This window comes from Balaenoptera musculus, chromosome 1 (assembly GCF_009873245.2).
Source record: "Balaenoptera musculus isolate JJ_BM4_2016_0621 chromosome 1, mBalMus1.pri.v3, whole genome shotgun sequence".
NCBI lineage: Eukaryota > Metazoa > Chordata > Mammalia > Artiodactyla > Balaenopteridae > Balaenoptera > Balaenoptera musculus.
The window spans coordinates 29,196,515-29,335,186 of record NC_045785.1 but is presented as its reverse complement, the minus strand read 5'-3'; the positions used below and the strand labels follow the sequence as shown (position 1 = coordinate 29,335,186).

Below are 138,672 nucleotides of genomic sequence, written 5' to 3'. Positions count from 1 at the left end.
CATCAACAACACTAAATGATGTCTTCACGTATAAAAATGCTCCAAATCAACAAGTAATTTCAGGCATGAGAAATTTCAGGATGGGAAAAAGGGCCTCTGTTCAATGAAACAAACATCTATGGACCAACTTCTCCAAGCCAGGACTTGTACCAAGCAGTGTGAATACCCAAACAGTGAGAAGCCATCCCTGACCTCCAGAAGTACCCCCAGTCTAGTGGAGAAGGAAATATACAAACAGTAACTTTCCACATGGTTTGACGAATGCTAAGAGTGAGGTAAGCCCAGGGGTTTTGGGAAGACAGAGGAGTCTTCCCTGGAGGACAGAAGAGTCCTCCAACCTGGAAGAGGATCAGGGAAGGCTTCTGGAAGAAGGCAGCACATGAGATGAGTCTTATAGGATGAGTAAGGTGTATCCAGGTGGGAAAAAATAGTGGTGGGGAGAAAGGGAATTTCAGGCAGTAGAAAGAGCTTGGGCTAAGGCAAGGAAATAGGCAAATAACATGGAAAAGGACTCAGAGTGAGAGGGTAGGAGCCACAGAGAAGTTACTAGAGCATGCAGTTTGAGGCTAGAAGCCATGAAGATGAGATTGGAAAGACTTGAGGAGCTTGGTCTTTATCCTGAGGTCAGTGGGGATAGCTGGAAGGCTTTAACCAGGGAAGCGACTTGATCATATTTTTGCTCTGGGAACTACTCTCTAGCATCAATACAGAGGAAGGTTTAATAACCTGGAGACAGGAAGAACATGCAAGTCATAGAGAGAGAGTAGGGAGTTGCACAAAAAGGAGAGAACCTCTTCCAGCAACATTGTGGATATTGGGCCCTCGCACTACATATAACCAGCTCCTTGAAAGAAAGTGGCTTTTAAAGCATTGCTAGGCTGTTTAACTGAATCACTGTGCTGTACACCTAAAACTATCACGACATTATAAATCAACTATACTTCAATAAAATGAAAAAAAAAATTTTTTTAAGCATTGCTAGGTATGTGGGAACAAGGGACTGCTCTAAGCCCACCAGCACCATCAGCAGAGAAATAGAAAAAAACTGAGTTTTTCCCATCTGGATGGGAAGGGAGCTGTAAGAAAACAAAGGAGTGAGAGCAAATTCTACTGTCAGGAGACCAAGACTGGGATAGATTCAAAATGGGGGCCATTGCCTCAACATTAACCCAGGACCTTCAACAGAGGCTAAAGTGATCCCAGGTCAGTGGTGTCCCTTGACCCCAGACAAAAGCAAAAATCCTCTCTGGAGGACAGCATCCTCAACTTAGACACTCTGAATTCCCAAGGAATATACATATAAACCCACAATTAAAAAAATAAAAATCAAATACACAAGGTGAGAGTGAGCAGAAAAAGCAAACAATAGATTTGGATCCCTAAGGATGTCAGAAATTGTCATTGTTATAGTATATGAAATAAGGGATTAAAATTTTTAGAGAAATAAAGATGAAGTTATAAGAGTAATTAAGTAAGAAGAGACAATTTTTAAAAATGACTAGTCAGATCTGGAAAAGAACAAAATGGAACTTTTAGAAATGTAAATGATAACTGTTGAAACAGAAAACTCAACGAATGAGTTCAACAGCATATTAGACACGACCAAAGAGACAAGGAGTGAGCTAGAAGGTAGATCTGAAGAAATTACACAGATTTCAGCACAAAGACATGCAAATGGAAAATCTAAAAGAGACTGAAAAGTTATGGTGGATTGAGTGAAAGTCTCAGAGAGAAAAGGGGAGGTGAGGCAATATTTGAAGAGACGATGGCTGAGAATTTTCCAGAACTGATGAAAGGCATGACTTCACAGATATGGAGAGCATAACATATATCTAACAAGCTCAATAAAAAGAAATCCACATCTAGGCACAGTGTGTTGAAACTGCATTAACGCCATAGACAAAGATCTTAAAAGCAGCTATGTAGAAAAGACATACCACCTACAAAGGAAGGATAATTAGACAACACACCTCAACAGCAACCGTGAAAACCAGAAGACAGGGAATAGCTTCAAAGCACTGAGAGAAAATAACTGTCAACCTAGAATTGTGAACTTAGAAAAACTATCTTTCAAGGCTGAGGGTGAAATGGAGATATTTTTTACAGATAAGCAAAAAGAGTTTGCCATCAGCAAGTTTTTACTGAAGGAACCTCTGAAGGATGTGCTATAAGAAAAAGAGAAATTATCCCAGAAGGAAGGTCTGTGTGGAAGAAAGAATGGTGGGTAAAGAAATTGATAAACATGTAGATAAGTCTACAGAAACATTGTATAAAATAATGACAACATAAGGGAAAGAAAAGGAAAGAACCAACATATTGCACAGAAATAGTATGTAAACCCGTTGTAGGAGATCAAAGTTGAAGGTTTCAAAGCTCTTTGTAAGGTTTGGAAAGAGGTTTAGAAATACTAATAATCTTAGACTTCATTAGGTATGTGGGATAGAATTTCAAAAGCAACCACTAGAAATATGGTAGAGTGTATAAATTCCAAATCAATAAAGGGTGTAGAAAAGGATAGAATAAGACAATAAGCAAACTCAATCAATCCAAAGCAGGGAGAAGCAAGAAAGGAAGGGGAGAAAGCATAGGGGAAATAATAGGATAAGTAGGAAAACAAAAGTAAGTCCAAAGATATCAATAATCACAATAAACTTTAAAGGATTAAATGTGCCATTTAAAAGACAAAGTGTTAGATTGGATTTTAATTCAGCTCTTTTCTGTTTACAGTGACACGTCTAAAACATAAGGAGATGGGTTGAAAGACCATACAAACACTAATCAAAAGAAAGCTGGGACAGCTGCACTAAAATCAGAAGAAGAAAACAAACTTAAGATGACAAACCTTATTAGGGATAGAAAAGGTCAGTACATAAAGATTAAAAGTTCACTCTTCCTGGAAGACACAGCTATTCTAAATCTGCGTGTACCTAATAAAATACCCTCAAAAAATAGAAAGCAAAATTGACAGAACTGCAGGGGAAAATAGAAAAACCCACTATCATGGGAGTAGATTTGAATACTCACCTCTCCATTATTGGTAGGTCAAATACATATTACTGGTAAGTCAAAGAGGATTTGAGCAATATAACAAGTGGGGTTTAATGGAAGTTTACGGAACTCTGCATCCAACTACACTTCTCAAGCACAAATTTTTAAAAATTATTTTAATTGGCCACGTACTAGGTTATAAAGCAAGTCTCAATTCCAAAGAATCAACATCACACAGATCATGTTTTCTAAGTGCAATGCCTTTAAATTGGAATTCAATAACTAACTAATCTGTGGGTTCATTCTTTGGCACACTGTGAAAATACTGTTTCCAAACAAATTACTTAGTAATTGCAAAGGGAGGAATATATTTCAACATGGAGCAATCTGATCCTCGCTTTTCTAACCAAGTGATCAAATTTGGCATCAGCAATGGTGAGACACATGGACATTTTATGACCTTTTATTGACGCTTTAAGCCTTGTGTTGTTATCCAATATAAGGTAGCAAACATCTCCTGTGACATAGTCTTGCTTCCAATGATTAACCCAAATTCAATCAGGCCTCTAGATCTAATGTTGGGTTTACAGAAAGACAATACTGTATGTAAACAAATTAAAAGCAATCAAGAAGAACAAGTCAGGGACTTTTCTGGTGGCACAGTGGATAACACTCAGCGTTCCCAATGCAGTGGGCCCCGGGTTCGATCCCTGGTCAGGGAACTAGATCCCACATGCATGCCGCAACTAAGAGTTTGCATGCCACAACTAAGGAGCCTGTGAGCCCCAACTAAGGAGCCTGCAAGCCGCAACTAAGGAGCCCGCCTCCTGCAACTAAGGAGTCTGCCTGCCACAACTAAGAGACCCAGCACAACCAAATAAATAAATAAATAAATGAGAGACACCTAGTTCTCAAAAAAAAAGAACAAGTCAGACAAATCCCAAATGTGAGACACCTGTAACATACCTGGCCTGGATTCTTCAAAAAGGTCAGTGTTAGAATAACAAAAAAGTGGGAGGGGCTGTTGTTTAATCAGTTAAAAGTGATTAAACTCCATAAAAAACACGTGGAATTCACTAACCTTGATAGGCTCTTGGATCAGTAACAGAGACAGGAAGAAAGAGAGGGGGTGGGGAGAGAAAGAGGGGAAGGAGGGGGGAAATAGCCATAAAAGACATTCTTGGGACAATTGGGGATTTTTGTATATGGACTGAATATTAAATTATACATGCCTTAAAAAAAATTATACATACCTAAAAAAAGAATTCAATAAGAAACAAAAATTTTTAATCCCCGTACATTTGGAAATTTTAAACTTTTCTTCTAAGTATAATAATTCATAAGTCAAAGAAGAAATCATAATAGAAATTTTAAAACACTTAGAACAGAATGTTAGTGAAAACAGTGCCTATCAAAATTGTGGGACAGAGCCAAAGAAATATTTCTAGTAAAATGGAGATTCTTGAAAGTTTCTGTTAGAAAAGATGAAAAGACAAAAAATTAATGGACTAAACACCCAACTTAAGAAGTTATAAAAAGAATCATAGAATAAACCCAAGAAAACAAAACCCCCAAAAAAGTAATGATAAAGCTAAGAAGAGAAATTAATTAAATCAAAGTAAAGAAAATAGAATTAGTGCAAAGCAAAAAAAAATAAAAAATCAAAACTTGGTATCTTGGGCTTCCCTGGTGGCACAGTGGTTGAGAATCTGCCTGCCAATGCAGGGGACACGGGTTCGTGCCCTGGTCTGGGAAGATCCCACATGCCACAACTAAGAGTTCGCATGCCACAACTAAGGATCCCGCATGCCGCAACTAACACCCAGCACAGCCAAATAAATAAATAAATAAATATTTAAAAAATAATTTAAAAAAAAAAGACCCAACACAGCCATAAATAAATAAATAAATAAATTTTTTTTAAAAATTAAAAAATAGAGCAAGTAATTTAAAACAAAAACAAAAAACCAAAAACTTCGTATCTTGAAAAGACTAATAAAGAGACAAATCTCGGGACTTCCCTGGTGGTGCAGTGGTTAACAATCCGCCTGCCAATGCAGGGGATACAGGATCCATCCCTGGTCCGGGAAGATCCTACATGCCGTGGAACAACTAAGCCTGAGAGCCACAACTACTGAGCCCGCATACCACAACTACTGAAGCCTGCGCCTAGAGCCCATGCTCCGGAACAGAGAAGCCACCACAGTGAGAAGCCTGCGCACCACAACGAAGAGTAGCCCCTGCTCGCCAGAGCTAGAGAAAGCCCACGTGCAGCAATGAAGACCCAGTGCAGCCAAAAAAAGAAACAGAAAAAGAAATAAAAAAAGAAGAAGACAAATCTCTGGCAATATTGATCAATAATAAAAGACAGAGGTCACCAAAATTTTGTATTAAAAAAAATTTTAAGGAACATATTACAAATCCAGAAGAGATTAGAAGGACAGAAAGTGAACATTATGAACAATTCTGTATCAGGAAACAGATCATTCCAACTTATACAAACTCTTACAGAGAACTGAAGAAGACAGAGCACTTCCCAGCTCATTCTATGGGGACAGTAGAGCCTTGAGTCCAAAGCCTAACAAGGAGGGTATGAGAAAGGAATTCACTCAAGAGCACAGATGCAAAACAATCCTTAAAAAGGGTATAACAACCTAAATCTAGCAGTGCATAAAAATGATAATATATTATGGCCAATTTGAGTTTATCCTAGAATTGCAAATATATTTAATATTATAAATCTATAAATGTTATTCATCACATTAACAAATTAATCAAGAAAAACTACATTATCTTTTCAATAGATGCAGTAGGAAACATTGGATATGATAAGTTATTCATGATTTTTTAAAACTCTTAAACTAGGGCTATAAGGGAGACTTCTTTTTTTCCAGTTTTATTAAAAAATAATTGACATACATCACTGTATAAGATTAAGGCATACAGCATGACAGTTTAATTTACATATATTGTGAAATAATTACCACAATAGGTTCAGATAATTTTATCTTCTCATATAGATACAATAAAAAGAAAAGAAAAAGAAAAGTTTTCTTCTTGTGATAAGAATTCTTAGCGTTTACTCTCAACAACTTTCCTATGTATTTCCTATATATATAGCTACAGTCATCATGTGTTGTACATTACACCCCTAGTACTTATTTATCTTATAACTGGAAGTTTGTACCTTTTGACCGTCTTCCTCCATTTCCCTTGGAAAATTTTTAAATAACAAAGGTTATCTACCCAAAACCTTTAGAAAACTTTATTCTTAATGGGAAACATTACTATTTCCTTTAAAATAATAAATAAGACAAAGATGCTCACTATCACTGCTTCTCTTCAAAGCCAAACTGGTAGTCCTAGCCAGTGTAGTAAGACAGGAAAATGAAATAAAACACACAAAGATCAGAAGGAAAGAAATGTGTATCATGCACATATTACATGTTTATTTACAAAGAAAACCCAAAAATCTACAAATGACGTGTTAGAAAAAGAGATTTAACACCATTGCTAAATTTTTAAACAATGTATAAGAAGGAGGGCTTCCCTGGTGGCGCAGTGGTTAAGAATCTGCCTGCCAATGCAGGGGACACGGGTTCGAGCCCTGGTCCGGGAAGATCCCACATGCCACGGAGCAACTAAGTCCGTGCACCACAACTACTGAGCCTGCACTCTAGAGCCCGCAAGCCACAACTACTGAGCCCGTGAGCCGCAACTACTGAGCCCGCGTGCCACAACTACTGAAGCCCGTGCGCCTAGAGCCGGTGCTCCACAACAAGAGAAGCCACCACAATGAGAAGCCCGCGCAACGCAACGAAGAGTAGCCCCCGCTCACCACAACTAGAGAAAGCCTGCGTGCAGCAACGAAGACTCAATGCAGCCAAAAATAAATAAATTAAATAAATTAATTAAAAACAAAAAAAAGAAGGAAAGAGAAAGATATCTTTTCCTATGGGGGAATAATCAATTGCATTTAGGAGATGTAATTTTAAAATATGTATCATTTGCAATTGCAACAAAAACATAAGGAAACAGGAATAAATCTAATGAAAGATGTGTAAGACCTAGATGGAAAGAATTGTAAAAATTAAAGAGAGTAAATAAAAAAATTTTAAATCTGTTATGGATAAGGAAGCTCAATATTTAAAGATAACAATTCCTTCTAAACTGATCTATAAAATCAATGCAACTCCAATCAAAATTACAACAGTATTTTTGTGGATCTAGACAAGCTAATTCTAAAATACCCTAGAAGTGCAAAAGCCAAGAATAGACACTGCTGGCAAAGAAAAATAAGGTGAGGGAACTTTACCAAATATCAAGACTTACAAAGGTAAAGTAATTGGAATGGGATGGCATTGACATAGGGCTGGTCTAATAGACCAATGGAACAGAATAGAGAGCCTCAAACCAAAAACACATGGAAATTTAATACACGACATAGGTAGAAGTAACATTGCAAATGACTGGGGAAAGGAAGAGCTATTCAATATGTGAGTAATTGGATATCCACACAGAAAAAAATGAAATTGGATCCTTTTCTCAAACCATAAATGATATCAGTCCCAAGAGAATTAAAGCCTTAAATCTGAAAGGCAAAACCTTTCAACTCATAGAAGAAAATACAAGAGAATATCTTTATGACCTCAGAACAGGATAGGCTTTCTTCAATGAGGTAAAAAGCAACAACCATAATAGAAAATATTCATAAATTCAATTACATTAAAATTAAGAAATTTCATCCATCAAGACATCACAAAGAAAATGAAAAGACAAGCCACCAACTGGGGGAAATTATTTGCAGCATACACAACTGACAACCCAGTTAAAAACATGAGCAAAAGACATGAACAGGCATTTCTCAGAAGTGTAACATGAAAGACTAATCAACGTATGAAAAGAAGATCAACCTTATTAATAATCAGTAAAATGCAAATTAAGACAACATGAGCTACAATTTTACACCATGCTGGCAAAAATGAAGAAGTCTGACACCACCGAGTGCTGGTAAGGCTCTGGATCAACAGGAACTTTTACACTCGGCTGGTGGGAATGTAACTTAGTACAAGCATGTTGGAAAACAAGATTGTGCCAATTGTAAGTTTGAACGTTTATATACCCTACTTGCCCAGCAATTCTTCTAAAGAAACTCATGAACTTATGCCTCAAGAGAGATATATAAGAATATCCCTAGTAGGAAAAAAATGGAAACTACCTTAACATCTAATAAGAAATGGGTAAAACTAATTTTTGGTATAGCTACATACTAAAAAAACGAAAACGCTTCAATCACCCATAGCAACATGGCAGAAACATAATGTTGAGAGAAAAAAATCAAGTTGCAGAAGACTGCATTCAGTATGATAGCATTGTTATAAAGTTCAAAAACAATCAAATCAAATAATATATTGTTTATAGAAACATACATATGTGATAACTATATTTTTAAATAGAAAGGAAATAATAGAAACAAAACTCAAGATAGTGGTTACCTCTGGGGGCTGAGGAGACAGGGAGGTAGAATAGGAAGAAATTTACAAGTGGATGAAAAGACATGGGTGATGTCCTAGATCTGTGCAGTGATACAGTAACCATAAACCACACATGGTTATTTTGATTTGTATTTAAATTAATTAAAATTAAATAAAATTTAAAATTCAGTTCCTCAAGTCATGCCAGCCAAATTTCAAGTGCTAAAGAGCCACATGTGGCCAGTGGCTACTCTACTGGACAGCACAGATTCACAGAACATTTCCATCAACATAGAAAGTTCTATTGGACACCTCTGTTCTAGACCAGGGTTTGGCAAACTTTTTTGTAAAGGACCAGATGGTAAACTTTTTGGCTTTGCAGAACATAGGGCTCTATCACAACTACTCAACTCTGCTGTTATACTTCAAAGGCAGCCACAGACCATATGTAAATAAATGGATGTGACTGTGAGCCAATAAATCCTTACTTACCAAAACAGGCTGGGCCAAATTGGGTTTGTTGACCCCTGTTCTAGACCCCTGTTCTAGTTGGGTGATTGATGGGTAGATGATTATTTTATTATTACATAATTTTCAAGCATTCTTACATATCAAATATTACATAATACATTTTAAAGTACATATCTAGGGACGATTGGTGAAATCTGAATAAGAGCTATAGATTGGATAATATTATTGTAACAATGTTAATTTCCTGATTTTCATCATCATACTGTGACCAGGCAAGAGAATGTCCTTGTTTTTAGGAAATACACAGTGGGACATACTTATGGGTAATGCAGGATCATGTGCCATTTACTCTCAAATGGTTCAGAAAAAAAATCGCATGTGTATATGCATGTATATATCAAAATACCCCAGATCAAGTAGCTTAAACAATAGAAATTTACTTTCTCGTAGTTGTAGAGGCTGGAAGTCTAAGATCAAGGTTTTGGCAGAGCTGGTTCCTTCTGAGGCCTCTCCCCTTGTCTTGCAGATGGCCGCCTTCTCCCTGTGTCCTCACATGGTCTTTTCACTGTATGTGAGCATCCTTGGTGTCTCTTCCTCTTCTTATAAGGACACCAGTCATATTGGATTAGAGCCCCCTAATAATGGCCTCATATTAACTCAATCACCTCTTTAAAGCCCCTATCTCCAAATATAGTCACTCTCTGCTAGGGGTTGAAACTTCAAAATATGAATTTTGGGGGACACAATTCAGCCCATAATAGATAGCTAGATAGATGATAAATTTGGTAAAATGTTAAGGATTTGGATGAAGGGGAGACAGAAGTTTTCTGTACTATTCTTGCAACTTTTCTACAAACCTGAAATGATCTCAAAATTAAGAACTTAAAAACACATACATATATAATTATATACACTTTCAATAAGGCTAAAAGTTACAATAACAATTTTGCAATGGTATATATGTTATTCTTCAATTAAAATTTTACTTTAAAAAATCCATTGGGGCTTCCCTGGTGGCGCAGTGGTTAAGAGTCCGCCTGCCAATGCAGGAGACACGGGTTCGAGCCCTGGTCTGGGAAGATCCCACATACCACGGAGCAACTAAGCCCGTGCGCCACAACTACTGAGCCTGCGCTCTAGAGCCCGCGAGCCGCAATTACTGAGCCCACATGCCGCAACTACTGAAGACTGTGTGCCTAGGGCCCGTGCTCCACAACAAGAGAAGCCACCGCAATGAGAAGCCCGCACACTGCAACGAAGAGTAGCCCCCGCTCGCCGCAACTAGAGAAAGCCCACGCGCAGCAACAAAGACCCAACACAGCCAAAAATAATAAATAAATTAAATAAATTTATTAAAACTTTAATTAATTAATTAATTAAAAATCCGTTAAGTCAAAAGGAATAGGAGGCTGATGTTGGCAAATCCAGCAGCGCAGCTGAGTCAGGAGAGGACTGGGAAGAATCTGGTGATCAGAAGGTTGTGGGTGATCTGGAGATAGACGTTCCTATGGGGTGACGGGTTGGAAGCCGGGTTCAGCTGGGCAGTAAGGAAGTGGAAATAGCAAATGCTGACAACTCTTTACAATCATTTGGCTGTGAATGGGAGGAGAAAGATAGGGTAGTACCAAAAAGGAAATTATGTTGAAGGAATGGAAGAAACTGGATCATGGTGCAGTGCTGCTGGCAGAGCCATGCAGCAAGAAAAGCCCAGAAGCAGCAGAGCATAGACATAGTGGGCATGCATACAGGATCTGGAGTCAAGCTTCCAGGGCTCAGAACCAGATCTTAGCTCTGCCATTTGCCAGCTGTCTCTCAGTTTTCCCATCTTTGGTATGGGTGATAGTGATAACAAACTCTACCCCATAGAACAGCCATAAAGATAAGCTATGTTAATGAATGCAAAGTGTTTAAAGCAGAGCACAGCATCCAGGAAGCACTCAGTAGAGGAAGTTATGGTAGTTATTATTAGTACAAAAGCAGGGGGAGAAATTGTGGTGATCGCTGCGGAAGTGAAAGGAACTTGGAAGAAGGGTGGAAGGAGAAGTTGGTTTTGGACCATGGGAGAGATTCCTCATTTTGGAAAAGGCCAGGATAGGCATGTTTGGGGGTCAGAAAATCAAAGTTAGACTCTCTTACTGGCCAGTTGAGAATTGGTGGGGGGAACTCTTGCAAAGGGACCAAAAGCATCGAAGGGAGAGTTTGGGGACAGAGGACAAGAACAGAGCTTGAGGGATGGTTGAGGGCCCAGGAGAAACTGGAGCCAGGACCACGCTCCTGCCTGATCTTCCACGAGCGTCTTCCCAGGCCCGCCACCAGGACAGGGCGGGCTGGGGAGGGGGAGGCAGCCAATGGCAGCACGATCCATGGGGTTCTTCTGACCAGGGAGGAGGGAGGACAGGGCTGCAAAGGCACTGAGGGTACAGGTCAGAGAGTCATCAGTGAGTTATTGCTGGGCTGCTGAGGGAGAAGGAAAGGAAGAAAGGCGAGGAGGAGGCAGGAGCTGTGGGGGAGTGGTGAGAGCTAGATGGAGGGAGAGCTGCGGGCAAAGAGACAGGTGACGGAGTGTGAGGTTTTAGAGGTTGAGCAGTTCCAGGTGACACTGAGGTCCGTGGTGTGACCACAGCATTGGTGGCTAAAAGGGAAAAGCCACGAGGTGACCGGTCAAGGAACTGAAGAACCCAGGTGTGGGTGCATCATCCATGTGGCTGATAAGGCGCCCCCAGGTGGTGGCAGGGTGGCCGTGGAGAGGAAGACCATGAGGCAGGCACCCAAGTCAAGAGTGAGTGGAGGTCAGTAGAAGAGAGGAACGGGGAAAGGTAGAGGGTGAAACGGCTCCACGGGCCAGGGCTTCAAATGAGGGCCCAGGAGCCACGTCTGGATGCAACCCTGGGATCAAGAGGAAATCCCACCATATTCCTGGCCCCTGTCGTACCTGGAGCTTGGGAGAAGGAGCTGCCTCCTTTCATAAGGGCCACAGGGAGGTAGTGTGGGAGGAATGGGAGGCGGGCAGAGGTTCTGTGAAGAGTCTAAGGGTGTGGAAGTTTTGCTTCTACAAAAAATATTTGCTGGATTGATGAGCGGGTGGGCAGATGGGTGAATGAATGGGTGGGTGTGATGGATAGACGGTGGATGGATGGATGAGGGGGTGGATAGATGAGTGAGGGGGTAGATAAATGAGTGAGCGGATGGATAGATGGATGGATGGATGGACCAGTGAGTGAGAGGATGAATGGAAAGAAGAGTGAGATGGTGGGACGTGTGTGGTGGTGGCGGGGGGATGTGAATAAATAAGTGAATGAATTGAATGACCTGGACATTCCAGGAAACATAGCAGAACAGCCTGGAAGGTCAGAGAGGTGACAGAGCTAATAGGCCAGGCCTTGCCCCAGGAGTCTACACCACTCATTAGAACAGCTATAACCACAGGAGGTTGCAAAAGCCACCATCCCTCTACTCCCTGGGGGCCCCCAGCCCAAAGGCTCACCCGGGGGCAAAAGCCCCCATCTGTGGCCCCTGAGTCTAGACTGGAGGGACAGAGGACACAGGACTAAGGGAACAGACTGGCTACATCTGATGACCCCTCTTCCCTCTCAGGATCCAGGCCAGGTAACCCAAGAAGCAGCAGAAGAATGCAGACCCTAGGTTCTCATCACAGAAGTTATGGACCTGCCTTCACCTCTCTCTTGCCTTAACCATGTTATTTGACTTCTCCTGGCTACTCCTCCTGGCAAGATTTTGAGCAAAAATGTCCCTGTCTTCTCCCTTCCACCTGCCCACTCCAATGCATGGGGACATGAACCAGCTGCCTGGATCCAGCTACCTCATTTAAGGAAGCCCACGATCAGGGCAGAAGCTGGCCCTGCCTGGGGACTCTCTGCCAGCCACAGGGTTGCAGAACAGATAGGTTTCCTCCAAGCCAAGATAAGCATGTGAGCTTTATCTCACCTCAGCCTCTGATTCCACCACCACCACCAGGACCATACCCCCCACCCAGACACACCATGGCAGGCCAAGGCCGGGAGAGCAGAGATAAGGCCCTCCTGGCCAGCAGACCACAAGCGGCAGATGGGGCCGGGGAGGGAGGGGGGGTCTTCCCTTTTGCCCACCCGAAGCTAGAATTCTGCTTCCTTCCCTAGAAGCAGACCCTCCAGGAGAGCATCTGGGCAGCCATCGCAGCCTCTTCGCAGGTTGGGGCCCTGCATACGGCCCTCCAGCATTCAGCATTGATTATGTCCTAATTGATTTATCTGTCATTTGGGCCGCCAATCAAAGGCAGAAAATCCTGCCAATCTGAGCACCAGGGAAGCAGGAGAGTGCAGTATGGTCTGCCACTGGGTGGAAAAGACTCTTCCAGATCCCTTGGCAGGTAAACTGATGGCCACTGGTGATCCCTCCGGCCTGAAGACCCAGGTCCAACATCCAAACTGCTCAGCACCCTTTCACAGACACCTCCTCCATGCCAGGCCCATGCTGGATACTGGGGTCACTGATCCAGTCCCGGGCTTCACAGAGCACCTGGGAACCTGGATGAGCAGCACCTAACCCAGCCTGGGAAATCCAGGGGGGCTTCACAGAGGAGGTGACATTTCAGCTGGATTTTAAAGGATGAAAGGGATTTCTTCAGACACAAAAATAAGGGGGATGGACATTCTGAGCAGAGGGAAGAGTGTTGGAAAGCCCTGGAGCCTCAAAAAAGCAGCACATGATTGGACAGTGATGGTAAATGGAATGGCTGGGGTTTCAGGCCCCTAAGGGGAGGAGGAGGTTGGGAAAGGGAGTATGAAGAGATGAGGCTCCAGCATCGGGGAGGATTAGGGGCTGGCGACGAAGGGACTCAAAGGCCATGAGGATGACTTGGAACTTTATCCCATGGGCAGCAAGGAACCAATGGAGGGTTTTCAGTTGGTCAGTGACATGCTGGGACTTGTGTTTTAGAAGAAGTCCTCCAGCTGAGTATAAGAAGAGTGGTATCCCAGGAACGAAGGCAGGGAGACCAGGAGGAAGTCGTTGCCATCATTCTGAAGAGTATTGATGGTGGCCTGACTCCTGCCATGGCAGTGAGGTGGGAGAGAAGGGGCAGAACCCACAGCAAAGGGTGACAGGCCAGATGTGGGGCGTAAGGAGCAGGGAGGAGTCCAGGCCGAGTCCAGGTTTCCAGATGCCTGGACAGAAAAGCAGGTTTTCAGGAGAAAAAGTGGAGGAGCTCAGGTGGGGGCATGTTTAGTTGGGGCATCTGTGGAGTATCAGGGGGAGATGGGGGTCCGAGAGGCAGGACCGTGAGATGCTGCCCAAGGTGGTGCAGAGTCAATGTCATCTCCAGGTCTAGGATGCAGCCCTGACCCCACCACCATCTCCCACCATTCCCAGGCGCGTGCTGCCTCTTCCTACCTCTTTAACAGCCTTCATACACACCCTTCCCATTCCAGCCTCCATGCCTTTGTTCTTGCTGTTCCGCTGCCCTGAATACCCTTCCCTCCTCTGTACAAATCCCACTCATCCCTTAAGTTCCAGCTGGAGTTCCACCACAACCCAGGGGCTGGAGAAAAGATCCAGGGTCAGAGGTGGGGTGGGGGTCGAAAGAGAGGTAGTGAGTGTGGCAGAAAATGCAGAGACCTGATTTAGAGCCCAGCTCTGCAGAGAGCTGGCTGTGTGACATGGGGCTGGTCACTTTCCCTCTCTGGGCCTCAGTTTCCTAACCTTTCAGAGGAGAATAAGGAAAAGTCCTTGTCCTCAGGGAGCTCAGAGTCTAGAAAGGGCCATAAAGTAAAACATGACCTGTGAATTTCGAGGTCTATCAAATGCCCAGAGTATGCAAATGAAGGAAAAGTTTATGGAGAAAGACTTAGTGGCATTTTCTCTCAGCCTTGAAGAATGGGTAAAATTTCAACAAGTAGAGATGGAGGTGGAGGAGGGCACTCCAGGCAGGGAGGACAGCCTGAGCCAAGGCTGGGAGGCAGAAAGTTCAGGGTGTGTTCAAGGAAGAATGAGTGTCCAGATTCTGGTTCCTTCTGAGTCAACAGCTCAGGCGCTTTTTGTAAGCGGGCAGCCCAAGCTGGGCAGCCTCCAGTAAACACCTGTTTGCACAATCGAGGTCACACACGGGGGCGTGTTTGCACAATGACCTGTTTGCACAATCTCAGCCGACTGCTGTATTCCAGCCAAACCAGCCCCTGGCGGAGGAGCAGAGCCTCCGCCTCTGGACACTCACCCTGGCTGGCCCACCTGGCCTCTGCCTGCAGAAACAAAAACCACCCCACCCGCAGTAGGGCTGCCGAGCATGGGGTTCCCCATCCACTGCAGAACCCCCAGACTGGGATTTCCAGTCCCCAGAGGCCACCCAGTCTGAGGGAGGAGGGGGCGGGGCAGGAGAGCTGGAGGAGGAAGTATCCACAAAGCGGACACTAGGTGTGAGGGAGGGGTTGACTTCACAGCTGTCTCCTGCTTTCCAGCTCACCAGAGTAAACATTTATTGAGGATTTACTGTGAGCCTGGCTCTGTCCCATGAGTCTCATATGCATTAGTTCACTGATTTCTCTCAAGGATCCCCTGAAGTAAATACTAACATTATCCCCATTTTAAAGATGATGAAACGGAGGCTCAGAGAGGTCAAACAACTTGCCCAGGGCCACACGGCATTAAGTGGGAAGTCGAAGCAGTCTACTCCTCAACCTCTGCTCTTAGCCTCTCTATCTGCTAATGCTCCTTACCTAAGGAAAGTTTTTCCTTAAGTCTAATTTTCATTTCAGCTGCGGCAGCTCCACTGCCTGGTGCAGGTCCTCAGTGGAGAATGGAGCACAGATGAGATCAGTAGAGTCTTGCTCTGACATACTGAACTCTGCAGAGCAGAAAGAAAGGAATTTTCTTGAACACCTACCACGTGCTTGTTACCATGCTAGGCTCCGTACCTCCCATAGCTCATTTAATCCTCACAAAACCCCTGGGAGGAGTTATTACCCCTGTGGCAGGTAAGGAAACTGAGGCTTGGAGAGGGTAAACAGCTTCTCCAAAGTCCGCAGTCCAGTAGATCTGCACTGAGAATTCTGGGTGCCCTGTGCTGAGGCTGCAGGCAGAGAAGAGAATGTGGTCTCTGCCCTCAAGGAGCGCACAGTCTAATGAAGGAAGCAGACAGCCAACAGCCGCTGCAGCATTACAGCATCACCAAGGAGGGAGGGCACCCGACCCAGCCCGGAGAGATGCTCAGGGCAGGCAAGGTGCCCAAGCGGGGGCAGGGCCAGGACTTGGCCAGCCGGAGGTGACAGGGGCTCAGCCCCCGAGGGAGGCAGCAATGTGTCCAGGTGAGGGGTGGGGAGACCTGACAAAGGCAGAGAGAGGAGATGAATTTCTGAGTTCTTGATAAGCCTGAGAGCTCCATCAAGGCAGAAACTAAGGCTGCTTTTGCTCACCATCATGGCCCTGCAACCTACTTGAGGAACAAGTTTTCTGAATGTTGAACAAAAGCCCCATTCTCCTTCATTAGGAACTGACTGGATGTGACAGTGTGGGGGAGGGGCGTGAAGAATGACTCCTGGGTCCCTGGGTTGGGGGACTTGGGGGTGATATAATTTACCAAGATGAGGTTTGCAGGGACTGGGGACAGGTTTGGTGAAGTGGAGGGAAGATGCATCCATTCAATCGTTCACTCAACGAATATTACGTATTGAGGGCTCCCTATGTGACAGACAGTGTTGAAGACCCTGGAGATAAAGTTGGTTTTGTTTTTGTTTTTTAATTTTATTTATTTTTTTATTTTTTTATTTTTTGGCTGCGTTGGGTCTTCGTTGCTGCACGTGGGCTTTCTCTAGTTGCGGTGAACAGGAGCTACTCTTCGTCATGGTGTGCGGGTTTCTCATTGCAGTGGCTTCTCTTGTTGTGGAGCACAGGCTCTAGGCACGCAGGCTCAGTAGTTGTGGCTTGCGGGCTCTAGAGCGCAGGCTCAGTAGTTGTGGCGCACAGGCTTAGTTGCTCTGTGGCATGTGGGATCTTCCCGAACCAGGGCTCGAACCCGTGTCCCCTGCATTGGCAGGCGGATTCTTAACCACTGCACCACCAAAGAAGTTCCTGGAGATAAAGTTCTAAACAAAACAGACTAAAACCCTTGCCCTCATGGAGCTTCCATTCTAGTGGGAGGTGGGGCTGGGGGCAGCCAGTGTCAGATGGTGAAAAGGGTAATATTAGGGGGGAAAGAGAGCTAGAGAGTGAGGGGTGGTTGCAATTTTTTTAAAGGGTGGTCAGAGAAAGCCTCAATGAGAAAGTGACATTTGAGCAAAAACCCAAAGAAGGGGAGGGAGTGACCCATAGAGTGATTTGGGGGAAAAGAGTCCAGGCAGAGGAAACAGCAAGTGCAAAGGCCCAGAGGAAGGAGGGAGCCTAACAAGTCCAAGAAATAACAAGGCAACAGAGTGGCTAGAGCACAGCAGCAAGGGGGAGAGTAATCACAGGAGAGGGGCCAGGGAGGGAACGGGCCCCGGGTTGAGCAGGGCTTTGTAGGTCATTGAAAGGGCTTTGACTTTGAGTGAGATGAGAGCCCTTGGGAGTTTGGGGCAGAGGATGACATGAATTGACTTCTGTTTGATCAGTACCACACTGACTGCTGAAGGAACAATAGACAGGTCAGGGGGGGATGAGGATGAATGGAAGTGGGAGACCAGGGAGGGGGCCACTGCAACGATCCAGGTAAGAGAAAGGATGGCTTAGAGCTGGCTGGTATTGGATTAAGTGATATTTATATTTTCCAATTTTTCATCAGGAAAATATCCAAACATATGGCCAAGTTGAACTTTACAGTGAATACCTATCTACCCAGGATTCTGGTTATATTTTGAAAGAGGAGTCAGTGGGATTTGTTGAGCATGTGATGCTTCTGGGACACCTCGGGGAGGTTGCTGCAGACAGTTGGATATTTCGTACTGGAACGAGAACTGGAGCCCAGGTCTGCCCCACCACAACAGACTCAGAAACCCACTTTCTCTAAAAAGGATCGTATGTTATAGACACTCTGCTAGTCTGTTGGTACCTAATCTTTATTGCATCATAAACCCAATAAACTATGAACAGTCTGAACCCTCTTTAGAAAAATGCACAGAAAATTTTTTGTAAACAATTGCAGAGGAATTGTGAAAGACATAAAATGTAGTCTGTTTCACTCAATGAAAAAATATTCAGTTTGGCAGAATCACTGTGAGTTGACATTACTAATCTCTAGTGAGCCTGTGAAGACCGGAGCCTCACAGGCAATCCCCTGTCTTGTCGCCAGAGTCCGCATTCCTCTGTGTGGCCTTTGGGCCACAGTAAGGAACATGCCACGCAGAGGGAGTTGGGAGGAAGGTACTGTGTAACAGAGTTCCCTGTAACCTGGAGGACGCCCCTCTGAATATTGGGAGGATCAGGGCCCCAAGTCTAGTGCTAAAAAGGGGCTTAGGGCCGAGCGAGCCTTCGAGCCAGGGTCTGTCTCCAAGTGATGTTCCCCCAGGGCAGCGGGGTGAGGGGGCATGGGAATGGCACCCAGGCGGGTTAGAGCCTGGGCCCTGCCAGCCTCCGAGCTTTGAGGTCAGGAAATCCGGAGGCAGAGGAGGGGGACAACGTTGCCACATCCCTCTGCCCCTTTAAGACCCCCGAGGCAGGAAGGCTGCCCGGGCCCCACCAGCTTCCCTCCTAGGCTCCTTCCTGGGAGGAAGGGGCTGCCCGTGCCAGCTTCGACAATGCAAGGGCGGGAAGGAGGCTGGGCAGGTGTTGCAATCCGCAGCCCCTGCGCCTGTCAGAGGCCGAGCCATTAACGACAGGGCTGGGGAGAGCAGCCAGGCTGTGGCTGTTTTCAGGAACTTGCCTTGAAGAGGAGAGCAGAGACCAGAGAGGCCAGGCGGGTGCCCGGCCGCGGGCTCCAGCGTGAGTAGGGGAGCCCCAGGGAGGGCTGGGCCTTGGGCTCGAGGGGACCCTGGAGTCCCAGTTACGCTCCCCCAGCTCTGTCAAGGGTGTCCGTATGCAGGGGGCCTGGGAGCAGAGCTCCTGCCTTTAGGATTTGTCCCTTGGAACCAAGAGCCCCGGATGCTGAGTTACTTTTCCCAGGGTGCCCCTACTTTTCTTTGCATTGGGGAAGTCACAAACAGACAAATATCTCTTTGAGGACAGATCTGGGCTCAAGAAAGGGTTGGACTCAGGGAAGGACGTACTCGTTGTCTCTCTCTCTGAACCTATGTCTTAGCTGCTCCCGGGCTCCATCCCTGTCTATTTCACTCTCCATCTCTCTTTCCTCCTCAGCCCCTCTCTGGCTTGCCATGCCTCTGAGCGTCTCTCTGTCCGTCTCAGAGTCTCTCTGTGCCTCTCCTTTTGTCTCTCACGGTTCCCTTTGTCTCTTGAATCTTAAAATCTCGAGTATCTCTTGCTTCTCAGCCTCTGAGTGCCTCGGTCTCTGTGTATCAGCATTCTTGTCTCCGGCTCTTTTCTCTCTCCTGCCTCAGTCTTTATCTCTGTGAGTCTCTCTCCATCGTTTTGGTCTGTGTAGCTCACTTTCCTACTTTTTCCGCCTGTCTCTCTCTGTCTGAACCACATCTGGGAAGTCCTCTCCCTTTGTTCATTCCCAGCCTCCTCCTCCCCCCAACCCTCTTCCCATGGAAAGAATCTCCACGTGAAGGGGAGTAGAAAGAGCAGGCGAGAGAGGGGTGTGAACTGGAGAAGGTTGAGTGTGATGGGAGGGAAAGGAGCGGAAAACAGAAAGGAGGGGGGGTGATGCAGTGACCCCAGGGGACAGCGTGGTGTGCTGGGACTCAGAGAGAGGCCAGAGAGTGAGCCGAGATGGCTGGAGCAAGAGGGGAGACTGGGGGGCCAAGGAGCAGGGGACTCAGAAATGGGGTTTTGAAATGTGCGGTGTGACACAGACAAAAGCAAGGTGGCAGTCCTAGGAGGCTGTGACCACGCAGCCTGTAAGCAGGGGAGGGAGGCACTAAACCATGCTGATTCCACGAGGCGGTGTCCCGCTTTACGGCGCGTGAAAATAACTTGGTTATTGAGTACTTCCTCTATGCAGGCTCCGTATTAAGTGCTTTTATCACGGACCATCTCATTTCATCCTCACCACAACCCTGAGAAGTGGGTGCTATTGTTATCCCTCTTTCACAGATGGGGTAACTGAGGCTCAGAAAAGTGAAGTCACTTGTCCAAGGTCACCAAGCTGGTAAGTGGCGGAGCCGGGGTTCAGACCAGGTGGTCTGACTCAGGGCTGGGCCCCCAGAGAGTGAGACCATGCTCTACCTGGCCCCAGATCCCACTCAGCTGGGGTAGGGAGCACCCAGGGCTGCCGTGGGGGACCAGGGACTGATGCCAAATGTGCCAACCCTTGGCAACCCTGGGAAAGGATGCCTGGGCCCCTGGGGGTTTGGGGTTGCATTGCCCACTCTGGACAGGAGCCAATGGAGAGGGATGAAGTGGTACTTCGCTGGGCAGGAGGGCTGGGATATGATCAAAAATACACGGAGATGGGCACCAGTGTCCCAAAATCTGGGCCAAGGAGGTTAAATCTTCCCCAACAAGTGGGCATGGTGGATAATCATACTGGCATGCTGTAAGAAGAAAGTTGCCAACCACTGATTGGTAGACTGGGGTGCTCTGAACAGTTGTGCAGGTTTCTCGCTGCACAAAGCTGCCCAGCAAGCGCAGGTTGAAATTCAGCCTGTTCTCTAGTTGCCAGGTCCTAGTGCGGGGCTGCATTTGTCCAGAGGAAGGGGCGCTTTTTTCGTGATTTGCAAAAAGGTGACTTATGGGCTAGCATTCACCTGGTATCCTGATACTGCAACACGTAAGGATAGACCAGGGGTTTAAGTAAGACCCAGGCAGGCAGGAATAGCCTTGGGTATCTGGGCATTTCTTATTCACACCTCTCTCTTGGAGGGAGAGAAAAGGGAGAGGAGTTTAATTCTTTCTGAGCACAGGGGATCAGCTGAGACACCACCTACATGTATGTGTTCATGTATGTACAGGCTGGTGATTCCCACTGACCTGCCACCAAGAGCGTCAATTAGTGCTGGAGGATCAGGTGTCTGGCCCCAAGACCCCAATGGGAGCAGAGTGGAAAGGCTGGAAGCCCACCCCAGCAGTAGAAACCTATGCATACTTCCTGAGACTAATGAACTAATTAGAGGGAACTAATGCTCCCTCCATCTGGGCACTGTCGCCATGACCACAGGATGCCTGGTCCCAGAAGGCCTCCAGAGGTCTGTGCCCAGAATTGGGGGTATCCTCCAGCCCACCTTCCCTTTAGCCATCTCTGCGGCAGCCGGCTTCCCGAGGTGTAACCTGTCCTCAGCTACTCTGTGGAGTTGTCCCTTTCTGCCAGGGAGCGTCTCTGACGCTCACCAGCGTCAGAGGAAAGGACTTTGAGCATGGCTCACCCAGGAGGACCTGTCTGGTACTCATGCATGTGCAACATGGACATGCCAGAGAATCTATACCCCAAGGGACAGCCCTTGACCAACGGGGGGCAGGAATTGGTGAATAAATGTTCCCATTCTCTCAGCCAGCCAAGGGATGAATTGTCCCTTGGGTGGACAGTTCTGAGGCGTGTTCTACATGGCTCCTTGGAAGGTTCCAGCGGGATTGAGTCCCAGTTGTCCATAAATGTGACTGGCTTGATGACGAACCCTTGTGTTGGCTTTCCCTCCTTGCCCATTTCATTCTCCCCACTCCCTCACTCTGTTCCTGGAATCTTCCCAAAATAAACTCCCTGCATGCAAGCCTTCATCTCAGGCTCTGCTTTGTGGGGGGCAACCCAGCTAAGACAGAACGGAAGTGGAGAAGAATACTGTTCCCTGTGGCTCCTTTCCCTGCTCTCTCCTGGAAGGCAAATAGAATCATAACAGCAGCTGTCACTTACAGAGTCGTCTCCTATGTGCCAGGCACTGCGTGAAGCCCTTGACTTGTATCATTTTGGGTCTTCCTCCCAAAACCCTATGCAGTATAGGCTGTTGTTACCTCCATTTTGCAATGAAACTAGTCTCAGAGAGATCAAGTAACCTGGCCGAAGCCACACTGTGGCAGAGCAAGGACTAAGCTCAGCTCTGACTGCAAAGCCCATGACCTTAACCATCGTCCTCTGCCTCCAGGTGAGCACCAAGCCGGCACTATGGCGGGGCTGGGAGCCTGGAACCTAGCGGGAGCTGCTCTGATCATCCTGCTGTTCCCCAGAAGTGAGTGTGGCCAGGAGCGAGGGCGCCGAGGGGAGAGGGGAGCACAGGGAGAGATGCTGGGGGTGGAGGAGGGAGGCCTTTCCCAGCACTGCCACAGTGCTCCTGGGATTCCCAGAGAATCCCGAAAGAATCAACTGGGCCACAGATGTGGGGTAGCCAGGTTCCCATGCATAGACCTCTGTAGGCAAACCACCACCTCTGAGGAAAAGTGAGAGGACCTGGGCTGGCCAGCCTGGAGAAGGTGGGGAAGACCCAGGTCTTGTCTGCAAATCTCTGCCGTGTTGTCAGAAGGAACCCCTGAGTCCTGTGCAGCCTTCATGGGCAGCAAAGGGATCAGGGTGGAAGCCGTAAGGAGGCAGCTTTAATCCTGAAATATAGAATCCCAGGGAATTCCCTGGCGGTCCAGTGGTTAGGACTCTACGCTTCCATTGCCGGGGGCACGGGTTTGATCCCTCGTCATGAAACTAAGATCCCGCATGCCACATGGCACGGCCAAAAAATAAATAAATAAAATAAAATAAAAAGAATCCCAGGCAGAGCTCTCCAGACTATGGAAACTCTATCTTGATAGGTGGAGAGCCTCCCATCTCTGGGGGTATGCAAGCCAAGGCACAGCAGGGGTCGGCAAACTTTGATGTAATGTTCAGCTTTGCAGGCCACATACAGTCTCTGTTGCATGTTCTTGTTTGTTTTTTGTTTGGTTTGGTTTTTAACCCTTCAGACATATAAAAAATGTTCTTAGCTGGCAGGCCATACAAAAACAGGCCATCCTAGCCCTGCTGTGGAGGACTCAGTATCAGGTGGAGTTTTGAAGTAAACAGTTGGCAAGTTTCCTTCTAGTCTGAAATTCTGAGTCTGTGGAGTAGTAGAAGCCTCCAAGAACTTGCTCTGTGACCCTAAACAAATTGCTCCTCCTCTTAAGGGCTCAGCATCCCCATCAGCAAAATGGGCCGAAGAACACCTGGGAGAGGAGAGAAGACATCGTGGGCAAACTGCAGGGCTTACTCGTTTATTCCATACATATCCACCAAGGGCCTGCTCTGTGCTAGGTGCTGGGAATGCAGCAATGAGTGAAACAGCCAAGGTCTCTGGCCTCACAAAACCCATGGTCTAGTTTGGGGGACAAACAAGCAAATAATCACACGACTACATAATTATGAAGGATAATAAGAGCTTTGGGAATGTTCAAGGGGCTTGGCCTGGTCTGGTTGGTCAGAACCTGGTCTGGTTCCCCACAAGACACCTAAATGTTAACCAGGTGAAGGAGGGGTGGGAGAGAAGAAAAGGAGCCCCTCCAAAAGGATCAGCAGGTACAAAGATCTGGAGATTGGAGGGAGCATGGTGTTTTCAAGAAATAGCAAGAAGGCCAGAGTGATGGGAGCTGGAAAAGGATGGTCTGAGCTGGAACCAGGAGGGTTAGGCAGGGGCCAGGTCACAAGGGCTGTGAGAAGGATCTGAGTCTTTATCCTAATCATGGCAGCAAATATTTACATGCCAGGCACTGTTTTAAGTGCCTTACACGTGTTCTCACATCTAATCCTTCCAACAAAACTAAGGTAGGGACTTTTTATCCCCATTTTACAGATGAGAAAACTGAGGCACAGAAAGTCTCAGTGACACATCAAGGTCACATAATTAATAAGCAATAGAACCAGGCTCTAAACCTAGGCAGTCTAGTTCCAACATCCATGCTCTTATCCATCATACCATACTGCCTTTCAGAGGAATAACGTGCCATTGAAGTGCTATGATCAAGATGGGGTAACAATCAGATTTGAAATCTGAAAAGATTGCAGTGGCTGTGGGGTTCCTATCATTCTAACCATTGTTTCACCACTGCTGGGGAGGGGACTAGTCTCCCATCTGGTGGTGTGCTGGGGTTGGCTTGCAAGCGCTGATTGTGTACATCTCTTCCCAGGTTCACATTCAGTGATGTCACACTGGTAGCTTGAAATCAGCCACGGTGGGAATATTTACACCAGGGAAAGCAGCCCAGGCTACAAACCAGGATCTGTTTCTCTCTGTATAGCCAGCTGATAAACATTTACCCACACACCGCTATCTTGATCTCACCCCCAGAGCCTCTCACAGTCCCCATACACACCCTCCCCATTCCAGCGACACGTCTTGGGAGGTAAAGCATGAAGGTAAAGGCACAGAGTCTAGGGGTACTGAATCTAGGAGCCCAGCTCTGCCAGGCAGAGGAGTCACTTATGGCCCCTTCTCTTCCACCCCAGGCCTGGAGCAGTGCGGGCACATCAGCCTCTCAGCCCCCATCGTCCGCCTGGGGGATCCCATCACAGCCTCCTGCATCATCAGCCAGAACTGCAGCCACCTGGGCTCGGAATCGCACATTGTATGGAAGTTGGAAGCAGAGCTTCAGCCCGGGGAGAGGCAGCAGTACCTGCCGAATGGGACCCTGCAGTCCACCATCACCTTGCCCCACCTCAACCGCTCTCGGGCCCTTCTCTCCTGCTGCCTGCACTGGGGCAACAGCCTGCAGATCCTGGACCAGTCTGAGCTACAGGCAGGCTGTGAGTCCCTGCAGCCATCCACCCACTCTGCCTCCAATGCCCTCCTGCCAATACTAATAAGAACTATTCTTTCTTGAGCTCTTGCTCAATAAGCACTTTAAAGGCACAATATCATGTCATCTTCCCTACCAGTGGGTAGTGTTATTTAGCCCCATTTTGCAGATGAGGAAACTGAGGCTCGGGGAGGGTAAGTGACATGCTAAAGGTCACAAACTAATAAGGATGGAGCCAAGATTTATAACAGGCAGTGTGGCTCAAAAGCCAGTATAGTAACCACTACTCCATACGGCTGCCGAGTAAGACCAAGCCCCCAGCCATAGGAGGGTGTCTCCAGGGAGAACATTCTCTATGAGCTGGGCTTGCTCCCAGCTTCTCCCCTACCCCAGTCTCAGCCTTCTATTCAAACTGAGAAGGATGGATTTGTGCCAAGCCAATGTATAACTAAAAACAAAGAAAGACCAAGGTTCTCATTTAAGAATCAACAACAGTGAAAGCTAACACTACAGAGCGCTCACTATATGCCAGGCACTGCTCTGAGCACTGTATACATAGTAAGTCACTCAGCCCTCACAAGAACCCTAGGGGGTAGGTATATTACCATTACCCCCATTTTTCAGATGAGGAAACTGAGGCACAGAGCCGTTAGGTGACTTCAAGATCACACAGCTAATGAATGGCAGAACCAGGATGAAAACCAGATGCTACACTGTTACTGTCAAGAGGGGGCAGAGTTGAGAGGGTTGGAGACTCTGTGGTACTTATCCCTGTACGTGCCTGTAACTTAGCTTCCCCCAGGGCTGCCCCTCTGGGGTCACCCTGCATGGAGACAAGGGACTGACCCAGGGCAAGGAAACGAGGCCAAGTGGTCCCAGTAGGAGCTTTCTGAGTGGTCTTACCTGAAGCCCTCACTCTCCCCACCCCATACACAGACCCTCCCGCCACACCCCACAACCTGTCCTGCCTCATGAACCTCACAACCAACAGCCTCACCTGCCAGTGGCAGCCAGGCCCCAACACCCACCTGCCCACCAACTTCACCCTGAAGAGCTTCAAGTGAGTAGGGGTCTCTATGCCAGCCCCCGTTCCTTTGGGTCCTGGGACAGAGCACGGGTAGGACTGTAGGGGTGGGGAGCCAGAGGCAAAGATGGGAGGAGAAGGGAGCCTCGCTTTCTTCCGCCGCTTGACACCCAAGCCTGGCTTGTTGGCAGGAGCCGGGGCAACTGCCAGAGCCAGGAGGACCCCATCCCCGACTGCGTGCCTGAAGACGGGCAGAGCCACTGCTCCATCCCCCGCAAACACCTACAGCTGTACCAGAATACGGGCATCTGGGTGCAGGCCAAGAACGCGCTGGGAACCAGCGTGTCCCCAAAGCTGTGCCTTGTCCCCATGGACGTCGGTGGGTGACACTGAGTGTGGGGGAGGGGAGCGACCCCACCATGGGCAGACACAGAGAGGCACGGGGAGGGAAACACAGACCCAGCGACAGACAATGAGACGCTAGAAAACCTAGAGGTAGAGGAAGAGGAGAGAGAAAAACAAAGTGGATGCAGTCGTAGACAGAGCTATGGAGACCCAGACAAGGACGTGGAAGAAACACAGAGGCAAAGAGATACACTCATTAATTCTTTCAGCAAATTTCTTGAAGTGCCCACTCTGAGCTAGGCACTGTTCTAGGTGCTGGGGATACGGCAGTAAACAAAATGGCAAAAATCTTGCCCCTGAAATGTTACATTCCAGTGGGCAAAATAAACAAAATAGAATGTCGGGTAATGGCAAGCATGATGAGGAAATTGAGCAGGGGGACGCGATGGGGAGAGGGGGCTGCGATGGGGAGAGGGGGCTATTGCTATTTCAGGAAGGTGGTCAGGGAAGGCCTCACTGAGAAGGTGACATTTGAGAAGATCCTTGGAGGAAATGAGGGAGCAATCCACTGGATATCCGGAAGGTAAGTGCTCCAGGCAGAGAGAACAACCAATGCAAAGGCCCTGGGGCAAGAGTATGAAACAGAGAGAGAAACAGACACATATACAGAGACAGACCTGCAGAAACAGGATGACACAGAGATGAAGAGACACAGAGAGAGACAGAAAGACACACAGATCCCATAAATGGAGACCCAGAGAAGAAATGGAACCACAGACAGGGAGACAAGTGGAAGCTAGGATAGAGCCCAACAGGACTGATCAGAGAAAGGGTCTGATGACCCCTCTCTTGGCAGTGAAACTGGAGCCCCCCACACTGTGGGCCCTGGGGCCCAGCCCTGAGGTGGCCCCGCCCCAGCCAGGCTGCCTGAGGTTGCGCTGGGAGACCTGGAAGCCAAGCCTACACATAGATCAGAAGTGTGAGCTGCGCCACCAGCCTCGGCTTGGAGAAGCCAGCTGGGACCTGGTGAGGTGGAGGGCAACCTCAGGAGTCTGGGGTGGGGCTGGCTGAGGGCAGGGTAAGTTGAGCTGGCACCGAAGGGCACAGAGATCCAGGCTCAGAGCCACGCCCCCCCCCACCAGGTGGGCGCCCTGCCCTCCAGGACCCTCCAGTATGAGCTATGCGGGCTCCTCCCATCCACAGCCTACGCCCTGCAGATGCGCTGCACCCGCTGGCGCCTGCCTGGCCACTGGAGCAACTGGAGCCCCAGCCTGGAGCTGACCACCACACAACGGGGTAAGTGGGTGGTAACGGCTGGGAGCAGCCATCAGGACCCAGTCTGGCCTCCAGGGCCCTCCCTGACCCTCCCTTTCTGCTCTATCCACAGCCCCCATTGTCAGACTGGACACATGGTGGCGGCACAGGCAGCTGGACCCCAGGACGGTGGACGTGCAGCTGTTCTGGCAGGTAACCCCCTCTGAAGGCCATCCCTCCACCTCTTTCAACCCAAACAGACCCCTGCAAGCTGGGGCTCAGGACTCCAACAGGTCTGGGAGGCTTGGATGCATTTGTAGGTGATTTGCATGCACTTTGCATGTGCCTAGGAAGCTGGGTAGTGCCCTTCTGGAGAGACTACAGTGGAGGACTCATCTAGTTTGGTGCCTGCTGCATACACCGACTTGCTTTTTCCTTCCCTCCCTCCTAGGACCTGGCGCAGAGGGAAGAAGGGAGAGAGGGAGGAGGGCTGGCTCCCAGGCTGGGGGGCTCAGTTCTCGGGACATGGCCACCCCATCTAGAAGCTCTCCTCCACTCCAGATGAGCTGGGCATCCCCTTATCTTTTCCCCCCTATGCCCACTGCAGCCAGTTCCCCTGGAGGAAGACAGCGGGCAGATCCAAGGGTACCTGGTCTCCTGGAGACCCTCAGACCAGGCTGGGGCAGACCCAACGCTCTGCAACACCACGGAGCTAAACTGTACCTTCCAACTGCCTTCAGAAGCTCGGGAGGTGATCCTTGAGGCCTATAACACAGCTGGGACCTCTCATCCCACCCCAGTGGTCTTCTTGGAGAGCGGAGGTAAAGGGGGCCAGCAGCTAGTAGAGCATGATGGTTAAGCATGTAAATTCGGAGGCTAGACTGCCTGGGTTCAAATCTAGCCCTGTCACTTGCTAGCAATGTGATCTGGGCAAGTTACTTACCCTCCCTGGCCTCAGTTTACTCATCTAGCAAATGGGGATGATACAGTGTCTAACTCAAAGCATCACTGTGAAGATTACGAGTTAAGACATGTGCCTGGCACAAAGTAACTGTTCCATATGTGTTAGCTATTATTATTATCATTAGCCAGAACCAGGCTAAGCTGGTGGTGGTGCCTACACACACACAGTCTATTCTGCCAAGGAAATGGGAAAGAAAGCCCTAAGTTTTTCCAGCTAGAACACAGTCCCTGAGTTAACTGCTCATTCTCAGGGGATCAGCCACTACCAACCCCAGGTGCCCCTGAACATGGGTCCTCATGAAGTGAGACTCACAATAACAATAGCTAATATTCCCATTTCCCAACCATGTGACCCTAGGCAAGTTACTTACCCTCCCTGTCTCAGTTTTCTCATTGTTAAGATGGGGACCGTAGTTGTGCCCCACAATGGGACTGTTAGCAGACTCCATGAATTAATGCATACCGAGAACCACACAGCGTTAGCTTTCATCATCACCAAGCACAACTCCATGCCAGGCCTGTTTCATGTACCACCTCATTTAATCTGCACCATGACCCTACGAGGTAGAAACTTTTATCATCGTTTCCACCTTACAGATGAGGAAACTGAGGCTCAGATGTTGACTTACTCAAGGTCACCCAGCTTGTAAGTAGCAAAGGCCAGATTGAACCCAGGCATCTGGCTCCAGGGCCTGCATTCTTTTCATCTTCATGTCATCGTCTCCTACTCTGTCTCCAGGCCCACCCCTGGGCAGACTCCACACCATGGCTCGAGACCCTCACAGCCTCTGGGTGGGCTGGGAGCCCCCCAGCCCTCAGCCTCGGGGCTATGTCATTGAGTGGGGCCTCGGTCCCCCCAGCCCCAGCGGCAGCCCTAAGACCTGGAGGATGGAGCATAATGGAAGCATTGCAGGGACCCTGCTGCAGGGTGAGGCAGGCCTGGGGGGGCTGGGCAGGTGGGCAGGGCCTGGGAGAGGGGGGGACATTTTACCTGCCTGACAGTAGGAAAGGGGCGAGCTGAACCACCCTAAAGAAGCAGATTCCCCAGTCTTTCCTGTTCTTTCACTGTTCTCATCTCACATCCTCAGAATCAGGAAGTCCCTCCTGCAGTCTAACTGGATCCTCTGTTTCCAGCCCTGACTCTGCCACCTTCCTAGCTCTCTCTTCCACTCTTTGCCCCTTACCCGCACCAAATGGTCTGAAGAAGAGATTGCAGAGGCCAGCCCTGCAGAATGAGGTCCAGGTTATCCCTGAAGTCTGAGGTTAGCCCCCGACCATCATCAGAGGCTAGCCCCTAACCAGGGTGCCAACCCTATTTTCTCTCTACAGAGAACATCAGGCCCTTTCAGCTCTACGAGATCACTGTGACCCCCCTGTACCAGGACACCAAAGGACCCTCCCAGCACATCTATGCCTACTCCCAAGAGATGGGTTCGTCAGCCACCAAGCCTTTTCTCAGAATCCCCTCCTCTCTCTCAAGGCCTGTCTAGGCCCCCAAAATCAGGAATACGAGGGAACATTTTCTTCCTCCCCTACCTCTGGCCCAGAAGAGGGTCTCTCCCAATCCTAAGGTTACCTCTGGCTTACACTGGACCCCTGTAGCTGGAAAGAAGTCAGGTGGTGGGGTAATAGAAATTGGGCAGTGAGCACGGCAGAATTCAGGGAGCAAGTTTGGCAAAAACTGATCAGGTGTCACGTGTGATAAAAATTAAACTGAGGACCTGGCATAAACTTAGAGAGTCAGTGGCAGAAATCAAATAATGAACCAGACAAAATCAGGCCTGGCAGAAATCAGGTAGCGAGGCTTTGGAGTCAAAGAAGAGCAGGTTCAAATCCCAGCTCCACCACTTATTAGCAGTCGGTGGGATGCAGGGAAAGTTCCTGGGAAAATGAGGCTTGGACATGAGTCCCCCTGGACTCTCTTCTATCACCCACCCCCACAAAGTGTCCCAGTTCTAGGGTCTGGGGATCCACAACAAGTCCAACTGGGCTCTCCCCGCCGCCCCGCTCCCTGTCAGCCCCTGTACCTCTCTCTTCCGGCAGCCCCCTTCCATGGCCCAGAGCTGCATCTAAGGCACATTGGCAAGACTTGGGCCCAGTTGGAGTGGGTACCCGAGGCCCCTGAGCTGGGGAAGAGCCCCCTTACCCACTACACTATCTTCTGGACCAATGCTCAGGACCAGTCCTTCTGTGAGTCTATCCTCAGTGCCCCACAGCCCCAGAAGGCCAGGGAGGGCGGGTTCAGAAGCCCTGGGGAGGCTCAGCAGCCAGCCCAGACTCACCATTCTCCTCTCCTCCAGACACTGTCCTGAACGCCTCCTCCCATAGCTTTGTCCTCCGTGGCCTGGAGCCTTCCACCTTGTACCATGTCCACCTCATGGCTGCCAGCCAGGCGTGGGCCACCAACAGTACAAGCCTCACCCTGATGACCTTGGCCCTAGGTAAGGGGAGAAGGGGGCTGGCAGGACAAGGCTGTTGGGAGGGTGCCTCACCCAAAGGATCTCCATTTTGAAAGTAGATAAGCCTTGCGTGGATCCCCTGATTTGAGGGAGGAGACCCAGCCCTGCCCTTGGATCCCAGTCTGAGGCAGGAGACCCAGCCCAGCCCTTGGATCCCAGTCTGAAGAAGGAGACCCAGCCTTACCTACGTGCACTCTTGCCTCTTCTGGCTTTCCCCTCCCTCTAGAGGAGTCTGAGCTGCACATCCTCCTGGGCCTCTTCGGCCTCCTGGTCTTGCTCATCTGCCTCTGTGGGGCTGCCCAGCTCTGCTGCAGACCCAGGTGAGTCCTTTTGAGAGACCTGACACCCAACGAACCCTGCGTACAGGGAAGCGCAGGCCTGAGTGAGCCAGTCTAGGCTCCTCTCAGCCTTGCCAGGCCTCAGGACCCAGGTCTGGGAGTCAGGCCCTCCACCTTCTCCTCTCTACATGAAGGGGTCGTCCCTTCAGCTGCTGGGAGTAGGTGGGAGAAAGGATGGAAAGATGGGAGGGCATGCCTGACCTAGCCTTCACCCGCCCCCTTCTCCAGCAGGAAGAATCCCCTCTGGCCAAGTGTTCCAGACCCAGCCCACAGCAGCCTGGGTTCCTGGGTGCCTACCATCACAACGGAGGTGAGAACACCGGAGGGAAAGGGAAATGGGGCTGGGGGTTAGGCTCCCACCCCAGGCTCAAAGTGAAGGGGTACCCCTCTGAGGATGAGTACTCGGGCCTTCCCATCACTTCACCTCTTTAGAGCAAAGCAGACCTGAGTGCGAATCCCTGCTCTACCCATTCAAAGCCTCAGTCACCTCACTGTGAAATGGGACTAATCCCACGCAGAAGCGCTGGGGAGATTCACCAGACTAAGTCTGAACAGCACATAACACGTGTCAGGAACATATGAGATGCTTTGCATCCTTTGAGTAACCCTTTGAGTTTCAGCAAAGAGCAGCAGGAAGTGGCTGGGGCAGATATCTGAAATGAACCAGGCTCTCACCCCACATCTTTATGCCCAGGATACCTTCCAGCTGCCCAGCCTTCGGGACTCCAGCATGCCGCCCATCACCAAGATCACGGTGCTGGAGGAGGAAGAGAAGAAGCCAGGACCCTGGGAGTCCAATGACAGCTCAGGGACCTGTGGCCTCCCCAGCCTGGTCCAGGCCTATGTGCTCCAGGGGGACCCAAGAGTACCTTGTACCCAGCCCCAGCCCCAGTCTGGCACCAGTGACCAGGTCCTTTACGTGCAGGTGCTGGGCAGCCCCACAGGCCCAGGGCCTGGGCACTACCTCCGCTGCGACTCCACTCAGCCTCTCTTGGGGGGCCTCACCCCCAGCCCCAAGTCCTATGAGAACCTCTGGTTCCAGACCAGCCCCCTGGGGACTCCAGAGCCCCTAGTCCCAAACCCAGAGGATGACTGTATCTTTGAGCCACTGCTTGACTTCCCTCTCCTGCAGGGGCTCCGGGTCAGTGGGGTGGAAGGTCTTGGGGGCTTCTAGGGCTTCCTAGAACTCCCCACCTGGGCCTGCTTCTTGATAAGCCTGGGCTATCCAGAGAAGAGGAGGTCAGTAAGCCCTTCACTAAAAAACCCCCAGCCCCAGGAAAGGCAGAAAGGCTCCCAGTCTCCCCCTATCTCTGGCCCCTAGCATCCCTCCCCCATCCCCCCAATTTCCATGGGCTGGGCCTCCCACTTCAAAGGCCAGAGAATGCTTTTTCAAGCCCTGCCCACTAGGCTTTTGTACTTGTTTCCTATAATTTCAGTCTCTTAAACTGGTTTATGGTCTGATTTGGTTTGGCCTGGTTTTGAGAAACTCTTGAGTGTGCCTGAATCTCTGTTCTTTTTCTTTTCAGAGCCCTAGAAATCGGGGGGAGGGGGGTTACTCCTTAGAATCATTCATTTATTTATTCTTTGCTTAATTCCTTCATTCAGCCAGCCCTCACCTAGCATCTAGGCCCTGTGCTGGCAGCGGGGGTTCCAAAATGACTAGGCTCAGTCCATCCTCAATGAGTTCCCATTCTAGGAACTTCCCTGGCGGTCCAGTGGTTGGGACACCGCGCTTCCACTGCAGGGGGCACAGGTTCGATCCCTGGTGGGGGAAGTAAGATCCCGCATGCTGCACAGTGAGGCCAGAAAAAAAAAAAAGAGTTCCCATTCTAGTGATGGAGACTTGAGAAATGACCATTAGGGTATGGTGGCCAGGGTTACCCAGGGAGTCACAGAGAACTGTGGGACATGGGGAACAGACCTCAGAAAAGAGTAACCCCTGTTGCAGAAATGTAATTAAAAACAAAATCTCCTGCCAACATAGAAAACCTCTCCACAAGGGTAGAAGAGGAAGAAAACTTTTTTTTAATTGGATGAGAATTAAACCAGAATGTCACAGGCAATCAGCTCCAGAGTTTGCAAAGATGAAGAGAAATTGTATCTGTTTATACAGCCAAGCGGATACAACTCATTGCATACATTTCCTCAAGATAATCACTAGTCCTCAAGCAAGAGGATGTGACAGCACTATTTGTCACACAGGGGTCATCCTAAATTCAGCTGGGAAATGGGGTAGCCACCTGGGTTTGCTAATTGCCATTAACCAAAGGAAAAATAAATTTCTCATATCTTTATGAGAAGAGGGAGGTTTGCAACTTGGAGCTGGGCACAAGCTGAAGTTAGGCTCCCACCCTCCAGCAGAAACTGGGAGACAGGGGCTCTATCTTTCTTAATGATATTTCAAAGAGATGGCTCCCAGGTCCTTGAGAAACACATTCCTGGGTTGTAAAACTGGCAAGAGGCTTATTTAGCTTTTAAAAAGATTTACATACATCTCAAAAGGGCAGAGAAAGAACTCACAGTTACACGTATTCTAAAGTAAATGCTCTAAGAAAAGCAAGGGGGAGAAGAGTCTTTCCCTTTTTTGCACCGGGGAAAATTAAGATTTATTTTTCCTACTTTTAACTGGCATTTGTCCTTACACCCCCTCATTTCACAAGTATCAAAGCTGGTATTTCTTGAATACTTACTATATTCCGGGTGCTTTGCACACAACTGCCTCAGTTAATCCTCTAACAACCTAAAAGGTAGATACTGTTATTACCACTCCCATTTCATGGTTGAGTAAGCACACTGTGGCCCAGAAAGGTTGAGTGACTTGCACACAGCATCACACAGCCAGTAAACGGCTGAGCTAGGATTCCAGCCCAGGGCTGTCCAAAATCACCGACCTTAATCACCACGCTACAACACTGCCAGAGAAGAGGCTGAAACCTAGTTGTTCTTACAGGGGTCCATCCTGCACTCTGGAGGGAGAGGGGGTGGAAATACTAGGTTGGGGGAAGAAGACACGACAGGCCCCAGGGAAGCCCCCAAGATAATCGGGGCCCAAGGTCAGGAACATGGAGTAGGATTAAGGGCGGGAGGCATGCTCAAGAAAACGTGGCATCTTAAGAGTTTATACAGCACCGCACGCCACTAACGATGTCAGGCAACGACCAAGCTCCCTCAATCTCGCGCTACTGCTAACCAGACCTCTCCCCTCGACCCAACTTCGCGTCATCACTGAGTCCCGCCTGCCAATCCATCATCTCGGTCCTCATCTGCTCCGGTCTCGCAACTGCACTCGATTGGTCGAGCCTGAGCGAACATGGCGGCGCCCGTATAACCAAGGCCGTACCGCGAAGGCGACGGCGGCCGTGGGGCGGGTCCCTTGGGGGTCAGAAGCCAGCATGCTGAGGGCGGCGTGGAGGGCGCTGAGTTCGATTCGGACCCAGGCAGTGACCCAGGCCCCAGTCCTCGGGCTGCCGGGCGGAGGGTGCGCCAAGCTTCTCTCCGTCCAGCGGGACCTTCCCTCACGTCCTGGAGGTGAGGAGCTGAGAAGCCGCACAGCGGAAGTAGGGAAATGGGATTCGGCGGAGATAGAGGATACGCGGGAAGAGGTTAGGGGGGAGGGGGGCGGCGTGTAGCGGCAGGAGAAAGAGTGGTGAGTGGGGAAGAAGTAAGGCGCGGTGGGAGAGGCATGGGGTATTCTGGGGTGCGGAAGAAATGGGACTGTGGTTCTCGCAGAGGGGCCAAGACCTTGGAAGAAGGGTAACGCGAGGGCCGTAGACGAGAATCGAGGCTGGACTGTTGAAGGAGAATGTCCTCAGCCCCCTCTTTTTTGTGTAGGTCTCATCCTCCGGGCGGCCCGCGGATATGCCACCCAGAAACCAGGTAGGAGCTCTTGGGTGGGATTTGGGGCGGAAGAGAGATTAGATTGCCTGGAAGGCTTGGGGTGGGCAAGGGGACAGAGGTGTCTACGTGGAGCCACTGGGGGGGAGTGGGGTGCGGGGGACAGGGGTGGGCCGGAGGTCCTGCGAAGAAGCCCACGTCCACCTTATGACAAAGCCGTGGGCCTGGAGGCTGCATGAAGGGCAAGAGGAGGGGAGGTGGAGGGTGGGATATAGCGCTTCGTGTCCGCCCTTCTGAGGGGGAGGGTCTGGTTTCCCATTCCCAGGCAGTCTGCATAGCTGTTCAGATCTCTTACTAAATCTTAGTATTATTTAGTTAGTACTATTTGCATAGTGGCAGAGCAGGGGCTGACTGGAGAAGACAAATTGATCTCTCCCATGCCTCTCCCTCACCTGCAAGCACACACCAAGGCTGAGAGTTTCCTGTGATCTCTATTTGGTGTCTACAATTCAGGCATCTTAAAGTTCAGAGTCCCACCTCAAGCCCCTTATTTCATTCATGCAGTCAGCTAGCAAGCATTAGTTGGGTGTCTATTCTGTGCTGGGCCACAGACCAGACGTGGGGGATTCACAGGGAGTCGACCTCAGTCCGTCCACAGGAGCACCCATCTTAGCGGGACGTCTGATAACTGTAGAGCCAGACAGGTGTGTGAGAAGTGCAGGCACAGTACAGGGTCTTGGGAAAGGCCACCTACTCCCAGCATGAAATATCAAGGCAGATGCCCACAGGATTTGCAGAGGAGAAACTGAGCCCGGGGTTACCCAGTGCCTTGCTTGAGACCCTGGATGTCTCTGACAAAGTTGGTGAGAAGAGCCAAGTCCGGGAGGATGGGCAGTGAGAGTTGACTCTGGGTGTTTTCCATCCCTCCACTTGACAGTCCAGCCCAGCCATGAAGATGACCCGCTCCCTTCTATGCTGCTCAAGGACTACCAGGACATCCCTGGAATTGAGAAGTAAGCAGGAAGAAATCTCCTTGATGAGGCAGGGGGCCCTGGGAGGATTGGCAAGGAGGGGCCTTCGAGGTAGATGCCTGATGTATCTGCAGCTTGACTATGGAACAGGGCAGAGGACTCCAGAAGCCTAGGCATGGTGAGGATGAGTGGGCAGCAGGGGCAGATGGAGCACACCTGCTTGCCGTTTTTGTGCTCTGGGTAAAGACCCTCTACCATGAGATACCAAGGAGACACCATGACTCACGGGTGTTTGTAGAAATCTTTCATCTCTTGATCCTGTGAGGAAAGAAATAGTGTCCCCATTTTGTAGATTATCAGACTGCCCGGTGTCATACAGCTCCTAAGGGGCAGAGCTGGAGTTTGAATCCAGGGCTGAAAGATACCAAAACCAGGATCCTCTGCTCAGCCCCTGTCCTGTGCAGTGGGAGCTGGGCAGCCCCTCCCGTCCCTCCCGCTGTGCAGTGTGACATGAGAAAGAAACAATGATTGTAGAGTTGAAGTGTCTCAAGACAGAACCATATTCTAGCTAAAATGGAAATCCTCTTTTTGCTCTCCCTGTGACAAGCCTGAAACACTTGAGCTGACAGCCCCAATTTTCTGTAGTTATCACATCATTCCATGTTCTCAGCCCAGCAAATCAGATCCATGCTGACTTTGAATCCCTGAGAAATGGCACCCCACTTCCAGAGAGACTCATGTTGTAAAAGGAATTTTCACTCATCCTTGCTTTTCAAACTAAAATGAAAACAGCATTGCTCCCCTTCCTTCTTCCCACCCACCACCCCCGCCAACACCTGTCTCTCATTGCTGTGGTTTTTCCACAGGGTTGATGATGTCGTGAAAAAAATCTTATCTTTGGAAATGGCCAACCAGGTGAGTGGCCTTTGCCAAGCCTTGGCCTCTCTCAGTCCTCTCCTCTGAGACTCCCTCCTACCCTGGTAACACCTCCCAGCCCATGCTTCTCAAGTCACAGCACTTATCCCACTCTCATTCTATATCCACTTGTCAATACGCCCAGACTGAGCACCCCCAAGGCCAGGACATTCTTGTTTCCCATTGTACCCTTAGCACCTGACAAACAGTAGGTACTCGATAAAGATCTAATGCCTGAATGAGTGAGTACGGTTTGGGGACATTCATCCAACATTCTCCTGTCAGTGGCATTGGCCTTGGGCTCACCTATATGTGAACAGCCATGTGGTTGGCCAGAGACCATACCCTGATGAGCAGAGTAAAGTCACGCCCTGAGCTTTGTGGCCTAGTTGCTACGACTGTGGCCCTGGCCCTGGAGGTATGAGGGCTAGTTCTTACAGGGTAGCAGACCTCACAGATTCTCGGTCTCTCTCTTCAACAGAAAGAGAAGCTAAAAATCAAGAAAGAGCAGTTGATGAACAAGGTCGTGGAAAACCCTAAGGACACCGGCTCCCTGGAGGCTCGAAGTTGGTCGGGGGGCCCTTGGGGAGTGGGGGTGCAGGGGAGTCTGCTAGCTGGTACTTGATCCAGGCCCCTCACCTGCAGATACGCGGGTATTAGATGTGGCTTGGTAAAGGGAGAGACGGGAAGGACCAAGGACAGTGAAAACTGGACTCTATCCATGATGCTGTAGTCAGCGCCCAGGTCCTGCCTCGTACCTCTGTATGAGCTCAGGCCAAGCTCCTCAGGAACCAGAGCTTGTCTCTCTCTCCACTCTGCAGTTAAGGTGGTGTGAAAGGGCATGGGGTCAGGGCCAGCGTTGCCACTGCACTCTCTACGGTGCTCCCAGAGCTCAGTGTGTGTACAGTAAGGGCCTGCTGTAGTGACAGCCTCTCCCTTGGGGCCACCTTCTGCTTTTGCCTTTGCAATATAGGTTTGAGTTAAACAGGAGGATAGCTGAGAGAAGGATATTCTGGGGCTTTAGGAGATGAGTGGGAGCTGATAATTCGGAAAACTCATTAATGAAAACACAGAGATAAGGATGGCAGCTGGAAGGGAAGAGGCAAGGAGGAGACCCTTGACAGTTTTGGGATCTTAAATTATTGCATTGGTGAGGACCTCCAGGGCAGTATTGAATCATAAACCATGATAGCAGCCATCCCAGACTAATTCCTGAATTTAACAGGAATGCTCTAAAGTTTTACCATTAAGAATGCAAATTTGGGATTTGGGGTTTGGGGATGATACCTTTATAAGATTAAGGAACTTCCCTTCCTTATGCTTTGCTTTCTAAAGGAAAGATAATCCAAAGTCTTTTGAGATCTTGAAGTTCAGAGTGCTCTGGGAGTGATAGAGAGGTGTACAAGAGCTTTGGCGATTGTTATTCCTTGAGGTCTTCTTTTTTTTTAAATTTATTTATTTTATTTTACTTATTTTATTCTTGGCTGTGTTGGGTCTTCGTTGCTGCGCATGGGCTTTTCTCTGGTTGTGGTGAGTGGGGGCTACTCTTCATTGTGGTGCGCGGGCTTCTCATTGTGGTGGCTTCCCTCTCTTGCAGAGCACGGGCTCTAGGCACGTGGGCTTCAGTAGTTGTGGCAGACAGGCTCAGTAGTTGTGGCGCTTGGGCTTAGTTGGTCCGCGGCACGTGGGATCTTCCCAGACCAGGGCTCGAACCCGTGTCCCCTGCATTGGCAGGCGGATTCTCAACCACTGTGCCACCAGGGAAGCCCTTCCTTGAGGTCTTAAAACATAACCAAGGTCTGGCTCTTCCTTCCTCTGTGCCCGGCTCTCATCCTCTGTGGTTTGTGGTTTCAGTTGTTGCCTTGACTGTCAAGATCCACAGTTATGAAGAACACATGCAGAAACATCGAAAGGTAACCCTTGGGCCTCACTCACAGCTAGCTGGGGGAGAGGAGCTTGAGCACTGATGGGCTCTGGGTCCAGAGAAACAGCTTGAGAAGCCAGGTGGCTAGAGCAGCAGAGCACCCACCCCTCAGCTGTGGTGGGAAACACACTTCCCTCCCACCTCCAGGGGTGAAATGGGAGCCTTACAGGGCAGTGCTGAGTGTCACCAATGGTCAAGAACACAAACTTCAGAGCAAGGGCACAGCGTGTGGCACACAGTGGGCGCTCAATAAATAGTTGTTGAATGCGTGCATGGAGTCAGATTGCCCCAAGTTCAAATCCCAGCTCTGCCACTGCCACTTAACTGGCTATGTGGCCCTGGGGAAGTTACATGTCCAAGCCTCAATTCTCCTGTCTGTCAAATGGGGATCATAATAGTACCCGCCGACGGGATTGCAAGGACTGTATGAAGTAATGGCAGCAAACATGATGCGTATAAAGTATTCAGGCCTCATGCTAAATACTTTACATGCATCAGTTCATTTAACCCTTATACTTGTCTTTGTATCCCATTGTACAGAAGAATGAGCTAGGCTGGCGTAATTAAGTTATCCCTCCAGGCACAGGCACACCACTAGGAAATGATGTGCTAGGACTTGAAACTTGGTGATCTTGCTCCAGGGCCCACATTCCTAACCATTCTGCTGGATCTCAGCACAGTGTCAGACACAGAGCTGCTATAATTAGGCAATTGCTGGTATTTTTAATAAACACGGTTGTGAACACAGACTGGCCCAGCTCCACACCTAGCACCTCAGTGTTCCCTGAAGCTAGTTGAGCTGTTCCTTGGAGATCAGAGTTGGAGTATGGAATGCCAGCCCCACTGAGGGAGCAGTGCCTGGCTGAGGGCAGGGGTTTTCCTAAGCCTTCCCTCCTCTCCACCCAAGCTGACAGTTTGCTGAGCTGTGCAGAGGCTGAGTGGGTGGTACAGGGGAAAGAGCATGAGATGTGGAGTCAGACCACTAGACCTGGATTCAAGACCTGACCTAACACAAGGTCCCGACCCAGCAGTTCTAGAACCTTTGATGAATCAGTTAACATCTTTGAGCCTTTATTTTCCCATCTATAAAATGGGAATAACAGTAACACTACCTGCCTCAGAGTTGCACTAATATTTGCCTAAGATTGTGGGGAAGTTTCATTGCCAGGGTAAAATGAACATCCTTTGTTAATGTGAAGTGGCACACCACTTACTTACATAATACTCAAAGTAATACCAACTCTCGTACAGGACAAAGCCCACAAGCGCTATCTGCTGATGAGCATTGACCAGAGGAAAAAGATGCTCAAAAACCTCCGCAAGACCAACTATGCTGTCTTTGAGAAGACATGCAGGGAGCTGGGGATTGAGTACACCTTTCCCCCTCTGTACTCCCGAAAACCCCACCGCCGCTGGGTGACCAAGAAGGCTCTGTGCATTCGGGTACGAGTCGAAACTGCTGCTTTGGTTGGCCCCACTCCAGGACCGTGGTGGGGAGAGCAGAAAGGAGGGGTCGTCTGTTTCTGAGCAATGCGTGGAGCTGGCCCTGAGGCTTTGAGGTGGCTCCCAGGGCACGAAGCCCATAGAGAAAGGCTAGGGCGACCATCTGAGGGAGTCATTTCCCACCCCAGGTGCTCGAAGTCAGAGGTTTTGCATAGCGTTACAAAGTTTTTTCCTGCCCTCTCTCATCCCCAGGTTTTCCAAGAGGCTCAAAAGCTGAAGAAGCAAAAAAGGGCCTTAAAAGCTGCAGCTGCAGCAGCTCGGAAACAAGGCCAGAAGAACCCAGAGAGCCCTTCCAAAACTGGACCAGAGGCAATCAGAGAAAACCAATAAATGTTAAAATTATGTCTTGCTGCCTTAAAGAATAACAGTAGAGAAGGTGGGGCTCCTAGTGGCCTGAGGACGAGGAAGAATTCATTCCATCATGCAACTCTGGGGTCTCAGGAGTATCTGAGGCAGAGTCCCTGCCCTCACACACCACGGGACGCATTCTCATAACACACCTCACAAACACTCACAGAAACAACCCCCTGTCCTCCAGGGGCCGTTCAGTGGAGGCAAGACTGAGGACACAGCAGCACAGGGAAGCATGGCTGGCTGGCTGCTGCGTGAGGAGGCCAGCATAGGAACTGCCTTCTAGATGGGGCCGTATAGGATGAGTGGAAGTTCACCGGGAAGAAATGGGGAGCGAGGGCATCCCGGGCAGAAGGAATTGCAGGTGCAGGGGCAAAGAAGTGTACAGGTGCATGCTGGATTCAGAGAGCAGCAGAACTGGACGTACAGCCTGACGGGTAAGCTGAAGCTGGGATGTGAGAGGTTTCATATGCTGGCTGAGGAGACTACACGGTCCTCTACGGAGAGGGGAGACAGTTACGATTTGAAAACGAAAGGCGTGATGATGGCAACAAGGCTGTTTGATAGTTAAGCAGCATAAGTGTGGAGGTGGATGGGAGGGGGAGATCAGAGCAATTGATTGATTGGGGGGCAGGGGTTTTGGTGTTCAGATTGAGAATCTGGTAAAAGTTACAGGTCCTGTCCCTAAAACTGCACATGTATATAACATTGCTTATAAATTCTGGGGTGTCATGGATAAGCCCTTCCCCACAAAGCCCACCCACTTACACCAAGGTAAGTGCCAAGGCCTTGAAGCCTGAGTATGCTTAGCATGTGTGAAGAACCCAAAGAAGACAGTGTGTCTAAAGCTGAGTGAGCAAAGAGAAGAGTAGGAGGTCCGAGAAGCAAGCAGAAACCAGGTTAATATGGAGCTTGTGGGGTGTATTAGTCTGTTCAGGCTGCCATTTTAAAATACCATAAACTGGGACTTCCCTGGTGGTCCAGTGGTTAAGACTCTGCACTCCCCATGCAGGGGGCCTGGGTTCAATCCCTGGTCAGGGAACTAGATCCTGCATGCTGCAACTAGGGGCCCGCATGCCACAACTAAAAGATCCAGTGTGCCACAATTAAGATACGGTGCAGTCAAATAAATAAATAAATAAAACACCATAAACCGAGCGGCTTAAACAACAAATTTATTTTCTCACAGTTCTGGAGGCTAGGAATTCCAAGATCAAGGTGCTGGTCGATTTGGTTTCTGATGAGGAATCTCTTCCTGGCTTGCAGATGGCTGCCTCCTGACTATGTCCTCACATGTGGAAGGAGGGAGGGATGGGGAGAGAGAGTGAATCTCTTCCTCTTATAAGGGCATTAATCCCATGATGAGGGCTCTACCCTCGCCACCTAATTCTCATGATCTCCTAAAGACCCCCAAATACCATCACATGAGGGTTAGGGCTTCAACATCTGAATTTGGGAAGGACAAATATTCAGTCCATATCACTGTGGGGAAGACCTTAGACTTCATTCTGAGTGAGAAGGGAAGCCAGAATTTATAAGCAATGTTTTGTACGTGTGCAGTTTTAGGGACAGGACTTGTAGCTTTTATCAGATTCTCAATCTGAACACCAATACCCCTGCCATTGAGGAAAGCCAGAAAGGAAGGAAGGTGTGTTAAAGTGATGCCCAAAGAGCAGCTGGAGACAGGTTTGGGAGTTATGTTTAAAGTGACCCAAGCCATGGGTGTGAGTGAAATTGCCCAGGGAGGGAATGTAAACAAAGAAGAAAGGACCATGTCCGGATGGGAAGAATGATCTCTGAGGGCATAGCCTGAGTCAGGAGGAGCAGCGGAGGTTAAGGGGAAGGGGAAGTGAGGGTGGAACAGAGGGCCTGGGATCCTGTGGAATCAGAAGTGAGATGAGAAGGTCAGAACTGAAGATGAGCTACTCAGATACCACCTCCAGGAGCAAGAGGGAAGGCCTTTTATGGGGCAGGACTCGAGTATACACAGCTACTTAAGAGATATTGGGGACTTCCCTGGCGGCGCAGTGGTTAAGAATCCGCCTGCCAATGCAGGGGACACGGGTTCAATCCCTGGTCTGGGAAGATCCCACATGCAGCGGAGCGACTAAGCCCGTGCGCCACAACTACTGAGCGTGCATGCCACGACTACTGAAGCCCGTGCTCCTAGAGCCCGTGCTCCGCAACAGGAGAGGCCACCGCAATGAGAGGCCCGCGAACCACAATGAAGAGTAGCCCCCGCTCGCGGCAACTAGAGAAAAGCCCCTGCGCAGCAACGAAGACCCAATGCAGCCAAAAATAAATAAATAAATTTATAAAAAAAAAGAGAGAGATATTGTGTGGAGGGCCAGGTTCCGACATGTAAGGGGGCTAGTGGAAAGAAGGCAAGAAAAGGAACACATTCACACATTCCTGGAACAGGCCCTTCGGGAAAGGCATTGTTTTAAGTGCTGCGTTGGGCACGTTAACTCATTTAATCTTTAAAGCCACCTTTACCTATTGGCCCCCCTCACCATATTGGCATAATTACCGTCATTTTACCATGAGAGAATTAAGGCTCAGAGAGGTTAGGTAATTTGTCCAAATTCACACAGCTGGTTAGAGGCAGGCAAGGATTCAAACCCACATCTGTCTTGACTCCAAAGCCCATGTTCTGTTCATTATTATCACACAGCCTAGGGCAAAAAGTGTTCTGAGAAGCTCTGGTAATTACACTGTAGCAAACTCAAAAGCCTTTAGCAACCAGGCAGATAGCATAATGCATGAAGGCCAGGTGTAAGATAATGATGCTAAGCTGCTTGTTACTTTCCCATCCTAGTTCTATTCCCTTTTGTGCACAGACCAGGCAAGATCAAATCAGCCTTGGGCTGCCGGCCTTCAACTACTGTGTAGTATCCAATGCTGAGATGTCAGTTAAGGACCAAAAAGTCTTCATGGTGAAGCAGTTTCAGTAGAGTGGAGGGAGCTGAATCCAGTGGTAGTGAGGTGGGGAATGAGGATGTTACGGAAATTCAGGTTGTGAGTGTAGACTACTCTTTTTTTTTTAATTTTATTTTTTGGCTGCGTTGGGTCTTCATTGCTGCGTGCGTGCAGGCTTTCTCTAGTTGCGGAGAGTGGGGGCTACTCTTCATTGCGGTGCACGGGCTTCTCATTGCGGTGGCTTCTCCTTGCGGAGCACAGGCTCTAGGCACACGGGCTTCAGTAGTTGTGGCACGTGGGCTCAGTAGTTGCGGCACGCAGGCTCTAGAGCGCAGGCTCAGTAGTTGTGGCGCACGGGCTTAGTTGCTCCGTGGCATGTAGGATCTTCCCGGACCAGGGCTCAGAACCCGTGTCTCCTGCATTGACAGGCGGATTCTTAACAACTGTGCCACCAGGGAAGTCCCTAGACTACTCTTTTTAAAACTCGGCTTTGGGCTTCCCTCATGGCGCAGTGGTTAGGAATCCGCCTGTCAATGCAGGAGACACGGGTTCTGAGCCCTGGTCCGGGAAGATCCCACATGCCACGGAGCAACTAAGCCCGTGCACCACAACTACTGAGCCTGCGCTCTAGAGCCTGCGCGCCGCAACTACTGAGCCCACATGCCGCAACTGCTGAAGCCCATGCACCTAGAGCCCGTGCTCTGCAACAAGAGAAGCCACCACAATGAGAAGCCCGTGCACTGCAACTAGAGAAAAGCCCGCGCGCAGCAACGAAGACCCAATGCAGCCAAAAATAATTAATTTTTTTTTAAAAACTCGGCTTTAAAAGGAAGGAACGTAGACTCGAGAAGGTGTGGGAAGGACTTGAGCTTGGTACATGTTAAGGGAAGACCTTCCAGTGGTGGATGTGGTTATGAGGAAGAGGAGGTGATGCTCCAAAGAGGGGACAACGCTAATGAGCTGACTTCAACTGGATTGGGGGTTATTAAGGGAGTGCAGAAGTCTCTGGAAAGGCAGTTAGAGCCAGAGTGGACAGCCTTGAATGCCATGCGAAGGCATTTCACCTGTGATCTGCCAAACAGTAGAGAGCCACTGAAGGGATGTCATACTGAAAGTGGTGTCTTCTGAAATTTAGCCTAGCAGCCAGGCCCGTGGAGAAGAGAGCAGTTAATATGGAGAAACAGTCATGAAGATAGAAAGAAATGAAGAGGTAAATTTGAGAAAGATTTTGGTGGAAAAAGCAGAATTGGTGACATAAGAGGACCAGGGGGAGGGAGTTGGAAACCAAGGCTAAAGTTTCAAGTCTGATTGGCTGGAGGGGAAGATGATGAGTAGGTCATAGAAGTATTGAAATTTACAGAAATGGTTGCTCATCAAAGTAAAAATGTGCAACAGGTGATGAGAAGGTGATCCTGGAGCTCAAGATGGGGGTGAAGTATGTGGTCACTGCCCTCAAAGCAGAGAATTGGATGCCAGGCCTGCTTAACAGCGTGGGGGGTAGCTTCGGAGAGCCCCCAGCACGCGTCTTCCGAGAGCGGGACAGACGTGAAAAGGCCTGGTTTGCTTCCCGGTGTATGAAACAGGAGGGGCTACACTCCAAGTAGCTTTTAGAGAGGAAATGCAGATAATTCAAGGACTTCTGGTCCTTCCCCCACCTAAAAATCAGTTACCATTTTATTGAGTGCTTTCGTGGCATTTTGTGATCGCAATGACTCCTCTCTGCAACCCTGGGAGGTGGGTGTCCCCTCCATTTTCCTATGAGGAAGCCCAGGCTCAAAACACCTGCCCCAAGTCACACAGCGAGGAAACTGCAGAGGTGGAATTCAAACCCAGGTCTGTCTGCCCGGAGTCTGCTCTAAAGGAGTTTTGCTTGGGTTTTCCTCGTTCAGGGGCACGTGGGCACGTGAGCAGGCGGCCCGGCGGGGTGAGGGTGACCGCGTGAACGAAACCGGGCCGCCAGCCCTGCCGGATCCTCACCCATCCGCCGGGGCTCTAGAAACTCAAAACCGGCGCTCCGGGCCGTAGGCCCACGCCGCTCCCACCTCCCGCTCGGACCAATCTACCCTGTAGGTCTTCGCCGCCCCGCCCAATACGCGTCCGCCCCCGGGCGCCTCCCAACAAGCGGCCTGTTGATTGGCTCTTCTTTGCCGTCCGCCGTGTTGCCTAGCAACCGGGTTTCGGGGACGCGTCTGACGGGCCTCCAGGCCTCTGGCTACCAAACCTCCGGGCTCTGTACCAGCTGCGCTCGCTTCCGGCACCATGTCGGTGCGGACGCTACCGCTGCTCTTCTTGAACCTGGGTGGGGAGATGCTTTACATCCTGGATCAGCGGCTGCGGGCCCAGAACATCCCGGGAGACAAGGCCCGAAAAGGTGAGAGGGACCAGGCCCGCACAGCCAGCCCCCGCCCCCGCTCTCGCAGCCAGAGCTCCCCAGCCAGACCCCTTTACAGACTGACCAACACCCCTGCACCCTGCTCTCTCGTAGCCAGGGACCTCTTTCACAACCCACAGCCCCATCCAGGCAGAGCCCCTCATGAGCAAAGTCCCCAAAAGATCGTTTCACCGCAGAGGGATTTAATACCCCCGTTGGATATTATTAGGGAACCGACCCCCTCCGCCATTTACTCATCCCCTTAAATTGGAGATGATTTCCCAATCTCTCTTGACAACCGGTCCCTCCCAAATGTGGGAGTCCCAGTGGCCCACCACCTGGTGACACGCTGCTAATCCGAGCATCCTCTTTCCTCCCAGGGAAGCTTCTGAGCCTCCATTCCTCTGTGTGGTATCCTCCTTCATAAACTGGAGGCCAGTCTTGCTAAGTTCAGAAGCTATTTCTCGAAAGGTGAGGTTCTGAAGTAACATAGATAAATAAGAAAATAGAAGACAAGTTGTAAATCTTTTCCCTTCACAATTGTTTGAAGAGAATGCAGTTGTGGAAGTAATGATATGAAAGCTTCTAAAGTGCAAAATGTGCCTCCCATGCACAGCACATCTAACCCCAGAGGAATGGCCACCCAGAACTCTCTGCCACCCTTTTTCTCTCCCTTTTTCCCCCTCTTCTCAACCAACAACTGTTTTCACCAAGTTTCCTGGATTAACTATGAAGGAGATATTATATTTCAAGGTAGAGGAAGAAAAGTTGGTATAAAAGTAACTGACATAGCCACTGGTTAAAACATTTATTCTCTCCAACAGTCTCTGTATGCTCCATTGATGTTAAACATACAAATTCAGATGTTAAGCATACATATTCGGATATTCACTACTGTATCTGTGCAATTGAGTCCAAGTCCATGCATAAAGAGATAAAAGAACTCCCTATAGCATGCCTCCTCCATTCATTCTGTACACTGCTGCCAGTGAGCTTTCTAAACTGCAAATCCGTCCATACCTCCTGCTACTTGAGACCCTTTGTCAGCTTTCCACTGCTGTCTGGATGGAGGCCAAGTCCTTGGCAGGACATTACAGGGCCCTTTCTGATCTGACCTCTGTCCACCTCTGCAGTCCCACCTTTCACCACTGACTGCCTACTACTGTGTATCTTAATACCAAACTGCTTGTAGGTCTCCATTTAAAGCATGTTCATTCGTGTTTCCATGCTAGTAATTCCCATTCTACCCCACACCTCCCATTTCCATGCTAGTTAGCCCCTTGCATCCTGCATTATTCAGCTTAAGAACCATCTCCTTCTTATCTCCGCATGGGAAAGGGCCTGCACATACTCCCATAGCACCCCAGTGTGTCCCTCTCCACCTTATCGCTGGCTACATTATACTGAAATGGTCTGTATATGTGTCTGTCTCCCCCATGTGATTGTCTTATTCATCTTTGTATTCCAGCACCTAGCATAATGCCTACAACAGAATAAATCAGTGCTCAGTAAATGTTTGTTGAACTGCTGTTTTGTATGACATTGCCATTTCTTCCTCAAGGGGGTTCTGTTTTCCTTGGCGCTATGTTATGTGATTTCATCTGGGCTATTGGCACTAGTGAGCTGACAGGTAGTTCTTGGACTGGTAGTCTGCATCTTGGAAGGCAGTGTAAATTAGCAATTAAGAGCATCTTCTCTGGAGTCATGCAGATATGGGTCCCAATTCCAGTTTTGCCATTTAACTAGTTGTGTGACCTTGGAGTGTAACCTCTATAAGCCTGTTTCTTTCTCCATAAAAGGGGAAAAATAATATGCACCTTTCAATGAAGTTGTAACAATCGAATGAGGTCATGTATTTAACACGTTTAACCCAATGAGTAGCAGGTGCAGTCTTTCAGGAGGCGGTCTGGGCAAGACCCTGTGAATACTAGGGGACTGGCTTCCTTTGTGTTCAGGAGCTGCAGTCCTTCTGGGTTTGCTAGATACAGCTTCAGGGAGGTTCAGCCACCTTTCGTAATTCACCTTCACACACTCATTCCTTCCACAGTTGGGTTGAGTGTCAGATGCCATGTGAGATGCCGGGTGGAGCCTGATGCAGCCCTTCTGCACATTCACTGGAGGTAGGGCTTTTGATCAGTCTGTCCAGTAAGTGATTCTATACCTGGGGGATATGTCTTCCTAATACAACAACAACAAACATTTTTTTTAATTTATTTATTTTATTTATTTAATTGTTTTGACTGCATTGGGGCTTCGTTGCTGCACACGGGCTTTCTCTAGTTGCGGCGAGCAGGGGCTACTCTTCATTGTGGTGCACGGGCTTCTCATTGCGGTGGCTTCTCCTTGCGGAGCACGGGCTCTAGGTGCGTGGGCTCAGTAGTTGTGGCACACGGGCTCAGTAGTTGTGGCTCGCGGGCTCTAGAGCGCAGGCTCAGTAGTTGTGGCACACAGGCTTAGTTGCTCCACGGCATGTGGGATCTTCCCGGACCAGGGCTCGAACTGGTGTGCCCTGCATTGGCAGGCAGATTCTTAACCACTGTGCCACCAGGGAAGCCCCAACAAACATTTATTAAGCACTTACCATGTACCATAGACGTCTCTGAACACCTTAATCCCCACAACTATCTTATCATATAGGTAATACTCCTGTCCCCATTTTACAGATGGAGAAAGTAGGCTAATTTGCCCAGGGTTACATAGCTGATAAGAGGAAGAGTAAAGGATTTGAACCCAGGTCATCAGACTCCAGAGCTCATACTCTTCACCCGTACCCTTAACTGCTGCCCTGTACTTCCATACCCGAGGGGACTGTGTCAGAACCTTTGTGGGGGGAGTGGGGTGGGGAGGGGACTGGAAGATTGGGAGGAGGCGGAGAGGTTTGAAAAAAAACCCAGTATAACCACTGATTTCATAAAAGAAATGACAGAAAGTAGCTGGTTGATGAGGACCTGCAGAAGACAGAGCGAGAAAGCAGGGCAGAGGGTGCGGGATTCAAAACATCGAGAAACACTCATCTCTTCCACCACTTAGAGTTGGTGTAGCTGCAGGAGCAGGGGCCTCTGTGACAAATGCCCCTGCACAGAGGCCTGTAAAACACCGGACATGGTAAACTAGTCCTCACTGAAGCTTTGAATGGAAATCGTATTTCTTCTAGATGTTTTCACTGCCTTATACAACTAATTGGTCTCCTGGAGGCCATCCTGCTCCCACGAGGCCAGTGCAGATCTTGCAGTTTTTCCCCACAGTGCAGCCTCTAGTTTAGCATTCAACAGAAAGGAAGTGCTCTCTCTGTGGGGCAACTTTTGAGTGTTGCATATTGAATGCGGTCCCATGTTTAAGTAATTGCGAGAATAATAAAAGCTGCCTTTGCCTCACTCCCACCCTCTTAAAGATACTCATAAGTAAGACCCTCTTACATTTTGTTTACATTCCTCAGTTGACAAGGGGAAACTGAGGCATGGGGCCATTAAGTGATTTTCCCAAGATGCGCAGATCACAGCGTAGTACTGAGCAACCAAATGCTGTGATGTTCTGTTTTTATTTTTCTAGTTCCAATTTAACAGGCAGCTCTGGATATCCTTGGGCCTACCTCCCACTCCAAATATAAGTAAAGTGGAATTGTCACAAACAAGTCATCTGGAGAAATAATAGAAAAACAGGGCGTCCTTTACCTTCCCCGGATCCTCAGGAGGAAGGGGGCCAGGAGCACACAGCACGACAGAGACCTCTGCTGGAGCTGATTGTCACTGCCCGCAGGAGTGCCTGGTAGCCCTGGGCATGTGTTCGCCAGCTCGGTTTTGTCAGCAGCAGGTAATCACTGTCCCTTAGTGTAGGTGAGCCCCTGGCAGCCCCTCTGTTCCCAAACACACCTTCAAGGGGGTTGCAGCTCTCTCTCTCTGAATTCCCACGAGCCTATCAGGCAAGACCGCCTGTAAAATAAATGCCACGAAATGATAGAAGATGCGGACATTATGCCAAAGAAGCCAGCATCTGCTTTAAGAAGGCCAGACTCTTGGTGCTGCTTCCCCAGTGTTTTCTCTCCTAAACCCTGTGACTCTTGTGGGAGAAAGATGATGAATTTTCCCAGAGGAGTCTGACATTGCAGTGGGAACCCTTTGCAGTTAGTTAGGACATGGCACTGGCTGTGCTTTCAGGCCAATCTCTTCGAAGCTGTTGGTATTGTGTACTGAAGGCACATATATGCTTTGCTTATAACCTCAGAAATCACCTCTCAAACAATCTAGTGCAAATGTTTCCAAACTACACCAAAATACAAAATGTTTTTGAAATGTGGATGTGTGTAGAATTCTGTTTATCTGTGGGTGGTTTTTCTAGACTGAAATCTCTCCCAAAAAATTAAGGAAAAAAAAATCACCATCCTTTATGGGTGGTGTCCAGAGTTCTGCAGTACAGAAAGCAGAATTAGGAGAGAAGCCAGCTAAGTGCCCGATGTGTCTGTTTCATCCCCACAACAACCCTACAAGGTAGGTGCAGCTATCATCCCCCTTTCACAGATGAAGAAACTGAGGTTAAACAAGCTGCCTGAAGTTATCAAGCTAGTAAGTGGTAGAGCCAGGTCTCAACCCATAAAGGGTCTTGATTCTCACAGATTTCTCTAGCCAAGTACATTTTTCCTTATTTGGTCTCTTCTTGGCATCTCCCTGACTACTTTTGTCCTCAGGAGCTTTCTGTACAGTGGTCCCATCGTATTTCCTCTTTTACATGGAAGTCATGCCTCTCTCTATAAAAAGTAAATCAGAAACAAATAGACTTTTTTCCCTATTAATTCACGTTTCAAGTTTTTTTAATTTGAGCGGTTCTGTCTGTACTCTAGAAAGCGAAATCTTACAGTAATAAGAAAATCTGGTTGTGAAGAAAGAAAATCCTTTCTCTCCCTGTTCTGGGGATTATTCTTCCTGGTGGAAGTTAGTGTTTTTAAAAGCCTTGTGTTGAATGATGTGTACTTTCAGAGTGTTAGAGGGGATGACTTCTTGAGCCTTTCAAGATAAACCCCAGGGTAGCTAGTCCTCCTGAGCTTCCTCTCCTCCTAAGCCACCCTCTGTAAGATACAGCCTCCCTAGGGCTTTTTTGGAACTTGTTATTTAACCATCATCCTTTTAAGAGTTTCAAATGGAAGGCAGAGCATTTGCATTAAACATTAATGCAAACGTGAAAAATAAAGTTTCATAAGCCAGGTAATTGGAATTGGTATTTTTAAAGCCTCATTGAAAATAACGTTCTTGCTTCATGAACTGGTGTTTTCTTTTTATATGCTTCATGTAGATGAATGGACAGAGGTGGACAGAAAACGAGGTATGCTATTTCGGGGCTGCATGTATTCAGTCTGCATCCACAGATTCACCCAGTCCTTCATCAGCGGGGCTTAAAGTGGGACCACTCTAAATATTTCCAAATAAAAGAATAGGTGTGAGTTTCTCTTTAGCTGAGACATCGGTTATACATTTGAATCTTTTACTTAAATACATACAGAGTGGAAGATGAAAACCAAGGAAACATTGGCCAAAGGACCATATTGCACCTGAGGTATTTGTCCCTTTTCATCAGTTCCAAGCTTTGCAAGGATAGCTGGAGCAGTAGCTATATTTCTGGGTAGGCTGTCCTATTTAGTCATCCTTAAAACAACTCTGTGATAGCATCGTGTAGCTTAAGAGCTGTTCTGCTTAGCACACGGAGATATCTGTTGAACAACCGAGAAAAATGGAAGCCTCTGGCTGCATGGCCGCCAGGATTGCGTGCGGAAGGCATGACACGCATGCACTATGGCCTTATCATGCCAAATCTTCAGTTTCCTCTTCACCTACAGCTAGCAGCAAACCTGAAAAAGTTGTCGATTCCTCAGAATAAAACCTTAGCCTTTCTCACCTTTAACTGTCACGAATATCTTCCATCATTTGACATCTGGGTATAGTTTATGCATGTCATAGCCAACGTCCTCGATATTTTAAGTGCTCTCCCCACACCAAGTATGCTGAGGAGATAATGTATACAATATTTAAGAGCACAAGCATTAAAATCAAACAACCCCATTCTAATTTCAAGCCCACCGTCCGCTGTGTGATCTTGGACTTTAACCTTTCTAAGGCTCAGTTTTCCCCCTTGACAGAATTGGATAATAATTCAGAGTTGTCCTGGGGTTTAAATGAGATAATGCATGGAAAGTTCTAAGCCCAGTACTTGGAACATAATAAGGCTTCAAAACATGCTAATCATCCTGAAGTAGTAGCTTCTCTGTTTTACCCTTGGTTCCAAGTTGTATGTTCCCATAAACAATAAAATTTACAGCAGAGGTAGTTGATAAAAACTCAGTTGCTTTCACCCAGAGAATTATTTCATCAGGCCAGGCTCGAAGAAAAGCCCAATCGAAGTGGTTGATACTCTTTTATAATATTTCACAACCATCTCTCACCACTTCTCTTGAGCAATTTTTGGCCCACCTCTTGACGCACGGCAGAACTTCAGGTGAGAAGTATGGATTTTGAAGACTCTTCGTGTAAGTAATTGAATCACTGGAATTTATCTTAACTTAAGCGTCCAAAAATAATAAGCAGAAACTGACTTCATAATCTGAACCCGGGATTAGAAGCCTGATATGTTAAGAACTCAGTTATTGACCCTTCCAGTGCACCTGTGAAAAACCACCCCACTCCCTGCCTTTAGTCTCCTGATGAAATCTGGCTGCTAGCACATTCCTGCCTCATGAAAGTACGCAGAGCTCATGAGAGTGCCAGAAACTAACACCAACACCAACTGACAGATCAGGTTAAAACTATTTCTCAGGTTTAACTTGAATACGGTGTGGGCTGCTACTCTTGGGCAAGGACAAAGTTTACTTCCCCTTTGTGCCCTGATGTTTATCTCAGTGTCTGGTACACAGCAGGCCTACCTCAACCAAGTGCCAGGTGAAGCACACTATGAGGTATAAGCATGTTAATTTGTGCCCCCAAGCTCTTTCCAAAGAATTAAGTGAAAGGTGGGCGCTCTGGGTGCCAGGGCCCAACCGTAAAACTGCCATTTCCTCTTGGGGGCATTTGTGTTCACTGCTCTGCCCACAGGGACAGGGCCTGTCGTACTCTCTTTCCAGCAGGAGAACTTTCTGGAAGTTCTCGTGCAAGGAGCCATGGTGATACATAGCTTATTCACTTCCCCGGGGGAAAGGCTTCATTTTGCTTTTTACTTTGCCAGAGTGGCTAACAATCACCTTGGGATTTTCTTTCTTTTCGAGCTGATTTATTTGAGTCTAAGCTATTTTCCTAGATTCTGCTAAAGGCTCAAAGACCCTAGGGACATATTTCAGCCCCTAGGTGAATGGGAGCTCTTTGTAAGCGTGAACATAATCAGAGCTGATGTGATTCTTTAACTTGAATTCTTCCTCTTTGGCACTCCTCCCTGGCCTACAGACACCTATGGAAAATACTTAAAATTCTCTCTTCTGAGGCTTTAATATGTGTCTTTCCATTTGTAGCTATTTCCTTGCAAATTCTACATGTTATATAGGCTGTGGTAAGAAAAATGTCAGAAAGCCCAATTTATTGCAGGTCCTTGCTTGGTTAGGTCAAAGGCAAAAGGCTGTGCTTGAGGCAAACCCAGAAGAGTTCATCTGTCTCTAGGGAGACAATGGAGAAATATTAGTGCACATGGAGGGTAAGTTGCCCTGGGTTGGAACTGTCCAGTGTGAGGGATGCCCTGTGTTGGTAATGGATCTGATTCTTCCTCACTAATGGGATGGAGTATAGAGTAAAATCCAAAGGTCAAGTGTGAGTTCAACACTTCTGGAAGGAGTCACAGTCAGTTCGTTCTTTTGTGTCTGGGTTGGGGGGAGTGGGGAGGGAGGTGTTTCCCTTCCCCCTCTCCCCTCTCTCTGTAGCCCTTCCATTTAAGATTTAAGTACGACTAGCCCTCAGCTCCCCGCTTCTCCCCGAAACTGCTCTTTGAGATACTTTAAAATGCTGGCCTGAGCCCTCAGTGTACGTCTATCAGTTACTTACAGGTTGAGAGGGTGCCCGAAATCATGACCTTGCCTTCACTCTCTAAGATACAAGGCCACAGCCAGTCACCTGGTGTGTCCTCTGTGTGGCAAGAGAAAGAGGCGTCTGTATCTTTCAGCAATAATCACCCACGTTTGATAATTGATTTTGTATAATTAAGTAACCAGTTTTCTTTCAAATTTTAATTACTACGAATATATAGTCTCAGCATCCATATACACTCACTTAATTAAGAATAATCTGTGTTCAGCCATACCTGTTCTTATTTCTTATACTAAAGGGTTTTCCTAGCCCTCAACTAATGTTATTTGAGCAGCGCAAAATATCTAAATGAATGAATGAATGAATGAAAAACTAGAATTATAGAAACATTGGTTTGCACACACCTTAGGACCTTTTATTCTCACTGCATGGACATTTTCCATCTGAACAACAGTATGAGACATATCACTACAGTATAATATCAATATTATAGATCATATATAGAAATTAAGGCATCCTAAAATGGTGTTTATCTGAAGTACACATCTTATAGAAACATTAGAAAAGTTTTAATCTCTAACCAGTGGGTAGACTTGTCTATTTTTGTAAACTGTTTTGCAAAAAAAAAAAAAAAAAAAATGAGTCAACTACCATTATAGGTCCCATTTTTATAAAATTTAATTTTAAGTAAAAATGTTATACACTTGCTAAACAAACAAACAAAACAGCATGATGCTGCTTCTCATTTTAAGGTAGAGCTCTAATCGAAAAGAATCTTTTTTAAAGATTCTAATAGGAATCTATTTTAAAGAAAGAAGAAACTTATCCCCTATCACCAAGTGAGATAATGTATGTAAAAGTGGTTTGTAACCTTTGAAGCACAGCATATTTGTACATTGTCACATGTATGTTTGCCCTGAGATGGTCTCATAAAGCACTCCTGACCCTGCTTTCTACTGGGACACCTGTGTGGTTTCTCCCCAGGGAGCAGATCTCACCAAACACATCCACATCCCCACTCTACATAGGCCCAGCTCCTCCATTCCATTCGTACACAGGGAGCATTTCCTGAGTAAAGCTTCCGCCAGTACCTTGCTAAGCTGCATCTTCTCTTGTCTCTACAGTTCTGAATGACATCATCTCAACCATGTTCAATCGAAAGTTTATGGAGGAATTGTTCAAACCCCAAGAGCTCTACTCCAAAAAGGCCCTGAGGACAGTGTACGACCGCCTGGCTCACGCCTCCATCATGAGACTAAACCAGGCCAGCATGGATAAGGTGAGCAGACAGCTGCCTCTGTGCCCTGGGCTGCATTTCTTGTGGATGATCACAGACTGGAGTCAAATGAGATGACGTACGCAGTGGCGCCTGGCAAAAGACAGGCACATGTAAACATGGGCTGTTCTTGAGTTTCAAGTTGGGAAGGACCTCAGAAGTCATCTGCACCAACCCCTGTGTTGTTTATTCCATTATGTCACCCAAAGAGTGTGCTGATTTGCATGTCCATGTTTAGGAACACCTTAACCCAATACAAGCACCCAACCCTAAAAGCTTTAATTCTGCTTCTTCCTTAACAAAGCTCAGCTCTGCAAACCAGGCATTTTTTTTTTAAAAGCAAATTCAAAACTGCTCAGTCTTTATTGGGTTGGCCAAAAAGTTCGTTTGGGTTTTTCCGTAAGATGTTACGGAAAAACCGAAACGAACTTTTTGGCCAACCCAATATTTATAATATATACATATCTGTTTCTTTGCAAAACCGATTTTTAGGGTACTCTGATTTTAAAAGGAATAATTCCAAATAAATAATGGCAGAGAATAGATAAATCTCCTGTTCATAAGAATTCCAAACACTCATATAGATACTCTGCCCTCAGGGATAGAGAGCATAACTCCCCACTGCTTGAATGTGGCTGCACTTGGTGACTTCCTTCCAAAGAAGACAGTATGGAAAGGAGGGGGAAAACAGCTAACTTCTCAGTGGAAAAACATGACAAATATTACCTCAACCAGGTGATAACATCAACAGTGATAAGCCATGTGGTGGTACCCTGATACGATGTGATAACGATAACACTTTGCCTCTGTGATCTTCCTCCCAAAAACCCACAACCCCAGGCTGATCATGAAAAAAACATCAGACAAATACCATTCAGGGGTAATGTTACAAAATACCTGACCAGTCGTCAAAGCTGTCAAGGCCACCAAAAACAAGGAAAGCCAGAGAAACTGTCACAGCCAAAAGGAGCCTAAGGAGACATGATGACTAAATATAATGTGCTATCCTGGAACAGAAATAAGACATTAGGGTAAACTAATACAATCTGAATAATACATGGACTTCAGTTAGTTTTTTAAATAATGATAATAATAATTCCTTTTCAAGTCCCTTCATTATGTGAATTTTTATAAATCACGAGGACTGACAGTGGGTGCCAGGTGTGCAAAAATCAACACTGTCTCATTGCTGGTACCTGGAAACCTCAGAGAGACAGACTGCCTTTAACTATGCCCTCTTACCTTCTGCCACTTACCTTTAGAAAGTTACTTTCTTTCCCTGAGCCTCCGTTTTCTCATCTATAAAATGGGGATAATAACAGCTACTTCATCTGTTAGTGGAAAGATTAAGTGAGAAACATAGATATAATGACACAAGAAGGCCTGGCACATAGATGTTCGATAAATGTTCGATATCTTCTCTTCTCTGCTTGTTCCTCTCCCTCTGCCTTTAAGAAAGTTTAGGTTTCCACTGAGAAAGGACACAGAACTTGGAATAAAAAAACCTGGGTTCAAGTCTTCTTTCTACCAATAGCTCTGAGATGCAATTGACTGAATAACTCTTTCACCTGAACTTTCATTTCTTCATCCTATACCTGTTTTTATCCTTTATTCCTAGCACAGTGCCCTGTACACAACAGGTACTTAATGTTTTTTGTTTTTTATAAATTTATTTATTTATTTATTTATTTGTTTATGGCTGCATTTGGTCTTCGTTGCTGCGTGCGGGCTTTCTCTAGATGCGGTGAGCGGGGGCTCCTCTTCGTTGCAGTGTGCAGGCTTCTCACTGCGGTGGCTTCTCTTGTTGCAGAGCATGGGCTCTAGGCACACAGGCTTCAGTAGTTGTGGCCCACGGTCTTAGCTGGTCCGCGGCATGTGGGATCTTCCTGGACCAGGGATCGAACCCATGTCCCCTGCATTGGCAGGTGGATTCTTAACCAGTGCACCACCAGGGGTGTCCCAGGTACTTAATGTTTGATGATGATGGTGGAGAGTCTTAAATCTACAGCTTTAGTATCAGACACACCTGCATGTGTGCACACACACACACACACACACCAGGCTGCTCCTGCTGTATGCCACTTTCTAAGCGAGATGTTTATCTGCATGTTGGAGAAAGGGGATCGTGTAGAGGGTTCTAGCACGTGCTTCAGGATCTGACCGTCTTTAGTTTCAAATCTCACCCTACTACTAAGTACCAGCTATGTGAAATTAGGCAAGCTTCTTCATTTTTAAACTTGGGATAATACGTACCTCATAGAGTTCTTGTGAAATTAAAGGGGATCAGTTGAGGCCATGCATATCCACGTGCTCGCACAGCACTCAGGTGGCTGTAGTTTAATTCCCAAGCCCACCTCAGGTGTGTCCATGCCTTCTCTCCCAAACTCCCCTGCCTCCATCGTAGCATCATGTATCTCGCAGGCACTAAGTTGGAAATGCTGTGGTCCTTTTGGACAGCCCTCTCAGATCGTCTCCCAAATCCAGTCAGGCAGGCACCATGTACTGACAGCTTTCCTCCGGAGTGTCACGTGCTCTTCTTTTCCCTTCCTTATCCATCCCCACCATCTTTATTCCAGGCCTTCCATCTGGGTCACTCCAACAAAATTTCTTTCACTCCTACAGTCAGTCGATGTTACTGCCACCCTCTTAGGAGCCAGGCACCAGCTAATCCTCCCCACTCCAGTCTCTCCCTTCTCTCGCATCTCCTCATGGCCAGAGTCACCAATCTCACTTAATCACTACTTTTATCACATCAGCACAGAGCATTTCAGTAGCCCCCTAATTCCTACCACATCTAGTCTAAATTATCTCGTCCATCTTTCTAAAACCTCTAACACTCCGACCTTGCCGTACCCACCTTCATTTCCCACCACCCCGAACACAAACCATCCCCTCCAGTCAGGCTGCTCTACCCTTTCTCCCAGGAAAAGAGCACGGCTATGGCTGCCTCCAGACCCTCACACATGCTGTTCCCCTCCACTAGAATGCCTTTCCCCTCCCTCAGCCAGCTGGAACCTTGCCTTGAGTCTGTAGCAGGCCCAGTTCTTCCACAAAGCCTATCGTGACCACTTTGGTCCTCACCAGTGTCTCACCTCTGATCTTCATGGGTGGTCATACCATACTTGGGGCTTGTTGATCTCTTACTAAGTTTCATTTTTCATCTCATACAGTCGTGGAACTTCATTCTTGCCACTTTCACATGTGTGTTCTCATTTACTCCTCTCAGCCGTTCTGCAATGTTGGGAAATTAGGGAGTATTTTTTTTTTAAGATTTATTTATTTATTTGGCTGTGTCGGGTCTTAGTCGCGGCATGTAGGATCTTCATTGCGGCACGCGGGCTTCTCTCTAGTTGTGGCACTCGGGCTCTAGAGCGCACGAGCTCAGCAGTTGCGGTGTGCAGGCTCCAGAGCGTGCGGGCTCAGTAGTTGCAGCACATGGGCTCTCTAGTTGTGACGCACGGGCTCCAGAGCGCACGGGCTCAGTAGTTGCGGCACACAGGCTCAGTAGTTGCAGCGCACGGGCTCTCTAGTTGTGATGTGTGGGCTCCAGAGCATGCAGGCTCAATAGTTGTGGCACACGGGCTCTCTAGTTGTGGCACATGGGCTCTAGAGTGCACAGACTCAGTAGATTTGGCATGCAGGCTTAGTTGCCCCGTGGCATGTGGGATCTTAGTTCCCCAACCAGGGATCAAACCCATGTCCCCTGCATTGGAAGGAGGATTCTTAATCACTGGACCACCAGGGGAGTCCCAGGAATATTTTTTACACATGAGAAAACTCAGGCTCAGAGAGGCGAAGAGACTTGGCCAGGGCCATCCAACAAGTCAGCAGCAAGGAGGGCTTGAATTTGGGTTTTCATTCTCCACGTCCAGCACCCTGTCCAGGGCCCCCCAGCTGCCCGTACTGTTTCATGTGTATTCCATCAACAATACATGTAAGCTGGCCAGAAATCCTGGTTTGCCCAGGAATATCCTGGTTTACTCCTTTTGTCCCAGCTTAATTATTACTATCACCCCCTTTTACTCTCAACAGTGTCTTGGTTTGAGTGATGACTAGATATGGTCACTGAGCTGCATGATAAGCCCAGAATTGGTTTCCGGTAAGTGCCGACTGAATCATTGTTTGAGGTTCTGATGTCTGCCTTTATGGTCCTATTTCTTTTATTCATGTATGGGTTGGCAGCTCTATGACCTGATGACAATGGCTTTCAAATATCAAGTATTGCTGTGTCCTCGTCCCAAGGATGTGTTGCTGGTCACTTTCAATCATTTGGATGCCATCAAGGGATTCATCCAAGACTCCCCAACCATCCTGCATCAAGTGGATGAGACTTTCCAGCAGCTGACTGAAGTAAGCGTATCGTCAGTTTATCACCTCTCAGCCCCAATACTCGTTCTCATTCCTCTGTTAAGAACAGGCAGATTCTATGACAAAGAGAACAGGGTGAGGAATGACAAAACCTGCCTCTCCCAGAAAACTCTCAAAATCTCCAGGTATCCGTTTTGGAAACACAAGAGACATTAGCATCTTATACCCTCTCACTGTTGCCTTCATAACTGGGGAAGCAATGATACAGAGCATAGCTGTTCTCTCCTAACTTTTCTGAAAGGGAGTTGGTGGTGGATGTCCTATAGAATCGCGGGGAACAGGGCAGGTAAAGTGCACCCCGCTCGGTGTGCCACCGTGGGGCTTGTCCCTCAGGCGAGGGTGCAGTGCTGGCCCTCTTGCCCCTCCTGCCCAGCAGCTGAGTCCTCTCCTTGCTCTCTGGCTCCCATCCCTGGGTACCCACCCACCCCTGCCTGTCTGCACCTTCCATCTCACTTCTGAAAGTGGAACGCCTCTATCTGCTTTGCCTCCGCAGACATATGGGGGTCTCTCTGCGGGGGAGTTCCAGCTGATCCGGCAGACGCTCCTCATCTTCTTCCAGGACCTGCACATCAGGGTGAGTGAGTGGGCGGCCCGGGGGCACCCTGCCGCTGCTGTCCTGGGGAGACAGGATGCAAGTGTTCAGGGCAGACAAGGCTGGGATCTGCCCAGTTAGCAATATCCTCGGTGTTTGGCTCCATGATGATAAATTTTCTCATAACAAATCTCAGCAGTTTTTCAATGGACCAAGGAAGACGGTGATGCCACCATTCCCTCCCAGTTACCTTGTGTGTTTCTTGAAAATATGGCTTCTTCCCTTGCTTTTCCAGGCCACCAGCCTGATCTCAATTCCAAAACCTTTTCTCAAGCCTTTATCATCTTGACTTCTCCAGTGTCTGAGCTGTCAGGAGGCTGCCCTCCTGCTCCCTGAAACTGTCGCCTTCCATGGAGTTTCCTGGCACCATACCGTCCTGGCCTTCCCTTACCTCTCCCATCTCTCTGCCTTTCACTCTTTCCTCCCCCTCCTCCTGTCTCCAAACCTTCCCCCTTCTGCCTCTACCCACCCCCTGCTCATGAGGAATCGCTTTCCTCCCCACTTTGGCTGCCGACTGACCCTTCCACTTATGACTCCTGCATCTAACCTCTACCCAACCCTTGCCCCAGCCCTGCCGTCCAGACCCACATCTCCACCTGCTTGCTGAGACACTCCCCCACGCCCACAACCTAACGTCTGCAGCTAAACTAGTCTCCACAATTCAAGTCCTGCCCAACTTCCCGGTTTCTTTTCAGGGCGCCACCATCCCTCGGCCACTCGGCTCAGAACCAGAGCGTCACACCTTTGATTTCCCTTCTCTGACCTTCTAATTGCTTCTAAGGCCCATCGAGTCTGCCTTTTCACTCTCCACACCCTCCTTTCCGTTCCTGTCGCCACCAGCCCGGCTCAGGCCTTCATACTTCTTGTTGGCTCTTGCCTCCCAGTGGACCCTGCCTCCTCCAGACAGCTCTACACCCTAACTTTGAAAAACACATTTCTGAGCTTCTGAATTTGGGGCCTGTCTCTCTTGCACAGGACTTTGTTCCTTCCCAGAATTTAACACACTGGTATGGGAGGGTGGGTGATACAGCAAAATGAGCCCAGGCTCTGGAGTCAGGCACTCCTGTGCTTGAATCCCACCTACAGCACAGCTCCGTGACCTTGGGCAAATTACTTCCCTGGCGCCTTAGTTTCGTCATCTGAAAAATGGAAATGACAGTTCCTAATTTAGGGTTTTTCAGGAGGATTAAGTGAACCATCACATGTAACATATATGTATTTGCTTGTATCTATATGTATACGCTATAGAATGCTTCTGGAAGGATGTACAGGAAACTGGTCACAGTGGTTGGCTCCTGGGAGTGGGGAACTGCATGGAGGATAGGGATACAAGAGGGACTGACTTTCCCTTGTGTACCCTTTGAACCTTTTTTCTTTTTTTTTTTTTGGCCATGCCACACGGCTTGTGGAATCTTAGTTTCCCGACCAGGGATCGATCCTGTGCCCCCTGCATTGGAAGCACAGAGTTCTAACCACTGGACCGCCCGGGAATTCCCACCCTTTGAACCTTTTAAATTTTGTACATGTGCATGTGTAACATATTCACAAAATAAAATTCAAACAAAAAAAGAAATAGAATATGCTTAGGACCTGATTGTTATTTCCCTCCTATGGACAGGGAAAGACAAATAGATTTCAACACTGAGGCCAATTTTATTTTTAACCCCTATGAATAATTTCATTTGCTATGGATGGAGCAATAATAACATCAATATAAATTAAGATCTCTAATAGTCATCAATTAAAATTAAAAATATGAAAGTACAAATAAGATTAAGTTTTGCATTGCTTTAAAATATTGAAAACTCTGCATCATATGGTTGTCAAGACTGCATATTTGGACATTATTTTATGGATTGTAGTAATATAAGCAACCATATTGATTTCTTAATTCTGGCAAGATAAAATTCATTATGATAAAAAGACTTTCCTAATAATAAGTCTATGACAAAATCATTAAAATATATTAAACCACAAAATATATTAAGCTTTAATTGCTAAATGGGCAGGCAGTGAAACATCAGAATGTTCATCAAGAGAAATAGGAATCACATATCCTGACATTACTCAGCCACCGATCTGTAACAGCTGGCTGCTTTTCCAAATCTGGTCTTTAATGGTATTTTTGCTCAGCTGCAATTTATGATTGCCTATACAGATTCTCTCCGTGTTCAAAACAATCTTCATGGATTTTAGATTTGTTAGCAAAACTAACTAAATCAAGAAAACACAGCTCTGAAAACTCCCTTGCTCATTGTTTAACCAAAGCAAATGCAAGACTCCTCATCCTAATGTCCAAAGCTTTCCGTGATATCACAAAACAACGTGAAGTGGCCTTAGTATGGTCAAGGCCTGACCTGTGCCCCAGGCTCCAGAGGCTGCACGAAGACTGATTCCATCTGGAGTCCTGAGCAGTTATGTACAACCATCTCAAGTCCCAACCCCCTTCAGCTCTCCAGAGCCCCTCCAGAGTTGCCTCCTAAAAGGTGGGCCCTCTTCCGAATGCTCCTTCCCACACGTGCGTCTTCTATCAGGGACTTTCTTCCTGTGCTCCCGCTGTTCCAGCTGTTGGAAAACATAACCTCCATCTTCGCCTCTTCACAGCATGGTCCTTACACCTCCACTCCATTATCCACTCCACTGGGAAATAGTTCATCCCTGGGAAACTAGTCAGTCTAACAAATATGTATTGAGTGCCTACTCTATACCGGGCAGTTTTCAGTCCTGAGATATAGAAGTGAACAAGGCAGAGGCCCTGCCCTGAGGAGGTTTCGTGCTAGTAGGGAGAGACAAGGAGGACACGTAAGTCGTGTTATGGCTCTGATAACCCTTAGGAAGGTGGCCATATACAGTAAAGTTATAGAAGGCAACTGGGACAGGATGTTGCCTTAGACCATCACTGTCCAACAGAGCTTCCTGTCGGTGATGGAAATATTCTGTGTCTGTGCTGTCCAATATGAGAGCCACTAGCCACATGTGGTTGTTGAGAACTTGAAATATGGCTAGTTCGACAGAGAAACTGAATTATTGATTTAATTTAAATAGTCATGCTTAACTGGTAGCTACCATACCGGACAGTACATCCTTAGACGATAGAGGCAAGGACAGCCTTTCTGAGGACAGATATTTCAGTTGAGAGTGTAATAACAAAGATCTCAGGGGAGAGCATCTAACCTGAAGGGACAGCTAGTTCAAACGCCATTAGGTAGGAAAAAGCATGATGTGCTCCTTGGACAGAGCGAAAGCCAGTGAGGATGGAGCATATCTAGGCAGGGGTGATATTTAAAATAAAGTTAACCACCTGTGCAGCATGGGCACTAACTAATCAGAAGAGATGCCAGTCATGAATAAACTGGTACCTACCTACCAGTTGACTTAGCTTTAGACCCTAGTAAAGGAGTTTATTCTAAGAGTAAAGCAAAGATCTGGAGCATCTTAAGGTGAGTGGCAACATGATTTGTGTCTGGAAGATGAATTAAATGGGACAAGGGTAGAGGTAGGATAGCAGTTACAAAATCTAGGTAAAAATGAAAGCACTTGGATTAGGTGCTAGCAGTGGAGACACATATGGAATATACCTTCAGGGCAGGGCCAGTAAGATTTACTAAGAGATTGGATGTGGGGAATGAGGGAAAGAAGAAGAAAGAAAAACTCCTAAGTGGCTTGTGCCATTTTCTGAGTGGGGGAAGGACTGAAGGGAAGTGTATTTGAGTAGAAAAAATAATCAATTCTATTTAAATTGGATTTGCTCTCCAAGTAGCAGAGTCAAGTAGGTAGTTGAATACCTAATCCTGGGGCTCAGAGGAGAGCGCCAAGCTGGAGACGTAAATGTGGGAATCCTCAGCATACAGCAGAGAGACGGTATGCGAAGTCTTCTGGCCACCTGAAGGAGGCCGGTCATTCTCCCTCATCCACAGGCAAGATGTGAGAAGCAGAGTCAGCATTCTGCCAGCTTCCCCCTCACCTTCCGATCATTATTTTCCTGCCCTCACAAACTTAGCCCTCCTCTTGTAAGGCCAGTCCAGCAACCATTACACCATCCAAAGCCCTGCACTCATCCCTCACTGCTGAAACCGACTGCCAAGTCACTCACCCACATTCACCAAGCATTTACGTCCCTGGCTCACTTCCTCCGGGCCACCTGACTCCTACCATCATCCTGTGGAATGTGGGTGCTCATGGAGATGTCTCATCCAGCACTCCAGCCCCACAGCTCCGTGACCTTCATCCCCTCTTTCCATGGGAAACGTGGCTCCTGCCTTCAGGACCTCATCAGAGAAGGGAAAGTGCACTAAGTACCTTATGTATGTTTGGTTCTGACCCAGAAGAGTGTGAAGAGAGAGGACACAACGTGGGCCATGGCCACCTCTACCCAAGAGCATCAGGGAGTCTTCATAGAGGATCCAATAGCTTTTAAAAGAAATAGGTTTTGGGGCCCTGGCGGTCCAATGGTTAGGACTCCATGCTTCCACTGCAGGGGGCCCGGGTTTGAACCCTGGTCGGGGAACTAAGATCCCACAAGCCATGTGGTGCAGCCAAAAAAAAGAAAGAAAGAAAGAAAAGAAATAGGTTTTCACCAGGACCATGGGAAAACAGGAGGAGGGTTTAAGAGGACACCATCTCAGTAAAGGCACAGGCATGTAACCACCTGGTGTAATTGGTGCAGGGGGCCAGAAGGCTGCAAGCAATCGAGTATGGCGAGAACACAGGGTTCAGGGAGGAACGTGGCTGCAGAGAGGAACAAGGGCCAACTGGACATTATCTGCCAGCAGAGAGCCAGTGAAGCAGGAGAGGGACATGGTCAGATAGGAGTTTAGAAGAGTCTCTCTAACAGCAAAGTGGAGGATGGATGAAACACAGATGAGAGCGGAGGCAGGGAGACCAGTGTGGAGGCTCTGCAGTGGCCAGGCTAGAGGTGATGAAGGTCTGCACTAGGGAGCAGGGTAGAGAGGAGGGGCCAGACACAGAAGTGATCACCAGGTGGGCAGGGCTTGGTGACTGAAGGGCCATGGGAAGGTGGTGGGCAGGGGACTCAGACTGCTGACTTGGTGACCTGATGGTGTCATTCACTGGGATCAAGTTAGGGAAGACAGCTTGAGCCCTGTTCTGAGCAGGGTGAATTGGAGGTGCATCCCATGGAACCCATAGGTGGACACGTTTAACAGGCAATGGGGTAGATGGGTCCGATGCCCAGGGAGGAAGACTGAGTGGAAGCTCCAGGTCTGGGAGCCATCAGCGCAGAGGTGAATACTGGCGTGTGGGTGTAGATGAGATCACCTCGGAATAAAGAGGGTGGAGTGAGAGGAACAGGGCACGGGAGAGTCACACCTACAGCTGAGGGCCAGCAGAGGGGCTGGGCAAGCAGGCAGACCCAAAAGTCCCATCCAGCCAAGGACAGATTCTCAGGTCAAACACACACTTGACTTAAATTTGTACATTTCAGATCTATGACATAGTCAACCCTGTTAGAATTAGCTAACAGAGAGTCCAATACCTACATATGGTCTCACTTCTGTCTCAAAATTTTCTTTCTCCATGCTTATATTCATATCCCTTGGTCACAGAATCTCAAGGTTAAAAATTTCTTAAAGCCAAACCCTCCAACCAACCCAGTGTGCACATTTTCCCCAAAACATGCCTTGTGCCTGCCCATCTCAGCTTCTGAAGTGTCTTCACACCCACCTTCCTCCTCCAGGCCCAGCTCCAAACCCGCAGTCGCACCTACCCACCCCCTCTGCCTGTGGTCATTCTCCTCAGTGGGCTCGTCTGCATATTCCATTCAGCATATCATGTTTTATAGTGTCGTCATTTTTCCATTCTATGCTGTGTCCTGTGCCCAATTAGACTGTGATACTGAGAATATTAGTTATCTCTTATTGAGCACTTCCTATGTGTCAGGCTCTGTGATAAGTGCTTTTTGTTCATTATCTGACATAGTGGTCAACTACCCCATTGAATAGGTTCTGTTTTTATCCCCAGTTTACCAAAGAGAAAGGTGGCGTAACTTACCAAAAACCCCAGAGCCAAGGAGAGGCCCAGCTGAGGTGTGAGCCTGGGCAGTCTAACATCGGCAGGCCAAACTGCCAGCATACAAATCCTTACCACTTGGCACTTTCACTGCCTTGCATGCAACAGATGCTTACTCTTGATGATATTACTAATGTAATCTTGTAGAATTTTAGAGTTTCAAGGGACCTTCAAATGTATCTCACTTGGGCTTCCCTGGTGGCGCAGTGGTTGAAAATCTGCCTGCCAATGCAGGAGACATGGGTTCGAGCCCTGGTCTGGGAAGATCCCACATGCCGCGGAGCAACTGGGCCCGTGAGCCACAACTACTGAGCCTGTGCGTCTGGAGCCTGTGCTCCGCAACGAGAGAGGCCGCGATAGTGAGAGGCCCGTGCACCGCGATGAAGAGTGGCCCCCGCTTGCCGCAACTAGAGAAAGCCCTCGCACAGAAACGAAGACCCAACACAGCCAAAAATAAATAATAAATAAATAATACATAAAAAATTTTTTTTAAAAAAGGGCCACAGTATGAAAAAAAAAAATGTATCTCACTTTACAGATGAGGAAGCTAAGCTCCAATAAAACTGATTTTTTTTTTTTTTTTGGTGGTGCTGCGCAGCTTGTGGGATCTTAGTTCCCCGACCAGGGACTGAACCCAGGCCACAGCAGTGAAAGCACCGAGTCCTAACCACTGGACAGCCAGGGAACTCCCCAATAAAATTGATTAACTGCTACAGTCTTGATGGGATTTAACCTGCCCAAGACCTGAATACAGAGCGCATGAAGGAAGGAGTAGAAGTAAGCATCATGTAGGGTTTTCAGGCACAGAGAAGACCTTCAGACTCTAATGCCAGCTTGGATCCACCAGTCCAGCACATAGCTGAGAGCTTGGAGTCAGAAACACAAGGGTTTGAATCCTCAGCCCTGCCCCTTATGAGCTGGCTGGCCTAGAGGAAGTGTCTTAACCTCTGAGCCACCAATTCCTCATCTGTAAAACGGAGATAATGAGGTTCTTATAGCTCAAGCCTCACAGCTGTATGGAAAGCTTGCAAGGAACCAAGGAATGGGTGTGGAATTTGGAGTCAACCTTGGCTTTGAATCCTGGTCCTGTCGCTTCCTGTTCTCTTTGGGCAAGTCATTTCCCTCTGTGAAACTCAGCCTCCTCCTTTAAGGCAGGGGTAGCACTACTCACCTGGAAGATTTGATGTGTGGCGCCAAAGAAGTTCCATGTAAAAACACTACACCTCTGCAGGTGTTAGTTACGGTGAGTTTTTCTCTCTTAGGTAGCATTCTTAAGCCGTTACACACTTTCCATCCTCAGAATGCATATGTCTATGGAAATAGACCAAGAAAAATGACAATAAGTATTTTTTTTCCAGGTGTCCATATTTCTAAAGGACAAAGTTCAGAATTCCAACGGTCGCTTTGTGTTGCCAGTGTCTGGGCCTCTTCCCTGGGGAACCAAAGTTCCCGGACTCATCAGGTGAATTCTCAACAGTAATTGTCAGACCAATGTTTGGGGTGCTGGGAAACCAGTATGTGGGCTACCACGCAGAGTGCAGCCCTGCTGGGGCCCCTCCTTTTCTTCAGTTAAGCACAGCAGTGAGGAGGTGAGGTTTAATCCCAGCTTGTCACCTCGCAAACACTTGAAGCAAACCACCCAGTTCTCCAGGATTTATCTCCTCATCTATTGAATGTTTACTGTGAGGATGAATAAGATAATACTGTAATGCTCCAAAGTGCTACACAGCACCCGGCACATAACATGTACTCAATAAATATTATTATTATTATTATTATTATTATTATATTACTATCATTACATCAACCAGCATCTTTATCTTGAAGCAGTGCATGAATTCCCTTTGGTCCCATAGTACCAAGAATAAAGAAGCCTCTGGGACTCTCCAAGCTTGGAGAACACGTCATCATGTCCTACTTTGTATTGTAGAACATTCAACAACAAAGGCGAAGAAGTGAGGAAGGCAGAATTCAAGCACGGCGGGAGCTATGTCGCTGCCCCCAAAGAAGGGTCTTTTGAACTCTATGGAGACCGAGTCCTGAAACTGGGAACTAATATGTAAGCAAATTCTTCCTTCCCCAAATGAATTCAAGTCCAACGGAGGTCCCTTCACTTAAAAAACCAGCTTGACTTCTGCTATGAAAAATCCCTGCTGACAATTGGAGGAATTTCCCCTTAGATACACGGCATGCAGAGCCCCGACGTTTCCAAAGGGCACCTCAGATTTCCCAACATAAGGTAACTTAGCAAGTTGGAAAGATAAATAACTTTAAATAGCCATGCAAGAGAACTAGCCAAAACCTTTGTTGCAGTGGCGATCCGACAGTGCCTGGCCTTCATGTACCTATCACGTTTTTTTCAGCGATACACATTACTTTGCCAGAGAAAAAATTTCCACACAGCTTCACAGATATTTTGTTTGGGGAAGAAGCAAAATTTGAGTGGCTGACACCCACTTAGTTGCATTCTGTATTCCCAGCACCTTTCTGGACACTTTTCAATGCCTCAAAATAAAAACTATGCACTAATTGAGTTAGAAGGAAGTCAGGGTAAAAGGCCTGGACAATGTTTTCGTGGTTTTCTGTTGCCACCAGGTACAGTGTGAACCGGCCCGTGGAAACCCATATGTCTGGGGCATCAGAGAACTTAGCTGCACAGACACAGGTGAGCTTCTGCCTCCCTTGTTTATCTTCATAGCTCATTTCTAGATACAAGAGTCTGGATGGGGAGAGGGAGGAATCTCTAGATTTCAGAGCTGGCCAACATTTCCCTCATTGTTTGCAATCTTCTCCATTCCGCCTTACCAGTACACAGGTTTTTTGGTTTTTAATTTTATTTATTTATTTATTTATTTTTGGCTGCATTGGGTCTTCATTGCTGTGCGTGGGCTTTCTCTAGTTGCAGCGAGTGGGGGCTATTCTTCATTGAGGCGCACGGGCTTCTCATTGCGGTGGCTTCTCTTGTTGTGGAGCACGGGCTCTAGGCACACGGGCTTCAGTAGTTGTGGCATGTGAGCTCAGTAGTTGCAGCTCGCGGGCTCTAAAGCGCAGGCTCGGTAGTTGTGGCGCACGGGCTTAGTTGCTCCGTGGCATGTGGGATCTTCCCGGACCAGGGCTCGAACCCATGTCCCCTGCATTGGCAGGCGGATTCTTAACCACTGTGCCACCAGGGAAGTCCACATCACACAGGTTTTTAATTACAGTTTCTCATGGAGACTTCCAGTGATCTGACTAATTAGGTAATTTTAAGCTTGGCTCCACCACCATAATTAAGCAGGAACCACACACCAGGACATGTGAAATAGCATCGTACCAGTGCTGCGAGGTCCGTGGTTGCTGAGTTTAGCACTTGTGTGTATTCTGATCCTTCAAACATCCCTTTTCAATGCTTCCCTGTGTAATGATGTGGAAGCTAAGTTCAAAATGGGGTTTTTGGTCCTCTGAATTCTGTTGTACAAATTTTCACTGAACTAGCTACCAGCTAGCTATAGGACAAATCATGGAATATTCAGTTATTCTGTAAACATTTACTGAACTACGTCTATGGGCTGGGTTCCCAGGACAGAGCTGGCTTAGATGTGGTCCCATCCCGAAGGGGCTTATAAAGACAGTGATGGAACAAATAACTACAACACGGCGGAAGACACTCGCTGAGCATTCTGAGTAAAGAGCTGTGTCAGAACGCATGTCCTGTCCAGGGGGGTGGGAGTGGGGGACAGGGAACAAGAAGGCTTTTCAGTGGAGATGACATTCAAGCGAGGCTGTAGAGTGAAGAAGATACTAAATAGCCCAGAGGGAGAAACAGGCATACAAACCCAGGTGACAGTATGAGCAAAGGCACCCAGAGGCATAGTGTTGGGGGAAGCAGGGAGGCAGCGTCTCTCCCACGCGGCTGGATCATAACACGATAGCAGCAGTGGCCAGAGAGTCTCCTGGGCAGGGACATGGGGCCTGACTCAAGAGGCACAGCAGGAGAAGGCTGGGGTACAGAGAGCCGCTCAGGAGGAGGGGGGAAGGCTGCAGTGGGACCAGGCCAGTGAGAGTGGGAGCCAAGGACGGAAGGGATTCGGTGGGGGACGGGGGGAGGGGTTGTTCACGGTCACCACCTGAGCGCAGAGTGGTCGCTCCCGTGGAATGAGTGCCCTTGGACCTGGAGCCTCCAGCCAGGCTACTTGTAAAGGCTGGGGGAACTAGATTGCCTGAAGGAGAAGCAACGGTTCTTCTCCTTCAAGGAGGAAGGTAGTTTGAGGAGAATGGGGATCCCTGGGGCCCTCCCCTCATCTTGAGAATCTCTGGTTTGTGCCTTGTTAGAGGCCCTCTGCTTCTGACACAGGTTATTTCTCTCTTGGTTAAGCCTGTTTTCTATGTTTCATTTGGACCGGTCCTTCCAGAAGTAATTTAAACTGTTACCGTTTTGTCTTGTTTTATAATACCACCCCGGGGCTCTGGGGTCTCAGCAGAACATGTGATCACCTTCATGTGGCTAAAAATCATGAAACTGTTCCTGCAGGAAAGCATTGCTCCAAACCCTCTTGCTAAAGAAGAGCTGAATCTCTTGGCCAGGCTGATAGGAGGCATGGAGATTAAGAAACCCAGTGGCCCTGAGCCAGGATTCCGGTTGAATCTCTTCACCACTGATGAAGAGGAAGAGTACGTTTTCAGCCTGTTTCTTTAGAGACCTATATAAAAACCCTAAGTGTGATAAGAACCGAAAAAGGACTGTTATAAACCAATGACACTTATAAACACAGATGTAAAGATCACAAATGAAATACCAGCAAACTCAATAACCTAGTTAAAGAAGAATCCACCAGTATTAAATAGCCTGAATTTTGTGGATTCATTCAAAAAAATAGTTCTAATGTTTCATTTGGCAAAGCACAACTCAATGAGAGAATTGGAAGTCAAGATAATCATGTTAACAAAAGACTGTTAAGAAACCAGAAGGAGGTCGGAGCATGATATCTTTGGGATCAGTCTCCCCCAGAACCAATAGTGGTGGCAATTCACTGAGACTGACACAGCACTTCACAGTTTACAGAGCACCTCTGCCTTCATTATCTCATGTGATGCTCCTCGCAACTAAATATTTGGGATGGGGGTTGCCTTCTATTCCCCTCTCCACTGAAGTGGCAGGTACTGTGGTACGTGTGGGGACCCACAGATGGAGTGGAAAACCTGGGACCTGTCCTCAGGCACTCCCAGTGTCGTAGGAGCATGAACACGTGCACAAGTCACTCGAGCGCCATGTCATAAACACTCCAGTGGAGGACACGGCGACTGCCTTTGTACCCGCGGATTGAAGGAGTTGGCAACTGAGCTGGGTCTTGGAGTTTGCCAAGCAGAGAAAGGGGGAAAACGTTCTTGGCAGTAGTATGTGCAAAGGCACAGAGACATAAAAGGACTTCTTGGAGTGTAGGGTGCACTGGTTGGGGACAGGGTAGAAAGTTGAATGGAAAGGGCAGAAGGTGAGGCAGAAAAAATAGGTTGCCAAATTATCAAGGGCCAGTTTGCCACACTAGCAGGGAGAAAACCCTAACCTTTGACCCATTTCTCTACCATCTTGTACAGACAGGCAGCGCTAACCAGGCCAGAAGAGTTATCCTATGAAGTTATCAACATCCAAGCTGCTCAGGTGTGTGCAGGGGATTACACAAGTCAAATCTTATTACCCTCCTCATCTTATAATAACACTGAACTTCAAAGGCCCTCCCTTCTCCTCTCTAATCGGCACGTAATGTAGTCCCTATTCTGACAAACAGGTGAGGAACTGAAATGCATCACAGTGGTGGGAAAATTAACTACCAACTGCACAAAGAGGCCATGGTGCCCACACATCCTCCTCATTCCCTTCCACCTCTCATTTCTCTCACAGGACCAGCAGACGAACGAAGAGCTGGCTCGGATCATGGGGGAGTTTGAGATCTTGGACCAGCCAAGGCGGAGTGCCAGCAAGGGCGATGATTTGCTTGCCATGATGGATGAGTTATAGCTGTGCTGACCAGGCACGCCCCTCCCCCTACAGAGAGGCTGCTTGATGAGGACCCCGGGGGATGCCCCAGGGAGCCAAACGATGCTGCTAGTTTTCTACTAAGTGAAGCCCTTCCTTACCTCTTGTTCCTGTTTATGTCCTAACGAACTGTGCGGGTCTCCCTCAGGGAGCACAGTCTCTGGAAGGCACACACATATTCATATTTTCAGCAAAATATATTCTGGCTTTTAAATTGGACCTTTCCCATGTTCTTGCTAGTTTTATGGCAATCAAAGCATCTGGAGCCACAGGTTCAAGCCTGAGAGTCAGTAAGAGGGCGCTCCTGTTGCCGTTTTCATTACAGCTTTGCTCAGGGGACCTACTGCTCACAGATGCCTGTGAATCATCACAAAACTTCAGCGCTTTCTGGGATGTATTCTGCCTTGTGAGTTTGACGTAAGTGGAAAAGGCAGTTGCCTCAAACAGTCGGGGCCCAGTTTATACAGCCCTCCTCTCCCTGGCACACTGGGAACTGTCACCTCAGAGGCAGAGGAAGCAAGGCCGTGACAGGGAATCCTCAGGCAGGCCCCGCGCAGAGCGTGTGGGTGTCTGTGGTTCTCCGCACATCTCTCTATCCATATGTAGTGTGGGCTTATCCCATATGGAAATGTGTACCAAGGAAACAGTTTGCTTTTTAAGAATGATACGTCCTCCTTACCCCCAGAGTCTTCCTCTGCCACTTAGTGTTCTTGCCTTCTAAAGACACCCAGCATGATGTGCCATGACATCTGTCTCCTCTGCTTCGCCATTAGTGGCCAAGCAGAGCCTTAAGTTGGATGTACGGGAGGTGCACATGGTGTACCACTTTCCCTTCCGTGCACCAGATGAGTGACTTCCCTTGGCAGGATGCCAAGTCTAATTGGGATCCATGAGAACTATCTCAGGCCAGGGCTGCCCAATTGGTTCAGGAAGGGGGGTCAGCCCTCCACCTCATAGTCATCCCGAATTGAGTAACTGGCGGGCCCAGGATCAGCCAATATCCAGAGGTCAAGGTACATTCAATTCCTTGGAAGCAATACCCAGAACGGCAGAGGGTAGGAGAGAAACTGAGCTGAGCTGATCATTGCCTGAGATTGAGCCAGCCACCAGGACCACTCAGGACCCTTGCACCCTAGCCAGAGTTGAGGCGAACATATTTCTGGAATGCAAGGGTGCCTGTCCTTTAGCTTACCCAAGGCATAGGGTTTGGATACAGAAGGGTAAATCACCCAGTAAAGTTGCTTCCTACCCATGAAAGTGACTCTTTCTTACCCACCAAAGCCCCCAAAAGGTCCGCTGAGGAGGAGAAGCACACCGTGCTGTGTAAACTGCTTCTTACAGGCTCACAAAGTGCCTTCTGTTTTAGTCTCTTTTAAGCAATCTGGCCACCAGTTGGGGTGGCCTGACCGGACGACAAGTGAAGGGGAAGCCTCTGTCCTAGGTCTGGCTGCCACCGCACTGCCACAAACCTGAACTCCACTGTCTGCTCCGAGCTTGTCCTGGGGCCTTGGAGGTGCGCCACGGGCTGCTGAGAAGCCGCCTCCTCCCTCCACCTATCCCAGAGCCGCGCTGATGATTTCCAACCTATCTGTTCTCTCAGTGAATAAACAAGATACAGATCTCTGGTAAGGCAGCCTGGTGACGAGGCAGTCTTTGCGTTTCACGTCTCTAGACTTGCACAAATGTTGAGAAAAACAAGTTTATTTGCATGGTGGTTCAGGGTACCCAAAGAAAGCAGGGGAGTCGGGAGGGAGCAAAGGAAAAAGAAGGCAAGGATTACTCTGGCAAGAATGTGGACTGAGTACTGACAAGGCATCATTGTTCATTTAACACCAGGCCACGGGGTCTGAGGGTGTCATACAACAGTGCCCAGTGTGCTCCAAGGGAAGGCACACCGTGGTCCCCATCCCTTCCCCAAATTCACCACGGCGTCTTAGGCAGTTACCCTCACTGAGCCTCAGTTCTCTCATCTGTAAGAAAGGAAAAGAACTAGTTCACTGACTCAAAGCCAGCTTGCCCCAGCTAAGTTGCCGAGTTTACAGATTCTTAGGCCCTGCCCCAGGTGGGGTCTGAGAACTGGAATTTTACCCACGCCGCACTCCCCCGCCCCACTCCATGCTTTGGGAGTATATCTGCTCTCTTTCAGCAATTCTGTGACTTACCTCTTCTCAACTAAGTTTTAAACTGTCCTGCTCTTGTCCTTATCATAGTGTTGGAAGGCTCTGTAGAACATGCAAGGCAAAGCTCTAGAAAAGCCTTCTGAACAAAAGTACTTTAATGGCTCCCAGAAGAAAGATGTAATAAAAATTGAGAGTGAAGGGGAAGAAAAAAAGGAGGAAATGTATTTAGCCCTTAGTTCTAGGATGAAAGTCATCCCATGCAGTCCACATAAGTATGTAACAATTTTAAAAGATAAACTCACTTTTTTCCTTAGATCCAGATCCTGGTAGGCGAGAAACAAATCCAAGCATCATAACCAGATCCTGGAGATCCCCAAGTCTGAACAGGATCAGATTCCCTCATCCTCTTCCACCTGGTTTGTCACTCTGGTTTACATCCATGGAGACCCACTCAAGCCACAGGAAACCACAGAAAGACAAATGCAAATTTTAGGGGGGAAAAAAAAAATATATATATATATATATAAATATATATATATTTGCATAATATCGAATTGTAAAGACCCAAATTAAAATCCAAAAACTGATACACTGTTTACCTCCCCCTTCCTCCCTTTGAATTATGCCCTGGAAAACTCCTCTTCAGCTGCCAAATTCCTGGACAGCTGGCACAGAGGGAGTGAAAAGAAGTGTTTTCAAGGGACTGGGCTGGAGAACCCTCTTCACAGTTGAATCTTCCCTGCCCAGTTTCATGATCCAACGTGAAGTAAATTCTCAGATCATAGCCACCTCTTTCCAGATGAGAATGTCAAGATGCGTTCCAAGGGCCGATGGAGATTATTCTGGATTACTTGATCCCCTTAACACCCCCCACCACCCCACATACACAGGCTGTGTTCTTTCTGTTTCTGGCCAGTCACTCCTCTGATGTCAAAAATAACATTACCTTCTCTGTTAGTTCCCAGAACCACAGGAAACCCCAGCTGCATTAGGCTTAGCGAGGCCACACCACTAGGTGTGGCCCTTTTTTTTTTCCAATTTCATTATGAAGGTGAAGGACCTGCCAGGGTGGGTCATTAACACTAGTCCCGTATCCTGGGAGAAAAATAAGAGGAAAAAAATAAAAGTGACTCCTTGAAAGTCACAGAGGGCTTCCCTGGTGGCACAATGGTTAAGAATCCGCCTGCCAATGCAGGGGACACGGGTTCGAGCCCTGGTCCAGGAAGATCCCACATGCCTGGAAGCAACTAGGCCCGTGCGCCATAACTACTGAGCCTGTGCTCTAGAGCCCATGAGCCACAACTACTGAAGCCTGCGTGCCTGGAGCCCGTGCTCCACGACAAGAGAAGCCACGACAATGAGAAGCCTGTGCACCACAACAAAGAGTAGCCCCTGCTCACCGCAACTAGAGAAAGCCCACACGCAGCCAAAAATAAATAAATAAAATAAATTAATTAAAAAAAAAAAGAAAGTCACAGAGACAGCTGAAATTACAACAAAGGAAGTTGTTTAAATTCCCATCTCTTACATAATTCATCCAAAACCACTGTCTATAAACTTCATATATTGTTTCTCTTTATTTTAGGGTTACTTGATACATACAACTTTAAAACGCACAAAGGATAAAATAAGTATTATAAAGAAAGCTTTATAGAGCTGGGGGCAGACCCAAGACTCCTAAATCCTAGATGTGCACATTGGCTTCAGATCACTCCACCCTCCTGCTCTTTATAAAATTCCCCAGGGGCTGACTTTTTTTTCAGGTATTCAAGGGGAAGGTCAAGGATGCTTGACTTGGGTTTTCTGGATATCCAGAAGGCCTCTCAGCTTCCATTACAACTGAGAAGATAATACCCGTGTCAGATGCCCTCCCTCGCCTCTCCTCTCTACCTCACCACATCTTTTATCTCTTTTTCCCTACCCAGACCCCTTTCTGCACCTCAGAAGTTCACCGGGGACTTCCCTGGTGGTGCGGTGGTTAAGAATCCACCTGCCACTGCTGGGGATACAGGTTCCATCCCTGGTCCGGGAAGATCCCACATGCCTCTGACCAACTAAGCCTGTGTGCCACAGTTACTGAGCCTGCGCACTAGAGCCCACGAGCCACAACTACTGAGCCCGCGAGCCACAACTACTGAAGCCCATGTGCCTAGAGCCTGTGCTCCGCAACAAGAGAAGCCACTGCGATGAGAAGCCTGCGCACCGCAAAGAAGAGTAGCCCCCGCTCGCCGCAACTAGAGAAAGCCCGCGCGCAGCAACGAAGACCCAACGCAGTCAAAAATTAATTAATTAATTAACTAATTAAATGTTTTTAAAAGTGCACCAAGTGGCAGCTGGGGAGCTCCTCGGTCCAACCCGCTCCCACGCAGCACGGCCTCTGCTCCTCCAGGGCCTCCTCAGCTCACTCACCAGCTCTAAGGGCTTCCGAGCCGCCTCGCCTTCCTCCCTCCTGCTCCCCATATAGCTCCTGTCACTACACAGGTAGGTCCCTTCTCAAGTCTCCAGGCCTCAACTCTGCTGGACCCCACCACCTTCTCTGCTCCCCATTCTCCGTGGCCCTGCTCAAGACCCTTTTCTTCCTAAAACTCTCTCACCCTTGTCCTTGGGGGCTCCAATCCTACTAATTTCTTTTCTTTCCCCCACCCCACCAGCCACGCCAGGCCCACTTGCAGGATCTTAGTTCCCTGACCAGGGATCGAACCCGTGCCCCCTGCACTGGAAGTGCGGAGTCTTAATCGCTGGACCACCAGGAAAGTCCCAAATCCTACTGATTTCTGACCACACTTCCCCTCTCTCCCTCGGTGGCTTCTGATTGAGGATGGCCGTCTGATGCAGGCATTAACGTAGCCGTTTCTAAGTCTGTCAGAACGGCCAGGGCAACTGCTGGAGGATCCTTATTTCATCCCTGGCGTTTTCCCCCACCCCCATCCTCACTCTCACCTCATCTCTCTCTCACACTCCATTTCTCACCCTCACCCTATCCGTTACCCTCACCCCAGCGCTCTTGCCCCAGTGCTGACCAAATGTTTTATGTGCCCTGCAGTGCTTAGTTTGCATTCTTCTGCAAATTGTTTTGCATCCCTTTTTTCAGAGAGGCCATTATTTTCAACCAGTACTATTAACTCACAAATCTCTGTATCCGCCCCCCCTCACCTGGACTGCAGACTCACTTTCCCTGAGATGCTCCATCACCCTAAGCTTAGTGTCTAACACTGACGTCATTTTTATTTATTCAGGACATTTATTTCACTTTTGAAAGGCATGAAGAAACTTCTTAAATATAATACAAAATAAGACAGTTCTCCATAGAAAAGAACCAGAAGTGATGGGTAGAAGTTACCCAAAACCTCTCAACAATGGAGTAAAACAGCTGGCACAGGAGTGAGTTGCTGGTCACTGGAGTCTCGGGCAGTGGTTACGGGAGGATCTGTGGGGGGGTGGAGTGGGGATGTGGACCCTGGGTGGTAAGTTGGAGCAGGTGACCTGGGAATCACCCTAACTCTCAGGATTCTGTGATTCTCTGACAACTGGATACAGAACCACAACAGAGCTCATCTAAAGGGAACACAGAAATTCAAGGCTCTTGAAGTCAATTCAAGTGGACCCTTGTCTGGGTTTCAGGTTGCAAAAAAACCTGGAACTAATTCTGGCTACTTAGGTAGAGAAGGACTCTACTGAAAGGGCTTCAGGCAACTCACAGTTGTCAGGAAGACTGAAGGACCATGGGAAATGGCCAGGAACCGAGAAAGGGAAGGCAGCATAGGAAAGCACTCCAGCACCAGCAGCACCCCCAGGAATGAGGCACTGGATGACACAGACACCAGGACGGAGCCTAAACAGTTCCTGCTGGTTCGTGTCACTTGCTCCAGATTTAGAATCTGATAATGCCTGAGTTTATGTCACAAGCCCATGCCATACCTGACAAGGCCTTTAAATCATCTGGAGTGGGAAGCAGAACCTCACCTCCCACTGAGATTCATAGAATGTCAGATTTCCCCAAATGGGAAAGGAGTTCGGTGTCTGAGTAGCCAAAAAATGAGATACCCTCCACAGGCATGACCCCCCAACCCTCTTATTCCTATCAATGGACCACCTCTCTGGATACCCAGTGTTAAAATTTCAGTCATTGATTCCCCCTCTGCAAACCACACTCCAGATTTAATCAGCCCCCAAGGATTCTGATTAGCTCTCTTCAGAGTCTTTAACACTCATCCCTTCTTTCCACCCCACTGCCACCAATTCATTCAGATCCCCATCACCTTCTCACCACATTCATAAAACCAGTCCCTCCTGCAACTGCTGTTTGTAGGGTGAAGCATTTGGGCCTCCTAGGACCTTCTCCCTGTCTCAACACCCAAGAGACGAGCAGGAGAAGCAAGATTTACATAATAACTATGGTGAATCTGCATGCAACAAGCAAACATATACTAAGCAATACGCTATCAGCATCACTCCCAATTGGGGTAATCAGGGAAGACTTCAGAAAGGTACAGCAATGGAGCCAGCCTTTGAAGGAGGGATTGGACTTAACATCTATAGATAAAAAGAGAAGATCCCAGGCAGATGGAGCAGTATAGCAAAGGCAGAGACAAGAGTGCAGGGCTTGTCTGGGGGTTGCTGAGTCTGACTAGAAAGGAGGGCAGCAGGTCTCCAATTGTAGTGTACACTGCTAGATGTGCAGATCTCCGGGCTCCACTCCTGAGTCTGTAGGTGTGGGGTTGGGTTTAACAAGCATTCCAGATAACTTTAAGGCAACTGGTTCCCAGACCACACTTTAAGAAACACTGGTTGGAGAGTTTGGGTAGAGAACCTGAAGGAGATTCAGCTGGAAGGTAAGTTGGAATCAAATCAATGTCAGCACTGGAAACTTTCTTCTGCTAGTGAACTGATTATTTTCTTAGCAGGTAAATAAGATCATAACTGTACTTTGAATCTGTTCGCAAAGGATCATGGGACACAAAGACCAGTAAGATGGCTTTTATAAGGAATTAGATGAGAAAAAGAGGGTCTCAACTAGAATGGTGGCAGTCAGAATAAAAAGGCAAGTGAAGGCTGGGAGACAAATTCCATAGAATCTTCAGAGTTCACTGACTGTGACAGGTGTGGGTGAATCCAGAAATGATAGAAGTTGTCAAGCTTATTCAAGGTGCCCACTTGGGTAGTTGAAAAATGGTGGTAGCAACCACAGAAATAGAAAAATTCAGAATAGCAATTCATTTGGGAAAGACTTGATGAACTTGTACTATAGACACGCTGAGTTCCAAGTACCAGTGACACATGTGAGAATAAGCAACGGACAGTTGGGAAATGGAGGTCTTCTGTGGAGTAGTCTGGGCTAGAGATGTAGACAAGAAATTCAGCATGTAGTAATAGGTGGCAAAGAGATACTCGACCAAGGAGATAGCTGGGCCCGGAATACAGCCCCAGAAAAAGCACACATGTTTAGGGAGCAGAATGAAGTGGGGTTAAAAAAAGAGAGATGGAGAAGAAACAATCAGAGAAATGGGTGAAACCAAGTGATACAAAGCCCCAGGGGGAAAAAAAATTACCAAGGAGGACGATGGTCAATATGGTCAATCACTGAGAAGGATCATGGAAGTAAGGACTAAGAAAGAGATAGAGGTTCTCTTAAGAACAAGGAAATCATTAGTAACCTTCTTCAGAGAAGTTAATGGGAGTAGAACTCAAAATACTCGAGAAGAAGCCAGATTACAGTGAGTTGAGTGAGTAGGTGAAAGCCTTCAGGACAGAGCAGCAGTTCTCAAACTTTCAGTCTCAGGACACTTTTGTACTCTTAAAAATTATTGAAGGGACTTCTGTGGTGGTGCAGTGGTTAAGAATCTGCCTGCAAATGCAGGGGACAGGGGTTCGAGTCCTGTTCCAGGAAGATCCCACATGCCGCAGAGCAGTTAGGCCCGTGAGCCACAACTGCTGAGGCTGTGCTCTAGAGCCCATGAGCCACAACTACTGAGCCCACGTGCCACAACTACTGAAGCCCGCGCGCCTAGAGCCCGTGCTCTGCAACAAGAGAAGCCCGCAATGAGAAGCCCATGCACCACAACGAAGAGTAGCCCCCGCTCGCTGCAACTAGAGAAAGCCCACGCACAGCAACGGAGACCCAACGCAACCAAAAATAAATAAATAAATTTATAAAAAAAAATTATTGAAAACCCCCAAACGTGTTTGTTTATGTGGGGGATATATATATATGTGTGTGTGTGTGTATGTGTATGTGTATATATATATATGGCAATCACATATATATGAAATTAAAATTTTAATATTAATTCTCTTTTAAATAACAACAGACCCATTAACATATTTTTATTTAAAAATAACTATATTTTCCAAAAGAAAAAATATGGTGAGAAGAGTGACACTGCTTTATAGTTTTGCAAATCTCTTTAATGTCTATCACAACAGAAGGATATTGGATTCTCATATCTGCTTCTGCATTCAGCCCATTGTGCTATGTTGTTTTGGCTGAAGTACATGAAGAAAATCCAGTCTCACACAGAAATGAGGTTGGAAAAGGGACTGCAACTGGAGAACCACTGATATAGAGGCCTCTCCTGAGAAGTTCTACTGCGGAAGGTAGGAAAACAAGAATAGCATGCATGGAGGAGAAAGACAATTTCAATTTTTAGGATAAGAAGAGACCAGCTGTGATGACTGGTAAAAAGAGAAGGCTCCTGGGGAAGGTGGAAACCAGTGAATGAGAGGATAAAGGAATGACACAAGCCTAACTCTTATTGAGCTTCTCCTGTGTGCCAGGTGCTTTCACAGATTAATGAAGGTCACTCAAACCTTAAAACAATTCTCTGAGTTAGTCATTATGTTTTGTTTTTTTCTAATGAAATTGAGGCTGAAGGAAGATAAGCAGCTTTTCCAAGGCTATACAGAATGACCTTTTAAACTGTAAATTAGATCCTGTCACTCTCCTTTGATGGCCTATTGTTGCACTTCCAGTAACAGATAAGGAAACCTGAGGCACAAAGAGGATAATTAACTTGTCTAAAGTCACACAGTTAACAAGGGGCAGATTTAAACCCAGGCACAGCCTCCAGAGCCTGCACTCCTAATCCAGAAATCCAAACGCCTTACCTTGGCTTGCAAAATCCTAAATACCCTGGCTGTTGCCTTCCTCTCCGACTTCTTCTCACACTACTCTTCCCAGTCTTACTGGCCTTTCCGTTTTTCCAAATTGTCAGGCTCATTTGCACCAGGTCCTTTGCACAAACTGTTCCCTCTAATTGCAATGCTCTTCTCCTAGTGTTCACAAGCTTGGCTTCATGTAATTCATCTCAACTCAGATGTCAAATGTCACCTTCTCAGGACATCCCTGACCGTCCAATAACAGGTCACCCAGTCACTATAACATCGACCCGTTTTAATTCTCTGAAGAAATTTTATCATAATTTTCTTTTTCTCATAGGCGACTCCTCCGCCTCCCCCCCCCCCCAGTAGATTTAAGGATCGGGTCATCAGATCACGGAGCTTGTCTCCTTGGTCACCCCTACGACCAGAGCCTGGGAAAGTGTCCGAAACACGGTGAAGGTTCAATGAATACAGCCGGCCCTCCGTATCCGCGAATGAGGAACCCTCCTATACGACGCCACTTCATAGAAGGGACTTGAGCCGCCCTGGTTTCGGTATTCGCGGGGGTTCTGGAACTAACTGCCCCACGGAGGAGGGACGACCGGATTCGCTGAACGGAAGAATGACTCCAAAATAGAAGAGAAGCCAATGACGTAGGCCGCGGCTGCAGGAGCGTGAGTCACGCACCCGCGAGGCCTTCTGGGGATTGTAGTTCTGGGCCTGCCGCGGGGTCGTGGGCCCTGCGCGCTGCCGCGCTCTCGATGGTCCGGGAGGGCAGAGCGGCCCCTCGGTTGCGATGGCTTCTCACTTCGGCCGCGGGAGAGGAGCAGGCCGGCTAGGCGCTCGCTAGTTTCGGCGGCGACGCGCAGCGGGACAGCGGAAGGAACGCGCGCGGTGTGTCCGGGAGCCAGGGGCGGAACGCTGGGGAGCCAGGAGCCGCGGAGGCGGAGGGAGCGGGGCCAGCGTTTTCCTCCCGATTGCTGACCGTAGCTCCTCACCCAAGCCCACTCCCACGCTCTGTGAGTAAAGGGTGATCACCATCCCCCTTTTAGGGATTGGCTAACAGGCTTGAAGAAGCCAAGTGGCTTGCTCGAGGTCGCCCTCCTAGGAAGTGGCCGAGCCCGTCCTCGAGACCAGACCTGCCTCTTTGCAGTCAGTGTGCTGCCCCAAACCCTTGCTTGGGCACGTACTCCTGGTGAAGCCTGGGTGGGGTCGTTAGAGTCGGCCGGCCCAGCTCCTAGCCTCTTGTCAGTGGTATGGGTAGCTTGCCACACTTAATGCCACCCTGCACAGCCCTGTCGGTATCCTGAGTGAGGTCTTAAGGAAAGAAAAGAAAGTTCCACCAACTTGCACCCAGGGTCTGAAAATGGGGGATAGATAAGACAAAGTTACATTAATACAGCATCAGGGCATAATCGAAAGCAAAGGAAAATACATTCAGTGTGGTGAGAGCTTGTTAGCCTCATTTAGCCTACGGTTTAATAGACGTGGAAACAGGTTCAGAGACATTAAGTAACTGTCCTACGTTTACAGAGTGTGGGTGGAGTGGGGAGTCGAACCTCCATTTCTCTACCTTCAAAACGTATGTGCTGTATATGCTACCATTTCTTTTTTTCAAGCAATTATCTAAATTTCTGGTTACATGGTGGCAGCATCCGGTAGACCAGTCGTTCTCAGTGCGCCCCAGGCCGGTAACATCAGCATCAACTGAGAATATTTTAGAAGTGCCCAATCTTGGGCCCCACCTCAGACCGACTGAGTTAGAAACTGAAAGGGGGGCCCAGCAATCTGTGTTTTAACACGTTCTCCAGGTGATTCTGATGCAGGCGATTGTTTGAGAACTGGTGGTTCACCTAGGGGTCACGTTAAAATGCATATTCTGTAAGTAGTTCCGGGGAAAGCCTGGAGATTCTGCATTTCTAACAGGTGCCTGGCTGATACTGAAACTGCTGGTTCACAGATCGTACTTTGAGTAGCAAGGGTGTAAACTACACTTTAGAGCAGTGGTTCTCAAACTCGGATGCACATTGGAATTACCTGGGGAGCTTTTAAAAAATAGGATACCTGGGCCCCACCCCTGACCAAATGAATCAGAACCTCTGGGGTGTGGCAGCCAGGTAAAAAGTCAGCGGATGATTCTAACATACAGTGAGGGTTCAGAACCACTGTTGTGGGGTTTGGAGTCAGGCAGCGATGGATTTGAATCCCAGCACCTCCGCTTATCACCTGTGTGACCTTGGGCAAGTGACTTAACCTCTCCCGGCCATATTTTCATCATTTATAAAGTGAGTATAAGTGATCCTTGGCTTGCAAGGTGTTGTGAGGATTCTATGAGATGTGTACATGAAGCACCTAAGGGTGCTCCATAGACACAGAAATTGGGGAGGTGGGCAGACTTGGGGATGTCTGGGCTGGGGATTTTGTGCTAAAAAACCTGGTGGAGGTGAGTTAGCAACCGCACCCGCTAGCCTGCCACAGCTCCCCTCTGTGTGCCCCTCCCAGAGCGAGCAGCCGCAGTGTGGAAGAATGGCAGTGAGCCACTCAGTGAAGGAGCGGACCATCTCCGAGAACAGCCTGATCATCCTGCTGCAGGGCCTCCAGGGCCAGGTCACCACCGTGGACCTGCGGGATGAGAGCATGGCCCGCGGACGCATAGACAACGTTGATGCTTTCATGAACATCCGCCTGGCCCAGGTCACCTACACGGACCGTTGGGGGCATCAGGTCGAGCTGGATGACCTCTTTGTGACAGGCCGGAATGTCCGTTACGTCCACATCCCCGATGATGTGAACATCACCGCGACCATCGAGCAGCAGCTGCAGGTCATCCATCGGGTGCGCAACTTTGGCGGCAAGGGGAAAGGCCGGCGGGAATTTCCCTCCAAAAACTATAAGTGAGCCTGTCCCCTCAGCTAGCCCTGGTCCCCACTCAGGTTCCTCCAGAGTTCTACTGAGCCAAAGCCTGCTCTCCCTCCCCGCCCAGAACCTGGGAAGGGAGCAGGGCCAGCCCAGAAGCTGGTGTCTGACAGACATCACCTGTCACAGCTGCCTTTCACAGGGTCCCACCTCCCAGACTCACCCTGGGACCCAGAATTCTAGTTATCTGTCTGTGGCCTTGGGGTAGATGACAGTCCCCCCTTTGGATCATTATTTATCTGAATCTCTGATTTACTGGTTTAGGGAATGTGTCAAATAGTTTTCAACCCTCTCCCAGTGAGGATTATTAAATGTGCTTGGCCTGAGCATCCCATTTCTCTTGTAATTGTGGTTTTTTTCTCACAAAACTAAACGGGATGCGAACAAGTCTGTGCCTCATGCTTTCCCCTCCGCGCTGGGCTCCCTGTCGGTCCTGTGTCGTAGGGTGCTGGGTCGCAAGCGTGGCTGCACGTTGGAATCACCTATCTCACCCTCACCTATTTGGATTTACTTGGTATGAGGTGTGGCCTGGGCAGTGGGAGTTTTTTAAGTTTCCCAGGTGATACGAATATGCAGCAAAGTTGGAGAATGTAGGAGAGGCCTTCAGTCTGGTCAGGGGGAAAGCGGCTCTTCTGTTCCGATTCCCTGTTGAAGAGGTTGTTAGTCTCATTGCTCTTTCCTGAGGTGGAGAGGCTGGAGTAATCCTGGGCCCTCCCCTCAAGTGTGGGAGCTCATCCCACAGCAAGAAATCAGGCTCCGATTCTGAGAGTCATTGGGTCCTCAGGGAAGAAGGCGTTCTCAGGGTTAGAACCCCAGCCTTTGTTGTAGCTGCCTTGCAGCCGTACCAGCCCTGCCACCATCTCAGTAAAAGCTGCTCTGTCCTATGGAACCAGAGAGTTTGTCTTCATCAAACAAACGTCCACAGAGCAGCTGCCATGTGCCAGGCCTTCTGCTGAGCACACATTGTCCAATAAGCTTTGGTCCCTTCTGGAGAGGGGCTTAGAATCTAGCAGAGGAGGTAATCATTTCCTGAGGGAGACTGGAGAGGAGTGTTCATTCGGGTGCTGGCAGCCCACGGTCACTGCATTCACATTCTAGCCCAGTCTGTCCAAGTGTTGTCCCTGGACCACCTCGTCAGAACCAACTGAGATGTGTCTAGAAGAGCCACCTTCCTGGCTCCCCAGATTTGAAACAGAACCTGGAACCCGAGAATCTGCATTATCAACACCCACCCACCCACCATGAATCTTCTGCCTATTGTATTTACTTCATTGCCCAGAGGCCCCAGAAGGCACTTAGACTCTGCCCTTTGCCTTCCGGAGAGAACACTGGGTCCTAGCAGGGAGAAAACCACTTCTCTGAGTTTCCAGGCCCCTTTGACAGCTAGAGTTAAGGGGAGCAGCACAAGAAGAAGACAGCTGGTAAGAGAAACCAGAGGGCAGGCACAGAAAGGAGTTCCTCACTGTGGAAATGTCCATGTTCTCAAAGCCAGTGGGGAGAGAGCCACCCCTTCCAGTACGATGAACCGGAGGGAAGTCTGCACGCAGCCTCCCTTGCAGACATTTCCCACGTGTCTGCAGATGCCCCCAAACTTGAGGAGGTCTCATGCTGGGAGTCTGGCCTAAGGATGGAGGAGAGATCTAGGTCTGAGGCTTTTAAATGGTGTGCTTTTACATGGGGAGCAGAGCAAGGAAGAGCCCCCAGGCCAGGGAGCAAAGAGGTAGGGCTAGCACGGGTTGCTGGGAAGAGGGGCTCTGGACATGTTCCATAAGCGTTGTGCACAGATGCCAGCGGGTCTGTATGGTTCTGAGGCAAGGCACTGGGAGGACAGGTGGGAGGGAGGGAACCAGGGTCCACTGAGACACACTCATGCCGAGTCCCTGGGGTAGAGCACAGCTAAGTGTTCAAGCCCCAAGGTTATGGGTCTTGGCATCTGGTCCTGGATTGCTGGGAAAGGCTGGCGGGGGCCCAGGTGTAGGGGTGGAGGGAGCTCAGTGCCCGCCAAGCTATGGCAAGCCACGGGTCATTCATTCCACAAGTAATCTGAGTCACAGTGCTAGCTACTGAGGGAACATCAAGAGAGACAGGGGTCCTGCTCTCAGGGAGCTGATGTTCTGGAGGGGGAGACTAACAAAAGTAAACATATAGGCATCATGAAGGAAATAAACAGGGCCCTTTGAGAGAAAATAGGTGGTTTTATTTCAGAAAGTGTGGACTGAAGAAGTTAAACTGAGAAGGGGGGGTGGGATGAATTGGGAGATTGGGATTGACATATATACACTACAATGTATAAAATAGATAACTAATGAGAACCTACTGTATAGCACAGGGAACTCTACTCAGTGCTCTGTGGTGACCTAAATAGGAAGGAAATCCAAAAAAGAGGGGATATATGTATACATATAGCTGATTGACTTTGGTATACAGCAGAAACTAACACAACATTGTAAAGCAACTATACTCCAATAAAAATTAATAAAAAGAGAAAGAAAGAAGAAAAACAAAATACTGAGAAGGAGCCTACCGTTTAAAGAGCCAAGGGAAGGCAGAGGAAATCACCAGTGCAAAGGTCCCGAGGTGAGAAAGCTTGGGGGTTGGGGGCAATAACAGAATACCCTTGTGACTGTTGACAGAGGGGAGGGAGGCAGGAGAAATGGGAAGGGGGTGAGGCAAATGATACAGGGCCTTGTGGATAAGGAGTATAGCTGGTTCCAATTTCAGGTGTGTAAGAAATATAACTTGAATTTTCTCTAACTCAACTGAATTCATATTTGGCTTCACTCAGCCAGAGTGGCAGAAACTTAATTGCAGTCAATTCAGAGTTCCCCATCACTTTCCTCAGAATTGGTTGAATTCTAGGGCACTTCCTTTGAAGATGCCAAAGCTTGGGCAGGGTAGTCTGATCTGATGGTGTCTGGTCCAGTCACACTAGCATCCCCTGAGATGTCCTAGTTTTGTACTGGTTTTCTGTCTTCAGCCTGTTCAGGATGCTGCTGAGTTGCTCCTTCCTGACCCATCCCCCTCTGAGTGTTCAGATTCTTACTCTACTTTTTCCAGGCCACTCCGGCCCAGGAAATTCCTAGGGTCTTGGGTTAGTTAGGCCCCGCTGTTTGCCCCAGTGCAGCGCACAGCTGTTTCTTCAGAGGGTTTTATTACTTCTTGGTGCTCCACCAAGAAAAGGAACACAACTCTTCCTGCTTCCCGGGCCCTGATGCCCTCTAGCTCAGAGGCTGAGGAGAAGCTTCTCTATTCTCAGGGGCCACCCCCTAAAGTCTCAGTCTCCCAGATCCCCCTTGTTACAGTTTTCTAAATTTGGATCCGCACAGATATTCTTTCCATTCCTCCCTGAAGGCAAGCCTCTTGGAATTCAGAAGCAAAAAATGAACTCTGCATTCTGTCGTATCATTTATTTCCTGGCATAATGTATGCAGAGTAACCTAACTACATGCACAAGGGAAGGGTGGAGGGACACCAAGGGAAAGATGAAAAACATATTTCAAAATGTCATCGTCCCATCGGTGTTTGGGTTTTGTGCTCATTGCTGCAGCCTTTGTTCAAGCCCGCACATACCCCGATGTGGGGATCCCAGTTGCTGACTGAGCCCCCCGGAATTCTGAGTGCTCAGGTGGGATGGCGTGCCCCCTCCTCTCCCTCCCCTCCAGGCCTTGGAGAGAAGAGTACAGGATGCTCTCTCATTTGGGGGAGGAGACTCCCAGGGCTCTGAAGAGAGCTGGGTGGCCTATGGCTTGAAGTTCAGATCTCCTTGGGGGCCACACGAGTGATGTGACATCTCCAGCTCTCAGCTGGATGGGAGTTGCAGGAGAGCATCCAGTTCAGTGAGTTCCAGTCTGGCATCCCCAACTGAAAGGTCCCTGAGGGCAGCAGGAGTCCCTTGAGTTCTTATCAGTGTTCCAGAGGGACCCAGAGAAACAGCACATAGTATGTGCAGGTTACCCAAGCTAGCTTGGTCTCTGCTTCGGGCTGGAGTTATACCAACAGCGTGGTGGCCACACTGGCTTGCTCCTCCTGATCACAAGCTCTTATGGCTGTAATACGAGGCTGTAATGAATAAAAAGGAAGAAATGACTTGATGCAGGTTGTACGGGAGACAAAATCTTACCAGATATGAGGCTCATGTGGATGGAAGATACTAAAAGAAGCTTTCAAGGTGAGAAGGTTGGGAATCACTGATCCAATCCAACTCTGTCATTTTACAGTTGAGGAAACTGAGGCCACTTTCCTCAGGGGGAAGGTGGAGGCATCTGCCAGGTTCTGTGATTAAGGTAATGGCAGAATGCCAAGATGGTCATCACAGATAGCTACTGCTTGTTGAATCTCACTGTGTGCCAGGCCCTGTGCCAGGGGCTCTACGTGCTCCAGGAGGGCAGAACTGTGGTCTGTTTGGTCCCACTGGATCTCTAGCATCCAGCTCAGTGCTCTGCACATAGCAGGCACTCCATAAATCTTTGTGGAATGAATGAATCATCTCATTTCATCATTACAACAACCCTGGAGGTTTATATTAGTAGCCCCATTTTAAAGATGAACAAACAGGCCCAGAGAGGTGAGGTGACTTGCTCAAGGTCAAAGAGCCAGTGAAGAGGAGGGTGGGGATTTGAACTCAGGTCTGTATGCCTAAAACTCCATGATCTTTACTACTGCACTACACTATTCTGCCGCCCAGCCCTCCTGATGCTGGTAACCGGGTAAGATAAGCGGTGCCTCTGCTCACAGTGGTGGTACCCAGCCACCAGGTGTGGGCCTGGCACTGGGAACTTGCCATACCTTGGGTCTAGGGGCTTGGCCACAAAGAGAAGTCAGAAGTCAGCCAGTAGGAAGGGTTTGCTGGGTTCCAGAAGCCTGAGGAAGCTCCCCGGGGTTGAAGGTCTCCTCCTCTCCTTCTGTAATAGGCAGATCTGCTGGTACATCCTCAAGCAACCATCTCATGCTGTTGTGACAGGCGTCACTTTGTTATGGCAGCACCGTCTGCCAGCATGCCTAGAGTTGGAGAGCCAGCAGGAGAGTATGTCACCGTGTGTGTGTGTGTATGTGTGTGAGTGTGTGTGCGTGCGTGCACACACACATGTGTGTGATGCAGCGGTCTCCTCCTGTTGGTGTCCTGGTGACAGTTTTTCATTTCCTCTGGCTGGCACCTTTCCTTTCTATTCATTACCTCTCCTACTCCTCTCTTTCTCTTCCCCCTCCTCCTCTTTGTTAAAATTCTATATTTTGAATTGGCTGAGAGCCTCCTGGGGGTGGGGATGGTGGTGTCAGCTCTAAGTGATTCATCTAGCTGATAATTAGAGCTCTGGAAAACCCAACACTCATTCCTGTCAGAGTCAGGGCTTCCGGAATCCCTAGGCTTTTCACTTTGTCAGACAGAGGAGCTTGGAGGGCTGGGCCCCGCTTCTTTGTGCCTGACTTTCGGTCCCCCACTGCATTGAAGCTCGGTAACTGAGAGGGGTATGAGCACTCTTATTCGCCAGGCCCCATGAAAAGCCCTTTCCACACTCACTGGATCCTCACAGTGATCCCACGAAGTGTTATCCCTATGTTGACAGATGGGGATAACTTGCACATAGTCACTCAGCTTGTAAAGGACACAGCAAGTACTCAAATCCAGCCTTTTTGGAATCTGCCAGACTTGGTTCAAATCACAGCCCTGCCATTATTAGCTGTATATGTCTTTGGACAGTTTACTTCCCCTCTCAGAGCTCTAGCTGCTTCATCCGTGAACAGACTCCTTAACGTTGATGTCTCTAAAGTGCTTAACACAGTGTGTGACATAATACTGGAGCTGTTTCGATTACTACTGTTATTCAGTCCCATCAGCTCAGTGTGCACTAGGCATTCAGAGACAAAGAGATGGACACAGGAGGAAGCAGCCCGACTCACTCACACCAACTCTCACGTCCTGGCACTGCCTGTGTAGAGATGACAAATGCGTGCATACACGTAAGTGCCTGGCCACACACCCTAGGAAAATCCAGCAGTGTGCACACAGGCTTGGACACGTGTGCCCACATGGATACAGAATGACACAGCTGGAAAGACACCCGGGAGTTAGACAGTCATATGCAGCAAGCACACTGGCTCACACCTGGGAGACAAAGGAGTGGGTCCATGGTGGCTGGTGCTGCCACCACGGAGCCCTTCTAGCTGCTTCTGCATGCCAGCGGAGGGAAGCCAGGCTCTCAGAGGGCCCCAGTGAGTCACCAGCCTGATGCAATCCCTTTAAAGGGCTCATCTGCTGGTGCAAGAAGCTGATTCATGGAGGGCGTGGTTGCTGGAGGAGGAGGAGAAAGGGACCGAAACTGCAGCAGGAGGGGCTGAGGTTAGGTGGCTGGAATCGCTAACAGGAACTCTTCACTGTTAACCTCCCTGGTCGAGACTCTAGGGATCTTCAGATTGAAGCGTGGTTTCTACAAAAGCGAGGGGCCCAGAGGGAAATGAATTGTGAGGGCTATGACAGGAATTCCTATCATTGATTGAGCCTCACGGCAGCGCTCGCCGCACAAAGCTCCAGAAACAGAGAAATGGGGGTCAAGGAAGAGCCACTTTTCCGACAAATACACTACAACTAGCCGACCTCTCAACTGCTGCAGACGTCTCCAGACCCGGGAGGGCGAGTGTAGGGCACGCGAGGCTCAGTGGAGTAGGGGCGGGGGCGGTGCCTCCGGCCCCACCTCACCGCAGACATAGCTAAGCAGTAAGTACCGCCCCTTAGGGTCTCGGTGTCCAATCGTTTCCCAGGTTTCGGCTCGGACCCCACCCTGAACCAATCCTCAATCGGATTCTGGCCTGTTGCCTGAAGGCTTCCGCCCATTGTCAAGATGGCGCCCAATCCCTGCGCCGTGGGCTCTAGATACGGGCAAGGGGCGGGGATGCGGCTGGTCCGGGAGGAGAGGGCGGGGCGGTGCGTCACTTCCGTTGTCAGGTGGCGGCGCCGCAGCCATGGAGGGAGGCGGCGGCAGCGGCGGCGGCGGCTCGGGCGGCTGCGCCGGGAGGCGACGGTGAGCGGCTCCCACGCCCCTGGACCGGCCCCGGCCCCCCGGGACGGAGCGCCGAGCAGCCCCGGCTCCGGGCTACGGACTATGGGCGAGCAGCGCTGAGCACCGGGGGAAGGTGAGGGCAGGGGTCCGGGAGCGGGGAGCCGGGCCGGGGGTGCGGGTTGGTGGGGCGGGCCTCAGCGGCCGTAGCGCGGTGACCGGGGTGACAGCCTGAGGCCGTCCGGCTGCGACAGAAACGGCAACAGCGATTGTGCCGTCCTCCGCTGTGGTCTGCCCTTCCCGGGCGGCGGGGGCGGGGGCTCCTGCGCTCCGGGTACCCGGTGGCTGCGGGGAGTCTCGGTCCCGCCGCAGCCCTGGGAGGTGGCACTGCCAGCCTTGCCAGGAGTCACTCGGTCAGTCAGTGAAGGCGCCGGATTTGAACCAGCCAGGTTTTTCCCAAGAGACATCCTCTGCCTCTCCACGCTGCCCTCCTGATCCCGAGAGTGACATGAAAGTTGAAACGAGTCCCCAGATAGGACCAGCCCGGGCTTCCTCCAGGAGCCCTCACCCGTTGGCACGGGCACCATCGCTGCTGGGGAAGTTTCGAATCCCGGGAGGTGTTCAGGTGCGGGTCAGAGCTATCTGCTTGCCGGTGCTACGTCTGGCCGCCCTTTTCCAAGGAGAGAGCCTGCTGCTATGGTCACTGTTTCACCTGCTGTGCCCTCTCAGGCCCGCCCATTCCCACGCCGCTTGGCACCACCTTCCAGCCAGTAGATGAGGGCATCAGGATTCCCGACGCCGAGTACTCTGCCACCCCCACTTCCTAGGTTTGATCCCCGTTTGTTGGCGGAAGGAAGAGATGACAGCCGCCTTCGCTGTCGGGATAGACTTTGCTCTGTATTAAGTCACTGGAGGAAACCGGTTGGCTTTGCTTGGTTTTGAGAGCAGTGAAGAAGAGGGTAGTCACTCTGGGTTGGGCGCCTTCCCTCTTGGCTTAGCTTTGCATGAGATAAGGAAGAGCAGGATATGTAATTGTCAGGCCAAAAGAACCCCTGTTTGTAAACAGTGCTTGTGAACTGGGCCAGTGCTCCTTGGTGGCCCTGCTGTGCCAGTTGTTTGTCCCTTAGATCTAGACAGTGTGGAGATAGCCCTTGTTCGTTCATTCATTCATTCATTCATTCCCCACATGACAACAGCAATGTCCTTGCCTGGAGAGGCAAGTACCCTATATTATAGAGGTTAAGAGTGGGCTTTGGAGCCAGAATTCCTGAGTTCAAATTCTAGCTCTGCAGCTTTGTAGCTGTGTGACCTTGGGCACATTGTTTAACCTCTCTGTGCCTCAGTGTTCTCAGCTATAAAACAGGGGTGATAACATAGAGTTGTTGTGAAGATTTTAAAAGTTAACACATGTAAAACACATAGAACCATGTCTGCCACGTAATAAGAGTTCAATAAATGTTAGCTATTCTTATTCTTATTTCAAGAAGCTCACAGTCCGGTTAAGGGAGACTGACCTGTAAATAAATAGTTGAAACGTAGTCTTGAAAAACTAGTAACAGCAAGAACAGAGGGCTGTGGGAGCCCAGGGAAGGAAGCTTCTAGCTCAGCCTGAGTTGGGCAGGGTGGGGGGGGGTGGGTTTTGGGGAGGCTTGGAAGAAGTGACGATGCTGGAGCTGCGTCTAGAAGGATGGGAAAGATCAGCCAGGTGAGAACAAAGGGGCAAGGTACTCCACTTAGACATGTCAACTCAGAGTTTTTCCAGAAACCTCAGATTGTTCAGTATGGTGGTATGAAAGGCAACGTGGTGCCAGGTAAAGCAGCACAGGTTGACAAGGGAATGCCACATTAACAATTTGGGACTTTGTACCAAGGGCGGTGGGGAGCAAGTGAAGAGGTTTTAAGCAGAGGAGTGTCGTGATTAGACTCGTGTTTTCGAAGGCTCTCCCTGGAGCCTCAGCAGGAGGGAAGGGAGGAGAGAGGAGAGACTAAAGCACTGGAGACCTCTTCAGAGGCTACCGCAGGCCTCCGAGAGAAGAGAGATGGCGTGGGGTGGGGGATCTTTGCCGAGACAGCGCTGTATGCAACTGGTGGCGGGTGACAAGCTCCCTGCATTGCCCTGGGCGGCTCTGCCTGCCCCAGAAGTGCCTGGCACATGTGCCCCTCTCTTCCTGAGATTGCAGGTCACTCGAGCAGCTGGGCTGGTGAGGCTGTCCTCTCAGAAGGTTAGTTGTAAGGTCAGTTGCTCCCTGGGGCCTTTAATTTGGCCTTTTGGGAAGGCAGCAGACTGTAGTGGTTAAGAGCCTATTTGGTTCTGCTGTCAGACAGAATCTCAGTTCACATCCCAGCCCTGCCAGTCAGTAGAGGTGACTTATTCTTCCCGTGCCCAGCTTTCTCATCTGGGGAAAATGTGGGCAGTAAGAGCCCTTCCCTTGTAGGGCAGTTGTGAGGATTCAGTAAGATGTGGCAGGTTGGGCATTTCGCACACACTGAGTAAGAAATGTTTGGTAAGTGTTAGCTGCTGTTACAGGCTGCAGGAAAGGACTTCCAAGAATTAGTTGAAGCAGTTAGTGGCAACTAAAACTGTGTCCCATTGAGCTGTCGGAAATGTCCTGAGGGATCACAAGACCACAGAATTTTATTATATTCTCTCCAAAAAAGAAATCTGTGGGGAATTTACCGAGTCTGTATGGGAGCCATGCAGATGATTCAGCTCAGCTCTTTAAAAGAACCATTTTTTAAAATAGAAGTAGGACTGCTGAGAAAAAAAAAAATCATGTTTTAAAGTATACTAGGAGAAAAAGTATTTAGAGTTTGTTTCATGTGTGTCCCTGTTAGTGACCCTAGTCTGGTATCTGAATTAGTACCATCAGGAAGCACACATTGACGTATGTGGTGACTTAAAATCCGGAACCCCTGTTCCACACACGTGAGCTCCCAAGCGTGGCCGAGGATGTGCTGGGAGCCAGGCGCAGAATGAGAATGGCGAGGCACGCCCTGCCCTGGCGGAGCTTGTGGTCTAACAGGGGCCAGGCAGGCTCCTAACCAACTGACATTTGCATAGAGTTTGGTGAGTGTCTCATAGGAGTCTGTGCAGCATGTAGTGGGAGTGAGATGAAGGAGTGATTCTCCTGGGGGATGGGGAGGTGACTGGGGAGAACTTTGGAGAGCCCTTAGAACTTGAGCTGGATCTTGATGAAAATTGAATCTTGAAGGGTGAATAGAGCTTTCTGAGGGTTCATGAAGCACTCCAGGCAGGGGAGCAGCAAGGCACAGGCATGGATGCAGGCTGGTGTGTGTGCACACTGCAGGAACCACAAGAGGTTCTGGCACAGGGTGAGAAGGGACCTGGCCTTAGGACATGCTGGAGAGGTAAGCATCAGTGCTAAGATGCTTGAACTTCTTATTCTGTTGGTGATGGGATGCTTTGGTTTAAGGGAGGAAACACCGTTAGACCTGCATCTTGCCAGGAGCCCTCCGGCTGCCGGTGGGGGATGGACTGGGGATAGAACAAGTCTGGAGTCTCTGTAGGAGGCTTTTGCAGTAATCAAAGTAAGGGCTGGTGGGGGCCTGGATCAGGGTAGAGGCAGTTGGGATGCGGAGGAAGGGCATAGATCAGAGCTGTTTTGGGGGAAATCAACTGGACTCTGGGAGTGTTTGGCCGTGATGATTGAGGGAGGAGCAATGATGGCAGGTGACCTCGAGCTTCCCGATTTGGCTGACAGAGTGAATGATAGTGCGGATATAGAGACGGCAGAAGATGATGGCCAGTGAAATCCGCCAGCTCCATTCAGTAAGCCCTCTCATGGGAGAGGGTCAGTTGCAAAGTCTGTGGCACTCTGTCCAGCTTCGGACCAGGCTTCTCTCTGGTTTTGCCTGCGTCAGTGCCTGGGAAAAGGGCAGCTTCCCTTCCTTCATCTTCCCCCTGCCCAGATTTGCCCAGGGAGGTGAACTTCTTCAGTATTTCAGAAACTCAAGTGGCTGAGTCTGCAAAACTTCTGTGACTTCCTCAGCCTTCAGATGGCCCTAAAGGGCAGCCCTTCAGTCAGGTGCCATCCACACTGATTCAGCAAGTGATGGGTCCTGGACAGCAGCACGCCCTCAGGGGAGAGATAGCCGTTCCCAGTGCTCCCGGGGAGATCTTATCTAGAAAGAGACCTTGAGGTTGGATTTACTCCAGAGGCTGGGTCAGCCAACTCAGTCCCTCTTCTCTGGAAGGAGAGATGTCTGCCCCAGGCCACCTGGGACTCACTCAGAACCATCAGGGAAGTGAGAGGGAGCTGCCTTTGTGCCCTTATCCCCCTGAGCTCTACAGGAGTACAGAGCTAGGCCTGAATCAGACTGGGCTGCAGAGAGGGATGTGCTGGTAGATGGGGCTTCAAACAGACCCTTTGGAATTGGGGAGATTTTTGCAGGATTTGTCCTTGCATTTGTGGTGTAAAGAAGGTAGAAGAGAAAGTGGCCTGAGACAAGGGCATTTCTTCCTCCTCCACCTGCTCAGGTGAGACTGTGGCCTTGAAGGTGGCCCTGGGCGCATAGCAGCCCTGCATCTCCTCTCGGGATCTGTAATCAAGATCCGAGAAGGGAAAAGATGGTGTTGCTTGCTTTGATTTACTTACTATCTTAGAGATGTTTCCACTTTGTCTCATGCACGTCTGGGTCATTTTTGGCAATATTGTGTCATCATTGTTTGTGTAATTTATTCAGCAGACTCTCTGCTGATGAACTTAGGTTATTTTCGGCCTTTTGCTCTCCACACAAAGCTGAAGTGACTATCTGCATATGTGTGGTTTTTCCCACCTTAGGTATCTGCAGGATAAATTCCAAGAGGAGTTGCTGCTTCAAAGAGTATCCTTCATGTTCATTATTTTTAAAGTAATTTCTTGGCCCCCTTTTAATGAACTGGAGCAGCCTGATTTTCCCTCAGCAAGCAAAGATACTCTTTTGGATTGACATCCCTCTTTCCAAGGGGCACTGAGAACCCCCCCAGTGGCGGTCACCCTTTTCTGGCTCTTGGCGGTCTGTCTTGGTGTGAGTTGGGGTTCCCTAGAGCTTACGCAGTCCAGCAGTCTACAGGTCTGATGGTTTCAAAGAAACTCGAGTTGTTGGAAAGCACCAGAGAAACTGAGAAGGGCTCTTGTCATTTAGGATGAAGCTGTCCCCTCTACATCTGTTTACAGACCATCACCTACTTGGCAAAAGAGACCAAGGATCTTTTGGCTTTAGGGAGTCTGTGACCCAAGGGTCCAGAAGGAAGAGAAAGTAGCCTGGACGTGGTAGAGGGAACTGGCAAGAGCAGGACTGGTGTGCCTGTCACCTGTCTTTGGGTTTAGGGCAGAGCTGCTTTGAGGTGTGATCAGGGGATAGCAGGTGCCTCTAGGGAGAGGCTTGGTTCAGCCTCTTGGGAGACCTTGGGACTGGCATAGCCCAAAATTCTGTGGGTCTATTGGAGCCCCACTGCTGGCATTGCCACCTTTGGAGAGCAGGAATCCTGCCCCTTTTTGTAGTAGACGTGGAGCCCCTGGCATTACCATGTTTGTGTGACTTCCATGGCTGTGTTCTCCTCCAACTCTGCTCCCAAGGTGGTCCCTCCTGAAGGAACAGGAAGGAAACCAGCCACAAAAGAAGGATCCCCACCACCTTCCAGGTCCTTTGCTAAGTACTCTGCAATATGTATTGAGGCCTTCTCACAGTCTAAGGAAGGAGGGCTTGACTCTGTTTTACAGAGAACCCTCAGACACTGAGGGGTTAAGGAACCCTCAGCCAGCAAGGGCAGAGCCGGATTTCCAGCCCACATTCGCGTGACCCTAGAGCCCATGCCATCCCATTCCCCCGTCCTGGCCAGGCTCTGGCCCCAGGGAGCCCAGGCCACATGGAATAAAGCCATAGAGCTGCAAGGGACCTTGACAAAGCTGAAGCAGTCCCTTCTTCTTTCCTAGAAGAATGGAAACTGCCACTGCCTGGAGACAAGTCCTTCCCCTCCTGCCCTGTGAGTAGTGGGTAAGGAGACCTTCAACCGTGTCACCCAGCATTTAAGGCTTAGATCAGACCTGGCTTCAGAAGCCAGTTCTGCCACTTGCTAGCTGAGTGACCTTGAAGAAATCACTTCCTATCTCCAAACCCAGTTTCCTCCAAAGTAGTAATGAGGATTAAACACAAGGTGTTATTGTCTGTGGCAGGTTCCGCCTGGTGCCTGGCCCGCAGTCAGGACCCAGGGGTTGGCTCCGGTGAGGCCTAGGGGAGCTCTTTGCTGGTGGGCCTGAGTGTCCCGAAAGAGGCGTTATGAACAAGCTTCCAGGTCTCCAGTTTGAACGGTTTGGTGGTCTTCCCAGCCTTTATAGAAACCGGGTGGTGAACAGGAAGTTCCTTATAGGCAAGTTTACAAGTTACTTGAGAGAGTTTCAGTGTACCCGGAGTGGTGGTTTGTCCCTTCTGTCCCCCACTCTCCTGATGCAGCCTTGCATCAACATGCAGGCCCACACGTTCAGGGCATTCGCATGCCATACTCTCCCAAGTGTGCCTTCCCTAAGACCCAGCCTCCCCTGGTTCCATTACCGCTCTTAATAATTCTAATGGGCTCAGAAATTTTTTTAGATTTTTCAACATCATTATAGTAGCCTACAATGAAACAGGTAAACAATATAGAAGAATATAAAATAAAACTCTCCATCTCCTTCAGGCCCCTAGTTCTATTACCTGGAGGTATCCACTGTTAAGTTTCTTCTAGAAATTTCCTATGCATATTCAAGGGTGTGTATAATCATCTTTTTTCTTATTTTTTTTTACCCAAATGGGATCATCTTATACAAATAGTACTGCAGTTTGCTTTTTCTTTTTCATAAATTTACTTATTTATTTATGGCTGCGTTGGGTCTTCATTGCTGCGCGCAGGCTTTCTCTAGTTGCAGCGAGCGGGGTCCACTCTTCATTGCGGTGCGCGGGCTTCTCATTGCGGTGGCTTCTCTTGTGGAGCACGGGTTCTGGGCGCGCGGGCTCAGTGGTGGTTGTGGCTTGCGGGCTCTAGAGCACAGGGTCAGTAGTTGTGGTGCACGGACTCAGTTGCTCTGCGGCTTGTGGGATCTTCCCGGACCAGGGCTCGAACCCGTGTCCCCTGCATTGGCAGGCGGTTTCTTAACCACTGTGCCACCAGGGAAGTCCCCTGCAGTTTGCTCTTTTTAGTGTAACGTATCCTAAACATCTTCATCTACCAGCAGGTGTGGGCCTAGTCTTAAAGGCTGCGTAGTATTCCCCTGTGTGGACGTACCACGATGGAGTGAACCAGTCCTCTCTTGGCGGACATTTAGATTGTTTCCTGTCTGGGGGAGATGTGTGTGCGTTTTGATATCTGTGGTTTTGTCTTTGTGTTTTTTCCTGCTACCCAGGGCTCTCCAGGGACCCTTGTTGAGCACATTCATCTTGGTGAACTTGTGCGAGTGAACCTGGAGGGTAAATCCCTAGAACTGGATGTGCTGGGCCCGGGGCAAATGCATTTTCTTCTGCTTTGCTGGCTGTGGCTTCACCTTGTTTTCTGCACACCTGTGGGGCCTGTGCAGGGGATTCTGAAGCGGTCAAGGCCCCAGGCCCTGCCCCCAGGAGCTCGCCCTCTGGAGAGATGCAGGCAAGCATGCTCTCACCCACTCATGAGCAGAGTATGTGTCAGGCGTGGCTCGTGGCTGGCCTCAGCGACTCGGAGCAGGTGAGGCCCTCGTGTGGGTCCACTTGTCTGAACGGCCCACTGAGGGCCACTCTGATGGCAAAGCCTGCTGTCTGCCTCTGTAATCTTGCCCACCAAGCAGCCACAGCCAGCAGCATTCAGTAAAACTGCAGAAAGTGAACTGTATTGTTCATTCGCAAGGCTGTGAAATTTAATTGAATTTCATTTTTGATAGAGGCAGTTAAAGAAAGGCAGTTTGCTGGCCCCAATCCAAATTACCTTTCTCACGGGATGATTGTAGTGACTTTTGCTGTTAAAAACCATATGAAGAAAGAGAATCACATGAACCTGGCCCTGGCCCAGGCTTTCCCCTCTGTCGCTCTGGAAATCTGAGATGGAAGGAAGGAAATGTAACATTTACCTAGTGCCTCCCACACGCTGGCTCCCCGCAGTCCTCAGGGACCCTGGGCAGGTACAACACTGTCCCTCTCCTCTGGGTGAGGACCCCGTGGAGCAGAGAAACGCATGTCTAGGACACAAAGGTGCTCTCAGACTCAGCCAGCCCTTCTTTAGTCACTTGCTGCTTTCTCCTTGCCTGACTTGGGCCATCTTGGGTGTCAAGAACCTGAATTTGGGACTTCCCTGGTGGTCCAGTGGCTAATGCTCCATGCTCCCAATGCAGGGGGCCCAGCTTCGATCCCTGGTCAGGGAACTAGATCCCACAAGCCGCAACTAAAGTTCCCGCATACCACAACTTAAAAAAAAAAAAATGATCCCGCGTGCTGCAACTAAGACCCGGTGCAGCCAAATAAATAAGTAAATATTAAAAACAAAAAGAACCTGAATTCCACGAGGGACCTGTGGCGGGCCTCGTTCCCACTGAGCAAAGCAATAACAGAGCAATAACTGATGGTTTGAGCTGAGGAGGGGTCCCCTTTGTTGCAGGGCAGGCTGGAGTGACCGGGGAGGGCTGTCAGTGACTCAGTCTCCCGTCACTGCACATGGCAGAAGGCCCCCCCCAACAGAGCCGAGGGACCACCGGGAAGGTCTCCCAGCCAGGGTATTGGCCGCTTCCCCTGGATACTTCTCTAGATAGGAGATACCAGGGCAGCGCAGCCTGAGAAAGAGCTATTAAGTCTGTCCCTTCCTCTTCCAACACCCACACACAGTGACAGATTATTTGTTGTCACATCAGCTGCTTCCGGAGGCCCTTGGGAGGGGTGAGCTGGTGGCAGGGCTGGCGACGCTGCCCTGGATTCTCTCTGTGGCTCTCAGAAAAGCTGCTGCTGAAGCCCTTTACCCCGTCCCAGGGATTGCTTTCTTACTCTGTTTATCTTTTCCCCAGCGGGGCCTCCAGGTCCACCTCTGTGTGCACAGCCCTGGAGTCTCTTCTCCCAGGATCACTCCGGGATACATCCTCCCAGCCCGGGGCCTTCAGGCCCACTCCCCTCCCCGTCTCTCCCCTCAGCCTTCATGGAGGCCACGGAGGAGCCCAGTGGGGCTTGCTCAGGGCAGGGGGTGAAGAGGGACATCACCGATTATGTAATCTCCCTGTGTGTGAATCTTGCCTTCTGGAGGAGACTAGAGTTGGACCTCCGAGCTCTAGATGGGTCTGGTGCGGATGTGCTGAGGGGGAGCAGGCTGGCCACTGGGCCCTCATTCTGGCCGCCCCTCCCACTTCCCACTGGGCTGAGTCACTTCCTCTCTGGCGCTGCAGGTACTCTCCCACACGCCCAGCACAGCAGCCTTCCGGGGGTGAGGTTCATCCCGTGCAGGAGAGGAGCTCCGGTTAGTAGCAGCCAGTTCACCTGTCACCCCCAAGGCAAGCGTTTAGAGAAGGATGTGATGGTATGTATTCCTGACAAATTGGAGCTATACATATCCTGCATTTTAAAATGAACAAAATCATCACTCTGTTTTGGAACAGTGGAGATGACAGCACGTGCATGAATCTTTGTCATCAGGGAGTCCTAGCTAAAGCTGAGGGATTACTAATCCACCTCCCCATCCCCCCAGCATCCATCCTGAGCACGGAAGTATATGGCTTCCAGTGGGTTCCTAGGGAGATTGCTTGTGGCCTTCAGGCTCCCAGGGAGAGGGTCCATGCCTGCTTCAGGGATGGCTGTCATTCAAACTCAAAGGAAAAGCCCTTAAACAGAGCCCCCTTCTAGCCAGCCAGCAGGAGTAGAAGAGAACAGGCCACAGGCAGCCTCCTCTGGCCCAGTCAGCTGGGCTAGGGCCTCTAGGCTTTGGTTTGTCAGCAAACCAAAAAAGGGGGGAAATCTTTACTTTATAAAGTTGTGAGAATTAAAGAAAATCTAGGAAACACTAAGAATGAACGGTTGCTGGCAAGCAGTAGGTGTCCATCAAATGCTAGTTTAAAAGGTATGCCACCTGGAGAGACTTGTCACCAGGGAGGTTACTTCAGCAAGGAGTGGGGAACGCTCACCTTTCATCCAGCAGAGACCTCGAGACACCCCTCTTTTACAGATGATGAAACTGAGGCCCACGGAGAGTAAATGACTCTCACAGAGGGTAGGTGACTAGTTCAGGGTCATAAAGCTAGTGAGTGATGGAAGCTGAAGTTTGAACCCAGGCCTACCTGACCCCAGAATCCATCTTGCGCTCCCAACTGGCATTTGGGTAACTGGTCCATGGTTTGAAACACCTGGTTCCATGGGCTGCGAATTTCTCTTGGTTCCCTGGGTTGACTTGTGGATGAAGAGCAAGTCTGTAGGGAAGCTGGGCCACTAGTAGCAGCACATACCTGTGAGTATTGAAGTGCAGTGAGAGTGGCTCCCCGAGTGCTTGGGTCAGGGAGGGGTGGAGGACACTGCCTTGTGGTCTGGTGGGAGGGGGTCTCAGTAACCAAGCCTCTTCGGCTCCACAGATCGTCTTGGCTGCATCATGTGTTGAGATTTCACACCTCCAGTCCCGTTGTTTCTTTCCAGGTGTAGTCAGCTAAATGCATAGCTGGGCCAGAAGGTCTGAGGGAAAGGAGTGGTAGGAATTTTTCTGACCAGCAGAAGGACCTTCACACTACAAACCTAGAGTGGCCCAGAGGACCTGTCCCTGGTGTGAGGGGCAGGCCAGGCTGTCACTCACACATTCCCACACTTTGCTGCAGGAAAGCAGATTTTTTTGCTGGACTCAGCAGAAAGGGGGCTGGTCTGTCCCTTCGCCAGTGAGGGGTTGGTCCGAGGCTGCAGGCATGCTGTGAATGGGTTTCATTCCTCGGGGAGGTTGCCCTCCAGCAGCCAACACTGTCTAAGCACAACCCCTGGCTATCAGCCCAGAACCACCCTGCCCCGGGCATCCAGGCATTTCTGACCTGGGACTTTTCCTGGACAAACTATTCCCAGCACCACTGCAGCCCAGTTACCTACAGCTGTGACCCCTTGTCTCTCTGGTCTTGGAGTCTGGCTCCTGTCACAAGCTGGTGGACCATCCGTACTTTCTTCTGGGTCCCAATCCAGCGCCTGGCTTCTCGTTGGGTCCTCTCTGTCCCCTGCCCCAATGTGGGCTTTAGTGCCTTCTGGGTGCATAACAGACAGTTCTACACCCCCTGTTTTCTCATTCAGCAGTTTGCCAGGCACTGAGTGGGTGCAGGGAAGTGGAGATGAACTGGGGTTGCTCAGCCTGGAGAGTGGTGGGGACGGGGAGTCAGACAATGGCTACGACACGGTAGGAGTGGACAGAGTGTGCTCTGGGAGCCGGAGGAGAAAAGGACCTGCTGCAGAAGGTGACACCAGTGAGGACTGAGGGAGAAGGACCAGCCAACCAGGGAGAGGAGGTCAGGGCAAGCGTGTTTATGGCACACTCAGAGAACTGTGAGTCATTTGGTGTGGCTGGATTTATGGGGCATATAAGGGCAGTGAAGCTGGATAGGTAGCCTGGGTCTGGCCAGGCTCACTGAGGAGTTTGGGTTTCTTCTTAAAGACCACAGGAAGCTATTGGAGGACCCCCACAGCAGAGACAGATGGAGATACTGCAGGCCCAGGTCCCCGAGCAGAGGAGAAAGAGTAGCCTGCTGGCATCTGTTTGTCCAGCCCCAGTTCCACAGGCAGCTGAGGTGGGAGTCTGCTGATGGAGTTGCTCCTGCATCCTTCCTGACCAGCCTGGTGAAGAGCAGTGCCCCACCATCTTGCAGCAGGTGCAGAGAGAAACCCTGTGAAGAAGATGCGCTATAGAAAGACGCCACCAGGTGGCAGACCTGGAGATTGCACAGAGACCTCATTCCCCCCATTCCTTCAGCACATTGTTCGGCCTGGAGAAAGGGGCGCATTCAAAACTGAACTCCTGTTCACGCCAGGCTGGCTCCGCCCAACAAGTATGAGATTCCAAATTCTGCCACTGTGAGCTGTGTACCCACAAGAAATCCCTTTGAACCTGTAAATCTGGACATCAGATTCTTCCAGGGTCTTGGGAGCTGTTCCAGCAGGTTGCACCTTCTCTTCTGTCTCCGGGCACCTGAGAGTAAATTGCAAACATCATGACCCTTCACCTCTAAGCACTTTAGCATCTGTCACCTAAGAACAAGGACATTCTCCTGTATAACCACAATGTAGTTTTCAAATTCAGGAAATTTAACGTCGTATTATCTAATATACAGTCCATATTCAGATTCTGCCAGTTGTCCAGTCGTGTTCTATATAACTTCTTCCTCCCAGCATCACCCATTTCATTTACTCATCCCGTCTTCAGTCTCCTTTAAGTGAGACTAGTTCTTCAGCCTTTCTTTAACTATCTGACATTGATGTTTTTGAAGCATACAGGCCTGTTCTGTTGAATGTCCCTCAATTTTAGTTTGTCTCATGATCAGATTGAGGTTATGCATTTTTGACAAAAAACAAATAAATAACTTAAATGAGGTTGCATCATATCAGGAGTAACATGATGTCAGTTTGTTCTGTTATTAGTGATATAACTTTGATTATTTGGTTAAGGTTGCAGCTTGTGTTTTTTTTTTTTTAATTGAGGTATATTTACACATGGTGAATTTCACAGGTCCTTTAACAGTTCAGTCATTTTGACAAATGCACATACCCAGAGTTATATCCTTTGACAGTAGAAGTTTTACAGCCCAGTATGTGTGCTCTGTCCCCCTCCCACAATCCTCTGCAAGAGATCCTGGACTAGAGGCACTAGGTCTTACTTGCAGACTCCTCGGTGCCCCCCAACTTGATCATGATGAAGGACCCATGTGGTATGGCCCCATCATCCTGGACCGTCCCTTACTGCGCCTTGCGTTGATAATTGCCAGCTGGTGCTCCAGCCTCTGCTCCCCCATAAACCAGTGAACAGAACAAGAGGATGAGATGCTGTGTGCCTCTGCCTGAAAGAACAGGCCCTCCCCCTTGACCCGCAAAACAACTGTACTCTGCCCTCTACTGCAGAACTATACCTGGTACTGCCCAGCACCCCTCTTCCTCCTCAGCAGCTCAGCCAACCCCCAGGCCTCCTGTCCTCCCCACACCCAGTTGAACATGTCACTCGGGCTGGCCATCAGGCCACCCACCCCCACCCCCACCCCGCCTGTAGTCTCAGGCCAGCAGACAGATGGCAGGTTCAAGGTCTCTTAAGCCTTTAGTCTGGTTACTGTCCTTCTTCTGCCCCCCACCCCAAGTCAGTGCCTAACTATCCCTTTCTCCTTGGGCAGGAGGAAAAATTCAAAGCTACTGTGTTTAGGCTAATAAAAGCACAATTTATCAAATGCTTATGATATGCCAGTAGGTACTCTTGCTAACCCTTTTGCATGGGTTATCTCACTTAATCCTTAGACCAACCTTGTAAGGTGGATGCTGTACTCTGGGTTGTGTAGGTACAGAATAAGTATCTCATCTGAGATCTCATCATTGTTAAGTGATGGTGCTGGGCTTGCAACCAGGTTTGGCTTACTCCAGAGGCCTTGCTCTGACTCCGAGCTTCCCAGCCAGTATGGGTTATGTAGGTCAAGATGGTGATCCCTTTAGCCCAGGAGTGACTGGGGTAAGCAGAGGACAACTGGTGTCCCCAGGCCTTTCACCCCCAAGTGCTGTACAGATGTTTCTGTCTGTACTGTGGCATGAGAAAGACCGAGACGCATTGCTCTGACCACATTGTTCTGCTGCCTGAGTGTCCTGTGGACAGAGACCCCTTTCTACCTCCCTCCTGGGGCCTGGTGCAGGTCTGGCCACACAGACCCTTAACTCATGCGTGACAAATAGGACTGAGGCCAGGGATGGGTGGGAGCATCTGTGCTCATTTCCACGTGCCAGGTGGGCTGGACAGAGGGACAAGGTCCCTGCCTTCAGTAGACATTACCAGAGATAGAGTCCAGAAGACAGAGGCCTACACAGCTCAGGACCTTTTTGTTTGTTTTGTTTGCACAGAGCCAGGAAACATGGGGGTGGGGATAGGGACTGCTGACAGGGACAGCTTGAATCCTGACACCATCGGCTCAGCCTGACCCTGCAGTGTAGACAAGTCCTTAGGCTCCTAGCAGGCATTAGAAGCTGCTGACAAATCGTGGCTACCAGCTGTGGTGTCATCACACACATGCACAGAAGTAGTGCACTGGGCCAGGGTCTGTTGCTTGCTCCTTGCAGGGACCGCCCTTGCACTCTGCCTGCACTTGTTCGGTTTGCAAGGTCACGCATCTCTTCAGGAACCCCGAGGTTGCAGCAAGAAGCCTACAGTGAGAATGAATGCAGAACTCTGCGCGTGTGTGCGGGCCCCGTGCTGCCCCTCCTGTTTGGGGGCTGGGGGCTCACGCTGGCTCTGCGCTTGTGAGCGTCCGCCGCCTGGGCCCGCGCGTCTCCTCCTGTGTGGAGGCCTGTGGGCATGCTTCTGGGTGCGAGTAATGGGCCCCTTCTTGCCTTGACCAGGCTTCAGATCGAGCCTTCAGTCAGGCTACAGCCAGGCTTTCAGACTGAGCCGGGAACGCCTCAGTACCCTCTCTCTTTGCAGCCCACCTCCTTTGGGGGTTGGTGGTATGTCTACCGTATTGAACCATGCCCTGCTATAGGGTGCCCTGCCTGGCTCTGCCCTGCCCAACTGTCCTGTACCCTGTCACACTACAGCACTGGACTGGGCATGATGGGCCTTAGGACCTTATGTGGTGCTGACGGCCCAGCCTTCGTTTCCTTCTGGGAGAGCTGGGCTCACATCGCCCATCCGCTTTGGGGTAGGATGACCTTAACAGCAAACTGACAGGGTAGGGCCGGCATCCCCTCCTCTGGGCATGCTGTGATGGCGGACACAGAGCTGAGGCCCACAACTTGCTCCCCGGGTTGGGCCAAGCAAAGGGAATCCCCTGCTTTCAGGGTGGAGGAGCGCAGCCTGCGGGCGGGGATGCCTCCCTCCAGGCCTCACCCCTCACACCCATTGTTGCCTCACTGAGCTTCCTGTTGAATCCAGGTTCTAAAGAAACTGGCGTTGACTTGGGAGGACAGCACGTGGAATAGTAGACAGATGTAAAGTTCCAGAGACTTCTGAACCAGGCCTGCTGAGTTCCTGGCAAGCTGAGCTGTGGGCCCAGGAGACACCAGGCAGATGGCTCCCCCTTAGCCAGGCTGGGCCAGGGCCCTTCACCCCAGCCTGAGGACCAGCGTCTCTGGAGCGGCCTGGCCCCAAGGCCTTCTGAAACCAGGGTAGCCAGAGCTTCCACATCACAGATCTCCCTGGGAAGCCAGGATCCCTCAGAGCGGCCTCCCCGTGGGAGCATCTGTGGGCCATTTGAAGGTGTGTCTCTGGAGGGGGACACATCAGGATGATTTGGGGGGGCAGGAGGGGCTTGTCTTTGCTCATCCCACCCGCGAGCCCGCAGCAGCTTCCAGTTGCCCAGACCTGCCTCCTCACACTGCTTGCATCGCCTTCACCAGCTCTGGCGGCGTGAAGGGATGTTCGGGAAGGGAAACAGCCTTGCTGCCACTTCGCCTGCCAGCATCTTTTCCCTCTCCCTGCCCATCTGCTCTCATCCTTCTGTCTGCCTACATTTTGGAGCAACTCCCATGCCATTTGCTTGCGTTGAATCCTTAGTGGGGTGGGTGGGGTCAGGCTGAGCCCACTCATGTCTGTGCTGCAGCTGCTCCCGGCAAACTGCTGTCTAGACCATGCCTGTGCGTGGGCACCTAGGCAGCGTCTACACAGGTACGGTGACACCACGTGGTGCTCTCCTAGGAACCGGGAAGAGAGGGGAGTCTTAGCGCTCCAGGGAAGGCAGAGAACAGCGCCAGAATGGTAATGAAATCAACTCATCTACCAGGGCAGGGCAGCTCCAGCACACGGCTGCTGACCCAATAGGAACCATCAGCAACTGGAGGGAAGGCGTCCAGCCATTCATAGAGTATCTGCTGGGCCAGGCACTGGGGGTAATGGTTTTATGTAATTTTTTTCTTTTTTTCTAGTTCTGAGGGATTTTTAGTCTAGTGGTGGGGAAAAGACATTAAGCATATAAGCACACAAATAAATACATAATCACAAAATATGGAAAGTGCTATGAATGAAAATTACAGGATACCAAGTGAGGCTATGACCCGTTGGTGTTGGGGATGTCAAGGAGGCTTCTCTGAGGAAGTGATATTCACATTGAGAAGGATGCATAGAAGTTAGCCAGGCAAAGAGTGGGAACACTGTTCTAGACACATTACTGCTGAGCTTTTTAGGATTTTTCTAGAAACAGTTGTGTTCTTCCCTGCTTTTGTGTGAATGACTGAATCTACTTCCAGCATGAGCCTCTTTGGCAGAAGTCACAGCTGAGCCTAACCATGGCTTCTGCTCTGTCTGGGGACTGTCAGGGCCTACTGAGTTACCTGATCCTAGTTACTCTCAGGATGAAATCATGGGTCTGCTCCTCGGTGGCACAGCTCTGAAGACAAATTAGGGCTTGATGGGAGTCAAACCTGGTAGATTGGACTAGAAGGGCATCAGGCCATCTCTCCTACCTTCCAGTTCACTGCGTGGAGTCAGTCTCCTGGGGTTTAGAATAAGGGCCAGAATGGCAGCATATGAAGTTATAAGCTAGCTGGTGAATACGCACCTGTTATCAGAGTAGGGGCACCTTCTAGGCATAAGAGCAAAAACAAACTAAAGGAAAAGAAGTCTATTTGACTACATAGACATTTAGTCTTTTTTTAATTAAAAAGAAGTTAAAAGATTAAGAAAAACTACATCCTATGTCAGTTATAGCCTTAATATATAAAGAGCTCCTAAAAAATCACTAAGACTAATACACACAAAGCAGTAAAAAAAATAGAAAAAGAATGTGAACTGGAAATTCATAAAAGAAATAATACATATAGCCAGTAAGCATGTAAAACAAGTCCAACTTCATGAATAATTAAAGAATTATGAAATTAAACAGTGATATACTTTTTATTACTCATCAAATCGGCAGCTTTTTAAAATACTCATTCCTGGTGCAGGTTCTGGGACTTACTCTCCCACACTGCTGATGGTATCAATATATAAATTGGCACAGCCTTCCTGAGAGCAACCTGGCAGTGTATGTCACACACCTTTAAAAATGTGTGCCCCATTTGACCCTGTAGTTGCATTTCTTGGAGTTTATCCTGAGGGAGAGAGGCAAGTATGCCAAGATGTGTGTGCATAACTGCTAATAAAAAATATAAAAAGTGGGAAGAATCTAGATGTCCATGAATAGGGGTGTGGTCTGATAAATCATGCTATATTCTTACCAAGGAGACTGTAGCTATTTCAAGTGACGCTACAAAAGAAAATTGTCATGCAAGGACGTTAATAATGTTTTTTTGTTTTGTTTTTTTACGGCTTAATTGAGATATGTTTCACATACCATAAAATTCACCCTCATAATATATTTTAGGTGGGAGAAAAGGAGGCTTAGAAATGGTATCATAGCGTGGTCTGAATTTTTGTAATAACGAGAACTGTAAGCATATACACACACACACAAACAGACACACAGGAAAGTCTGCTTGAATATTAAGATTATGGGTACCTTATTTGCTTATTTTTGCATGTCTGTGTTTTCTAATGTTTCTGCAGGAAATGCCAATTACTTTTATAAAAAGAAAAAATTATAGAAGCTTAGGGTTCAGTGTTCCCAAGCCCCCTGTGCAAGGGTAAAGTCTACACTCCTAACGTGGCCATCAGGTCCCCTAGATCTAGCCTTTGCTCCCCTCTGTGGGTCACCTGTCACCACTCCCTGTACACTCCAGCGACACAGACTACTTGGAGTTTGTTGCTTACGTGCCGTTTCTTACTATGTACGTTTGCTCACCCAGGCCCCTCTGCCTGGAATGACCTTGCCTGTTGCCCGGCCCACTCCAGTATCACCTCCTCAGGGAAGTTTTCCCTGAGCCCCTGCACCCACTCTGGGCCAGAGGCCTCGGGATTGGGCAGCTGGGCTTCCCTGGGCATCCCTGTGACCCTCTGCCCTCCGTGTGTGGAGCCTCTCTGTGTACGTGTCTTTCCTCGCCCCGCCTCCAGCGCACTGCCTTCCCGAGGCGTGAACTGTAGAGAGCTGAAAGGAGCAACTCCTTTCTGTTTTGTTTAAATCCAGGTCTAGAGGTCAACGTCTTCTAGAATCTGGCTCCTGTGTCCCCTTTCCTTTTAGGGGAAAGGGGTATTTGGGGAGAAGGCCTCACTTTGGGAACAGTCGCTCCAGGGCCAGCTGTCTGTCTCAGGGGACCCCAGTTGGCATCTGCACAAAACTCTGTGTCCTTCTCTCTGCATTTGACTGGTCCCTTTGAGGTGGGCCAGCTGCCCACCTCTGTAGCCAGTGCATCCAGCTTGAGCCCCTAATTAATCCCCAGTAAAGGAGCTGTGGTCCTTTGTTATGGAGAACCTTCCACGCTCCTCTGGGAGGGGGAGGAGGTGGCAGCGGCAGCTGTGTGATGCGTCCTCAAGGCAGACTCGCAGGCTGGGTTAGCGTAAGGAAACTCGCTGACTTGCTCAGTGAGAAGGCTCTTTTCTGTCTCGTCTAGAGCTGAGAATGAAGCGGAGAGCATCAGACAGAGGAGCTGGGGAAACGTCGGCCAGGGCGAAGGCTCTAGGAAGTGGGATTTCTGGAAATAATGCAAAGAGAGCTGGACCGTTCATCCTGGGTAAGCCTCTGACGGCCGGGTGAGTTGGGGGCCGGGGCAGCACAGTCTGACCTGCAGACACGCAGGGTGCAGCGCCGCGCCCACCCCAGCGTGGGAGCCTGACCAACCCTCGGCCACTTTAAACGGAGTCTATTGATGAGAGTGGAAGGTCGCTCTGCACCAGGAGTTGTTGTTTCTGTTGTAGCCGCACCAGCCTTAGATTAGTGTCAGCTGAGAGATAGACCGTCTCTTCCCCCAGAGAATCCTATGTGTGCCCCCAGGACATCACCCACGGGAAGCAGACAAGCTGCCTTAGAACCCAAGGTACCTCATCCACGGCACTTCTTTGACCATTCTTGGAGGGCACAACTAAGTTCACAAAGTGTTTGGTACAGCTGCAAACTTCTTACAAAATTGGCACCGAAATCCTGTAGAACTGGGTGTTCCCAGTGGTCTGGAGGAGCAGCGGGGCCTTTCTGCATGATGTTGGAAGCCCAGCAAGTCTAGACTGCATGTGTAGGGTTGCAGGTGGTTTGCGCTCTGAGGACCCCAACTCTCCCAGCAGCCAGAGACTGGGTGTGAATTTTGCTTTGGGACAGCATCGTGGACTTAGGAGTACAGGATAGTTGCAGTTCCATTTCCAGCCACGCAGCAAACAGTTCATGGAGCCTGCTACCTGCTGGGCCTGTGCTGTTTGTCAGGGACACAGCCGTGATTAAGACAGACAAGTTCCTGGGGAGTTTCCTGGCGGTCCAGTGGTTGGGACTCGGCGCTTCCACTTCAGGGGGCGCGGGTTTGATCCCTGGTCGGGGAACTAAGATCCTGCATGCTGCGGGGTGCGGCCAAAAAAAAGAAAAAAAAGAATTGGGCATTGGGCAGGACAGTTGGATGGAGACACAGAGAGACACACTCTAAAGCTAAAAATAAAGACCATTAAGTTTAAAAAAAGAAAAAAAGACAAGTTCCTGCCCTCACGGAACTTAACATTCTAGTTAGAAAAAGAAACCGAGAGTAAACAACACACGAGATCATCATGGGGGTGGGGAGGAAGGGTAAGGGCCTTGAAGGAAGTAAACAAGATGGTGTGAGAGTAGGAAGGGTCTAGAGAGAGTGTAGACGAGGAAGGTTCTGTATGAGGAAGTGACAGTTGCTCTGACAGCCAAGGATAAGGAGGAGCAGCCACGTGAAAAGCAGGGGAAAAGCATTCCAGGCAGAAGGAACAGCAGGTGCACAAAGGCCCAGAAGCAGGGAAGGGCTTCACATCTCAGGAATGAGGAGTCCAGCGTAGCTGGGGTGTGGTGAGGAGGGGTGGGGAGACGCAATCAGTTGAATGCTGGACAGGAACCAAATCATGCAAGACCTTGGAGGCCAAAAAAAGGAATGTTGATTGCATGTTAAAAGCAGTGGAGTGCTGTTAAGGTTTTTTAGCAGTGCCTCGACACTGTGACATTACCTGATTTATGCTCTGAAAGCTCAGGGTGCTGTCACAGGACATCAAGCCGTGTACATCTCTGAAAGTACAGAAGTTCCCAAAAGCTGATACGTGGCTGTATCAGACCGCCAGGGGAACCTGTTAAAGGGACAGTTTCCTGGCTCCTCAGCCTTGAGTTGCTGATTCAGAGGGCCCAGGTTGCAGCTGGGATCTCTGTTTTAACACATACTCCTCGGAGATTCCAGCATGCACCCCGTGTTGAGAGCCCTTCTTGAGAAATGTGCCTGTAAAAGCCAGGTGTACTCAGGCAGATGCACACATACTGCTCCAGTTTTGGAGGGGAGACCACGAGTTCAGTGGATGTGAACGTGGTGCCCTCCAGGAGAGAAGATCTAGCCAAAAGCCCACGTGGTGGCACAGTGCCCCACGGTGCCATGGTAGACAAGGCTCCTGAGAAGTAAGCCAGCGGCTGTCTGTGCCATAGGTCCCCGTCTGGGCAACTCACCAGTGCCAAGCATCGTGCAGTGTTTGGCGAGGAAAGATGGCACGGATGACTTCTATCAGCTGAAGGTAAGTGAGGCACGAGGCGTGGGGGGCTGGGGACCCCCGGGACATCCTACCAGCCCGGCTCCTCCCTCCTCCCACCTTCTTCTGCACCACTTGTGAGCGAGAGCAGTGCACTTCTTCCCGGGGAGCTCTGTCTGTGCTTATATCACTTTGCTGTCACATTGGGAAAGACTGTTTCACTTCGTCCACGCACGTGTGGGTGCGTGTGCCAGGGTTGCGTGGGAGGATGTGAAACCCTGCTCCTCCTGTTCTGGTCACTCTGCTTGGAAAAGTAAGGGTTGTGGGGTTTTGTTTTTGTGTGTGTGCCTTCCTAAAGATCCTTACACTTGAGGAGAGGGGCGACCAAGGAATAGAAAGCCAAGAGGAGAGGCAAGGCAAGATGCTGTTACACACCGAGTACTCCCTGCTCTCCCTCCTCCACACGCAGGATGGGGTGGTTCACCACCACGGGCTCTTCCAGGTGAGTGGCACCTCTCCCATCCCCACCCCGGCTGGCACTGCAGGGGCCACATCACAGGACCCCCCAGTCTTCCCACAGGCAGAACAGCGGGACTTCCTGGCGGGTGGCCTGGAGGTCTGGCTGGGCCAGTGAGCTCCTGCTCTGATGGTGGCAGCCTAGCGGGAATGCACCCGGTTTGCAGCTTGCAGGCTTTCTTTGAAGAGCCGCTTTTCCGAGAAAAGAGGAAAGTATGAAGTTATTTAAAGACACGGGCTCTTTCTAGCTGTGTTGTCAGGAATCAGCCAGGCCAGGGTGGAAGGGAGGGCAGTGAGGAAGGACGGGCGCCGGGGCACTGTGGATCTCCGCAGTTGCTTTTGGTACCAGTCCTGCTGCCTGCCCAGGCATTTCAGCTTCTGCGGCAAGGGTCCCTGAACCCCATACTCAGATGTTCCAGGTCCGTTAGGAAAGGTACTAATTGGCAACTGGCACCCTGAAAAGAGCCCTCCCTGGGGCAGAACTGAAATTGCGTCTCCAGAAATGAAGAACCAGGTTCAGAATGCTGGAGGGTGGGGGAGGGTTCCTGCTGAGGCCCCCGTGGAGCTTCTGCACCGCCCTCAGCCAGATGCGCTGGCCAGGCCCACTCATGCTTGGATGGACCTGGTACGCTAGAGGCAGCCTGGTGTCAGGGAAGGCACACAGGTTTTGGAGCGGGCAGTCCTGGATTCAGGTGGTGTGACCTCGAACGAGTCACTTCCTAAGCCTCAGATTCCTCTTCTGCAAAATGAGAATAATGATAACCGTGCCTACCATGTGTGGTGGTGGGAAGACGAGTGAGAGGGTATAAAGCACCGAGCTGTCCCGGGACATACGTGCTCATCACCGTTGTTATATCAGGCAATAAGAACTCCTTGTCGGCTTGATTTCTTGAGGGAAAATAAGGGGAAAATGCCTCCCAGCCCCACACATAGATCCCACCGAGGTCTTTATTCTTAGATGTGCAATGAGAGGCACCTCTGAAATGTAGAGTGTCCCTTAAACATGAAATCAAATCGGGGGTGATTATGATTTCTTAGTATTTCATCGCTGGTAGCTTCCAGAGCTTGGCCCTGGTGTATGTCATTTTGGATAAGAGAACCGGAGCGATTAGAGGTATGTCTAGAGTCCTCTGTGTGCCAGACAGCGTGCTGGGCCTCTGGGGAAGAGGGGATGAGAGGTGTGATCCTGCTCGTGAGGAGAAACGTGGCGTTCAGTCCCCAGGTGTCCCCCAGTCGGCTGGGGCTGGCACCAAGGGCCTCCTCAAGCTGGGAGGGTCAAAGTCCTCATGTTGCACCTGTGTTTTCTCTTACTCGAAATACCTTTTCAGCAAGGAAAATGGGTCCAGAACTACCAACCTTGGGGTTGGTAGTGGTGCCTGCTTACCGAGCCCTGGCTTACCGATACCGAGTCCAGGTGCTTACTAAGCACTTGGCATGGTTGTCTTTTCTCTCAGCAACCTGTGAGGTAGGGGTTGCTGGCTCCCTTTCGCACACGAGGTACCAGGGTTGGAGAGCTTAGGTGAGCCGCCCCAGATCCCGCAGCTAGGACAAGGTGGAGCCAGGGCCTGAACTCAGCCGTCAGGGGCCAGAGCCGTACTCTTAACCACCATTACACGGCTGCCCAGAAGTCCTGCGTCCACGTGACAGCAGTTGTCTTGGACACGCACAACACTTAGCTTCCCCCGTCTTGGACACAGGAAGGAAGTTTACATCGGTCATTGCTAGCATCCCTGGAAGTGCCAGGAGGGGAGGATGCCCCAGAGCCCTGAGTGTGCTGCCTGCACACTGAGCTCAGAGGGCCCTTTGGCTTTCAGTGCCCAGCCCTGATCCAGTAGGATCAGAGCATGAAGTCTGAACCTGAGCTGCTTCAACCTGAGCCACTGGCTGGGCCTGGCACGGGGGGAAGCAGGGCAGTGCTGAGCGGCCCGTGGGCCACGCTGCCCAGATCTCAGGCCTCTGCCGCTCTCACACATGCAGGCTTGTTCCAGGCTCCAGAGGAGAGCCCCAAGCCCCTGGCCCTGGCCCTGGTGGGCCCACAGCCAAGCCCTGGTCTGCCCCCTTCCTCCCAGGACCGCACCTGTGAAATTGTTGAGGACGCAGAATCCAGCCGAATGGTTAAGAAAATGAAGAAGCGCATCTGCCTCGTCCTCGACTGCCTCTGCGCACACGACTTCAGTGACAAGACCGCCGACCTGATCAACCTGCAGCACTACGTCATCAAGGAGAAGAGGCTCAGCGAGCGGGAGACCGTGGTCATCTTCTACGACGTGGTGCGCGTGGTGGAGGCCCTGCACCAGGTGAGGCTCCGCCCCTGCGGCTCCCACCTTCTCTCCATGGAAAGCCGCCCTTCTTGCTGCTGCTCAGAGGAAGCAGCTCTGTCCCGCCCTCACCCAGGTGTGCTTTGCAGCTGGGAACATCCAGAAGGAAAGTGGCCGGATGACACGCACACCTGAGGACACGGTGCTGCAGGCCTCAGCCCACGGCCCTGGGGAGGTGCGGACAGCCCAGCAGAGCCCTGTGCAGAAATGCCTCAGCAGTCGAGAGGCTAAGCGGGAGATACCCACTGGGTGCAGCCACAGCCTGTCTCTGAGCGTTTCCTAGGGCTGGGGGTGTCGGGAACCCCAAGGCACAGGTTAGGAGAGCCTGGGCCTCCTCCAGACACACAGCTTCTGCGGGCCAAGCCTGCAGTACTTGGTCATCAGAACCATGAGAATTCATCTCTGACCCCAGATCTAGGCAGGTGCTTGGGATTTTTTGGTTGCTTTTTTGGTTCTTGGTTTTTTGGTGGGATGTTTGGTAGAGGCAGAGAGAGGAGTGGTTTTCTCCATTGGCTGCTGCCCTAAGGGGAGAAAGAACTGGGGTAAACACCCTGTGTGGGGCAGAGACTGCCTGGGCTCGCATGTTACCTAGTTCATCCGCGTGGTTAACGAGGCCCTAAGTGGTCCGGATCTGTCTGGCTTGCAAGTCAAGGCCCAAGCCTAAAGAGACATGTCTTCCCCAACATCTGGAGAGCCCACCTCTTACAGGCTGGGCCCGACCCTGGCTCTCATCTTCACAGTGCAAACCATGTGCCTGTTGTTTTCCAGAAAAACATTGTGCACAGAGACCTGAAGCTTGGGAACATGGTGCTTAATAAGAGGTAAGCTTCGCTTTTCTTCTTTCGTGATGTAACCTCGGGGTTGGGACAGGCTACGTGCTGCAACTACCCAGAGCCCTGCAGCGTCCCCATGGGGATTCTGACTCATGGGGCCAGGGGATGGGATGCTTGCTTCTGTCTTTTGCCACATGGGAATATGGTGCTTGCTAAGAAGGGGAGCCTTAAAGGCCACAGAAGGGGAGCTCTGGGAAGGACTTAAGCAGTCTCCCTGGTCCATTCATTTGTCATGCCCAGTGGGTGCACAGTAAATGACTATAAAAAATAGACCAATAGGTGACAGAATGACAGATGAGCAAAACAAGGCTTTGTCATGGATCAGGTTCCCAGGAAACAGACTGAGATGTACGTGCAGGAAGTTTACTGAGGCGCGTTCTCAGGGAGAAGGGGGCAGGATTGGGCTGAGGGAGAAGTTAAACTCTGGGCAGTCACGACAGGGCCTCAGCCTGGAAAGCCAGGTGGCCCTTCAGATGCCCCAAATCAAGTCCGGGGGCACACGGCCCTGTATCCCGACTGTGACCAGCCACTGAATGCAGGCTGCTCCCGGGGGCATAGCTTTGGGCAAGGCAGCTTCCTTTGGCTGAGAGGACTTCCTGGAAAAGGACACAGCTGTGAGTGGTCAGAAGCCGACATTCCCAGCAGCAGGGAGAGAGCACCTTGATATTGGAGGGGATCTGGGCAGCTCACCCCAGCACCCTCGGTGAGCCAGTGGCAGAGGGAGATCACATGAGGCTCCTGCCTCAGGCTGTCACCCCACTCAGGCAGAGGGTCTGGGCCCCTTCTGAGTGATCTGGGGCAATGGTAGAGGGACACCAACATGCAGGGTCCCAGGACCGATGGGAGGAGAGCCCACCCTGTGTGTCACCAAGATCCTAGAAATGCAGGGCCGGGAAGGGCACACCTCCCTCACCCGCTCTCCCTGAGCCTCTCACCCTCACCTCTCTCTCACCTCCCGGTGTTAAAGTGGGTCGGAGGGCTTGCGAATGGCAGGCAGCACACGCCTCCTGGCAGAAGCGGTGTGGTGGGGGATTTGTTCCATAACGTGGTTGCCCGCGCTGGAGGGGCCTGGGCCCACTATCCCTGTGAAGTGGCCAAAGCCACACAGGTCACAGGAAAAGGAGCTCTGGGGAGGGGCATGGGGCACCAGACCCTGCAGTGCCAGCCCGAGATGCCACTGGGAGGGTGCTGCCGCCCCTCCGCACTCGGCGCGTCCCCAGCCCCACCCAGCACTGGAGCCGCAGACAGCCTCCCGGAGCTTGCCGCCTGGGGCGACCGGAGGGCAGCTGTCACTGTACGAGGGCCAACGTGCAGAGGACGGAGCGGGCAGAGATTCTGGCCATCTCAGTCAGTTCGTGAAGGATGAGTAAAGATTTGCCTGCCTGAGAAAAGTGAAGTGGTTAAAACCTGTCCCTGTCGTGCTGCACGGGGAGGAGGGCAGGAAACAGGAGTTCCAGGGCTGCTTGAACGCTTGACCGGCCGAGAGAGAGTTAGGAAAGCCAGGGAGGAGTGGGCCCTGGGGGTCAGACCTGGCTGACAGCACAGCACTGCCTCTTAATTACCCTTGAGACCGTGAGCACTCGTTCCTTTGATTATTCACCTGTTGATTAAGCCATTCATGTATTGAGAAGCTGCTGTGGTACCAAGCACTCCTCTGAGCTTCCGTGTCCTCATCTGTGAAAGCAGAGATGATTATGCCTTCCTGCAGAGACTGGCCCTCATAAGCGCACCCTGTGCTAGCCAGCCGGGCCTGCAGGGCCTGTATGCTCGCTCCCTCTGGAGGTGAGGCCTGCTGTGTGGTGAGTGGCCGACGAGGATGCCAGTGGCCAGGTCCCGAGGCGCCCCGGCCCCAGCTCTGAACTGCACAAGGAGAGGAGGTGTCGGAAGGTGCAGACCATCCTGGCCCTGAGAGCGTATTGTCTTCATGTCAGGAGGCTCGGGCCCTGGCCTTCCGTGGGATGTTGGGCCAGTCACCATCCCACTCTGGGCTGCAGACTCACTGTTCACAAAGTCCATCTGGCTGCAGAGCCCGTGGTCTCCCAGGCTTCCGTGCAGCCATTCATTGGCTCTAAGTGAGCGTCCCGAGGGTGCTTATGGGCATGCACCATCAGGGGCTCCTGTGCCGCTAACCAGGCCAGCACCCCAGGCCTCTTTGTCTCTGTGGTGGCTTAGCTTCTGGCTCCCACTTCTCCAGGCCCCCCTAGGTTCTGGGAATGTAGTCGGAAGGTGACACCTTCTTGAGTAACGCCAGTGTAGCTATGGCAGCTCTTCCGGGAGTGTCCGTGCGTGTGTGTGTCTGTGTCTGTGTGCGTGCATGTGCACGCATGGATGTGTTTCCCTGGGATTGCAGAGCACCCACACCTCATTCAGACCCTGGGTCTTGGCTGCACATCCTTTAACCCTATAATCCCCTGTCTGTCTTGGGCAGACAGAGGTTCTGGCCACCTCTCACTTGAGTCACAGGTGCCAGGAAGGCGCCGGGGGTGCTGCAGGGACCCACGCTGGCCGCCCAGTGCCTGCTCCCATGTGTCCACGCGCGCACCCCTCCCCTCTTGGGGCCTCGCTTTCATCCTTGCGAAGTCAAGGGTGGACCTGGAGGAGCTCCAGCCCCTTCCTGCCCATCAGGCCAGGCCCTAAGTCCAACTGGAGAGGCAGCAGATGAGCTGGAGACTCCCAGCAGGACGGAGCGCTCCCAGGGAGGGAAACAGGGAGAAGGGTTTGCAAGGCAGCTGCTACAGCAAGTTCCCCTGCCGTGGATAAAGGGCAAGGGTTGCCATCTGAAATTCCCTTTTGAGGTTGGCTGTGGGTTCTTTCTCCGTCCTTTCTTTTCCGCGTGGGCACGTTGCACGCCCAGTTCCTAGAAAAGGAGACACACTGTGGTAGCCCAGAGGGCCGTAGCTGAAGAGTGACTCACTGAGCGGGCCCTCCTGACGCGGAGCTCCCTCCTTGCACCCCTGCTGCCCTTGCCTCTCCTGCCAGGACCAGCCTGGGGGATCTGGACTCCCAGGGATCTGTGCGCCGGGCCGACTGGGGCAATGGTGGCGGGCAGGGAGCATCGCCAGGCTTCTGGAGGGCTGGGAACTGACCGTGTGGTTTCCTGTGGGAGAGGCTCCAACCCGGCCGTGCCGCCCACCCTGCAGAGTCTCGGCCGAGCTTTTCTCGAGCCCCACGGGCAGAGGGCTGGCAGGTCCTGCCGGCAGAGTGGAGTGGAAGGCCAGCACGCGGGCACGTGTGCTCCAGGGCCTGTCGTCACAGTGTGGCTCCTCTCACCCACGACCTCAGCACGCTGTGTTCCCTGGGGTCTCCACCGGTAACCTCCACCAGCTGTGCCCACCATCTGAGGATGAGATATCATCCGAGCTGGCCCTTAGTAATCAGTCACTATTTGCCAGGCCCTGGATTCAGTGCTTTCCCTGGGATTATCTTCTTATCTTGTTAAGTCCTAACACAGCCCTGGGAGTTAGGTGCTAATGTTTTCCCTGTTTTACAGATGAGGAAATTGAGGTTTAACAGAGATTAAATAGCATGACCGAGATCACACAGCCAGGAAGTGGCAGAGCCAGGACTAGAACCCGGGAACCTGACTCCCAAGCCCACCAGACTCTCCCCTGAGCGGTCCTCCTCCCAGCGTCTCAGGCCTCCAGCTGCCGTGGCCAGCTCTGACGAGGGGAGAAGGCGCAGTGCGTCTGCTGTGTGGGGCCCTCGTGGACAAGAGGCCCGAGCGGGCCGCATTCAGTGACGTGGGCGGTTCTGAGCGGGACCAGCCCACTTCTTGACGTGATCCTTGCCCGAGACCCTTCGCCTGCCCTCTCAGACTCTAGCTGCCCTGGGGGCCACCAGGCAGGTTTCCGTGGCATCTGCCAGGGCAGGCCTGTACGGAGGGCGAGGGCCAGCGTTTCCATTTGGAACGCCGGGGACAGACTGGCCTTTGTTGTGCACCAAGCCCTTGCCCGCAGAATTCCCCAGGAAAGCTGAAGGGCTCGCGGAGCCTCGTGAGCGCAGCCGCACACACCTGTGCCTCTGAGCCAACCTCTTCTCCCCCTGGAGGCTCTTCTACGGAGAGGCCGCCCGAGGCCCCTGGTGGGGTTTCCCTTCCTGCCGTCCTCCCAGGCTTCTCCGCCCAGCCAGCCGGCTGTCACAGCAGAGGGGCCCTTCCTCCCTGTGCCCCCCGACACAGGCCGAGGAAGCTCTGCACCCTCACCCCGCGTCCCCAGGGGTGGCGTACGGCGTCCTCTCCGGGCCGGTTTTTGTTCTCGTTGTGAGCCTCCTAGAAAGGACCGGAGCCCAAAGCTGCTCTCACCACGGCTCTCTCAGATGGGGAATCTGTGGTTTTCTAGCCAGTGCAGAGTCTGCTGTACAAGACAAGGGGTGAGTCACCTTGGATGGAACGGAAGGGAAAGTCAGGTGCTGGGCATTGTCCCGGGACCTAGTGGGCACCCCACTGGTGTCACTCGAGAGTGCGGAGTCCGAGGTCAGACAGACCTGGGTTGGATCCTGCTCCACTCCTCACTAGCTGTGTGACCCTGGGCAAGTCTCTCCACTTCTCTGTGTCCTGATTGCATCATCTGTGAAGTGGGCGGCGAGAAAGTCTCCCTTGTAGGCTGTTGTGAGGGGTGAATGAAAACAGTCTCCATCGGGCACTTAAGCCAGGGTCTGCACTTACTAAGCATTAGTTTTTTTGTTTAAACTTTCTTCCCTGTTCCTTTTTTTTTTTTAATTTATTTTTATTTTATTTATTTTTTGGCTGCGTTGGGTCTTCGTTGCTGCGCGCGGGCTTTCTCTAGTTGCAGCAAGTAGGGACTACTCTTCGCTGTGGTGAGCGGGCTTCTCATTGCAGTGGCTTCTCTTGTCGCGGAGCACAGGCTCTAAGCACGCAGACTTCAGTAGTGGTGGCTCACGGGCTCTAGAGCGCAGGCTCAGTAGTTGTGGCTCACGGGCTTAGTTGCTCCGCGGCATGTGGGATCTTCCCGGACCAGGGCTTGAACCCGTGTCTCCTGCATTAGCAGGCAGATTCTCAACCACTGCGCCACCAGGGAAGACCCAGCATTAGTTTTTAGTACTGTTGGTGATGCTGTGATAATAATAAAAGTGAGGACCCAAGGGATCAGCACTGGGGGACTGAAGGAAGGCCTCCAAGACTCTGCTGGACTTCCTCTTCCTCCTGTGCAAATGAGGGAACCAGGCTAGGTCTCCAGTTCCTCCCAGTCTACTGATAGATACTACGTGTGTGGAGATTGCAGAAATCTCTGCAGTTCTTCCAAGCCCTAAGCTGTAGCCGCAAGACTCAGCCAGGGCGCAGGTTCAGGGGAGCACCCTGAAGCTCCCCTGGTCAGAGTGACTCAGCTCCCTGCGGGGACAGCTCGGCAGGTGGCAACCAAGGGTGACTGGCCTGTGTCAGCACCCCCAGTGGCACTCCCCACGCAGCTCTGGGGAGGCCGGGAGGGCCAATGGAGCAGAAAAGGACGTGGGTGTGATTCCTCTGCTCCTTGGACGAGAGGTGGGGACAGCTGGGGCGCCCGTGGGTACAGACGCCGAGGTTTGTTCACTCTCTGCCTCCCGCCCCCAGGACTCATCGGATAACCATCACCAACTTCTGCCTCGGGAAGCATCTCGTGAGCGAGGGGGACCTGCTGAAGGACCAGAGGGGGAGCCCCGCCTACATCAGTCCAGACGTGCTCAGCGGTATGTGCAGGGTGCCAGGCAGCAGGCCCTGGGACCTCACACAGCCAGGCTCTGCAGCCGTTCATTCAGTCAACAAACTATCTATGGGTGTGCCCCTGGCTAGGTGTTGGGGCTTCATTGGTGGCCCAAACCAGTACTGTCCCTCCAGGTACAAAATTTGGGGTCCCATGGAGGAAGAAGATGGTAATCATTACACTAGTTACTCTCTGAGATTAGTGCTTGGAAGGAAAGAAACGTGATTTCTGTGAGTATGAACAACGGGTGCTTGAAGGCCCTCCCCGGGGAAGTGGCGTTCGAGCTGAGGTTGTGAGGATAAATAGGAACCCACGAGGGGTGGGACTGGGCGGAGGTGGCGCCACATAGTTGAGGAAACACAGAAGGCCCCTGAGGCTGCCGCTCAGAAAGTTCAGGGGGAGGCCAGAGAGGTGGATGGGGGTCCAGCCGCGCAAGGCCTAATGGAGGCCCTGTTGAGAAACGCCATCCTTTAATTCAAGTGCGAGAGGACACCGCTGAAGAGGTCTTCACTGAGGCTACCGTGATGAGACTTGCATTTCAAAGATAATACTTCCTTTGTTTGTTTATTCATTCATTCATTCATTCATTCATCCTGCTGGTATTTACCGAGGGCCTGCCACATACGAGGCTCTGTTCTAGACACTTTGGTTACAGCAGTGAACAGTCAGACAAACATCCTGCCTCCATGGATGGTGAGCTGACTTTCTAGTGGGGCTGAGACAGGTAATACACAAAATAAGTCAATTATGTAGCTATCACCTTCTGATAAACTATTAGTGCTGGGTGCTGTACTGAGCATATGACAGGCATCATCTGTATAAAACCACACAGCTACCCTGTGAGGTAAAATTTTTACAGATGAGAAAATTGAGGCTCAGAGAGATCAGACCTCTTGTTCAAAGTCACAGCTAATAGTAAACCAGAAAACTGAGGCTCGATCCCAGGGCTGCCTCCTGCCCAAGGCCACGCTTCCGTTTCACCGTAGGCTTTCTTTCCTTTCTTACTTGTCCTTTGCCAGATTGGGGTCCCTCTCTCTGTCCTGGTCCCTCCGGGGACCAAGGGCTCACATCCGCCCCCATCCCTGCGATGCGAAGGTTTCAGGGTTGTCTACAGGTCCCATTATCCCCAGCACTCACACATGTGCCTCCCTCCCCACAGTGGCAGAAGCAGCCTCTTCCCGAGTTGTCACGTGTCTTCCTGTGGAGCAGGCTGCTCTAACTTGCCACGAGCATTTGCGATCTCCTTGGAGGCCTTCTCCCAGCTGAGGGCTGCTGGAGCATCAGGCCCCTCCCAGGGCTACCTCTGCAGAGGGCAGTGGTGCCACTCTCCAGGCCTGGGGATTTTGGGTGGAGTCCCTGTGGCCTCTGCTAGAAGATCTGGGTGCCAGGGGTGCCTCCCAACTCCCTGAGCACCCCTCCCCCACCAGCCCAGCCCAGCCTGGATACCCTCCCTGAGAGTCCCGAAAGCATCCCTGTAGTTGACAGACCAGAGCTGTGTCAGAGGTGGGGTCTGTGACTGTATGCAGGCCTGGGGGTGGAGGGGCTGCCTCTGGTCAGGCCTCCTCAGCAGTGCCAGGCTGGGGTGGCCTTCACGTGCCGTCACTCCCACCTGCTGCCCTCGGCCTCTGTCTCTGGCTCTTCCAGACTCATGCCATTCTTGAAGGGTGAAACAGAGGAACCCCCTGCATCAGAAAGAGACCTGGACTGGGAGACCAGAGACCCGGGCTCTGGGACTGACCTTGTTAATACCCAGCTGTGTGACTTTGGCCCTCAACCCCCCTCTCTGAGCCTCAGTCTCCTTGTGGGTTAAAAGCTGAAAATAGTCCTGCCTCCCTACATTGTTAAGAGGATGAAGTGGGGTGACTCAAGTGGGTTTTGATCCCAGGTCTGCCTTTCATTGACTCTGTGTGCCAAGCACAGACCTCAGCACCGGGCATGAAGCTGTGAAATGGCAGTCATGGCCTTGCCCTCACAGTTCATAGTCTGGTTAATACCTGTGTGACCTTGGGAAAGGTACAGACGTCTCTGGGCCTCTATTTTCTCATCTATAAAATCAGGATGATAATAGCCCCTACTTCATTAGGTCCCTGTGGGATTAAATAAGGCCATAACCCAGTGTCTGGCGCAATAAACCATAGCTGGCATTGTCATTACCAAAAGGAAAGCTTGAAGTTCACTGTTCCTTCAAAAGTCAAAGCTCAGGGAAAAGTCGCCTGATGGTTAGAGCTCCTGGGAGAGCTTGTCTGCTGCAGGGGCCGGACCAGCGCCCGAGAGCTCGCAGTCAGTAGAGCAGGGCTGGTGCTGTGAGGAGGAGGCGTGAAACGTGCCCAGGAGGGCGGGCTGCACAAGGCCAGGTGTGACCCCTTCCCCTCAGGGGTCACGCCAAGGCGGGGCACCCCCCTGGGGAGCCGGGTCTCCAGAGCACGAGTGGGAACCAGCCTGCGGAGCGGAGGAGGAACGAGCATGGCAGAAGCTCAAGGACTGGGCCCGTGCGGCTTGCTCTGGGAGGAAGCATGGCGGGGCGGGGGTGACTAGAAGTGAGGGTGCCAAGGCGGAGGGGCCCTGTGGGTAGGACTTCAGGCGCGAAGCCAGTAAGCCGAGGGAGCGCCAGGGCCGTTCTTCACCAGCCCTGGGCTGAGTGTGCGTGTGTCCATGTGCCCTGCAGGCCGGCCGTACCGGGGCAAGCCGAGCGACATGTGGGCCCTGGGCGTGGTGCTCTTCACCATGCTCTACGGCCAGTTCCCCTTCTACGACAGCATCCCGCAGGAGCTCTTCCGCAAGATCAAGGCCGCCGAGTACACCATCCCCGAGTGAGTCCTCCCTCCCTGGAGTCCAGCCCTTCAGGCTTGAGGGCTGGAAACAACACAGTGAGGCTTAGAGTCCTGGGTCCGAGACCCAGCACCAGCCCACCCCGCCTGAGCCTCTCCCTCTCTCTCTCCTGCATCAGGGACGGGCGGGTTTCTGAGAACACCGTGTGTCTCATCCGGAAACTGCTGGTCCTCGACCCCCAGCAGCGCCTGGCTGCGGCCGACGTCCTGGAGGCCCTCAGTGCCATCATTGCATCGTGGTGAGTGGGCAGGGGCAAGGCTGGGTTCTGCCCACCTGTAGGCACTGTCCTGCCTCCGCAGAAAAGTAGCCTGAGGTTGGGCCCGTTTCTCCTCCAGGCAGAGTCAGATCTCCAGATTCTCCTGATGGGCAGGGTTGGGAGGGTGCAGGCAGAACTCAGGGTTGAGCACCTCCTGCGTGCCAGTCCATGCCAACTATGGGATGGGTATTATCTCACTGAGTTCTCACCACAGCCTGCGAGGTGGAAATTGTCCCCCATTTATTGGGTGAGGGAATTCCTGGGCAGTCCAGTGGTTAGGACTCTGTGCTTTCACTGCCGAGGGCCTGGGTTCAATCCCTCATCAGGGAACTAAGATCCCACAAGCCTCACGGCCAAAATATATGGAGAGAGAGAGAGAGAGAAAACTGAGGCCCAGAGAAGCAGAGGCAATCATGTCAGGAAGGGGCTGAGCTGGGACCTATCCCAGGTCTGTTGATTCCAGCCAAGTCTCCGAGCAGCGGGGACCTGGCCGTCGGGGGAGCAGGGCCCGGGCTGCCTGGACCAGCCTGACTTCCCGGCCTCCCCTGCAGGCAGTCCCTGTCCTCTCTGAGCGGGCCTTTGCAGGTGGTTCCTGACATTGACGACCAAATGAGCAACGCAGACAGCTCCCAGGAGGTGAGTTGGGGAGGGCAGGCTGGGCAGGGCTGCAGGGGCCCCTCGGTCCCTTTCCCAGCCAGGGCCTCCTTGGCCTCTCCCCAGCCCTTGGAGCTGGGAAAGAGAGACCTAAGTCCTCAGCCTGAGCTGCCTGGGGCCTGCCTTGGGTCTGGCTCAGCTGGCAGTTCCGTGGCCTGACAGAGGGGCTGTGAGGCAGTCGGGGAGGAGGCCCCACGGTGGGGAGGCCTCACGGCAGCTCAGCCTGGCCCTCCCTCAGCTTCCTCTTCCTGCCCAGGCCCTGGCTCTGCCATATGCCGGCCCTTTAAACGGTCACACTGGTCTGCCCCTCTGACTCAGAGGGTTTTCTCTTGCCCTTCCTGCTTTTAGTTTTTCAGATGATTCATTTTCTCCCAGTTTCCTCTCCTCCCCTGTTGCCTGCACTGGAGAAAGTGCTGGGCCCGGGGTCGGGGCGGAGACCAGGGCGCAAGGCAGCTAGCGGGTGATCTTAGGGTGCGTCCTGGAGGGCAGGGCTTGGCCGAGCCCGGGGAGGGAAGCTGTAAGGACCCTCCCTCTCTGGGCCCCCCTGGAGTCCCACAGCAAGCACTGGCAGGGAGGACCGGACGGAGCCAGCCTGGGACTACAGCAGAGCCTCCTGGCCCTCGAAGAGAGAGTTCCAGGCCCTGCCCCCCAGCTCCCACCCGCTCCCAGGGCTGTCCAGCAGCTAAAAATAATCATCACTGGCATGTAGTGAGTGCCCCCCCAGTACGCCTCATTCAATCCACACTACAGGCCTATGTGTCCTGTGTTCTTATCTCATTTCACTAAAGAGGAAACGGGTTCAGAGAGGTAAAGTAATTTTCCCAAAGTCGCACAGCTTGGAAGTAGTGGCTGAGCCTTGAACCCAAGTCTGATTCCACAGCCCTGCTCTCCCCCTCTGATGATTAGCACAGGGACCGCCCACTTCAGTCCCTGTGACTGTGCCTGGGCTGTCCCAGGGAGCTCAGCCTGGGGCAAGACGGAGAAACAGGGTTGCCCAGGTGCTGGCACCCCAGCCCCAGGCCGCTCTCTTACCACTTGACCTGCCCCGGTCCCTCGAGAGCCTCTGTGAGGGGAGACTACTGCCCCATTTCACGGGGGCGGGTGGGACGCTAAGCCTTCTGAGGGAATGTGACCTCTTCCAAGGTCAGTGAGTTACGGGAGATCACAGGTCTGAGTGACACCCAGGGTGGCCAGCAAGGTGAGGTCCAAGTTGGCTGGAGGGCTTCCGGGACCCACACTCTGGGCCACTAGATCGGGCCTGAGGGTGTGGTGCCTGGGGAGGGAGGCCCCTGAGGCGGGCCAGCTGACACTGCCCTGCTCTTCCCTCTTGCGTTTCCGCCTCTCTCGCTCCCTCTCTCTGCTGGGCTCCCTCTCTCTGCCGGGCTCTGTGGGTCTGTCTCTGCCACGCAGGCGAAGGTGACGGAGGAGTGCTCCCAGTACGAGTTTGAGAACTACATGCGGCAGCAGCTGCTGCTGGCCGAGGAGAAGAGCTCCGTGCACGAGGCCCGCAGCTGGGGGCCCAGGCGGCAGCTGGGCAGCGTGCCGCCCGTGCGACGGCTGGGCCACGACGCGCAGCCCGTGAACCCCTTGGACGCAGCCATCCTGGCGCAGCGCTACCTGCGGAAATAGCAGCCTCGGGCAGGGGCACCGGCACCGGCACCGGCACCGGCACCACCCACCACCTCTTCCCGGCCCCCAGCCGACAGCCCGGCTCCCCGGCTGGGCCCCGTAGCGCTGAACTCTCTCTCGGGCCGCACCGGGGACGGGGCAGGGACAGCCCAGGTCACACATGGGGTCAGCAGAGGTACCACGAAGCTACCTTTTGGAATGATTGCTTGATTGTTTGGTTTTTTAATCTGAGAAGCCTAGATAACTAATCTGCTTTTAATCATGACGTTTTAATCTACCTCTGTCTCTTTAACCATGCTGTCTCTGGACTGAGTGAGAGGGAGGAGGAGGGAGCCCGCCCGCCCGGGGGCCGACCGCCACCGACCCACTGACCCCCGGGGGCAGCTGCCCCCCACAGTCCACATAAGCTGAAAGTGCCGCTCGCTGCTGGCTCCCAACATGAATGCCCGCTCCCCACTGCCCTCCCAGGCCCCTCGCAGTCTGTTTTCCTCCCTCCCCTTCTGACCCCAGGCCCCTCAGTCCAAGCTTTGGAAAACTGTCACCTCATCTTAAGCGGAATTCAAATGTATTTATTTTTGTACTGAAACCAACTTCTCTCCCATCTCTAGGTGGCTCGGCCCATGGCCACTCCCTGCCCCCAGCCTGGCTGGACAGCAGGGAGTCCACAGCCCCCGATGGGCCCCCTCCTCGCCCCCAGGCTCAGAAGCCCCTTCTGGCCGGTCCCCTTCCACCTCCAGCCCACCAGTCCCTCCTTGTTTCTGGTGATGCGGAGGCCTTTCTACACTTGGTTCTCTCTCTCCCATCTCAGCTTCTCTGAGGTGCTGTACACCCGCATCGGCCCTGGTTTCCTCTTCCACCCCTCACCGTGGTACCGAGGTGACGCCAACATGGATGGGAAGGGTGCCTGGTGGGGGGCTGGTGAGAGGTGCTCTGGGCCAGCTGTGAACAGGCGGCCCTGCTTGCACGTCGTCTCACTCCCCTCACTCCTCTGTGTTCAGAGAACCGTGGGGGCATCTCCTCTCCCGCCGCTGCCTCGTAATAGAGGTGGTGTCTCTCCCAGCAGACCACCAGGGGCACCAGGGTCCTTCCTGGGGGCTGCAGGGCTCGTGGGGAGAATCGTAGGGACTGGGGGGCCCAGCCTGGCTTGAGAACAGCCCTGCTGCCCTTTTTGAGCCGAGATTTTGAAGTGGATGCCCGTCTTGCCAGAAACGCTGTTCTCACCAGAATGCCCTCCTTCCCGCTCTCCCACACTGGACTTGGCCCTGCCCAGTGCCAAGCAAAGACCTTCCCCTGGCCTACCCTCCCCAGGCACCTCAGAGCAGCAGAGCGTTCCCCTCCAGGCAGCCCTGGGCCCTCGGGCCCTTCCTGCCTGCCTTCTCCCCAGTGGGGAGGTGACAGAGGCCTGCGTGACCTTGTTTCCCAGGGTGTGAGCTGCCCCCTCCCCAAAAGCTGACTCACTGTGAGTGACTTGGGCAAGGTCCCAAACCTCCTTGTGCCTCAGTTTCCCCATCTGGAAAAAATGGGGCCACCTCTTGCCAGCAGTAGCAGGGCCGCCCACGCCCCTTCCTCCCCATGCCCCCATCCCAGCACGTGGGCGCCTCGTGCCTCTGCCTCAGTGGGTCCGTGGGAGCCCGCCTGAGCCCAGCACTTACTCCCCGAGCACCGGCTCAGCCTGCCTCAGCCGTCCAGCTGCTGAGAGCCAGGGTCTCGTGCTGGGGTGGGGAGGGGCGGGGGCGGGGGGGCGGGATGCCCTCTTTTCTATATTTATTTCAAAAAGAAGTCTCCTAAAGGAGTAGAAATGCAGTCCGGCCCAGGGCTCGCAGCCCCTGTGACTGTCCTCCCGTGAGGGCCTCACCCGAGCCCCTCGTCCGGCAGCCTGCCCAGACCCTCCGGGCCTGCTTGCCTGGTGGTCTTTCTCCTCCTTTTCAAAGCAATATCCTCCAGGTCTGCAAAGCCTGTCAGACAGACTGGTCCCTTCCAAGGTCAGCCCATGTGTCTGAGTAATTTCTGGCAAAGCAAATGAGAGGAGTTTGGGTCTGCCCTCACTGGGTGTCACACGCTGAGAGAAGTCCTATTGTAAAAAAACAAAACGGGAAAAGTCACAAAAAAGTTTGTATAAAGTCATATTTTTGTACTACATGGGGACTCTTCCTGCATGTCAGCAATAAAACTTCCTGATCTGGAGCCAGCGTGGCCTGTGTCGTCTCTTACCCTCCTCGCCGCGTCTCCATCTCTCCCACCCAGCCACGCAGCGCAGGATTCCTGTAGCTCTTGGCTCTGCCACCAGGTGCCCTGGACGGGCGCTCCCTCACCCTAGCAGCCGTCACTGTCTTGAATGGGGGAGGGGGCCAGAACCTCCTAGCAGTCTCCCAGCCCCGTTGGCCCAGCCTCCCGCCGAGTGCCCAAGGGGGAACTCCCCGCTTGGCTTGGCTCAGCCCAGACCTGCGCAGGAAGGAGGCGTCCCAGAGCAGCTGCCACCATCAGGGTATTGATCCTCTCTCCCCTCCAAACGTCCATCTGGGATGGGGGAACCCTAGCCAGACAGACTGCACGTGTGCCCACGTGCCCATCCAGGGCAGCTGCGGTAAGAAGCGCCAGGCCAGGCCTTTTCCTGTACCACCCTCCTCTCCATAGGAAACCAAGGGGGGGGTTCCTTCCTTCCTTTCTTCTTTCCTTCCTTCCTTGGCCTAAATTTAGACTTTGCAGATTGAGCACTGGAGCGGTGAAGCTAGAGGTGGGCTGGCCCTGTCCCCAGCACACCACAGCGCACAGGCAGACCCACTTTTGTGCTGGAACCCACACAGGCCCAGGTCACGAAAGGAGCAGAGATCCGTGCCAGAGGAGCCCCTCTGGCAGGTGTCCACACAGCAAGAGGGGGTGGCGCCTCCCCAAAGTGTGGAAAGGCCCTGATTCTTTGCAAATTCTTCAGGGCGGGCCCCGGGGCCCCCATCCCTCCCTGTTCCCACAGCTACCGCAGCAGCCAGGTGGCCCCTATCTTCCTGGCCACTCCCGAGTCTGTACAAATGTTGCCTGTTACCTTATCTGTGGCACTGTCCCGGATGCAGCGCCAGAAGCTGCCCCACTGCCAGCCCACCCGGGCCACACTCCGCTCCACCAGCCACGCCCCCTGGGCCTCATCTCCATCTCGGCCTCCCTCTTGTGCCCCCGACCCGATCAGCCTCTGTTCTGCACACAGGTTATCACCTGGGCACCTATGTGTCGGGCTTAACTTCAGCAACACCCAAGACAGCAAGTCGCATGCGGCCAGGGACTTTTTGTTTTGCTCATTGTGTCCTCAGCACCTAGAACTGGCTGGGTGCGCAGCTGTCACGCCAGAACTGTTGCTTCATTGATCTAAACTTCTTAGATTGCCCTTTACCGGTTTTTCTTGTGAGCCCTGGAAGCAAAGCAAGGGGAAAGTACCAGAAAGGCGGGTGTGATCAACAGCCTCCTATGCTCCTGAGGAGTCAAACAAGAACTGAGATGTTTCCAGCAGTGTTAGCCACCGCCTGGTCCCCAGCGCCCTCAGGCAGAGCAGCTTCAGAGAGAAGCCAGCCTGGAGCTGTGGCGCTGTCTCTGGAGCTGTGGCGCTGTCTCCCGTGGGAAAGGAAGTGAGGAGACGGAGGCTCGGAGGCTGAGCTGTGCAACCTCCAAAGCCAGGTTAGCCTTGACTTCTTGCCTCTTTCCCTCTCGTACCCCACGTCCAACCCTCTGTTGAGCCTGCCGGCCAGCCAGGCAAAACCTGACCACTCCTCACAGCTCCTGCGACCACCCCATCCGAGCCCCCTTTCCTCCCTACTCCCATTCTTCCCCTGCAGCAGCCCAGTGGCCACAGGGCAGCCAGAGCGAGCCTTTTAAAAGTCCGATGTTGTCCCTCTCCTGCTTAACAGCCCCCCCATGGCTTCTGTACACACAGGGTAACATCCAGAGGCCTGTGTGTGGCTTAGAAAGCACTCTCCACCAGGCCCCATCTGACTTCACAGCCCTCCCCTCCCTCACTGTCCCAAGGAGCCAAGCAGCTTCTACCTCAAAGCTTTTCTTTCTGGGAGGCTCTTCCCCCAGATATGTGCAGGGCTCACTTCCCTTGGCTCAAAAATCTCACCTTCTCGGAGAGGTTGTCCCTGGCCACGTCCACTGGGTCTTCCCTAGCCCCTTCCCCTGCTTTATTTCCCTTCATTGTGCTTATCACAGCCTGACACTACAAGGTATGTGTGATTGTCGATTATATCCGTCTCCCCTACTCGGATGTTGAGCTCCACGAGGGCGGGAGGATTTTCTGTGTGTCCATGTTGCGGGGGTGGGGAATTGGGGGCTGGTCGTCACAATGACAGAGGTCGGGGGGTGCTGCTGGCATTTGGGGGGCGGGGGACCAAGGCTCCAGACAACCCCAGAAGGGGGACAGATTCTACATCCTGCTCGACATGAGTGAAAAACGTGTTTATAATTACCAGAGCCAAGACTCTAACTCCATTTTATACATAAACACAGAGGACTTGTGTATACATAATATACACTGAATTTTCTGGGAAGGCAACTACTGTGTAAAGTGAAGGAAATTTGTACTTTGTTTTGTTCAGAACTTTACCAAGAGTTCAGAGTTTCAGACACTGACACAATATCCCAGCATCGGTCTGCACTCGTAGCTGTCACCTTCCTGGCAATTAATTACTTCACAAATACACAGCATTGCCCTTTATTTCTTATATATTACAGGACAAAAAGATATGTACATTTTAAAATTATATTATCTATATTAATTTAATTATATAATTATTCGATTTAATTATATATTAATTTTAATTAGAGGTGGGTCTATTAGCCATAAATTTCATTTCAGGAGCATACAAGAAGCAATTAGAAAATATCATGAAGGGAATTCCCTGGCGGTCCAGTGGTTAGGACTCCACGCTTCCACTGCTGGGGGCACAGGTTCAATCCCTGGTCAGGGAACTAAGATCCTGCATGCCTCACGGCGCAGCCAAAAAAAAAAAAAAAAAAAAAGGAAGGAAAGAAAGAAAATATCGTGAAAAGGCAGCTTTGGGTCTGACAGGATGGAGAACGATGGCCTAGAGCTGCCCAGTGGAAGACTGTTAGGGAACATGGCTCTGAAGTTCAAATCCAGGCCCTCCCACTTACATCCATGTGACTGCACACAGGCTACTTGACCACTCTGAGCCTCACCCTCCTCCTCTGTAAAATGGGAGTCATGCTACAAACCACACAGGGTTAGTGGGAGGATTTGAAGCGTTGAAACGAGCACGGCGTTTAGCAAAGTGCCAGGTACCTAGAGGATACTCAGTATCCATAACCGTTATTTACTCGTTTTGCAGACTTTCACAGTGCCTCTTCCCAGCAGCTGTCCCAGGTGCTGAGGGGGCATTCAGAGGACTGCGAGGCCTTAGGAGGCCTTGAGTGAGTCCCCTTCCTCCTCCACCCAAGACCTAGGCAGCCCCTGACCTCCAGGTGGGGTGAGGCCCCAGTGTCAGGAGCAGAGCAGCCAGGGCCAGCCCCGACCTGGGCCACTGGGGAAGGGGGCAGAGTGAGGCTTTGCCTTGAGCCCTGAATGTGCCAGGCCTCCCGAGGGCCCTCCCAGAGGCTCTGGATCTCTCAGCCTTCTGACCACCCATTAATACCTGTCTTTCCTGTATGTCATCTTAGGAACACTCTGCACCTCCCAAGGTGACAAATCTTTAGTCTCACAGGCAGACAGGAAGACAGAAAGGCAGCCAACAAATGGGCAGGTGGGCAGGCAGCAGGTCAGCCACAGGCCGACAGACAAGGAGGAAATCAGCAGGTGGACATGTGGGATGCAAGCCAGGCAGGCAGGTGACATATATGCCGAGAGATCCCAGCCAGCATGACCAGAAAGCAGGTGGCTGGGCAGACCTACAGACAGGCTGGTGGGCAGGCAGAGGCAGACAGAAAAGCAGATAGGCAGGTGGCCAGGAGGGCATGGGGATGGGGGTGTGAGGGGGGATGGCCCACATGGACCAAAGGCTTTGGGCCCTCTCCCAGGGCCTCGAGGAGCAGCCCCCAGCTTCTTTGAACCCTCCAGGGCAAGGCTGCCACTTCTCCCACCTGGCCTGACTTGGCCACGTGCATCCCCCTGGAGAAGGCAGCCCTCTGGGTAGCTCTCTCTGAGGGACCAGCAACCATCTCAAGCCCCACCCTGCTCCAACATAGCCATCTGCTTCACCAGGGTTGAGTCACACCTGACCCACTCCAAACACACGAGTCACACGCCAACCCAAACACAGACACACCCTTGTCCATAGGTAGCGATACCCAGAGATCTGCATAGCACAGATGTGCGGAAACAGCTTAACACAAACACATCCAATATCTTAGAGCCCCTACTCAGAGAGGCGTGCACGTGGACCCACACGGAGACACAGGTATGTGCCATACAAACCGACGCACGGCATCCTCACACTCAGGGTCAGTCATACACGCACGGCCGCAGCACACACTGATATCCACGCGGACGGGCAGGCATCCAACATGTCAGTGCAACCCACGGAAACCCACAGCCAGTGGTCAGATTCCAGCCTCAGCTTCCCCTTGCAGTCCTGGCCAGGTCTTCCTCTCACCTCCCCGGTCTCTCCCGGCTGACGCCTCCTGCAGGAGACCTGCAGTGCAGCATCCAGAACTCTCTTCTCTCCCGTCCCCTGGGTGACCTCAGCCACTCCCCGGTTGTTCAATCCACCTTGTGTTGAGGACTCGCAAACACTCCCAAGGCCAGACTCCTCCGGACTGCGCCTGCGTGTCTGACAGCTCCACCCAGATACTTATGGACCTCTCAAATCTAACCACCTGAAATGAAACTTGGATCCCTAAATCCTGCTCCCCAGCTGAGCTTGCCTCAGGTGCTCAGGCCAATACCAAGCAGCTGTCCTACATTCCTGCTTCCCTCACATCCTCATGCAATCCAGGGAGTCCTGCTGCCACTCCCTTCAGAATCTCAGCCTGGCTCACCTCCTCCACTGGCCATCCTGGCCCAAGCCCTCGGCCACTGCTGGCCTGGATGGCTGCCAGCCTGCTCACTGTTCTCCCGGCTTCCATTCTTCCCCTGCGGCCCCATCCTACCCTGAGCCCCCAGGGGGACCTCTCCGAAGTGCATCACGGAATGGGCCTCGTTTGGGGAACCCACCAGGGGACGGAGCCTCCTGCGGCTCACTCCCCCGACCCTCAGGTGCTGGGGCGTCCGCGCCCAGGGGAAGGGCCCCCCAGCCAGGGCCCAGGTTGGCAACAAAGTTAGGAAGCCGCTCTCTCCAGGGTGGAGCCTGGCTTGGGCTGCCCTTCCAGGGAGCAGAGCTGCCCCGAGGAGAAAGCAGGGTCAGGGTCGGCTCCAGAGGGGGAGAAGGGTCTGACCTTGCTGACCTCGCAGGCTGACAGGGGAGCATGACACTCTCCTGATGGAAACTCTCCAGGGGCTCCCACCACACTTGCGATAACATCCAAGCTCCTCCGCAGGCCCACCGGCCCCTTCACAATCACCCCATCACCCGTCCCCGTGCCTCGCTGCCCCTGGGAGAGAGGTGCCCACAGACGCTCCTACCTCAGGGCCCTTGGCCTCTTTCCTGCCCTGACACTCTCCTCCAGATCCTGGCACAGCTGCCCGCTCTTCTGGATTCAAGTCTCTGCCCCGTGTCACCTGTGAGGGCTGCCCCAGGTGTTCTTCATCACCCTTCCCCACTCCATCGCCCTCTGAGCACTTAGGAGCACCCAAGACCATCTTCTTCACGTACTGTCTCTCCGCCTTAGCGTCAGTTCCAAGAGGGCAAAGATTTGTGTCTGTTCTGTTTACTGCTGAACCCCATTACCAGGAAGTGCTAAGCAGACCAGTTAGCATTTGTTGACTAGTGGCTGAATGGATTTATACACAGACATACCCACCCCACAAAAATGCTCAAGCAGATACAACACGAAAACAGACACACAAATATACGAATATGGGCAGAAATACCTCCACACATGCTCACAAAACAGACTAAACAGTCACAGAGACATCAAGAGTCCCTTCCCCTCCCTGTGGGAGTCATCCTAGTCGTTTCCCTAACCAGATCTGCCCTCTGCTTGAACCCAGTCTCAGGACTGGGAGTGGGGGTCTCCAGCCTGGACAGAGAAGGGGGTCACTGGCCCACAGGCCTCAGGCTGTGCCTTCAGCTATGTCTGTAATTTCCTCTCCCCCTTCCTTCCCTCCTCCTCTCTGAGGCTCCTGCCAAGAAGGCCTCCCCCTCACCCCATCCCAGCACAGGAAGGGGGGCCCAAAAGCGGGGGCCTGGGAGTCTGGGCAGGAAGAAGACCCAGCCGCATGCTGATCACACACACACTGCAGGCACAAGCCCTGAGCCTGCGTGGAAATGCGTGCACGTGCACCAGCAGGTTTAGCCCAGAGCCAAACACACCTCTGCCCCGCTGCAGAAGAGCACAGGGGCCAGCAGAGGCCCCGGGCTCGGTTCTGCAAGGCTGGCCTGGGCCTGGCTTGAAGCCAGAGTCCAACATTCATTAACCCTGCGTGACCAGAGCTGGGCCAGCTGGCCACACTCACTGCCTGGGCCCTGGGAGGAGGGGACGAGGGCCCTGGGAGGAGGGGACGAGAGCCCCGGCCCTGGATTGTGGCTGAGGGTCTGGGGGGGGGTTGGTATCTGAGCTAGGGAAAGGGGCAGTCTTCCCTGGGTGAAGGGGCCTCCTGGGAGGAAGAGCAAGGTTTAGGGAAGGGGTTAAGAGCTCAGGGTCAGAGAACAGTGGATTCAAATCCTGACCGTCTGGGTTAAGTTATTCAATCCTTCTGTGACTCAGTTGACTCATCTGTCAAGTGGGGATAATGGTCTCCACGTTATAGGGTTGTTAGGATTAAATGAAAAAATATTGTAAAGGATTTAACACTGCCTGGCACCTACGGAGAACTCCATCCTCATTATTATTGTTGTTATTAGCAGCCTGGGGGCGGGTTCCTGCAACCGGCCTCCCCAGCGGTTTCCTGCCGGGGAGCAGACGGCCCCTCAGGCCTCGGCCCCACCCCACCCCTCCTCCCTGCAGCCCTCCTCTCCCCTTCCTCTCCCGTCCCTTTTCCTCCCCGCCTCCCCCGCCCCGCCCCGTCCCTCCTCTTTCCTCGGAGGAAACTTTCCGCCGGCTGGTCCATCGGCCCTTGTCCGGCCCGCGCTGCCGCGGCCTGGGATCCGAGCCGGGCGGGCAGGTGACCGGGACCGGACGGGGCGGGAGCGGCCGGGCCCCGGGTGTCTGCGGCCGCCGGACGCGCCGGGGCCGGGCAGCGGGGAAGCGGGGCGCTGACGGTGAGTGAGCCCGGGCCTCCGGGCCCGGAGGTCCCCGCGGGGCGGGCGGGATGGGAGAGGGAGGCGGCTTCCCTGCCCGGAGCCCGCCCAGGGAGTAAGGAAGGCGCCCACGTCTCTCTCCTTCATCCCGATTCCCGGACGGCGAAAGCGGGCCTCGTTTGGGGAACCCACCAGGGGACGGAGCCTCCTGCGGCTCACTCCCCCGACCCTCAGGTGTTGGGGCGTCCGCGCCCAGGGGAAGGGCCCCCCAGCCAGGGCCCAGGTCGGCAACGAAGTTAGGAAGCCGCTCTCTCCAGGGTGGAGCCTGGCTGGGGCTGCCCTTCCAGGGAGCAGAGCTGCCCCGAGGAGAAAGCGGGGTCAGGGTCGGCTCCAGAGGGGAAGAAGGGTCTGACCTTGCTGACCTCGCAGGCTGACAGGGGAGCTGCGCCCCCAGAGAAGCATGGATGCCCCCCGAAGGGACATGGAGTTGCTCAGCAACAGCCTGGCGGCCTACGCACACATCCGCGGTGAGGGCAGACCCCCGGACCTGGACCCCTCCCTGCCTCCTCAGGCCCCACTCCACCCCTTCCCTCCCCTCCTCCCGGCCCCTGCCACTGTAACCCCCCTTAGCCAGTCACTTACTCCCAAACCGCCCCCCACTCCCCCGACTGCCCGATGGCGGCTACCTAAGGCCCCTCAAATAGAGGGTACTGTCCTTGCCCCCCAAACTTAGAACCTGGAGTCTTTTAGAGATGGGATGACTCCCACGTGCCAGGCCCCCTCCGTGACTTCTGCCCTCTGACCCCCAGCTAACCCCGAGAGCTTCGGCCTCTACTTCGTGCTGGGTGTCTGCTTTGGCCTGCTGCTCACCCTGTGCCTCCTGGTCATCAGCATCTCCTGCGCACCCCGCCCGCGGCCCCGAGGCCCCACTCCGCGCCGGGACCCCCGCAGCAGCACCCTGGAGGCCGACGACGACGACGACGACGACGACGAGGAGGACACGGTGACTCGGCTGGGCCCCGACGACACGCTGCCGGGCCCCGAGGTGTCCGCGGAGCCCGACGGGCCCCTGAGCGTCAACGTCTTCACTTCGGCGGAGGAGCTGGAGCGAGCGCAGCGGCTAGAGGAGCGGGAACGGATCCTGCGGGAGATCTGGCGCACTGGACAGCCAGACCTGCTGGGCACCGGCACGCTGGGGCCCAGCCCCACGGGCACGGGCACCCTGGGCCGCATGCACTATTACTGACCGGCCCCCAGAGCGTACTGGATATGCACAGGGGCTTCGAGCTGCCCCAGGACCTTTGGACTGCCCCTGCCCACGGTGCTATGGAGGCCCCGCCCCCACGGCTCCCCTGGTGCTGTTGGGCCTGGATTCCCGTCCCCTGGGAGACACCCTTCCCCCGTCCAGCCAGAAGGCCCTGGGGGTAGGGCAGGACGCAGGGTCCCCATCCCGTCTCTGGGGGACGGTTAAGAGGTGACGTGACCAATGAAAGCTGCATTCTCAGTGACTCAGTCTCCCTCTGTTATCCTTCCCCCTAATGACTCCCAAGCTCTTGCCATGCAGGGGGCCCCAGGGCTGAGACCCCTTTACCAGGCTGACCACCTCCTTCCACCCACCCGACGCCTCAGCACACATGCTTGCGTTCAATTCACACATGGCAAAAACACACACTCCTGCACCCACACTCCACCGCCTCACCACAGACGCACACACAAAAATCAACCGCATTCCTTTCAAATGCATTCCTTACCAGTAAACGCCCGGGTACACGTTGCCCCTGTCCCTACAAATGCCCTAGGTTTATGCATCACTGCAATCACACACACGCGCGCGCGCACACAAGGCCTCGGAACCCTAACCTTGACGCTAAGGCGCTATTAGCCCCAATGTAACCAGGGGTGCCTGAGCTGGGCTGTGGAGATCTTGTGTCACTGCGTTCCCGTGAGTCCCTCACAGCGGACAGTGGAGGCAACTGGGAGGGGCCCGGGCTGGAGAGCTGGCCCACCCGGCCCCTCCCCTGGCGCACAGCTGGATTCTGGAATCCGGCCCCCGGGCAGAGGCCCGACCCCTCCTGGGCCCCTACTGCCGGCCATTTCTCCAGCGCGGGGACTAGCGTCCGAAGGAGACACCCTCCCCCCTCGCCATCCGGTGGATAAAAATAGCCGTGCGCAGGCCTTGGGAACGGTAATGGAAGCCACATGTTGGCCAGATGTGCCCGGGAGCCACTGCCAGGAAAGCGGAGGGCCGGGAGCGCAGAACGCCGGCCCCGCCCCGCCGCGCAGACCCCGCCCTGCACCGACCAGGGAGGCGTGGCGCGCGTACATGGCAGAGTTTACTTTCTTGCGTTTCCCAAAATCGTGTGCAAGGACGTGGGTGGCCGGAGCCCGACTTCGCTCCAGGTCCCGCCGTAGTCCCTCCCGGGCCCACCCCTCAGTGCGTCTGCGTCTGCGCGTGGATGGAGCCCAGGTTCCGGGACTCCTGGGTCCTCCGCGTCATCTGAACCGAGTGGAGAGAAGGCGTCAGGGGAGTGCCAGCCGCCCACCCCCACACACCCCCGCCCTGCCTGGGACCCGCACCCCACCCACCTCCAGCAACGTGCGCTTCTCCCTCTCGCTCTTCAGCTCCTCCCAGATGTCAGTTAGCTTCTTTCTGCGGACGCGAGACCGAGGGGAAGGGGTGGGCCGGGCAGGCCTAGAGTCCGCACCCCTCTCCTCCCCTCCCTGCACCCCTACCCACTTACTCCAGCTGCACCCCCATCAGCTCCAGCGACCTCCTTAAAGCCTCCACCTCGTCCTTTATCCTCACCATGTCGTCTCTGTCAC

General features: G+C 51.1%; 7 protein-coding genes across 15 annotated transcripts in view; 6 read left to right on the top strand and 1 right to left on the bottom strand.

Moving 5' to 3' along the window:
* The first annotated feature begins 20,077 nt into the window (after positions 1-20,077).
* Positions 20,078-32,410, top strand: CSF3R (colony stimulating factor 3 receptor). Of its 2 annotated transcripts, none has more exons than XM_036864738.1 (16): positions 20,078-20,100; positions 22,025-22,108; positions 24,346-24,642; positions 25,572-25,695; positions 25,851-26,038; positions 26,861-27,030; positions 27,147-27,300; positions 27,392-27,471; positions 27,866-28,079; positions 28,961-29,149; positions 29,551-29,652; positions 30,265-30,411; positions 30,522-30,662; positions 30,907-31,000; positions 31,250-31,328; positions 31,713-32,410. In XM_036864738.1, the coding sequence occupies exons 2-16, from the start codon at positions 22,045-22,047 to the stop codon at positions 32,190-32,192; spliced, it is 2,523 nt and encodes an 840-aa protein (XP_036720633.1). In that variant the 5' UTR covers positions 20,078-20,100; positions 22,025-22,044; the 3' UTR covers positions 32,193-32,410. The 2 variants fall into 2 exon arrangements, with proteins under 2 accessions (XP_036720633.1, XP_036720624.1); XM_036864729.1 differs by having other exon boundaries at positions 31,247-31,328.
* Positions 32,411-34,301: 1,891 nt separating this feature from the next.
* Positions 34,302-40,507, top strand: MRPS15 (mitochondrial ribosomal protein S15). Its single transcript, XM_036836454.1, has 8 exons — positions 34,302-34,546; positions 34,850-34,894; positions 35,790-35,865; positions 36,690-36,738; positions 37,220-37,304; positions 38,593-38,651; positions 39,914-40,105; positions 40,358-40,507. The coding sequence occupies exons 1-8, from the start codon at positions 34,411-34,413 to the stop codon at positions 40,493-40,495; spliced, it is 780 nt and encodes a 259-aa protein (XP_036692349.1). The 5' UTR covers positions 34,302-34,410; the 3' UTR covers positions 40,496-40,507.
* Positions 40,508-45,473: 4,966 nt separating this feature from the next.
* On the top strand, positions 45,474-73,418 carry OSCP1 (organic solute carrier partner 1). 2 transcript variants are annotated; one of them, XM_036835938.1, is made up of 10 exons: positions 45,474-45,806; positions 54,919-55,073; positions 59,313-59,420; positions 59,932-60,012; positions 67,416-67,519; positions 67,988-68,116; positions 68,653-68,722; positions 70,568-70,707; positions 71,629-71,692; positions 71,933-73,418. In XM_036835938.1, exons 1-10 carry the CDS (start codon positions 45,695-45,697, stop codon positions 72,047-72,049), a joined length of 1,080 nt encoding a protein of 359 aa, XP_036691833.1. In that variant the 5' UTR covers positions 45,474-45,694; the 3' UTR covers positions 72,050-73,418. The 2 variants fall into 2 exon arrangements, with proteins under 2 accessions (XP_036691833.1, XP_036691823.1); XM_036835928.1 differs by having other exon boundaries at positions 45,476-45,806; positions 59,253-59,420; positions 71,933-72,711.
* Positions 73,419-81,992: 8,574 nt separating this feature from the next.
* On the top strand, positions 81,993-84,528 carry LSM10 (LSM10, U7 small nuclear RNA associated). Of its 2 annotated transcripts, none has more exons than XM_036836176.1 (2): positions 81,993-82,304; positions 83,788-84,528. In XM_036836176.1, exon 2 carries the CDS (start codon positions 83,812-83,814, stop codon positions 84,181-84,183), a length of 372 nt encoding a protein of 123 aa, XP_036692071.1. In that variant the 5' UTR covers positions 81,993-82,304; positions 83,788-83,811; the 3' UTR covers positions 84,184-84,528. The 2 variants fall into 2 exon arrangements, with proteins under 2 accessions (XP_036692071.1, XP_036692081.1); XM_036836186.1 differs by lacking the exon at positions 81,993-82,304 and adding an exon at positions 82,329-83,570.
* Positions 84,529-91,150: 6,622 nt separating this feature from the next.
* STK40 (serine/threonine kinase 40) lies at positions 91,151-128,758 on the top strand. Of its 6 annotated transcripts, none has more exons than XR_005019203.1 (12): positions 91,163-91,326; positions 109,788-109,907; positions 111,803-111,888; positions 112,202-112,345; positions 114,429-114,656; positions 115,446-115,498; positions 121,077-121,192; positions 123,872-124,016; positions 124,154-124,273; positions 124,843-124,927; positions 126,356-126,749; positions 127,183-128,758. XR_005019203.1 is itself a non-coding variant. In XM_036845827.1 (12 exons), exons 3-12 carry the CDS (start codon positions 109,796-109,798, stop codon positions 126,572-126,574), a joined length of 1,308 nt encoding a protein of 435 aa, XP_036701722.1. In that variant the 5' UTR covers positions 91,163-91,326; positions 100,559-100,689; positions 109,788-109,795; the 3' UTR covers positions 126,575-128,758. The 6 variants fall into 6 exon arrangements, 5 of the variants coding, with proteins under 5 accessions (XP_036701710.1, XP_036701722.1, XP_036701738.1 ...); XM_036845827.1 differs by adding an exon at positions 100,559-100,689 and having other exon boundaries at positions 126,356-128,758; XM_036845815.1 differs by having other exon boundaries at positions 91,151-91,326; positions 126,356-128,758.
* Positions 128,759-135,691: 6,933 nt separating this feature from the next.
* Positions 135,692-137,618, top strand: EVA1B (eva-1 homolog B). Its single transcript, XM_036832575.1, has 3 exons — positions 135,692-135,870; positions 136,279-136,376; positions 136,659-137,618. The coding sequence occupies exons 2-3, from the start codon at positions 136,310-136,312 to the stop codon at positions 137,093-137,095; spliced, it is 504 nt and encodes a 167-aa protein (XP_036688470.1). The 5' UTR covers positions 135,692-135,870; positions 136,279-136,309; the 3' UTR covers positions 137,096-137,618.
* Positions 137,619-138,164: 546 nt separating this feature from the next.
* The window catches only part of SH3D21 (SH3 domain containing 21), a 4,019-nt gene continuing 3,511 nt past the window's right edge, over positions 138,165-138,672 (bottom strand). Inside the window, exons 5-7 of the mRNA XM_036863481.1 lie at positions 138,591-138,672; positions 138,436-138,499; positions 138,165-138,346 (exon numbers count right to left, since the gene is read on the bottom strand). The exon at positions 138,591-138,672 is cut by the window's right edge and continues 805 nt beyond it. Of these exons, the coding sequence (XP_036719376.1) occupies positions 138,281-138,346; positions 138,436-138,499; positions 138,591-138,672 (212 nt within the window). The 3' untranslated portion in view covers positions 138,165-138,280. The remainder of the gene's footprint in view (positions 138,347-138,435; positions 138,500-138,590) is intronic.

Bases quoted from the DNA above. Each gene is read 5' to 3' on its own strand.
- CSF3R (XM_036864729.1), top strand. From the start codon at position 22,045: ATGGCGGGGCTGGGAGCCTGGAACCTAGCGGGAGCTGCTCTGATCATC. The intron at 27,301-27,391 runs GTAAGTGGGTGG...CTCTATCCACAG, and splicing joins GCTGACCACCACACAACGGG to CCCCCATTGTCAGACTGGAC. The intron at 28,080-28,960 runs GTAAAGGGGGCC...CTCTGTCTCCAG, and splicing joins GGTCTTCTTGGAGAGCGGAG to GCCCACCCCTGGGCAGACTC.
- MRPS15 (XM_036836454.1), top strand. From the start codon at position 34,411: ATGCTGAGGGCGGCGTGGAGGGCGCTGAGTTCGATTCGGACCCAGGCA. The intron at 37,305-38,592 runs GTTGGTCGGGGG...TTGTGGTTTCAG, and splicing joins CGGCTCCCTGGAGGCTCGAA to TTGTTGCCTTGACTGTCAAG. The intron at 38,652-39,913 runs GTAACCCTTGGG...ACTCTCGTACAG, and splicing joins ACATGCAGAAACATCGAAAG to GACAAAGCCCACAAGCGCTA.
- OSCP1 (XM_036835928.1), top strand. From the start codon at position 45,695: ATGTCGGTGCGGACGCTACCGCTGCTCTTCTTGAACCTGGGTGGGGAG. The intron at 68,117-68,652 runs GTAAGCAAATTC...TGTTGCCACCAG, and splicing joins CTGAAACTGGGAACTAATAT to GTACAGTGTGAACCGGCCCG. The intron at 71,693-71,932 runs GTGTGTGCAGGG...TTTCTCTCACAG, and splicing joins TCAACATCCAAGCTGCTCAG to GACCAGCAGACGAACGAAGA.
- LSM10 (XM_036836176.1), top strand. From the start codon at position 83,812: ATGGCAGTGAGCCACTCAGTGAAGGAGCGGACCATCTCCGAGAACAGC.
- STK40 (XM_036845815.1), top strand. From the start codon at position 109,796: ATGAAGCGGAGAGCATCAGACAGAGGAGCTGGGGAAACGTCGGCCAGG. The intron at 115,499-121,076 runs GTAAGCTTCGCT...TCCCGCCCCCAG, and splicing joins AACATGGTGCTTAATAAGAG to GACTCATCGGATAACCATCA. The intron at 124,928-126,355 runs GTGAGTTGGGGA...TCTGCCACGCAG, and splicing joins ACGCAGACAGCTCCCAGGAG to GCGAAGGTGACGGAGGAGTG.
- EVA1B (XM_036832575.1), top strand. From the start codon at position 136,310: ATGGATGCCCCCCGAAGGGACATGGAGTTGCTCAGCAACAGCCTGGCG. The intron at 136,377-136,658 runs GTGAGGGCAGAC...TCTGACCCCCAG, and splicing joins GGCCTACGCACACATCCGCG to CTAACCCCGAGAGCTTCGGC.